General features: G+C 32.5%; 12 protein-coding genes across 26 annotated transcripts; 5 read left to right on the top strand and 7 right to left on the bottom strand.

Annotated features, from left to right (window-relative positions):
* The first annotated feature begins 13,606 nt into the window (after positions 1-13,606).
* Positions 13,607-15,062, top strand: LOC107178587 (AP2-like ethylene-responsive transcription factor PLT1). The gene is made up of 4 exons (XM_015533938.2): positions 13,607-13,749; positions 13,856-13,906; positions 14,021-14,097; positions 14,236-15,062. Exons 1-4 carry the CDS (start codon positions 13,607-13,609, stop codon positions 15,060-15,062), a joined length of 1,098 nt encoding a protein of 365 aa, XP_015389424.2.
* A 2,482-nt stretch (positions 15,063-17,544) lies between these two features.
* LOC107178586 (zinc finger protein 3-like) lies at positions 17,545-18,357 on the top strand. The gene has a single exon (XM_015533937.2). It carries the CDS (start codon positions 17,545-17,547, stop codon positions 18,355-18,357), a length of 813 nt encoding a protein of 270 aa, XP_015389423.2.
* A 1,400-nt stretch (positions 18,358-19,757) lies between these two features.
* Positions 19,758-24,744, bottom strand: LOC102611142 (uncharacterized). 3 transcript variants are annotated; one of them, XM_025102851.2, is made up of 9 exons: positions 24,583-24,725; positions 24,230-24,505; positions 22,727-23,922; positions 22,349-22,640; positions 21,849-22,052; positions 21,493-21,666; positions 20,885-21,085; positions 20,664-20,777; positions 19,758-20,266 (listed from the first exon to the last, which is right to left on the bottom strand). In XM_025102851.2, the coding sequence occupies exons 3-9, from the start codon at positions 23,758-23,760 to the stop codon at positions 19,919-19,921; spliced, it is 2,367 nt and encodes a 788-aa protein (XP_024958619.2). In that variant the 5' UTR covers positions 23,761-23,922; positions 24,230-24,505; positions 24,583-24,725; the 3' UTR covers positions 19,758-19,918. The 3 variants fall into 3 exon arrangements, with proteins under 3 accessions (XP_024958619.2, XP_024958620.2, XP_006490051.2); XM_025102852.2 differs by having other exon boundaries at positions 24,296-24,505; XM_006489988.4 differs by lacking the exon at positions 24,230-24,505 and having other exon boundaries at positions 24,583-24,744.
* A 14,391-nt stretch (positions 24,745-39,135) lies between these two features.
* LOC102610834 (uncharacterized protein At2g29880-like) lies at positions 39,136-42,636 on the bottom strand. 5 transcript variants are annotated; one of them, XM_025092243.2, is made up of 6 exons: positions 42,491-42,636; positions 41,444-41,760; positions 41,106-41,233; positions 40,944-41,006; positions 40,373-40,712; positions 39,136-39,847 (listed from the first exon to the last, which is right to left on the bottom strand). In XM_025092243.2, exons 5-6 carry the CDS (start codon positions 40,706-40,708, stop codon positions 39,275-39,277), a joined length of 909 nt encoding a protein of 302 aa, XP_024948011.2. In that variant the 5' UTR covers positions 40,709-40,712; positions 40,944-41,006; positions 41,106-41,233; positions 41,444-41,760; positions 42,491-42,636; the 3' UTR covers positions 39,136-39,274. The 5 variants fall into 5 exon arrangements, with proteins under 5 accessions (XP_024948011.2, XP_024948013.2, XP_024948012.2 ...); XM_025092245.2 differs by having other exon boundaries at positions 41,444-41,725; XM_025092244.2 differs by having other exon boundaries at positions 41,444-41,733; positions 42,491-42,626.
* Positions 42,637-47,437: 4,801 nt separating this feature from the next.
* Positions 47,438-47,999, bottom strand: LOC112495626 (uncharacterized). The gene has a single exon (XM_025092285.2). It carries the CDS (start codon positions 47,911-47,913, stop codon positions 47,611-47,613), a length of 303 nt encoding a protein of 100 aa, XP_024948053.2. The 5' UTR covers positions 47,914-47,999; the 3' UTR covers positions 47,438-47,610.
* Positions 48,000-48,914: 915 nt separating this feature from the next.
* On the bottom strand, positions 48,915-52,675 carry LOC102609920 (putative pentatricopeptide repeat-containing protein At3g13770, mitochondrial). Its single transcript, XM_006489983.3, has 2 exons — positions 51,819-52,675; positions 48,915-51,061 (listed from the first exon to the last, which is right to left on the bottom strand). The coding sequence occupies exons 1-2, from the start codon at positions 52,306-52,308 to the stop codon at positions 49,617-49,619; spliced, it is 1,935 nt and encodes a 644-aa protein (XP_006490046.2). The 5' UTR covers positions 52,309-52,675; the 3' UTR covers positions 48,915-49,616.
* A 6,606-nt stretch (positions 52,676-59,281) lies between these two features.
* Positions 59,282-62,172, bottom strand: LOC102609616 (uncharacterized). The gene is made up of 3 exons (XM_006489982.4): positions 61,400-62,172; positions 60,062-60,393; positions 59,282-59,937 (listed from the first exon to the last, which is right to left on the bottom strand). The coding sequence occupies exons 1-3, from the start codon at positions 62,005-62,007 to the stop codon at positions 59,432-59,434; spliced, it is 1,446 nt and encodes a 481-aa protein (XP_006490045.2). The 5' UTR covers positions 62,008-62,172; the 3' UTR covers positions 59,282-59,431.
* Positions 62,173-62,803: 631 nt separating this feature from the next.
* Positions 62,804-67,537, bottom strand: LOC102609347 (transcription factor bHLH48). 2 transcript variants are annotated; one of them, XM_006489981.4, is made up of 7 exons: positions 66,574-67,535; positions 66,349-66,477; positions 66,174-66,239; positions 64,914-64,982; positions 64,170-64,241; positions 63,450-63,660; positions 62,804-63,300 (listed from the first exon to the last, which is right to left on the bottom strand). In XM_006489981.4, the coding sequence occupies exons 1-7, from the start codon at positions 67,204-67,206 to the stop codon at positions 63,263-63,265; spliced, it is 1,218 nt and encodes a 405-aa protein (XP_006490044.2). In that variant the 5' UTR covers positions 67,207-67,535; the 3' UTR covers positions 62,804-63,262. The 2 variants fall into 2 exon arrangements, with proteins under 2 accessions (XP_006490044.2, XP_052290132.1); XM_052434172.1 differs by lacking the exon at positions 64,914-64,982 and having other exon boundaries at positions 66,574-67,537.
* A 10,775-nt stretch (positions 67,538-78,312) lies between these two features.
* On the bottom strand, positions 78,313-83,114 carry LOC102618579 (protein cornichon homolog 1). 3 transcript variants are annotated; one of them, XM_015533922.3, is made up of 6 exons: positions 82,716-83,113; positions 82,521-82,603; positions 80,845-81,026; positions 79,463-79,585; positions 79,206-79,312; positions 78,313-78,622 (listed from the first exon to the last, which is right to left on the bottom strand). In XM_015533922.3, the coding sequence occupies exons 2-5, from the start codon at positions 82,593-82,595 to the stop codon at positions 79,231-79,233; spliced, it is 462 nt and encodes a 153-aa protein (XP_015389408.1). In that variant the 5' UTR covers positions 82,596-82,603; positions 82,716-83,113; the 3' UTR covers positions 78,313-78,622; positions 79,206-79,230. The 3 variants fall into 3 exon arrangements, with proteins under 3 accessions (XP_015389408.1, XP_015389406.2, XP_052290353.1); XM_015533920.3 differs by having other exon boundaries at positions 82,521-83,114; XM_052434393.1 differs by lacking the exon at positions 79,206-79,312 and having other exon boundaries at positions 82,716-83,107.
* Positions 83,115-85,003: 1,889 nt separating this feature from the next.
* On the top strand, positions 85,004-90,658 carry LOC102608278 (uncharacterized). 5 transcript variants are annotated; one of them, XR_003061953.2, is made up of 12 exons: positions 85,004-85,325; positions 85,437-85,589; positions 85,975-86,091; positions 86,264-86,374; positions 86,475-86,537; positions 86,626-86,752; positions 87,554-87,630; positions 88,126-88,342; positions 89,195-89,322; positions 89,928-90,002; positions 90,165-90,272; positions 90,369-90,385. XR_003061953.2 is itself a non-coding variant. In XM_006489977.4 (12 exons), the coding sequence occupies exons 1-12, from the start codon at positions 85,086-85,088 to the stop codon at positions 90,482-90,484; spliced, it is 1,545 nt and encodes a 514-aa protein (XP_006490040.2). In that variant the 5' UTR covers positions 85,004-85,085; the 3' UTR covers positions 90,485-90,658. The 5 variants fall into 5 exon arrangements, 3 of the variants coding, with proteins under 3 accessions (XP_006490040.2, XP_024947969.2, XP_024947968.2); XM_006489977.4 differs by having other exon boundaries at positions 90,152-90,272; positions 90,369-90,658; XR_008051970.1 differs by lacking the exon at positions 89,928-90,002 and having other exon boundaries at positions 90,369-90,384.
* A 15,895-nt stretch (positions 90,659-106,553) lies between these two features.
* LOC102607992 (OVARIAN TUMOR DOMAIN-containing deubiquitinating enzyme 4) lies at positions 106,554-110,046 on the top strand. Of its 2 annotated transcripts, none has more exons than XM_006489975.3 (6): positions 106,554-106,720; positions 107,872-108,474; positions 108,632-108,753; positions 108,892-108,932; positions 109,342-109,440; positions 109,687-110,046. In XM_006489975.3, exons 2-6 carry the CDS (start codon positions 107,883-107,885, stop codon positions 109,856-109,858), a joined length of 1,026 nt encoding a protein of 341 aa, XP_006490038.2. In that variant the 5' UTR covers positions 106,554-106,720; positions 107,872-107,882; the 3' UTR covers positions 109,859-110,046. The 2 variants fall into 2 exon arrangements, with proteins under 2 accessions (XP_006490038.2, XP_015389405.2); XM_015533919.3 differs by lacking the exon at positions 106,554-106,720 and adding an exon at positions 106,808-106,950.
* Positions 110,047-111,196: 1,150 nt separating this feature from the next.
* Positions 111,197-114,754, top strand: LOC102607688 (receptor protein kinase-like protein ZAR1). Its single transcript, XM_006489974.4, has 2 exons — positions 111,197-112,758; positions 113,909-114,754. The coding sequence occupies exons 1-2, from the start codon at positions 111,447-111,449 to the stop codon at positions 114,523-114,525; spliced, it is 1,929 nt and encodes a 642-aa protein (XP_006490037.2). The 5' UTR covers positions 111,197-111,446; the 3' UTR covers positions 114,526-114,754.
* Positions 114,755-117,534: the final 2,780 nt, after the last annotated feature.

The raw sequence follows: 117,534 nt of genomic DNA, 5'->3' as shown, positions 1-117,534 counted from the left end.
TCCCATCTTTATTTGCTTATCGTTTTCATAGTGCTAATAGCATCTTAATATCAAATTGTGTATACTTTATGCGCTTGAATTATTTATAAAAATTAGGCCTTAGAGCTATTTCAAATAAATAACAGTGAAGTTATTTTCCTCAAACTTTTCATTGCCTGTGCTTTTCTTATTGATCAGCTGTGAATAAATATTTAATTTAATTAATAATTATTATACATTGGCACGACTCAAAAATGTTATTACTCTTAAGTATAAGAGTGTTTAGTTATAATATAACCCGGTGGGTCCGGGGTCGAACCAAAGAGAATTTAAAATTTAATAGTCGATTTGTTAAATAAAGAAAATTAATTGCGGGAAAAGAAATCACTAGAAATCAATTTAAAAATATGCTAAAGTTACGGGATCCACTCTCAGTATTCATACTAAGTTTAAATACACTCTCATTTTTATATTTTTCCTCACTTTTACCAGTTAATTATTATGTCATTTAATTTTTAATTAACTATGAGTGGATAAATATGAAATCAAGTATTTAATATGCCACAATTATATTAATGTGTCGATATTATGTCAAAATACCATAAAGATCCAAGTAAATCTATAAATTAACATGACATAAAAATAACCAGAAAAGAATAAAATAAACTAAAAAATCACTTGAGAAAATAATTAATTTAATGATTTAAAAACTTAAGCTTCACCTTTCACCTTAACTTAATAAAATTAGCCACTCATATTGAAAGAAAACAAAATACTCTTTTTATTATTTGACATTGACAAACTTCTAGAATGTATTACAAGAAAATTAATACAGAAGAAAACAAAAAAAAAAAAAACAAAGAAAGAAATCACTCAACTTCACTCTGTTTCTTCTCCTCCGCTCCCCCTCCCGCTTGCATCCCCTTGCCTTTTATAGTTAAAGGATCTATCCTCTTTATATATATATATATACAGAGAGGTGTGATGGTCAGGTGACCATCACGAGCATGCTTACTCACCCTTTTTATTTTTTTATTTTATTAATTATAACTCCTCAATTGTGCTTCAACAGTTCTTATTTGTTCCTACTTTCAATTCCAATTTTATCTTTATTCCTGAAAAATATTTACAACATAAAAATTAACATACTGTGAATTAATTTAACATAAAAATATATTTGGGGAGTGTTAAGATAATTTAAAAATAATGAGCATATTAATCAACACTTTAAGTAAAAAACTAATAATTTTATCTTTATTACCTGTACACTTTTAAGTGTTAATCACACCCCCCAACCAGCTTATTACTAGGCCCTAGCAATTTAAACGATAAAAATTTAGCAAAAGTTCAAACCCAAATTGAAATATTTTTTTTCTTGAAAGATTGTGTTTACTTCTTTCATTGAATTAATGAAAATAATCAAATAAAAGTATAAGCATTATGTTCAGTCTAAATAAAATCACACTCACACAAATCAGTTAAGTAAAATTATGTAAAATGATCAATTATAATAGCTATATTAATCAAGCCATTTTTAAGAATGATAAGTCAAACCCCAAAACCTCACGGTTAAGAGTGACTCTCTTAAAAGAAAATAGACCCCAGAAAAATTGTCACTCTAAGAAGTTGTAGATTGAGAGAATAACAAAACAATATCACGCGCTCTCACCAAGATGAAAAAATAGTGTCTACAACTTACAAATAAAATGATCTCAACTCAAGGAAATTATTAGCCAAACTAATTTATTTCTATTTTTATGTATCGCCACATCTTTTAGTCCGTATTACCAGTTTTTATTTCAAACTATAATTCCCTAAAATAAAGAATGACTTTAATTAGGATGTAACTTAAGCTAGGGTCATGGCTAACAAAGAAATGGTAAAAAAACAAAAAATATATATTTGAAAAATATGAGACTTTTTGAAATTACAAGGTGCTTTTCGCTTGGAATTTTTTTCTTTTTGTTTTTCATTTTATTTATTTATATACATATCTTTTTTTTTTCATAGCACCGTTATCAGGACTACATAATCATCCATATTTTCAATCATAATTGGGTAGTAGAAAATATAAAATATAAGGTGATACTCTACATTGAAGTGAGAGAAAATGATAGGTTACCAAATAATTTTATTTATTTTTTATAGGCTCAAAGGGGTTAATTATGGATACTTTATAATAGCGTTGGGTAAAAAGGCTCAAACGGATCAAAGATGATCTTCTGTCATCTTTTAGGGTTCTAAATAATCTTTCACATCCACTAGTTCGATGGACTTTTAGATGCGGCTATAAATTTTTTTGACCTTTTTTTTTTACTTTGAGGAAAATATAGAGATCTTGTATAATAAAATGTGAAGCTGTATAGGCAAACAATGTTACTCTCCAAGGATAATAGGCTTAAAAACTTACTTGAACTTATCATAAAATAGACATTCCTCCAAATGACTTAATCAGTTTCACTCATAAAATTTGTCAATTTACATTTTAACATGCAAAGGGGAAAACAGGGTGTAACATAACTCAAGGTTAAAGATAATACAAATATCAAAATTTGGAAATCATCATGTTATTCAATATTAAAAGATCACACATAAAAAGAAAAACTATTTGTTTTGTATTTTTGTTTTTTTAAGTTAAAGAAAACACTAAAAAAAATTAGGACTGATTGCAAAAACTTAAAGAAGATGATTAAGAGAAAGAGAAAAAGAAAAAGAAAACAAAGTTAAAAAACAAATTTTTTTTGGAGAAATAAAACTCTAAAATTAAGAAGATGCGTTTCTAGAGATATTACATTCTATATTTGCCATCTTCGACTCAAATTTTTATCCAAAGTTAGTCTTTACAATAAAAAGTAATAAAAAAATTACCAAGATTGAGACATTCCACAATTGTCAACTATTCTCTCCTCCAAACCTGAAGGAGACATTGCCCTCAATGTCTTAGAAGAAAGAGTTGAGTTTAAAAGACATCACCTGACCACTGCTAGAAAATATTTAGAAACAAAGAGTTAAATATAATTTACACTTTTTTCGAGGGTTATTGCCATCATCATCAGTTGTCTAATCCAATGCCAAAGTCATGGGATCTAGCTCTGGTTTGTAAGCTTGCAAAAGATCAAATAACTTGTTAGCAGTAAGAACACAAATAAAGAATTTTTTCACTGAGGGTGGAATGAAATAATTTTTAATTACATGATTAAGAAATGTTATTAAGCCATCATAAAAGTTATTAACATTTAACAAACCGATGAGTTTTTTATGGATATAAATGGGCCCAAGAAACAAATGTAATTAGTGTCTCTGAAGTTGCAAAATCTCCGGGTAAGAAAATGAGAGCGTCAGCATGATTTAACATTTCAAACATTCTTTCCTGCATACTTGAGACAACTAACTCTTCTACAGTTGGTGAGTTGGGCAGACATCCTAAAGGTTTTAAGGCTTTTGGAATAATGCATAGCACTTGGCTTTCTTGAACGAAAACAACTTCTAAGACAAGCTTTGATAATCCTCGGTCACCTCCTTCATATACAAGGTGTACTTTTCTCTGTGTTATAGCAAGACCAAGATCTATGGCTGCCTGAACAAACTCCTTATACTTTCTATAGCGAAATCTAGAAAGCACACAAATATTATAAAGTTGTTTGTTTGAAGTTGCTGTCATTAGAACAATTCTAAAAAGAAACAATTTGTGAGTGCTTGAAAATGAGCTCCTATTTAAGGATATTGGTGACGGACACAATGATACACATATGTAAATGGGGTAGTGTGTTTGTCAAATGACTTGGTGACAGACACAATGATACACATCTGTAAATGAGATAGTGTGTTTGTCAAATGACAGGTGAAGCATTTGGCTCAATAATTCAAAAGTAAATAGGAAAAAAAAGTAAAAAGAAAAAGCAAACAATGATTGGACAAAATCACACAAAAAAATAATAATAATACAAAAGATAAAATAACAGTAAAATAAAAGGATATTTACTGGTAGTTGTGATTGTGGCTTACATCTTCCTATACTTCTACGTCCAGTAACGGCTTGAACGCCCTTTATGGGTCGATGATATGCTTCATTTCCAGTTTTTTTATAAACTGTCAAACAAGATATTTTAAAGTCAGATTCCCAAGACAAAATTATGCATTTTCCTTTTGGAACAACTTCCATAAATTATGAATTTCATGTTGCACATATCCGCTCTAAATTGGCAAATAAGGTCTTTTAGAGTCAAATTCCTAAGACTAAAATGTGCATTTTCCTTTTGGAACAGCTTTCATAAATTATGAATTTCACGTTCCATATATCCGCTCGGATGCGTCTCAAGAGATCGTAAGATATTATCTAACGATTCTTTACTCATGTAATCCTTAACGAATTTGATTTTATCTTCACGATTTACAGAAATCATTCCCAAAGTTTTACAACGTAGTTTGTTGCAAGCAAGTCTTACACAGTAAGGACATTTAAAGCCAAGTCGCTTAGCTCTTCTCTTTTTTAGCAAATGTGTTTTTACGAAAACCAGACATGTAGAAAATAAATGGATCAGAAAACTCACTTGCTAGTTAGATATTTTCTTCAATTAACCAACGAATGTCAGCAAGAATCCCATTGATCATTAACAAATGCAGTCGTTCACAACAATCTTTGCAAAACTTCTTAAGATCATTTTCAAGGAGAGAAGGAAACACTGATACAATTTATGTTGTATTTCTTCCATGCTTAATTTGGGGTTCAGTGATTGTGGGAAACTGAAAATACTGACTTAAAAAGTCACGAAGTACCGTTATCCACTATTTATATAGGAGAGTGAATCAAAACATATCAAACAAATGAATCAAATCTGCGAAATCAAATTAAAAAAGAAGGAGAACAACAAAATAAAAACACACAATAAATATAATCAAATATCTAACTCACATTAGTCCTTTTATTAAATTTAGTTCATAAATACCTCTCTTTATTTCCCTAAGTTGTCTTTCTAGATCTTCAAAATGAGATACTAATGCTGGTGGTCGTAAATCCCAAATAAGATGTGATTTACAAACTCAAAGCAAGCTTTTGAGATGAAATTTTACATGTAAGAGTGCTCGAAGATGTTTGAAAATGATCATTCTCATGGAGGTATTCATGACCTCATCATCTGGTATGCATCTTCGAAAAATTTGATCAGAACAGTACTTGAACGCGTATGGGTCATCCTAGTAAAAGCTTTTCACTTCTGTTAAGAATTTCTTCTTGTCTTGGGAACTCCATTTACATGGCATTTCACCTGTTGCAAGATAATTAATAATATTAGCATACCAAGGCATTTTGTTTATAGAAAAAAAAAATTCATTAGGGAAAAAATCATTGATGGATGTTGTGTCAATTGAAGACTCATTTGTAAGTCTTAAAAGATGATCTGCAACAATATTTTCAGCGTATTTTTTTCATGATTGTCAAATTAAATTCTTGAAGTAGCAAAATCCATCATATCAACCTTGACTTAGCATCATGTTTAGACATTAAATATCTAACAGCAACATGATCAAAATAAACAATGGTAGATGAATAAATTAAATACGAACGAAATTTATCTAGTACAAATATTACAGTAAATAGTTCTTTTTCAGTTGTAGTGTAATTCATTTGCACACTATTCAAAGTTTTACTTGCGTAATAGATAACAAAAGGCTTACTTTTGTTTCTTTGTCCTAAAACAGCACCAACGACATAATCACTAGCATCACACATTAACTCAAAAAGTAAAGATCAATCAGGGGTTTGCATTATTGGAGCTGATGTCAAAAGAATAATTATATTTTCAAAAGCTTGTTGACAATCTTTAGTCCATTCAAAATATGTGTCTTTTATTAGGAGATTACAAAGTGGTTTAGATATGACACTAAAGTATTTTATAAACCTCCTATAAAATCTTGCATGTCCTAAAAAAGAATGGACTTCTCTAATTATTTTTTGTGAGGGTAATTTTGAGATAACTTCAACTTTAGCTTTATCAACTTCAATTCCTTTTGAAGACACGACATGACCCAAGACAATTCCAGAAGTGGTCATGAAATGACATTTTTCCCAATTTAAAACTTGTCTTTTTTCTTTATACCTTTCCAAAACAAAGGAATGTTGACCTTCACTTGTTTAAAAACTTCATAATTTTTTGGACTATGGTTTGATTTCTTTGGCTTGATTAGTGCTTGAGGAAATGGGGGTACATGAGGGGAGTTGGTTATTTCTTCATGGGTTAAATGTTCGACAGACTTTTTCCTATTTTCTGAAATTGATCTTTATTAGTTTCATGAGGGTCTCAAATGTGTTTTTCAACAACTTTACCACCATGAAGGGTTATAACTGATTTGACTTGACTCATATTTTGGTTTCCTAAATTACCCATTTGAGGATGTTGTTAACTCTTGGGGTTTGGTTCAAGTTAAGCAGTAAATTTTCCTTTTTCATGCATGGTTAGAGCAGACGTAAGTTTGGAGACAATTTCTGTTAAATTGGTTAAGGTTTGCATCATTTGGTTATTGATCAACTCTTGTTTTTCAATGAACAAATGCAATGTGTCTTCTAGAGTTTTTCTTGGTGGTGGAACATATAGTGGGTAACTTTGAGGGTTTTGGAAATTTTGGTGTAGAGGAGCTGATTGTGATGGTTGTGCGTGATTGTCATTTCTCCAGTTGAAATTTGGGTGGTTTCTCCAACCAAAGTTGTAAGTTTGGGAGTATGGATTGAGATTTGGCTTTTTGAAATTTTCGACGACAACTACTTATTCGTGTAAACTTTCTCTCAAAGCTAGTAAGGTCGGACAGTACTGCATAGAATGGTCAGTATAATCACAAACATAACATGAAATATTTTGAATTGACTTTACATGATCATTCTTTTTGAACTCTAATGCTTTGACTTTTCTAGTTAAGGATGCAAATTTGGCTTGAAGGTCATGGTATTCCTTAAGGTTGTACATGCCTCTACCTAACTGAGTTTTACTTGATGACACATAAAACCCAATTGTATCCCAGTGTTGTGCATTCTCTGCTATATAATCAAGATAAACTAATACATCTTCAGGATTTTTATCCCTAAACTCACCATTATACATCATTTGAACAACCTGTCTATTTTAGGATGTTAGTCCCTCGTAAAAATAAGACATTAATCTCCATGTTTCAAAACCATAGTGTGGGCAAATGTTAAGTAGCTCTTTATACCTATCCCAATATTGGTAAAATGTTTCTCCTAATTTTTTAATGAAAGTGGTGATTTATCTTTTGAAAGAATTTATTTTGTGGGGTGGAAAGAATTTTTTCAAAAATTGTGCTTGCATTTCATCCCAAGTTCTGGTAGATCATGATAGAAGATTTTGTAGCCAAGTTTTAGCTTTATCTTTTAGTGAGAAAGAGAAAACTTAAGCTTGATTATGTTCATGCTACAATTTTGATCAGTAGAGGTGTTACAAACTTTCTCAAATTCTCTCAAATGCATATATGGATTTTCAAACTCAAAATCATGAAAAGTAGTTAGAAGTTGGATGATACTATGTTTGAAATTAAAACGTGATGCATTAGGAGGAAAAATTATGCATGACGGTGACCCTATTCTAGTAGGATGTGTGAAGTATCTAAGGGTCTTGGGCTGTTCATGAAGATTTTGCAAGGTTTGATTATCTTCGTGCTCTGAAGAATAATCAACTCCAATGTCAGCAATATCTAAGGTAGCGTTTATTTTTTGGATTGTAGTGGGAATCCTAAAGAGTGGGAATCTTAGGATTTGGAGTGTGGAGTGGGAGTATGAGTAGGTTGTTTACTTACAATAAAATAGAAGCATGGAATTGAGATCAGAATTCAATTTATGTGTTTACTTTGTCTTGGATTGTGAGTAAATAGTTTCAAATTATAATTTTATGCTTATTTAAAGAATTATAGTTTTTTAATTACAAAGTTAATAAAAAATATATTTAATGAATAAACATTTATTTTATTATATTTGTAAATTTATAATAATTATTAATATTCTTAATTATGAACATCACAATTTTTTATTAATTTTAATTTTAATTATATAAATTAAAAATTATTGATAAGGGCAATATAAATGAAATATTTTTACTATTAACATAGTATGAAATTAATATTTTCTTAGAATAAACTATTTATTAGTATTAATTATTAATATTAAATAAATAAAATACTAATATTTTTAAATAAATATAATAATATTATATTTTCAAATAAAGATGGTTTATAGTAATATTATTAAATCTCTATTAATATAATAATATTATTTTTAAGTAATTTAGACTTAGAATCAAACCAAATGATTATTTAGTTATATATAATAATATTATTTAAATAAATATAATATTATTTAAATATTTATTAAATTTATAGTAAATTTAATAAAAAGAGGGTAAATATAAAATGAAACATTATTTTATTTTATTTAATATAATTATATTAAATTTATTATTATATAAAATAATAATATAATATTATTTAGTACAAAATTAATATTTTCTTAGAATAAACTATTTATTATTATTAATTATTAATATTAAATAAATATAGTAGTATTATTTTTAAAATAAATATAATAATATTATTCAAATAAATATAATATTATTTATTTTATTTTATTAAATATAAAATATTAAATTAAGTTAAATTAAAAAGGGTAGAAAAGGGAGAGGTGGGAGTGGATTCCCACTCCCCACTCCAAAAATGGGTGGGGCCCACGGAGTGAGATTCTCAATCCGGACCTAATTTGTTGAAGTAAACACTAGAGTGGGATGAATCCACACTCGTCACTCCCACTCCAAAAAGTAAACACAGCATAAGAGTGATGAATATGATTTCCTAATTAATCTACCACTATTTGTACGAGACCAATGTCACATGCAATGCTAATGATGCGTGTAAAAACTATTAGTGATGCACAAAACACTAAATGAAAATTACATAAATAAAAGTAAACTGAAAATTAAATTAAGCAAAAAAAAAAAACGAAATAAAATAAACAAATTAAAATTAAAATATTAGGCGGTTAAACCAGCCATAAAAACAAAGAAATTAAAAGAAACAATTTATGTGGTATTTTAAAACCAGCCATAAAATACAAAATAAAAATTACACAAATTAATGTACAAGAATAATTAAACTAAAATTAAAAATGATAGGCGGTAGAACCGACCATATAAAAAAATAAATTGACAAAATTTAAATAATAATCAGGCAGTAGAACCGACCATTAAAAATAAATGTGAAAAGTGAATTTCATAAATTTAAAGAAAGAAAAAATGTGTTTTTTTTTTAATTTTTAAAATTTACTAGCCAATTAAATTTCAATTATTGCATCTTAATTGCTATTTTAAATGCCTAAGTCCATGTCCGTTATGTCCACAAAGTCCAAAAGTCCAACAAATAAGGCAAAGTCCAAAGATCCAAGTTCCAATTCAGTTTTAGGGATTGATTAGCAAACATTTATGGGCTAAAATGAAGTTTTTAATAAATTTTATGGATAATGTTAAAATTTTAAGAAAAGAGGGGTGCTAACTAAAGTTTCATAAAGAGAGAATGAAATAGAATGGCGAAGAAAGAAACTAACAAAATAATAATAATAAATAAATAAATAAAGACAAATTGACACAAAATTTAGAAAATCTCCGGCAACAGCGCTAAAAATTTAACACGATTTAAAAGTGTTATTACTCCCAAATATAAACATATCTAGTTATAATATAACTCGGTGAGTCCGGGATCGAACCACAGGAAATTTAAAATTTAGTAGTCGATATGTATATATATATATGTATGTATGTATGTATATATATATGTATGTATATATATATATGTATGTATGTATGTATTTATGTATGTATGTATGTATGTATATATGTATTTATCTTTGTTTGTATATATATATATGTATATATCCACACACTTTCTCTTGCTCCCTTCCTCTCTCTCTCTATCTCTACACACACACATACTTAATTTGCTATAATTCTAACTTAATTGTTTTATTCAGTAAACATGTTAGTGCTCGTTAAGTAGTATACGTGTCAGTGCTCGTTCAGTATATATAAATTTTAATGATAGGATTTTTGGAGCCTTCTATAAATAAAATCTTTAAAGTTTTATATTATTTGTTTACACACACAAACATTGATAATAATTGTATCACTCGGACCTGCGGAAAGTACAGGCCCTGGAGTTTGTCCACTAATGGCAATATCAAGTTTCTTATAGTAGTCAAGATATTTGTAACTATATGAAATTGCACATGTTAAGTTGTGATAGGGATGGCAAAATCCTTCACGGGTTTGGGGCTTCATAGAACCCCACCCCAAATGGGAAAAATTTTAAATAATTTTTAGGAAATTGGAGAAAAATAATCTTCAAATTCTTAATGGGTGGGGGTTTGGTTTTGTACTTTCCACCCTAACCTCCATTATATATAAATATGTTTTTAATTCTTATTTAATAATTTTTATTTTATCAACTATAATGTCAATTAATAATTTTTTAAATTTTATGTAATATAAACATGTTATGAATAAAAGAAAACCCTACAATATAATTCTTTTTCAACTCTAAAACATTATTATGTTTTTTTTTTCTCTTTTAAAGTGCTGTTATCTTTAAATATTTTTTAGTTTTGATATCATTTTAAGATATTGTTTCAAACTTTTAGAGATTTTTTTAAAATAATTAAAATTATAATATGGTGATGATTTTATTTTAAGTCTCTAATTTTTAATTTACTAAAATCATATATCTATACCTACTATAAAATATATAAATGAGGAATGGGGTGGGGATGGAAATATAATTCCCCACATAGAAATTCTCCATCCCCACCCTACTAAATTTATTAGGAAATGGGGTGGGGAATGGGATGGGTTTCCCAACCCCCACTCCACCCCATTGTCATCCCTACTCGTTATAATATTTTATTGATTACTATTTTATAGTAAATAAAATTACTTCAAGGACAAAGAATATGAGAATTTACTGTCAACCCAGATAATGAGAACTCCATGATTGTTTTCCTTTTAATTTCTGTAGTTATAAGAACATTTTGAAAGTTAAATGGGTTTTACTCTGGATCACCAAAACTTTGAGCTTTTCTTGAACCTTTTTTTTTTTTTTTGGTTTTTATTTTTCGGTTACAGCCCGCAGAAGTGATTTTCTCAGTTTTCGAGGCTCGAAAATTTTGCACAAACAGAGAAATTTGTGTCTATACGGAGCTAACCTTGTTCAATAAATAATATGATCAGAGGCTTATAAATTACTTCTCCTAAAATATTTTACCCAGATAACTTTTCAATGCGAAGGAAATTTTTTAGTTGATTGCAGCAGTGGATTCATGAAGAGATTTGGCTTGGTTTATTAAAGATTTCGGTTGGGGCAAAGAGGTTAATTACTGTTGCAGTGCTGGGTAAACTAGATGGTGGTTATAGGGGTAGTTTCGGGATTTAGTGTGGTAAAATAAATCTATTTTTTTCTCCCACTTTGGTAACCCTATTCCCACCTCTATATATATATATATATATTTTTTTTTTATATTTAAGTGATTTTAATATTTTATCAACTAAACTAACTTGCACTCACTGTGTAACACTATAAAATAGTTTTTTTTTTTAAGTCTGTTGTACAGAGATATTACTGACATTACATCAGACATTACAATTAATATTTACAATCATACTATATAATTGGGACCACCATCATACATTGACACACTGAAGTATATGCCCAGATATTTTAAACCCTCTCTAATATTCGAGGGGTGCCTGCTCCACTCACATTTCGTAAGGGAGAGACTGTCTCCACTTAATTAATTGATAATTGAGGAAGAACTAAAACTAACCTCCATAATGCTCTTATAGAAGCTCGAACCCTTGCACTCAATATTTTAAGTGTAAGGCTTCTCTCATTGGACCAAAGGCCCATTGGTACACTATAAAATAATTAATTTCAGATTTTTATACAAAATTAACTATAGTTTGATGAGATAAAAATGAGGGATTTGAATAGCCCCAGTCTTCGTAGTGGAAGTTTTCAATTTATACAAACTTTGAGCAGTGTGTATTATATTTTTATTATATATTTATTACTACAAAGATGACATGTCGTGGGCCCCTGATTTTGCTTTGGCGAGTTAATTTAATTGTATAATTTAATGCAATTAAACTAATTTTGGTTAAGCTTATCAAAAAGAAAAAAATAAAACTAATTATGGTTATCACAATCAGTCTCTTGTTATCACTTTAAGACTCTTCTAAAAATCACACTTTTTATATTTGTAATGATACAACTCACAAACAAATAACATTTGGAGAACACAGATAGATTAAGCCGGTTGCAGAAGTTTTCAAGCTGGTCTGGTTAATTAGCAGTGAAGTGATCTGTAAATTCCTTAGTTTAATTTGTTAATTAAGTTTTTCTTAATTTTCTGAACTAATTTAATTATATATCTTGCATGCACATTGATGAAATAAGTAGCTTCCTTTTTTTTCCTCTTTCTTTTTTATGTGATTTCTTCTCAATTTCAGATTATTAGGGTTTGAATTTGGGGAGTGACGGAGAGCAGATCCTTGTCCTAGCCTACTAGCTGAGGTATGTACACTTTTATTTAATTTTAGTACATTTTCTCTGTACAATCAGTGGTGATATTTATCAATTCATCATGCTGATGATAATGGTATTTTAAAAATTACAATTGCTTCCTTCAAGTCATAGACTATAAATTAATTATGTATGTATTTAATTTGATCAGTGAGACTGTCGATTAATAAATCCAATAGGTTTGCTTAAATTATTAAAACTTATATACGCTATATAATTTGAATATTTCAATCTTAATTGCTTCGCGAACAGTTTTGGGTTGCAGTGGGGCTTTTGTTTCTGCTATATAATTAAAATATTTTACAAGATATTAGTGGAAGCCCTTTAGCCTTGATCATATTATGCAAGTTGATAATGCACGTCAGGATTTGGTCTTAGATAGTCTCAGTTTGGTCTTATCCCCTCCAAGAGACTTCTTTGTATGTTTTAAATGTGTCGTAGGTTCATTTATCATACGGACATCCGTATTTATTAGAATTTGGATTTGAGATTTTACAACATTGTAGAATCCCGAATACACATTTTAAAACATATGGAGGTTCGCGCCTGATACATTCACATATATACACATTTAAAGTATTTTGTTAATTTTGATCCGAAACGATTATAAGAAGGATTTGGAGGAAGTGATACATATGGCAAAGGAAGAATATTCGGGCACTATATTGAAAGAGAAAGAATGAGTTTCTTTTAGTTTTTAAGTTGTATATATTGAAAGAGAAATTGTAGATAATATTGACTTAGATGCAATAATAAATGAGGTTTTTTGTGTTTTTCTTATTTACATTGTATTATTATTGTTATTTTCCTTATGTAGTGTATTTTAACAATATCGTTCGTATAGAACAAACTCCTTTAGAGTAAATTTAATTTTTTTTTAAAATCTAGCCCACCCCCAAAAAATGATGCTTGCTTCGCCACAATTTCTTCTGCATAGACATTCGCATGCTTAAATTTAGATTTAGAAATATTCAATTTATAAAACTCCGAATTCACATTTTAAAAAAATATGGATGTCCATGCTAAAGAAAACTATACACACACACATGCATATTTCAGATATTTTGTTAATTATGATCTGAATGACTCTGAGAAGGATTTGGAGGAAGTGATACACATGACAAAGGAAGAATATTTGGTCCCTCTCAGACGGTAAGCCTTTTATTAGAGAAAAAGAAAGTAAAGTCAAAGGCTTCAATCAATATTGATGGAATCAACTTATATTTATAAGGTCTTGCTTTAACTTGACAAATTTCAGAAAAACTATAGATTGCTCAAAACGTGCTTCCGATTACCGCGGGGTCTCCAGGTAATTCTGATAGTTTCTCTATGCCACTTAAGTAATCTGTAGCTGTATCTTCAATTAGAGAATTTCTTCTGTATCTTTTTTGTACAAACAATAAGTAATGCTTTTGATGAGCAGAAATCCGAACTTTAAGAAATGGCAGGCTAGACTAGGAAAAACAAAGCAAACAAAAGCCATTTACCTTGGAACTTTTGGTGAGTCCTATAATTTTAAAAATCATCATATTTTGTTTTATATCATGAAGCTAATGGCCGAAAGGTAATAATTAGTATTGGTTATGTATCATCTTGAACTTGTTCCAATTATGTATATGTTTCTGTTCAAACAATCAGAAAATGAAGAGGAAGCTGCCGTAGCTTACGATATTGCGGCCATAAGGGTTAAAGGTGTAGAAGCAATTACCAATTTCGATAAAAGCCAGTATGATGTCAATGGCATTACTGCGAGTGAAAAGATACCAATTGGCAAGGGTGTTTCAAGGTTTATAAAGGAGAATTCAGTGAATGATGTTCTTATTATGAAGAAAAGGAGAACTTCAAGACTTCCCACTTTGTGTCTAAAACGAGATAGCTCTCATCAAGTGATGATAAACCCACAATTGGGATCATCATCTCAAAGCTTGGCATCCTCAGAGGAACAAAGGAATCAGGTTAATCAAATGACTATTGACGATTTCAGCCACCAACACCCTAACGAGTTTCAAACTAATAACTCTTCTGCTGATGCAAATTTAGGCAGTGGCCTAGGGTTTTCGAGTGATGATGGAGTTCTTGAGGGGCTCATAGCAATGATAAATGATGGAGAGAATCGGCAGTTCACCCAACAGGTCCTAGATGATTACCCTAGCTCCTCCCTTATGAAAGCCTATGAAAACCCTAACTCTCTTTTTGTTGATGGCTACCAAAACCCTAGCAACTTCCCCCACCAAGTCCACCAAAATGACTCGCAAACTAATAATCCTAGTTTCCTTACTCATCAGTTGGGCGAAGACGGAAGTGGAAGTGCATCCAGGATCAGTGAAGGAGTTTCGAGTGATGGAATTATGGAGGGTTGTTCAACAATGATGGGCAATGAGGACGAGGATTTTGCCTTCGATGACTTTCTTGATATGCAACAAATGTCGACGGATGGAAACTTTCCAAAAATGCCATCTCCATAAAGCCAAGATTCTCTGTTTCAACTTAATGGCATCCATTTGGGGGGAAATTCAAAGAGTAGCCATGATGGAGCCAGCATAGTTTTAGCAAAAGACTACGCGAAGTGGTAGATGGAGGTTTGTTTTTTAAGACCTTTTTGGTGATGACTTTGAATTTTAATTGCTTCCAGTTCGCTGTATAGATGAGTTTGATGAAAATTCGTCCGAAAGCTGACTGAGTCAATCATCCTCCGAAATGTCATTAGTATCCGGCTGATTGGAAAATAAATTAAAAATTAAACAAAACATAATTAAATCAATTGTGAACCGAATTGATTGCCCACACCTATCTCCACTTGTACTCTTTGAAGACTCTATAAGTGTTTATATATATATATATATATTCTCATGAGAAATTGAAATAAAAAGTGAAATTAAAATTTTTAATATATAGTAAGAGAATGAGTTAATGCAAATAACACATGATTTGGAGCGATGAATTGCTGCTTTAATATCACGAAAAGTGGTAGAAATGTGGTAATTTGTGATAAATATATGATCATGACGGAGTGTAAGTAGCAGAAAACCCTTCAAGATGCCCACCCTAACGTTATATATACTCCTACTGGTATAGTCAATTAATCGCATTGTTGAATTTTGACATGGCATGCCAGAGATAGACCATATATGCAGTTCATGCATTAATGGCCACCACATCCTCCATCTCCAAAAGCCCTTTTTCTAGTTTCCAAGAGTCAATCTCCCTTGCTGTAAGCAGTTTTCGATTTTCTTCGTGATGATGATGCTGCCGCCCACCACTGGAGTGCTCTTCATCATGACGATCCTCAATCCATGAGTGTGGCCAATACCATGATCACGACGGTCATCGCATGAACCTGCAGGCCTAGAACAAGAGCCATTTGATTCCCACGTACCCTTCTGCCGATAAAGAGCTCAAATAAATAGCAAAATCCGCAACATCTGAAAGCAAATGTGCTGCATCAGTCAATATTGCTCCTTTCCTTATCAAGAACATCCACAATTATGAGTGAATCAACAATACTGATGAGACTGAGACTTTTCGAATATTAATTCTCTTGTCCAGCTCTCTGCAGTTAATGGATCAATGAGAATATATATATATATTTTTTGGCTTGCAAGTAAGAAAACGGAAAGCGAAGTTAGCCATGAGTGAAACATGAAATTGTGTAATGCAAATGTTAGCAACAGCCAACAAACTGCAAGGAAAATTAAAGCAAGAAAATATTTATGGGGAAACTTTAGTGCCTTTAAATAAGGATAAATGCGTGCGATATTGTTAAATTAAAACATCATCAGAATGTGAAAGACTTGTTAGGTTTAAAGTTGTTGTGAAATCAAAATTAAGTGGATAAAATGCCCTTGGCTTAGAAGTTATTGTGTATCACCAATGATGGGAACAACTTATGTGGCATAATTTTTAACACCTTTCTATCATAGAATTTTGTTTTTTTAATTCATTTAGACTTCTATATTTACTACCCTATATCATTTTTCATGTGATGTTTTTGTCTTCGATGCAATATTCTTGTATAGGGGTGTAAAATTAGTTAGTTAAGAATAATGCTAAGACTCAAATTAGGACTCAATTGTTAGAATCTCTAATGTTATTGTATTTTTTTCAATCCAAAATATGGCTTATAAATAAGTTTCTCGAACAACAAATATTAATTGCGTTCATATTGTCAGCATGCATTTGATTAAATATGCAGTTTTAACTTAATTATTAAGTATTCAAAGTATTAACTTACACGAGGACTGATAATATGGAAGATTCTTATCATGGAAACATATCAAGAATAACGGAATGAAAAGCTAAACTTTAGGAATTGGAATTGTAACAGATAATTAATTGATTACTTGATGAACCAAATTAAAGGTATCAATTCAATTAAATAGGATGATTTAGGTATATAATCTGACCAGAAAAATAAATGGTTATTGACATTCATAGTTGTCTCATCATTGCTTTGATATAATTTTAATTTCACACGCAAAATTACGATAAAAGATTGTCAATTTCATGGATTTGAAATCCATAATTAATGAGAATTTTCTTTCTTATGTTCAAAGTTGACATTTTGAATTTTCAAACTGTATCTTTATTAATTTGGAGACATTTGGCAACAGCTACACATACTTGCTAATTATATTCAGACTTTATTTGGAATAATTGTGATGAAAAACATCTTGTTACTCAAAATTTCAAGTCAATCACATGGGTGCTTAACTAATATAATCTCACGTTTAATTTAACATTAATCATGCAATATGATTCACCTTCCATAGTTGAACAAATCTTAATTAATAAAACATCCCTTTGATCACCCATATCTCATATTAATTTAACATGAATCATGCCGTATAATTGCCTTCCATAATAAAAAAGATTGAGCTCTCAATATATAGAACGTCTCTTCCATCACCATTTTTTCAAACTCAAAATCTTGATGATTATTATTATTCCATGGGAACCCTAAGTAGCCCGAAACCATGCCTCTCAGAGAGCTCTAGTATCTCAGCAACATCTCAGCAACAAGAAGCTCCAAACAAACAAGTTGCTGAAGTAACCGAGCCGATCCAAACCAAATCAAAATTCAATATTTTGTTCAATCAAAATATTGCTATCGATAATGTTTCGGTTACTGAATCTGAAGTTGAGCTCAGGCTTTTCAGCATGGGTGGTACTTCTAATCCTCAAGCAAATGAATCATCTTCCCACGAAAGCATACGTAAAAAGCAGCCGAAACAAAAGGGTTTTTTGTGCAATTTTTGCAACAAAATTTTTTCTACTTCTCAAGCATTAGGGGGACACCAAAACGCACATAAACAAGAGAGAGCATTAGCAAAACGACGCAAGGAAATGGATATGGGGGCTTTAGGGCATCATCATTATCCTTATTATCCTTATTCATCAAGTGTAGCTCATCAAAACCCTAATTTTTATGGATCTCTATTCAACCGATCATCACCTCTTGGGGTTAGCATGCAGCCAATGATTCGTAAGCCTTCCTATCCATGGGTTCCTCTTTGGGATCGTTTCGGTGGCCATGGAAAAACAGTGATGAATGCACAGCTAGCTTATGATAAAATGAGGTTGGAGAGTGTTATGGAAGCTCAAAACGGTGGCGTCCGTGCCGAATTTCGGAACTTAAATGGTTCAGGCATGGCAGCAAAAAGGCCAAACAACGACGGTGGTGACCGTCTAAAGGGAAATAGTTCATCACAAAGTAATCAACATGATGATGATTCGGGACTTGATTTGTCTCTTAAACTTTGATTGTTACTGTCTTTAATCAATTTAAGATCGTTAACTTTTTACTGTTATTGTATTTGAGTAGTTGTTTCCCTACTTTGCTAAATGAAATTACTTTTATTATGATTAAATGGTTCTCTTTTGAAACCAAGTTTTTAAAGGCAAATATCTTCAAGTTGCCTGCATGTTAAATATTAATGCTGTTGTTTATTAACATATATGATATAACATCAAGTCTTTAGGACATGTGCATGGTTGAAAAATTAACTCGTAATTAATCTCTTCTCCCTCTTACCTCTTTTAAAACATAAATAATTTATTTACTAATTAATCTCTTTTCTTTTGTTGGGCCATATCACTATTAACTGTCCTAAAAATACATTATATTTCACAGAACAAATTTTTTTTTTTTTACATTGCATAATTTCTTAAAATGACCACCCAAATTCGAAGAGAGAAATAAGGATTAAAATTTGATTTTAAAAAATAATTAGATTATTACTATTTTTATTATTTTTTCATTCGTAGGACCTTGGGCAAGATGAGATTCTTTGCTAATATATAGATATTTTTTTGACCATAATGATTTTCCTTCAATTTTAGAGTACTTGATCATTTGGAAGGAAAGTTGGATATTAAAACTCAATGCCTTTGACTATTACTGTCACTTTGACAAGCCTTCCAAAAATGATAGAATATTTACTCACACATGCCAGTTATAATTATTATTGAAGACAATTTGATCTGCTTTTAAGTAATATCATGCTTTTTCAGGAACCATGCCTCAGTAAACCCAGTAAATAGTTAATCCCAAAAATATTTTACCAGACTTTCTCCTGCATTTTGTCGATTACAATATTAAAAAAGGAAAAATCTTGCTTGGCCAATAAATATCAAAGTATTTGATTTTTTTTTAAAAAAAACATTTTTAGGCGAACAATAAAATTAATTAAAATTTTTTAAAAAATCCCTAAAAGAAATTCTACTGAAAAAACTATTTTTTAACAAAACAAAAGAAAAAAAATTTGAGAATGATCAACGATGAGCTGATTTTATGGTTGAGAAACGTGTAACATAAATGCCCAATACAAGCAAAGCCCAAAAACGGGACGAAATTAGTTCCCAATCTTTTGCTACATATCAACTTGTGGGTTGCTGTGCATTTGACCATTTGATGGACAATTTTTACCGCATAATAATTGTCTTTTATTACTGACTCTTCTCACTGTTACAAATCGTCGGATACTTTAATTCATTAATGGATATGTTAAAATAGCTAATATACAAAGATATAAACAGCCAGTTTACTTGCTAGTTAAGGTAGGATACTGCTAAAACTCCTAGAGTGGAATCTCCTGCTTACATGTTTGATACAAGCTCAAACCACAACACACAAAAACCAATAGCTTTTGCACATTTGAAACTTCTTTGAATTTAATCTATTATGTTCTTTTTCCAGTTTACAGCTGTTCGTCTTGTCTTCATATCAAGCTTCTTCTCAGCTTATGGTGCAAATGAAGAAAAATGGTAAACGAAAAAGAAACAACACAGATATACATATTGAACACACAGTTACTGTCAACCTTCAAGAAGACCAGACCTCGCGAAGGAGCTCGTACCTCGCATTTGAGCCAGTGTAATATGTATGATTCTTGTGTTTACCATTTCCATTTTCGGTGGCTATGATAGATGGTGACGGAGGCAATTTATCGATAATAGATGAAAGAGGAGAATCCAGTTCCTCGAGTTCGTCATCGCTGGTATATCCTTTCCTCTGTACCGAAGACACATTCCTTAACAAATGAGATTTGCCTCCTGCCTCTGCAACTTTTTCTGCCACATCAGAAGAGGATGGAGGGTTGTACTCGACCGGGGCAGCAGTATACGGGAAGCTTCTAGCTGAATCTCCTGATAATCTCCGCTCAATAATGCTCTAAATACATAAAAAAATAATCCGATTACAAATTTAATCACTGCCTGTTCTCCATTTTCAATTATTATCTCTGCTTTTCGGTGATATAAGATCTCTAAGGCCACATAAAGAAAAGTAATATTATTTCTATATGCTATAGCCGTCTAAAACCCAGAAAACTAGATATCATACAAACTTTCACTAGGTACCATTGGCAAATTTCAAAAAAAATCTTCATGAAAACCAAAGAATGATGGTTTCAAGTGTTGGATGAATGCTAATTGATTATACATTCCATTTTGCTCAACAAAAATGAAATTTAAGCATAATATTTCCATATATGTGTGACGAGACACAAAAATAAAGGTCAACTCCATGGACATAGACTGAAAAATGAAATATGATCCGAAGCTCATACCTCAGCATTCAATGCCTCCAATACAGCTCCTGGGACTGCATCTGGACAGAATTCATCTGGAGTAAAGTTGCAAAGTATCCGTTTAACCAATGAAAGACTAATCAATGGGCACACCTAAAAGAATGACAATAGAAAGTTTAATCTAGCTATTCTTTCAATTCAACAGAAAACACAAACATTATAAATTCTAAGTGCAAATTTGCTTTAATTATAAAATTAACCTCTTGTCTTATTGATCGGTCCATTAGCATGTCTTTTGGGAGCATCAGAAGATCACTAAAAGAATTAAGAAGAATAAAGGATTTAGGTTCACCAACTCCATCCTGCCCATCATCATCCTCTGTGAAGTCTTCATCTTCTTTAGGAGAATCATCAGTGTCCATGCCAAACATATCAGTAAGCCATCTAGACCAATTGCCAACCTGCATAGACAGTGCTTCAGTTTCATCACGACTTAAAAAAAAAAAAGGTCAGAGACTTATAGATGATATTAATCAGTGAACAAACCACTGCAATGCAAACTAAACCTAAATGAAAGCAATATTACAATTAATATCTGCAAGAAAAGTCCATGAAGAAATCATTCAAATAATGTTGTATGCAAATAACAATAAGTGTTCGTGCAGTACTTGCAACAGAATTTCAATTTAGATCAGGATGAATGTGCTTCTCTTCATTCTGGGTAAATGTTGCAAAAATATTCATTATTCTAAAGATTGATAATTCTGTTTGATTAATCAAAACAGATAACTTGAGAAACAGGTCGCACATGGACATGCTTAAATAAACCACAGGAACCGTGTAAAAGTGAATTAAAAATAATACGTACAGAATTTTTCAGTTGTGCCCCAGATCCAAAGCTCAAATCACCAGCAGGAATGGGCAAAACTTTGGAATCTAATATAGGATCTGACACAGGATCAGTTGGAATCTCATTGGCTGACTCACGCAGAATTGCATTAAACATTGCGACATCTAGTCGGGCAACACACTGTTCCATAACCTAGTGATACAAATTATATACAATTAAAGACCATAATGAAAGCAAAGAAACTAAAGCAGAAATTGGTCATATTCTGACAGTCTGCTACAAAGTAACAGAGAATTTGTTTCTTCTTACCTTAAAATTTATGAAAGGCAGGAAAATAGCGAGTGAAGAAAACACAGAAAACTACATATACATACCATTCTCCCCAAAACAGGTAAGCAACCACATTCATGCCCTCCTGCTCGAACAGGACAAAGTTTTTGAAGAGCATCCTGAAAAGCATTTTTCCACAGGTTGATAGAAAAACTGCCCTGCTGCTGGTCACCTAAGGCTGGTCCTAACAATTTTCCAATGGGTTTAGTGGTTGACCCAACAGGAGATTGCATATGAGGAGTCAACGCCTGAAATGTTAAAAGGGTGCATCAGAGCCTTTTCAGATGTATTGGTACACAAGGAATCACTACTGATAAAAATCCTTATAAGAACAACAAAAAGAATGGGAAAGATTATTTGCATTGATATTGAAATTCATTGTAGCTTCGGCATATCACTTAATCATCAGTTCATAAACATCAAGTTACAGGCTCAATACTGTTTAAAGAGCCAAAAAAAAAAAGTAATAATGTTAAATGCGTACTTTCATTAGATGATTTCCATGAACCAACAGCAGCAAATTAACATTGTGAGAAGTCTTTACCTGCCACCATACGGACTCAACTATCCGGGAGAAAATCCAAGATTCAACTTTTTGTAATGCAGCTATGAAAGTTCCCATCTCTTGCCAGTCTTCATCAAACTGCAGATGACCATTTAGTTGTTTATTACCAGAACCACCCTTCCATTTCAGTGATTGAGACTTTCCTTCACTTTTTTTGCTAAACCCATTTGACTCAGAAATCCTCGTAACTGGGGTCGAGTTGTGTGAATTGCCAAATGCCTGACAAATGATCTCCCTCAGCACAATGGTGTTTGACAACCAGAAGGTTAACCTTAACATAAAAAGAATAAAACATTGGTAACATACCAAAATTAACTACATATTGAACTCTGATACCAAGTAATACAATTCTCATACCTTGAAACATCATTACCGCAGGACTTAGCAACCAAAACAAGCCCAGAAACAGAGTTTTTAGCAATTGTGGCTCGCTTGTTTTGCGTCCAATGTTTGCAAGCATGGATGTAGATTCTAGAAAGGCGTCGAGCAGGTGAGTGCACCTTGTGTGCTGAACTCCCATGCTCTGGCACTACAGAATACAGTGAAATCTCCAAAGCGGCAACATCTCTCAGCTCCTCTTCGAGTTTCTCAATTCTCAGTTCCATTTCTTCAATCTTTTGATTTAAATTTGCCTCATCTATATGTTCACCACTTTCTTCAGTATCAACTGTTTCATTGTCACTTGCAACACTTTGAGCACCATTCGAGGTCTCATCTAAAAGATCAATTTCTTTCATCTCTTCAATAGGCTTATCGTCAACTCCTTCAGAAGTTTCAGATGAAGGTTTAGTAGGAACTTTCATTTCATTACAACTTTTACCAGAAGAACTTTTGGTATTAATACTCAAAGAACCTCTATCGGGTTTTGTGGGTTTCTTCGGAGTATTAGGAAATCCCTTCATTTCTCGGCCAGATCTCACCCTTGATCCTGGAGAATCATTCACTGAAGAATTTTTAATCTTGGGAACTGTAGAAGATTTTTTTACTTTCTCACCCTCAACTGACAATGAATCCTCTTGTGAGGATACAGAATCTTTCACTGTCTCGGAATCTGATACCTCTTCCTTCCCCTGCTTCCCTTGTTTCTCATAATCAGTTAACTCTTCCGTTCCATTGGATTTAAGATCTAGAGGCACCTCCTCAAAGCTGTTGAGATCGTCCACATATTTTGTAACACCATTTTCATAAACTTCAGAGGCCTCTGTGCCTGCATTCGTATCACTTACTACATTCCCCGAGTCTCGTCTAGTAATTGAAGCTTTCGTTTCAATTTGTTTAGCATTCAAATTTTTGCCTCCATTCTCTTGACGCTGTTTCTGCTCCGTCCTTTCAGTTTTAGCAGACCGCCTTGGTTGTTTATTATTTATCTTCCTCTTATCAACCTCTTTCATACTTAAGTTATTTCACCTTTACCAACTACAAACAAATATACAAGTTCTAATACTGAAGAAGGAACAAAAGCCAAATAACAGCCCTTACAGATTGATGTGAGTTTCTCCCCTCGAAGAAAAAACAGAGCCGATTCTTCAATTAAACAACAAACCCTGTATAATCTGCAACAAGATATCAGACTTGATGAGCACACAGAGGACACCAGATGCATTGTGCGTACATTCTACGTCGGAATCAAACGAAGATTAGCCTACAAAGTATCACAACTTTACAGATGCTACGTGCTAGGAGGAAAGTAAAACGACAACGTTTCAGATCCAATTTCCAAACATGATCAACAGAAGTATTAGCAGTTGAATATCAAAAACTGAAACTTAAAGAATTCTTGATCTGATCATAATTTACGATAATTAAAGTACAAATCGTACAAGCGAAACTATCAACGAATCAAAGCCAAACAAAACAAACCTGAAACTCGAGATGAACTGAAGCAGAGCAAAAAAACAGCATAAACAAGTTACACTACAAATTCACAACAAAGTCAAAACCACGGTCCACAGAAAGCGAAAATTCAGCGGAACGAGACAAGATCCAGGCATGAAAAATGCTCGGCATCACGTCATTTTTTTCTTTTTTCTCCCATAACACTACGAAACAAAGCATATGCGTTTCGTTTCGTTTCGTTTCATTGCATTTCACTCGTACGTGGTGTCAATTTCAGCATGTCGTTTCGCAAAACGACAACTAACGCAAACAAGAAACGCAGTCAAAAAGTAAATAAGAATACAAAGCCGGGTAATAAATGCAAGCATCGAACCTACCAGCAAAAGGCGATGCCCTTCGGGATTGCCATGTCACTTTTTTTCTTTTCTGTACGTTGAATTGCGTGCGGTGTAGATTGTTCTGAGAACTGGAAGAGTACGGCAGTTGGCAGAGTAGAGTGAGTTATAGTGATGAGTGCGGGAAGAGTGGCATTTTAAAAACGCTGCTGATAACTGTGAGGATGCAGTACGGACGGACGTGGGGTGGCCTCGAGAGGGGTGTCGGTGGACGGGAGGGTGACCGGTTGTAGCCGGTTACCACCTGCCGCGTCACGCGTAAGGATTACGGGTATACCTAAACTGCCATCATTCTCGGATGTTGAATTTACCAAACTGTAATTTTCAGTTAACGATCGAGCTTCTTAACTGTCGCAGTGAGAGAGGGAGTGACTGTGATTGGCCATCTACTTAAAAAATAAATTATATCATTGATTATCAAATCATTAGAATATAATGGCACCCTAATGTACTGTAGTTGGACTAAGAATAGAACTAGTTTTGGATAAATATCAAAATATTTTTTATTTATTTAAAAAATTTATTTGTTTTATAATATAAGTTTTAAAAAATATCTATTAAAATAATTTTATAATTTTTAATAAATTTGTTATTCACAATTAAATAACTAAATTTTTTATAAAAATCTATTTATAATAACTCTACTTAAACATCCCTTTTGGGTCTATGACTCTGAATTGAAATTGTGATGTTTTTTAAGAATTGATTATAAAATTATCTCTCATAAATTAAATTTTTAGTTTCGTCCCCCTGGTCTTTGAGTCTTCGGACCCGAACTACATAATAGATATTACAATTAAGGCAATAATAGAAAGGGGCCCAGTATATAGGGAGCCAGCTGGCTATCAGCAATTGATTATCGTCTTCTAGGAGAATCCTATAAAAGATAAATTGCATTCAATTTTTTAAGGGCCTACCAAATTATCAATCCATCCATTTTCAATTCAAGTTTATGAGAGGAATTGATTTTGTAGGACTTGTTCTGTGAATCAAAACTTAGCATTTGAAATAAATGGACACATGGGGCCCGTAAATTTACTCGACAACTATATATATAACATGATATTATTACTTAAAGTATAACTCATATTATATGAGATTATAATTGATATTTATAAATCAGATTATTACTGAGACAAACTTATATCAATGCTTATGGAGTTCTGTTCAGATTTTAACCCTCACTAATATTCAAGGAATGTCTATTCTACCTTCATTCAATTATACAATATAATTAAAAAAGAAAATACCCTCACATTGTGCTCGTGGGAGTTCAAACTTTCCGTCAGCCGAGTACTTCACAACTTATATAAATAAGTAACAACTAACAAGAGTTGAAATTTCGAGCTCTGATGTTAGATTTTAAAAGGGCGAGTGGCAGAGCCATCAAACCTCATAAATTATTATAGAACTTAATTTTTTCTTCAATTATGAAAAATAATAATGTGAAAATAGTTTATTCATAATTGTGTAATTATAAATATCTTAATATTAGTTTCAAATAATATGAGTTGTAATTTAAATAATAATCTCATATAATTCACAAAAAAATAATTTGTAAGTGCAACTTCCTTCGTTCCTTCTTGTGCACATGACGAGATGCGGCTATAGCAATGGGTTTATTTCCTTAGTTAGGATATATATATTCCATCAAAATATATTAAATCTGCAAGTTCAAATTGCTTTTTTAATTTTACAAGAGCCACCCTTTAATTGAACAAATCTTTGATGCTAAAGGTGGTGGTGGATCTTGTCGTGTGACTTGTGGTCACCGGTAAACGCCGGTAAAATCTGTCTCGTTGATAAAAGAACGAGGGTATTATCGTAATTGAACGTTCCTCAGTCTGCATCACCGACATTGACGCTCAATTTCAATCAGAGGATGTGGATTGACCAAAAAGTTGTCTCCAGCCAGCCATAGGCACAAAGGCAAGCTGACGCTGCTAACCCCCCTGCCTCCCACTAGCAATTTTTTTAGTAATTATTATATCAATTATTAATTTATTTGACAAAAAAATATAAATTAATAAAATGTAAATCCAAAATAATAATTATAATAATAATAAATTTGGCGCTCTCGCGCCATCCCGACCCCTTCCTGTCATATAATCCTTTAATAATAATTATATTATATATTCTCATATATTAAAAAAAAATGGTGGAGTTGGTGCAATACTCTGTAGCAATATTTTTAATAAATTTAAGGATTAATAAAAATCGTATCGAGACAAAAAAGCTTATGATAATTTCATTTTGCTCCCTGGCAACACCAATACAAGATGTAGCGGCAGAATTTTAATATTTTATTTACCAAACCATAATTTTATGACGCAAGTGACCTCATAAAATTCGGACAAGAGGGAGTAGATCTGAGGGTAGTGTGGTCAATATGGCACCAAGCAAAGCTCCTCTTCTTTTCTGAATTCTTGTGGTTATCTAGTGAGGGTGACGCCCATGGTAGGCGGCATGCCCAACATCTGGGTCGTTGATGATGTTTACAAGTTGGTCCCTTTTAGTATTATTTTAAATTATAAGTCACACTGCCGAACAAGAAAACAATTTTGTCTTTAAATAGCTAAATACAAGAGAACACTCAATTTTTTAATTCTTTAATTACCATGGAGATTGGAGAACCAACTCTTGGTTGGGAGGTTCTCAAATTTTTTTTTTAATTTGTTTTTGAAGTAAATTCTTTTATTTTTAGTAGCAATTTTAACTTCTTAATTCCTTTAATAGTCGTTGTAATAATTAAGCCTGATCCCAATAAGTAACTAAAATTTTGATAAATTTCTAATTTTTAAGTTACAGTCATTGCGATTAATCTACTGTATTGACCAAGGTCTATCTCAACAAAATTTATCCATAAATTATAAGAGGAGAAAGGATAACTACATAGCGCAATGGTTATGAAGATTGAATTATATTGATTCATTTGTAATTTACCTAGACTTAATTGTTAAAAAAAAAATGTCCGGTGACCATTTCTAAAAACAAAAGAGTTTCTATAACCATTTTGCCAAATCATTGAATATCGCTATCTTTTTTTCTTTTAAAAGATATTGGAGAACCAACTCTTGGTTTGGAGGTTCTCAATTTTATTTTTTTTGAAAATTTTATTTAAAGCAAATTCTTTTATTTTTAGTATCAATATTTTACTTCTGAATTGCACTTATAGCCGCTGTAATGATTGAGACTGATTCTGATAAGTAACTAAATTCTTGATAAATTTGTAACTTTAAGTTACACTCATTGCTATTAATCTACTATATTGATCAAAGTCCATCTCAACAAATTTTATCTATAAATTATGAGAGGAGAAAGGATAAAGACGTAGCACAATGATTGTGGGGATTATATTATATTGATTCATTTGTAATTCATTTTATGATTGTGGAGATTATATTATATTGATTCATTTGTAATTCATTTAGGCATAATTATCCTAAAAAAAAAAAATTTGTGTGGCTATTTCTAAAAACAAAAAGGCCTTTATAATCATTTTGTCAAACCATTGGATGCCCCTATCTTTTTTTTTTTTTTAAAAAAATACATATATAACTATGGTGAAATTAATATTAAGATACTTTTTAAATTACATCTATAATCAAATTTTACAGTTGTTAATAAATTGATACAATATCCAAATTAGCAATTTGCCCCTAATTCCCCATAAACAAGTGCAAAAAACTATAAAGTGGGGAAATAAATTTTGTCCAAAGTCTGTACATAAAAAGCACTTACCAACAAACTCAAAATTTTCGAAATTTACAACCACCCGCTATAAACAGTAATTTTATCAATAAAATTTAGTAAAGTTGAGATCCTGGATAACATTTCTTCGAATTTGACGATACTTTTTATAATTTATATGATATTTAAAAGATTTTATGTGTTTTAATAAAATATTATTAAAACACTAAAACAAACTTAATATTTTTATCATTTAAGCATTTGATCAATATTAGAATTTTAATTAAAATCATATTGATAGATTAACGATGTTTACAGTTAAATTAGAAGAGCATTTGACGCCGATTTGGGTTTCGCATAAATTAACTTAGGGTGTGTTTGAGATTGAACTATCATGACTTTTAAGCTACAGTTGTTGTGGAAAAAAATTATAATTATAAAATATAAATTAATAATATGTAGTAAATATAAATTTTAAATAATAATTTTGACAAAATTATTAAATATATAATATATTCTCTATTATACGAGTGAAAAATCATATTAACATAACTTTTATAGTTACAACAGTTAGTGTTTACCAAACATTTTATTATTGTAGCTTTTAAGATGCAGATGTCCAACCTCAATCCCAAACGCACCTTTAATTAAAGAAAACATAAAATTAAACATGTGAAAGGAAGTACATCAAACACAAATAAAGCAGTTTCTTTTTAACTATTCATAAAAAATAAATAAATAGATAAAAACTCTATAATTAAAAGTAATTAAAAAAATGATTTACCCAGTATAAAATAATACATGACACGTGTTGAAATCATAAAAGCAAAGATGCGTTTGGTTCCCCTTTAGTCGTGCACCGTCACCAAGCTATAATGACTTGACTCTTGAGATCTGAATTTGTTACATAAAATAATTTTATTAAGAAGTAAAAATATGGACGGTAGTACCCATTGCTTTAGAGCTCGTGATGACATGATAATTGATAAATTAGCCTCTGCAAACTGTTTCTTATTTTGCTTCTTTTATCTTCCATGTAATGAAGAGTTATGTGGAGTCAAAAATATTTAGTTAAATTAACCCAATTCTGGCCTGAGGTTTTAATAACGGTAAAAGTTTGTTTAGTCCCTATATTATGAGGTTAGTGTTCATTTAGTCCCTGTATTTTTAAAAATACCTCAAAATGTCCCTACTACTAAATATTGACACTTATGCCATTATTTTTTATTATTTTTAACTTGTTTTTACAATATTACATTTTTACAATAATATTTCTTTTTTAGATATTAATAAAAAATTAAATTATCAAATTAAACTCAAAAATAAAATAAAAACAAAAAAGGTATATATTAATTTTTGTGGAAGCTCACGTATGTCTAAAAAATTAATATCGTAAAAAATTACATTATCAATTTTTTTAGAAAAATTAATATTTTAACTCAAGAGTGTGTTCCACAAAAATTAATATATATTTTTTATTTTATTTTATTTTTTGGTGTTAAACTGGTAATTTATTTTTTTCTTTTTAATAATGTCTAAAAAAATTATTATAATAGGGTTATTTTTTTCTTTTTAATAATGTCTAAAAAATTATTATAATAGGGCAATATTATAAAAATAAGTTAAAAGGAACAAAAGATAATGGCAAAAGTGTCAATAATTTAATGGTAGGGATGATTTGAGGTATTTTTAAAAATATAGGGACTACACGGGCACTAACTTCAAAATATAGGGACTAAACGAGTTTTTACCCGTTTTAATAATGTTGATCAGAGTTAACTTACTATAAATTCACAAATTAAATCTAAAAACTAAAGGGGTTATTTGTTTTTTTTACTTTGTGCCTGTTTGGTATGACTTATTTAATGGTTATAAATCCTTATTTAATCTCATAAGCTTTTATAATAATTTTTATTGTTGTTTGGTTGTTTTTCTAATAGAGCTTTTGAAATTTGAATAAGATATTTTGTCTCTATTAATAAAAACTTCAATTTTGGGATTTTGAGAGCTTTGGTTGACTTAATTACAATAAGTTAAGTTATTAAGTTCGTTTGTTTTTTCAACTTAATGAAAATTTTCAGTTATTAAGTTATTGCACTAATTTTTTTTAGCTCTTTTGCTTAATCTAAAAAGTTTGAATGATATCATTAAAAAATATTCTTCAAAATATCTCTATCTAATTAATTAATTTTCATCCATACCTAAATAAGTTTAATAATTAGTATTATCGCGCTTCTCTATGACTTATATAATATAGTGGTAGACTATTATTATTTTTATTTCCTATTTTCTTTATATTAGCATTATTTATCTTTATAATTTTTAATGAATATTTTTCTTATAAAACATCATAAAAAATTGATTAACATATACTAATTTAGAATATTAAAAGGTTGTATTCAATTGAGCATGATTATGTTATGAAAATATATTATCTCATTTATGTTTTCTAAGATATCATTAGTTGTTTAACAATTATAATTTGTAAGGGCACAAACATAAAAATACTAGTTTTTAGATTTTTTTTAAGTTAAAAAAAACTTAATACTTATTTTTAGCGATTTAGACAAAAAAAAAATTATTCAAATTCAGACAATCAACGTTATTCAGAATTCATACTAATTAAGATTTATTCAGATTTCAGATAAAAAAATAAACGCCACCTAAGTTGAGAACATTCATGCCTCCCTTCCCCATTCCTTTCCCAATTTTGAAGGATAAAGATGGATAGATTTCTCATTTGTTTGGAATAGTTTTCTTCGATTTCAGAGTTAATTTTTGGACCGTGTTCTTCATCATTATACTAATCACGACTAATTCCAATAAATTTCTAATTATAACTTCAAATTCTCACTTTAAAAAATAGGCGGTCCCAATAAATTTCTAATTTTAATTTCAAATTAATATTTTGCAAAATAAAGGCACTCGTACCTAAAAATGCATTCTCAAGTCTTATATTTCTAAATACGAATCTCGTGTAGATCTATCTATATGTAATATCATAAATATTTTTGTTTCATTAATTATCATCACGATCTTGCTCTCACTTTAGCGAAACAGATCATTCAAAAACAAGTTTAATCCTTGGATCCCCCCCAGTTTTTGGGTCATTTTAATCATAAATCTGACTAAAACGTGAGGGAAAATTGTAAGGCTCAACTCATCTCTCCACAATTCCAATTCAAGCCCTTGGAACTCTCTTTTGAATAACACAAATTGAAGCCAGCTACCGTCTGTCAACATCATAGAAATTAGAAGGATTCTAAAATGAAAAAGATTCTCAACTCGTGTAGAGATGGGTGTCTTTCAGTGATCTCAAAACTTGATCTATCGTTATACAACCCAGCAACCTTCGCTTTCTAATTACATCCCTTGGCGAATCAAATTAAGTGTCATTGACAAGCCCTTCATGTCGACTGCATCATTAAAATCTAAAGAACCGCTGAAATATGTCCACAAAAATCTCCAGCTATATGATAAGATGCTGGCTTTTTGCAGCCTCTTTAATTGTTGGGCGAGACAAAATTTTCATCAGAATTTAATCTGGTAATCAACTAATAACATCCTCTTGCTTCTTTAATTTCATTTTCTCTTCGAAGATCACTATATATGGTGAGAAAAATTATCTAATAAGAGATTTTGCATTTTAATTAAAGTGTTGGATCTCAATTGGAGCTGATGGATTTAAATCCAACAACACAATAGTTTTTTGTTTTAAAGTTATTTTAGTTTGAAGCCCCCATGTAGTTCAAATTTTTGCAATTTGCTTCCTACATGGCTAGGAACAGCATGTTATTATTTCCCTTTAATTGAAAAAAAAGCTCTTGAGTTAATTTTTTTAAATGGCATGTATGGGTGGAGCGACACTATCGTTCTACCTTTAATTTCTAAGTGATAAAGACTACGCAAAATAATAAACGTGTCCGCGAAGAGGGTGCTAGGGACATGAGCGGAGACACATGCATTACCATACTAACTTTCAACATGAGAAGGATTAGGCGAAAAGATTATCGTACATTGGTTAAACTGAATTTTTAGATTAAATATATAAGATTTGGACAACCACGGAATCTTGAGCTAGCTTTTGAATGTGCATGTACTTGTTCGTTATTGGTGAGATTTGGAAAGCCAATGGAATAATTCTTCGAGCTTCTATCATCCCTATTGGCAGCATTCATATTATATGATCTGCGTTTAAAGTAATGAAAGCAATTTGATTAACAAACTCATATGATATGTCTCGTAATAATATTGGGGTATCTGCTTCTTGTGGGACTTCGAGAATAAGGAGGGGACGTGCTTTGATGCTTCGTCCAGCAGCTGTTTACGTTGAACTGATGGCTGTTATCAATTTTAGGCCATTGAATTGGCTTAGGCCCACCGATGATTCAAGATTTTATTGAGTGTGATTAAATGCTTACAATTCAGCATATTGAGTGCTAATAGTCTAATACGTCTTATTGACAAAGAATTTTCAAAATAAAATTTGAGAAGTCTAATTATTCCATATAAATTTGATAGTTAAAAATCTGTCGGTGACGCTTTGATTTCTTTTTGTTTTTTGTTTTTAATGAGAAAGTAGTCCTTTCAAACATTCAACTCAGTAAACAAGTACAACAGGTAGGCTAAAATGTTAGGAAAATGCTAAGGAGCGAGAGGAACGAGAGAATGACGAGAGAAACGACATTCTCTCCTATCGTTTCGCTTCTCATTCCTCTCGCTACATAAAACATTAAAATAATAAAAAATGAATAAAGAAAGATTGCTTTATCGCTTCGTGCAGAGGGAAATCTTATCAACTTATCTCCAGCCCTCACTTTCCTCTCTCCCTCACGGCTTTCGGCGTGCCTCGCCAGCTTCTCTCCCTCACGCTTCCGGCTTGCCTCACCAGCTTCTGTCTCCCTCATGCTTCCAGAAGCTCCCTCACGCTTCCAGGTTGCCTCACCAGCTTCTCTCTCCCTCACGCTTCCAGAAGCTCCCTCACACTTCCGGCTTGCCCCACCAGCTTCTCTCTCCCTCACGCTTCCAGAAGCTCCCTCACACTTCCGGCTTGCCCCACCAGCTTCTCTCTCCCTCACGCTTCCAGAAGCTCCCTCACGGCTTCCGGCGTGCCTCACCAGCTTCTCTCTCCCTCACGCTTCCAGATCCCTCACGGTCCTTTCCCAAGCACTAGTAATCTTGATTACCTTTGCTTCGTACAAAAAGGGAAGGCTCTGCACTAGTAATTTGTTTTTCTAGGCTAAAGTTCTTTACCGAAGAGACTGCTGGCTAGCTGTTCCTCCTCCTTCGAGGTATCTCATTTGTCTTTTATTTTTTTGTTGCTTTTGGGGAACAATGTCTTTGCTCTCACTGTTTGTCGCTCTTGTTTCATTTATTTTTTTTGACACTTTTATTTTCTCGGTTTTGTTCTATTTGGTTTAATATTTTTTGGTTATTCTACGATTAATAAGTTGTTTGATCTTTTCTAGTTTGGATCTAATTTAAGAACTTTTGTCAGTTGGAGTTTTGTTATTTAGATCTGAATGACTTGAAAATGCAAATGTGTTAGCCTTATGGGCAAGAATCAATTTTGATCAATGCTGAGGAAATTGCAACAGTTTTGAGATTTATGTCAATTGTATGTATTTGCAAGGGCTGATTTTGTTATTTTTGTTCATTAGATAATTTACTGGCACTATCATTGTTGATGGAAGTGGTTGAAATTGAAACTTGTACTCGTATATATATATATATATATATATATATATATTTTCAAAATGAATTCATCTTTGCGGGCATGATGGTTTATTGAACATTTGTTTAAAATTTTTGGTTCCTGTCAATTGGGATATAATGGTTTGTTTGTTCTTGTCATATGAAGTGGAAATATGTAATTGTTTGGTAAAAGAATATGTGGAATCAAATATCTTTGGATATGACGGCAATTTATAGTGGACTAATTGCATGCTTGGTGTAATTTTTGCTATGTTTTTAACAATCGATTAATTGCATGATTGCTGTAATTTTTGCTTTGCTCTGTTTTTAACTTCTAGGATGGTATGCCTGCTGTTTTTTTTATATTTTGGCAGTTTAAGTAGTTTATGAATGACAATGTCATCTAGTACAAATAAAACTCGGAATTCATTGCAAATATGTAACGAATGCGGTGAACAAATAGAGTTGTTCACATCACGTACTACAAAGAATCCAAATCGCAAATTTTGGAAATGTAGAGGATGTAAGAAATTTGAATGGACAGAAGACCGTAAATGCAGTGAAGAGAAAATTGATTTGTGAGTGGAGGAAGTTAAAAAGTTGGCATTGGAGATTGAATGTTTGTCTGTTAAGTTTCAATTATGTGAAGCGCAGAGGGGATTGTTTAATGATGAACTTCGAAGAAGACACACACCATATTATGATTTGATTAGAATAATTGTAATTATTTTACTATGTTTTATATTCAAGAATTTTTTTTAAGTTCTTTTAATTTGTACTATGAACTGAATTTACTATTGTAATTATAATTCATATCTAAAAAAATGCAACAATTGCTAACGGACCCAATAATAAAACATATATATTGGAAAATGAAAAAAAAATACAAACGCCAACAAACAAAAACAACACAATAACCGAACATTTGAAATGATTTTTTAATTTGCCACTTTTTCTAACTTAAATCCCAATTCAGACAATTCCATCATTCCATGCAAATGCCAACAAACAAATGCCAACACAAAATTTATAACATAACCCGCAACAAAATTCAACATAAACACCAAATAAAATAAAATTCATAACATAACCCGCAACAAAATTTACATTGCTTAAATTCCAGAAGCTTACATTCCAAGGAGACCCACCAAAATTTCTAAAACAAATAGTATTGAAATAAATTCTGTATACCATAACATAACCCGCAACAAAATTCACAACATAAACACCAAAGTTGAAATAAAACAAAATTCATAACATAACCCAAAACAAAATTTACATTGCTTAAATTCCAGAAGCTTAAATTCCAACGAGACCCACCAACAACACAAAAAAAAAAACAAGCTTAAATTCCACAATACGTGTCAGATCTTTCACATAACAGAAAATTAAAACAAAAAGAACAAGCTGAAAAAAGCCACCGCTCACTTAATGTTTGCCGAGAGAGCCGAGAGAGGGGGAGAGGGAGGAGGCCGTAACCGGTTGCTGGCTGGAGAGGGAGGGGGCCATGAACAGTTGCTCGGGTTGGAGAGGGAGGCCGTGATTTGCGTGAGAGAGGAAAGTGAAGAGTGAAGCCTGCGTGAGAGAGAGAGGAAAGTGAAAGCTGGGAAAAGTGAAAGAGAGAGGAAAGTGAAAGCTGGATTTCACTCCATTTTTTTTTCATTTTTTTTATTTTTTTAATGTTTAATGAGTGAGAGGAACGAGAGGAGAAACGGCAGGAGAGAATGTCGTTTCTGTCGTCCTTCTCTCGTCCCTCTCGATACCTAGCAGCACTCAAAATGTTATGCACCTAAAATAAAATTTTGGTTGGAAAATAATAAAGGAACAAAACCAAGACAGAATCATGATAAAACATTTTCTCCTGTGAATTTTTAAAAAATTTTCTTTGTAGTTTAAAATTGTTTTTCCACAAATCCTCATTATTGACTAAAAGACAAAAATTTGTCATTGTCTTTTCATGCTTTTGTTCATTTAGCATTGCTCGGTTGGTTGCTCCAAAGCTAGTAGTCTAGCTATACCTTGTGAGCTACTCAATTGCTGGCTCTTGGAGTACGTTGAATTGAGATTTGTTGTTGCCTTGTAATACAATATTGAATATCATCAGATATGATCCAAAAATGTTCAGTTATTGTACTTTTCATGTTCAAAACGAGGTCTACAACCTTTGGAAATCAGTTTCAAATCCTAAGCCTTGCAGCTTCTGCTTTAGCATAAACAACCTCTCTCTGAAATCTGGAATGTCGCATAGCTGCTGATACCACTTTGCCTCATGAATCTCTAATCATAGCACCCAAACCAACTCTTTTCTGCTCAGCCACAACTGATGCATCCACATTTACCTTGAAGAAACCTACTGGTGGGGATGTCCATTTGGTACTGGCAGTAGGATGTTTCCCACAAAGATGACTACAACTGTGGCAGATGAATCTTTCTGTAAGAATGCACTCTTGCATATGCTCCACCAGCTAATAATTGGGAATCTTTCGTCTTATTCTGGAAGGTAAGAAGATTCATTACATGCCAAATAGCCTAACAAATAGCAACCATTGGCTTCATATGTGACTTGCTCCTTCTGCTTGTCATCTCTTGCACATAACTAAGCACGTTTCTACTCTCCCAGAGCCTAACATGCTATTCGAAAGGGGTTAATCTCCAAAGCTTTTGAGAAGCTTTGCATGTAATAAGAGCATGGAACATGGACTCTAACAACAAGGGCTTTGAATGACTTTCTAGTTTCTTCTTCGGGTTATTTTTAAAAACCTCCCCTGAGGTTTAATATAATTACACTTAGATGGTAAGTTTGATTGTATTCTCACTTACCTCCCATACCGTTAGTATACATACGGTTTGACTGTTAGTTGACGAGGGCAAAAATGTAAAAGACAACGTGAAATTCTTAAAAAATAAAAAATAATTAAAAATCCATTGGATAATTGTATTAACCGATTACACACAATATTCATTGTGTAAAAGAGTGCATTTATCTTTCCCTTCTCTTTCCCTAGCACAAAAAAGTAATGGATGATATCCTCTCACAATTTTCACTCCACTCCCTTACTCTTATTTGCTGAAACAAAAAGAAATACATATCAAGAGCATATATAACACATGAAGAAGAAAAACATGAGTGGTCGGAGAAGGCCATTGACCGGTGACGATTGACGGTGGCCTGAATATACCACTTGTATTAGAGTTTGTAAGAGGTTAATTACTTTATCAAAGTCTAAAATTTTTAAATACCTTTGATTTTCTTGTTTTTTGAGATTTTATAAGTGGTTGTTGGTTGTGTTTGATTTGTCTTGTTCATGAGTTGGTGGTGGAAAAATTGATCAAAAGGAGAATGAGTTCAGCCATATATGGCCATAAGTTGAAAAAAAATAATTTTTGGTTATTTTATGTTTGTGATTTACACCATACATAGTGTAATAAGGCATATAAAGCTAATAATTTATTATTCTTATACAAATGGGTGTGTAAAATAGAAGTAGTCTTAGCTGTAATTTTTATTTTTCTCATCAAAATTTGCTAAAGTTGATATGTTTATAAATTTACAGTGTTTGTGTGCGTTTGTCACTCAAACACAGTTCCTGCATTTTTGGGCGATAAGGTTTGTCTCCCGTGCAACAAACCCTCGTCGCACGAACACAGTTTATGTGTTTTTGGGTGACATTGTTGTCGCACGTTCAACGAACTTATGTTGCCCGAATTCAGTTTCTATTTTTTTAGGCGACAAAATTTGTTGCACGGGCGACAACCTATGTCGTCCAAAAACATTGTTTTTGTGTTTTGGGAGGCGACATGCTTTTGTTGCACATACAGACATTCTGTGTTTTTGGGCGACAAGTGATGTCTCCTGTGTGACAGTTTTTGTCGCACGAACACAGTTTCTGTTTTTTTAGGCGATAGGCATGTCATATGAAAAACATTAAAATGTATTACTATTATTATTATTTTTCTTTATTATTGTAGTAGTAGTTGTTGTTGTTTAGTAATGTCATTATTATTATTATTCATAATTATTACTTTGTTTTTACTTATTAACGTGTGCTTATTGACATATGATAGGGACGAAAAGCCAGTTGAACTGTCTGCTGTTCCACTGGAACCTGCAGCAGAAATGGACAATGCCATGTATAAAGTATAACTTACCTATCATACCACATTGTTAGTGTGGTTGTTATTTTTGTTCTTTTTGTGTATATGGGCGACTGTTGGATGTATAAGCTGATGAAATTCAGTCAAATTGTGATTGTCACCAACTGTAAGCTGCGAAAATGCACATGTGACTGATATTTAAATAATGATGTTATTCTACTTAGTATTATTTTTCAATTCAATTAACTCATACGAATGTTTTTTTTTCCTCTCGCCACAAATTAAAATGTTTGTTATTTTTTATTTGTGTTGCCGGTTTGGTGACATACAACTTGATGGTTTCGAATTTAATTATTTCTTTAAACAAGTAAAATATTGGTGATTTGTTTGGTGGAGACTAGTATAGTCTATTGCTGAGAGAATTAAATTATGTTTTAGTGGTTTTTTATTTCACCCTCCAGCCCTGCAAACATTCGGTAATTTGGGGAGACAGACACTTGTAGCCCGGGAGACGACATTCGTCGCTCGAAATTACAGAAATAAGTATTCTGTAATTTAAGGAGACAAGCATTTGTCGCCAGGGAGACATGTTCTATCTCCCCAAATTGGTTTGAATATTTTAGTCATTTCACAAGTCAACTAACGGTCAACCCGTATATATACTTACGGCAAGGGAGGTAAGTGAGAATACAATCAATCTGGCCATCTAAATGAAATTATATCAAACCTTAGGGGAGGTTTCTAAAAATAGCCATTTCTTCTTCCAGAGGTTTTGAGCAGTAGGCAACAGGTTTTCAATCGACAAGACTTGTTTGGATCCCAAAGCAGCAAGGGAAACAGGTCATGTTTTTTCCCTTCAGAATCATAGACTCTGTGTAATTATGCTGGTCTCATCACGACCATGTCTCTGTTCAACCAAACAGATAATTGAAAGTTATATTCTTGATCATCCAGTTCTTGCGCTTCTTGATTCATTAGTATTTCTCTAAGCAATAGTTGACGCAATTAGAATCTCATAACTGGACTTAACTGAGAGCAAGGCTCAGGTGTAATAGCTGCTGAACATCATCATCTCAATATATGACTGCCTTTGGCATTAAAATCAACAACTAAAATAAAAAATATGAGTTAAAAATGATTGGTAATTTTTCGCAATAATAATTTCATAAACTACATTGTTAGACATTTTAATAAACTAAATTTCACCACTAAGAAAAAGTTTAACCCATACTTTTCTATCCTCATCGGAAAGGCTATAAAAGACATTGAGTGCGGCATTATCACGAGCAATTAGCCTGGTGGCCTTAAGTCGTTCTACTGTTGTAAGGCTTGTAATCTTCTTCAACTCGCCATTTAACCCTACTTGTTTATCGTTGATTTCTTGTCCAATAGCTTGACTCAAGCGACTAGAAGATTCTTTCATTTCCCTAACAATAAGAATTGCTAGCTCTTTAAGTGACTCTACAGAATCCTCTGAATCTTCATCTCTTCCCCTTTTTCTTGATGAGCTATTTGAAGTTTTTGGATGCATTTGTCGAGTATGTGAGAAAGCCATATTATCATCCACATCATCCCTCACATCCTCACCATTCAAGTTCAAATTCTTGCCTTCAGTTCCATTGTTCACTCTTGTCCTCTCGATTTTCTCCACAACATCTGCAGGGGCCACTGCATTTCTTCCAGTTGCATGGTCTTTACCATAAATTGTACACAAATCCTCATAATACGGAAATGCTTTATTCTTGAAATTTGCTGCCTGTCTATGAGACTGCAATTATTTAAAATGATCAATCTTAATGACTCTGCCTCTTTATGCCTCTAAGTTAAAATGGGATTGAAGATAGACAACTTAAAAATAGAAGAAATTAACACCTAATTACCAAGTCAAAAGAAATAAGCATTTGAATCACAGAATGTCCGGACCTTTTTCTGACATTTAATGCACCCAAAAAAAAATGAAAAAAAAAACTCCGAAAACAAACACTTTACAATTCGGTATCACAATCAGTTCTCAAAAGCATATCATATAATCCAAAAAAAACAATTACATAGAAAATTAGAGAAACTACACCACTAAAACAGATGCATGGATCACCAAAAGCAGCACAGAACCAGCCAATTAAATTGATAATAACTAATAAGCTAATGTTTTAGTATGATCAGATACCTTACGTGCTTTTCTTTTTCAATTATCTAATACATAAACAAACTGTTTGTGTAATGAAAGAGAGAGAGAGAAGATAGTATATAAAAATGAGGCAGAGATGTCAAAGCAAAAATAGAAAAGAAATACCTGAATATAAGCATCCCACACTGCCTTCTCTGCAGTCACAATCTTCCTTTGTGGGTCCCATTTAAAGCCCCCACAATTTGGTCCAGTTAACATATCGTGTAAAGTTCGAAATTGCATCTTTAAAGTCTTTATGCGGGATTCAATATGCAGCTTAGCTTTTATACCACATCCCGGCAATTTTGTTTCTAAAGCAGTCTCAAGAACCTTCAAGTAGCCACTTTTGAAGTTATTATCAACACAAAATCTCCCTTCATGATACAAATCTAAAAGTGACTCCACGAGCTTAACATCTTCATCTGGGCTCCAAAATCTTGATTTTGGAGCTTGTGATTCCATTTAACTATTAAACAGAAAACAAAAATTAGACATAAAACTTTGTACTACAGTCATATCTAGAGGATCTTCTATCCATCTAATTCAGTCTCTTCACTAAAATTCTTTAGGGTTGCAAGTATCTTTCACAAAGCCGATCAAAACAGTTATTACCACTTAATTATAATCCTCAACTCATTATGAGGGACTATATATTACTCAAATTTTTAATTGTAATCCCACATATAGAGTAACTTACTGCAATCTCAGCTCCAGGTGCTCAGGTTTCTTCTGAAGTTGCTTCAACAATTCCACCTTACGACTGCAAGTAGTAAACAAAATCAAAAGGCAAAAATAATTTTCATGTAAGCAACCACAGGCAATGGGATGAGAACCAACAGCATTGATTACGTGTACTTACCCAGTTCCTAGAACTTCATCAGGTGGTATAGTAACTCCAGCTCCTACAAAATCAGCTCTGGAATTGTTGTGACTATATATATCTCTGAACTTGCAAACTTAAGAGCATCAGATATACCTGCATAGAGTCTGCAGAAGCAGCAAGCATATTCTAATCAAATAATGGGTCAAGTTTATAAAACACTGCAACAACATTCAGTCAAATGAAGCTTATGCAAAACAAGCTACTCTAGAATATACCAATCTTTGGTAAATAGACCAGTATGAGCTTCAATGAACTTTAAAACAAACTAGTTACTATGCTGATTGCTAAAGCAAAGGATTAAAGAAAAAATATACCTATTGTCACCAATCCAAGTTGTCAAGTTGGTGTCCATCCATTCGTCTCTGACCTTTCCGAAAAGTTCTATTAAAGCATCTCTGCTCTCACTCCATTCTTGCATAATCACAGATTTTATCTTAAACCAATTCTTCATTATCCCCTTGCCCCTCCCTGTCTTAACCTTGTAATAGTGTTTGCTCAAAAACCTCCACAATTAAGAAACCCCATCTTGTAGGCATAAAACTTCCTCATGTCATATGAAAATCAGAACATAATTCCAAATGCCACTGGACCTAACACTGCTAGCCTTCCTCAAATTAAAATACGTCGGCCTCTTGGTTAACACAATCAATAAAATAAGCAAACAATTCAACTTTCGTGAAAAATAACAGACTTCATTCACAAAAGATCCTCACACTAGCTCCATATAAAGTACTATCACTACAAATCTCCAACATTAATCTCCCAAACCATTTAAATCCACGTTCAATAAAATTTCTAGACCAATGCCCTGAAACCTTATTTGCCATAAAAAAATTTTGCCACTAAAGTTCCTAAAATTAGGCTAAATGCTAATACGAGTAAAACTATGAATCGCAGAAACCTTACACATCAGCATTTATTCACACGACATTTCCAGAACAAATGTGATGAAACAACATTTCAGATCATAATAGCAGCTTCACAAAAAGGGCCATTATCCATTGCCAATAAAAGTGAAATCAATGACATGAAAGAGGGCAATGTAGCAGTACATAAAATTCTAAACAAAACACAAAACAATACATAGATTCTTTTATTTGCAACCCAAATGCCAAAACTCCCATCACTTTCCTTTTTTCTAGTATCAAGAATATATAACAAAAACCCAAATGATATTAAGCCAATTCCACAGGATGCACACACTAAACACATGTAAATATATCCACGACAAGCAGTGAACAAATGAAGACAATTAACCAGTGACTTTCTCGCGTACACAATCAACGTTGCAAAATCAGCAAGACTAACAAAACAAACTAAATTAACAAAATAGAGTAGATGAAGGAGATGAGAAAGCATACCTAAGGTGAGAAACCGTGAAGTTTGGAAATCGCTAGGATAGCAGTGAAGCTCCGCCGCCGTCGCCTGAAAGCAGCCGGATTGTCAGAAAGGGATCAAAAGCTGAAACGATTATGAGAAAGTGAAAGAATTGGGGTTTTTATATTTAATAAAGGGTGTTATAATAGAAAATTAATATATTTTTAAGGGTAGAATAGAGAAATCAGGTCTTTTAAATGCGAGCAGTGCTAGCAACACGCTGGTTTCTTGTGTTGACACGTGTTTTTCTTTTTTAGTTCATTTGTGGCTATTCAATTTTACCATAATATCCTTATTATATATTATATATATAATATTCTAATAAATCATGAATTATTTTAAGACTTTTCGACATTAAAAAAAAATTAGTATTGATATTAAATTATATTTTATTACTAATATAGATAATTTAATATTTAAGAGAAAGGATAAATTTGTCCAAAAAAAATTATAATTCATTTTCTTATCAAATTTTATTTCAAACCAAACAATGAAATTTAATTTTACTATTCTCCTTCACTCTTTTCTTCTCCCATCCCTCCAATTCCACTATTTTCCTCTCCTCCATTTTCTTCAAACCAAACATATCCTTAGATTTCACATTACATGTCACACATTTTTATTTCATTGGTGTTTGTTTAGTGTTCGAATTATTATTATTTTATTCTTGTAATATAAATCTGACATTTTTTTTAAATAATATTTTTTTTACAATTAGTCAATTAAAAAATATAATATTATAAACACTGAGGAGATGCCGTTAAAATAAGAATAATTGTATTATAGTATAAACAGTACTATCATTTTGTGAGCTAAATAATACTATAACATAAACAATCATTTTATTTTTATTTTAGTGGTGTATTTTTAGTGTTCAAATATCTGCGCTCATAAAATAATGTTGTTAGTAAATTTTTTTCTTTAATTTTTCACAAAGATAAAGCAGTCGTGAATAGTCTTTTATTCTTGCCTCAGTCTACCAAAGCAGGAAACAGTGGGTTAAACCAAAGCCCAAAGAAACTTGTGGGCTTTACTCTGTGATCTCGCTTCTCGGTGGGCCAATTGTTCGTCGGTGAACAATTCAATTATCTAGCAATATAATTCTTTAAATGCAAATGTGTCCCAAAACACCTACAAAAATCTGAAAAAATATATTAGGATCGGATAGGATCCAAATGCTTCCACTCTGATATTTCAAAATTATTACCAATACTATATTGTTATGAAAAATATTTTAATTTTTTATTTTACTATTTTACCCTTCTAATTAATTAGATCGGATAGGTTTAAATGGTTAGTCATATTTTTTTTTTTTTTTAATAATTCAGGCACTCATTGAAACTCGAATCCGGAACATCAGTCATAAGAAAGACAGCTAGACCTTAACTTCAAAGAATAATGCAAATGCCATGGGCAATGTCTTTATTAAAAGAAAAATACTAAAGAACCCAAAGATTGATAGAACTCTGAAAAAAAAAAAATTATTATATTTTTGTGTTTATTGATATTTTTCAGAAGGTGTGGTTGAGGTGTGTTTGAGATGATAAAGTGAATGGTGTGTGGAAAAGTGGATTAGACAAGCTTTGGTATGAGGGTAAAAAAAACCCAAAAAAAAAAAATGTTGTATTAGTTTCCTAGGTTTTAAGGTTCTTTGTTTGAGGTTTCAAAGGATTTTGATCAAGAATACGAGATTTTGATTCTTGATCAAAGATGAAGGATTGATGGTGCACAGCCTAACATATATCGAGACATACCTTAATCTATCAAAGTTATAATAACTTAAAAAATATATTACCACGAATATAAAGGAAGATGCAAACCCTCAACCTCAAAAATAAAACGAGAAGGTGTCCACTACTCAATTAAAGAGGGATTTATAGTTGTTAACATCATAAAATAAAGAGATTTAAATAGTTTTTAAAACATTAGAGTAGAAATGTGAATTTAACAAAAAAAATTAAGAGGGAGTGGAATTTTTTTTTTTTTAATTTAGAGATTTGAATAAAATGCCTTCAGAATTGGTCAGCCTTGGTCAGCCAAATTATAAAGAACGATTATAAATTTCATTTATAAAAGAGCAAAAACGATTTTCTTCCCTTTTTTTTAAAAAAAACACTATTTGCCTGAATTTCATTGGAAGAGCCAATTAAGTAAAAATAGTGTAGCGAAAAGTTTAGGCGACGGTTTGAAGGGAATTGATAGTGAAAATAGAAGGATTTTTTGCAAACTCGAAAGTAGCTTGCTGAGCACTAAAAAAATTTTTACTAACGATTTACCAAAATTACCCACTTGAAGTCAGAGGATATGAAACGGGTGATGACGACGGCGATATCTGGGGAAAAAAATTTTCCGATGACGGTAATGAAAAAGAATTTGGATCTGGTATTACTAAGCTAAGCTTTGTTCATCTTTTTATAATTTTTTTTGTCGCACGGTATTTATAACAATGTAATGTTAAATATTTTTTTGAAATACTAATATATTACAATTAGAATTTTATTATATTTATAATCAGGCAGCAATCGAGCCTATCCTTTATAATTCTAGTATAACACAGCCCAAACAACGCCTCACTTAATACTGGAGGAAAATCTATTCTAACCAATAACATCTAATTTCATTTTTTTTCAAAAGACTAGCATAAAGTTCAATTCTCATTAAATCCAAATACACAAACAAGAGAAAATAAAAAAATAAATCTGTCCGCCGAATCAGAAGAACTCAATAAGAAGAATTGAAGAAACTTCGTTAAGTTTTAATAAATAGAAAATTATAATAAAAAAATGATTGTTAACAGTTTTCCTTCCCCACCAGGTGGCACATCAGTCACCAGTTGGGTGAGATTCAACACTGCAACTTGGTTAGCGTTATTATTATTATTTTTTTAATACGATACAATATAACTGCTTTGTCACAATCAGAACAATGGGAACCATCTACTTCATAGTAATTTAGAAGACTGCTAAAAGAAATATAGTATACTGCATAAGATGATGAATTACAGTCCCAAAAAGGAAATACATAACTTTCAAGATTAATTCCCTTAACTCTGAAAACTTTTCTTTTGCTTTCAAAAGGGAGATAAAGATAAGATGAAAAGTTGCATCAATCCTTCAACACAGTGAATGTATCTGCATATACTCTTTAGTCTTTTTGATGCTACCCTAACCAATCCATCTTCAACCCATCCCATCAGGAATTAAAAGTTTGACACATTACAAACAGTGCATACATGAATTTTCAGCATGATTTAGCCAGCCTCTAGCACTAACAATTCATAGAATTTGATTAGATGTACTATTTGTTTCACAATGGCTCCGTTCTTTGTGGAAATCCAGGAAAACAAGGTCTAGATAGCCACTAACAGAATTTGATCGAACAGAATAAACATTGTTTCCATGATTCCTACAAAGAACTGAGTAATTGCTAAATAAAAACAATTACTATTCTGTTGGCTCACTTGTTGGATGTCAAGGTGTTTCAATGTGATATTACCCAAGGAGTTCAAACAAAGGCAATTTTCTTGCTTTGGAGGATCCAAAATAAAAATGGAAACAACTATAACAGATTTGAAACATAAGCAGCTTTGAGTGCGTAATTCTATGTAATATTTGCATTTAAGAAAACAGACATACAATCTAATTATGGTTGGAACCACTGGGTAAAAAAGATAAGTCGAATTGGGTGAAAGAAGGTGGTTAAGACCTCAACAGAGGAAAATCACCAGTGGTTGAATTCATCAAATGGCTATGTAATGATGCACATAGTCTTTCAGACACAAGCAGATGAGATATATAAACTTTAAGCAGATAATTATTCACATTTTTAAAAGAAAAGACTAATTCTGTGGAAAAAGATAATACTTATTGGTGTCCTTCAAAACAAACATGTATTGCTTTAATATCAGGTATATCAATATGGCTTGTTCAAGAAATATAGGATTGGTCAGGTGACTCGGGTCAGATTGTAGACAGTTCTCTTTCTTAATAACAATAAAATGTGATCACTTCAAATCGTAATCCTACACTATCATTGACACCACAATCATCAAACTTGAATTCAACCATATAAGATATTAAATACAGCTGTCTTTAACATCTTCACACTAAGACACGACATTATTTGACAATGGACATATTAACATAAACAATATGAGTGAATCTCCCAGGTGACAAGCATAACCACACAAGTATAAAAACTCCTGCATTTTTGACAAGGAATTAATTTCAGTAGTCAACTCTATATACTTTAGGACACACTAGCAACATCATAAATATGTGGCACTACGTCCAGGCACCAACTGCATGTTCTTCTGAACATTCAGAGAGGAGACAATTAACTGATAGAGACACAAAAAAATGGATCTGAACTATCAAAAAGCTCAATCATTGCTTTTGCACAAGTCTAGCAACTCTGTTATTAGAAGTAAAAGGGGCCTTCTGAGTTCTACTTTATGATACTCCTAGAAAAAGAGAACTAATTCACAAACTTGTATTTTACATGATAACCAACAACATGATCATTCAGAAAAAAAAATTTATTGACAGTGATGTAAAAACATATTAATATATTCAGATCTCTTGGTCTTTTGGAACTGTTGGGAAACTAATATACAACCAAATGCTAATACAGCTCCGGCACAATAATATTAAAAACTTATCAAAGGGCTAATCTGCGTCACCAATCGCTTATTGTGTTACAAATCAGATTCCACATATATTGTCAAAAAAAAGGGCAAACTTCTTAACAATAAGAAGACGAAATGAACATGAACTCATCACAAATATTCCGATTATCACTCACATTGATACCTCCAATGACATCAGCTTTGTCCATAAGAAGCATTACTTAGCTAATAATAGGATATTAACACTATACTAATAGGGAAAAAATTGAAAATTCATGCAAATTCCACATGTTAAGAGCATTGATTATGTAAATAAACTTGTAGAAATTTATAAAGTTAAAAACATTGAAATTAGAAACTAAATAAAAGAGCAATTAAGGTTTCACAAAAAGCCCTTATTTCAACTACACATCAAACTTATCAACACCCACAAAAGGTAAAGGAAAAAAAGTACCCACTTAAGATCGTGAATCACACTCACTCAGATTTCTCCATCTGGAGGCGTTCCAGGGCTTTCTGATGGGCCCAGGTCTCGATGGTGAGATCGGGCTTTGCGTTCAGCCCCACTCCCAGAATCACGACGGTCAAAAAGCTGGTGATGTAGCACGGAAGCTCCCAGTCTTCCCACTTGCGAGACTGGCCCGGCGGTGGAGGGGTTCGGTTGAAGAGGTACCCGTTCGGCTTCTCCTGATGGCCCGGGGTCGTCCATCGGCTCGGTCCGGCATGGGTTGAGCCGAAGCGAGCGAAGAGCCGCTGGCGGAGCATGCTGTTGAACGACATCGTGTTTTGGTCGAATGCTTGATGGTTTCGAGAGAGAGAGAAATTTGCTAGCGAAGGGAGTGACAGGTTTTGTTTCGCGTTTTCGACGACCAAGACGAGATACGCCGTCGTTTTGCTTTAAGTCTATGTTTTATGGAACATTTTTAGAAAAATATCAATAGTTTAAGAGCATCCCGCCAAAATCCTTATTTTTTTTAATTATATTCCATTTAGTACTAAAAGTATTCTTTTTCTAAATAAATAGTATTTTCATTTATAAATCTTACAATTTCTAATAACTTTCTTACTCTTTCAGTCTTAATAACTTTATTCCTCTCCTCGAACTTTCTTTATTTATTTAATTTCTAAAGAAAAATATCTAAAAGAAAAAGTAAGAAAAATCTTATAAAATAGTTAATATTTTAAGGGTCCAATACAATTTTATTGTACCTATAAACTTTGGGTGTAACAATTAGTTTGAGAATTCTTAAAAAATTATTTGTAGCGAGATAAAATTTTATTTAATTTATTTTATCACAATACTATATCCTAATTTTGTTGCTACTGATATTACAAGAGTATTATTTTGGCTTAAAAGATTGCTTCTTAAATTCAAGATTATTTTAATGATAATAAAAAAAATTATATTGTGCTAGCAAAATAAAATTAAAGAGAGAAAGAAAATATAAATGGGGTTAATCCTATTTATATTTGTCCTTAAATGTAATTGTAATATGATTGAGGTTTTATAAGATTAATGAAGAGGTGTTAATACTCTAACTCATAATTTAATGCAATTTTAATATTCGAATCCCAATTTAATTTTATCTGTTGGATGATATAATAACAATTTTAATAATTACAAAATATATTATCTAATATATAAGTGACACATATAATTAGATACAAATTAAAATCCAATTGTTTGGAGTAAGATTTTCCATTGTATCTAAAAAAAAAAGTGACTATATCTATATATAGTCACTTATATATTTTTGAAATTAACTAACAAAGTCCATTAGTATGAAAAAGTATGTACAACGCTTCAACAGACAACAATTTACATCCCAGTGATGAGTAAAAGGCTAAAAGAAGCCTGAAAATTGAAGACAGATACTGAAATGCGGTTCAATCAAATTTTCATACATCAATGCAATGACAAAGGTTCAGCTATCTCGGCTGCTGCTTTGGACACCACTCAAATGATGAGCTTAACTGAAATGCTGGATGTATTATAACTCACGCAGATGCGTTGTCGAAACAAAATTCGCACCATCTTTCTGGATTCCCTCCACAAAAATACATGTAGCTCTGTAGTAAACACGAAACTATGAAGCCTCTTCGAAGTCTACACCAGCATACCACAAAGTTTTGTGTTCCCCATCACTGGTTGTGTGCATCTTCTATCAGCCCTCACCCTCCCCTTAGTGTTTCAATTTGGGTTTGCAATCATTCGATCAGGACCGGCTAGTTTATAGTGAACTTCTTCTCTATAGAACTGCACCACTTCCGACTGAGGTCAATAGCTGTCATTGAATGTCTGCATCTAGTGCTTATACTGTCCTCTAGCTTTCTACATTCCCAGAGCCTCGTTTTTTGCCTGTAACTCTCATTGACCGATGGAGATCTATACTCCTGTTTCCACCTCAAAATCTGCCATATCATATTCTACCTTGCATTCTAAACAAGGCACGACAATATTTCCCATCAAGAATCTTCAGCAGTCACCAGTAATCACCACAGGAACAGGTTCCCTCAACAATATGATGGAATCTGTTTTTATCCCTCAGAGACACTTTCCTTCCATAAACCTTTGATACAAACTTGGCAAAATTGTGGCAGTCCACACAAATCCGGAGGTTCTTTATCACGCGGATGGGCGCTCCTTCAGGAGTACCAATCAGTCCGAAAGTCAAAGCCAGTTTTTCACTGTGGCCTAGCAGAACCTTCTCCTTCTGCTCCTCATCCACATCATATAACACACAACTCATGTCTGGGACATAGCCAGCTTCCTTGAACTTGACAGATAATTGTTTCACCTTTGCACTCAATTCTTCCCTCATGGGGTGGGAACGGTCACTTGCATGAAATGTATGAAGGATTTGGTCAAGTTCAATCCAGCTTCTTCCTGGATCCTTTGTTACAGCCTTCTCCTTCATCAGTTCCCTCACCCTTGTTACATCTTCCCATCGCCCTGCAGAAGCATATAAATTAGAAAGAATAACATAATTCCCAGCATTTTCAGGCTCAATTTCCATCAGGCGTTGACCTACAAATTCACCAATGTCAACATTATAGTGAACCCTACAAGCACCTAAAAGTGAACCCAAAATAGCAGCAGTTGGTTCAAAAGGCATATTTTTAATAAACTCTAATGCCTCTCCTACCCGGCCAGCACGCCCAAGCATATCAACCACGCAGCCATAATGCTCAATCTCCGGTTCAAACCCATCTTTACAATCTACTATCTCATGAAAAACTGCCAGTCCTCTATCTTCCATTCCACCATGGCTGCAACCTGATAAAACAGCCAAATACGTGACACTGTCAGGTTTAACTTTATTTTCTTCTCTCATTAAGTTGAAGAGCTCAACCACCTCTCTTCCCATACCATGTTTACTGTATCCCACAAGCATTGCATTCCACGAGATAACGGTTCGCTCAGACATGTTATCAAACACTCTTCGCGAGTAAGTTAGGCTTCCACATTTTGAGTACATATCTATTAGGGAGTTCTGAAGCACCACATATGACGGTATTTCAAACCGAAGAACATGGCTGTGAACTTGTTTACCATGACCCAGCGCGGCTAGACCAGATAATGCTGTCAAAACACTGGCATAGGTAACGTAATTTGAAATCATCCCTTCCACTTGCAACTTCCTAAATAGCTCTATTGCCTCTTCGTCAAGACCTAATTGGGCATAACCAGAAATTATAGCGGTACAAGAAACAACATCCCTCTCTGGCAAGCATTCAAATACTCCTCGAGCTTCATGGATTCTACCAGCTTTCGCATACATGTCAAGGAGTGAGCTCCCAACATATATATGTGATTCAAAATTGCTCTTAATTATGAGAGAGTGGATTTGTTTTCCCAGCTCAAATCCAAAAGCACCCGCACAAGAAGTAAGTACAGTGGCAAAAGTGAACTCGTTAGGTTCTGTATCTGTAGAGATGTACACTCTATTATAAATATCAGGAATACAAGTTTGAAAGTTTAACGTCAATTAACTCTGGGATCGACTGGTCCCAATAATAGAAAAAAATAAAATTAGCCTCCCCTCATCTAATGCCATGTACAGACTTGCAGACATGATCACTCAAAATCTTAAAATTTATGAGTGGTTTCAGCAACTACATGGAAATTTATGTGTTAGAGTTTTTTGTCTCATGTCATTTGAGAGGATCTCCCTCCTTACCAACAGTTATCATTCTGATAATAAGATCTTTAAAGTTTTTTTAAACAACTATAATAAAAATTTCAGTCCCAACAAATTCCAAACACCACCTTTATGGTTCTATAGAATTGCCAAAATCAACATTGTCATAGATACATCATATAAATATGCACTGTAATTCATCAACAAACATGTACTTGGCCAACTGTAATTCATCGACGAACGTGCACTTGGCTAACTCTTGGAATGCATTTGTAAGCTGTAACTGCTATGCTTCTGATAAATTAGCTCAACGAGAATAATGTTTGATAAATGCACACTTATACTTCATAGCTAATGGTTCCATTTCATTGCATTTGTAAATTAAAAGCCACAGTGCCTCAATCTCGAACGTACCCTAAGTTGAGTTCCTATGTGGTGTTTAATTTTGCAATTAGGTTGATTGAGAAACTGCATGCATAAGCCCACAGAATCGTAACTTGCATGCAAAGAAACCTAAAAGAAATAGCAAGGATCCAAGAGTACCTGATCTTAACATCCGAATAAAAAGATTCGAAGCTTCAAATGAATGAGCTTTTTGAGAATAAGCCGAAATCATAGCAGTCCAAGAAACCACATTCCGCTCACGCATTTCATCGAACACTTTCCTCGCATCACTCAAGCACTCGCATTTATTATAAAACACAATCAACCTGGTTCTGAGATACACTGGTGGGCGATAGCAAGTTTTAATCATGTGAGCATGGACCTTTTGGCCTCCTCTGAGCGTTCTTTGGTTCACACAAGCGTTTAACAGCGTGTCATACTCTTCAAATCTCATTTCGAGGCCTAAAGTGGCCATTTCTATCAGGGCCTTTGTTAGTTGACCGTTGGAGCATAGAGTTTTTAAATTTTGTGGATTTGGCGGGAAGGAGGGGACAGTTAGTTGCTGCTGGGTAAATGTAAGAGAAGAGAAAGCACGTGATTGCTTCTTGGGACGACGCATATGGCGTTTGATTTTTTGAAGCCATTTCATGTTCGTAAGCTCTGCTGTTAGTCTTTGGAGTCTGGCCTTCTCGGCTCTGCTTGTACGCCGCAGTTGGGCTCAAAATGTTCAAACTGGATTTTGTATTGTTTTTGAAAATAAGAATGATGTTTGTTTGTAAAATTAAGGGCTGTTTAATCAAAGTTGGTTGATGCGAGTGGTTCGGCACTCTCTCGTATGGAGTCACCACTTTGACCAGTATTTTATTCCTTACGGGCCGACCCAGTGCGAGCGGGGATTAGTCTGGGTTGTGATACGGGCTTAAAGGTGCCTCTCACAGTTGGGGTCCACTCAAGACCACCTCATGGTTTAGAAAAAAAAAAATTAAGGGCTGTTTGGTACCCTTCTTTCACAAGTTATTTTGTTTTACAAAAATTTTAAAAAAAAATGAAAAAACTGTTTGGTAGGCTCTTTTTTATCTTACGTTTGTGATACACCAAATCCAAATAATACATATTCTTTAACATTTAAGGCAACAAATAGCAAAATACAAATATTGCGTTTTTGACTTTTGGAAAATACGGTCACATAAGTCAAAGAGTGGCTCTTATGTCGACTATTATTCAAACATTTTTAGTTTAATTCATTCAACACTTTTTTTTAAAATGTTGTAATCAGGAAAAGATTTTTCATCCTCATTCAAAAGGAATTGATACAAATACCTAGTTGATGCAGAATGATGTATTAATAATGTTCATGGTTAAAGTGAGTGTCAATGGAAACAACAATTTTTTTTTTTTTAGTATTATTGAATGCGGTATACTTAGTGCCACTTTCTAAATTGCTAAAGGGACTGTTTTAGTCTCTTGACAATTGCTTTTGGACTTGCATGACCGAACTTGCAAATTGCAAGCTCATGTCTCTAATTTGCCATCTCATTTTTCTTAGGTTTGGCAAATTAAGGGTTTGGGCTGAACTTCTCAAGTCCAGGCCCAAGCCCATTAGACAAGAAGTGTAAGGTTTGTCCGAACTTAGATTTTTACTTTTTTTTTTTAGTTTTCTTAAAATTGTTGTAAATTTAAAATGAGTTAATAGTAATTAAGTTGTTATAATCAACAATGAATTAAATTAAATAAATATTTTAAAATAAAATAATAAATAAAAAATAAAGTAAATAAAAGTTTAGAGATTTAATTTTTTGATACTGGATTCTCTAATTAATTAATTAACATTTAAAAGAGAGTTTAATATTATAATTTTAAGTTTTTTTAATTCATTATTGATATATAAATTAGGAATTTAAGTTTACTTTTTTTATTTCCCATTATTTTTAAAATTTAAATTATTATTCTAATTTATAATTTTAAAAAAAAAAATAGAGTCCTTAGGCTTGACCCAAGTTTTTTTTCTTAAGCCCTTATCCAGACCCTCATGTGAGAAGATCGGGTGAAAGCCCGTGAGAATAAGATGGGCTAGCCCGAGCTGTTTTTCCATCCCTAATTTTACTTGACCGTTGTAATAATCACTACTTTCAATGATGCGATATTTTTGGTTTTAGTGGTGCGGAATTTCGAACATTGAATTTTTACAATTTCTATGTAAAGTCTATATAGCAATTAAAAATAAGTGACTTTTTTCACATGGATTGTAGGGTTTACTTAAAACTCATATCTGTTTAATAAAAAATTTGTTTTCATTTGCAACAGCTATTAAATTTGGTACTTTTTAATACCTGGGAGTTGAGAGATCAATGATCACTACTTTATTTTTTTTCTTAAGACAATAAAATTCATTAAATGAAAAGAGGATAATAAGATTCATTGCTTTGATTGGTGTATTCAAAAAAATAATTTATCAAGAACTAAATTAAATATCACAAATTTGTTTTCATTTACGGCATTTGGTAGTTTTGATACTTGGGAGATCACTAGTCACTACTTTTTTTTTCTTTTTTTTTAAAGACAATAAAATTCACTAGCTTTTAAGTAGTATAATCAGAAAAATAATTGACCAAAAACAAAATTAGATAATAATAAAATGTAAAAACTAAAACTTTGAATATATAAAACATCTGCTAATACATTTAATAATTGTTCTCGACACATTTTCATATTTAAAAAAATGTTATGTAATAGACTCATTATTAATACTATAAAATGCATTATTTTCTACTTAAACAACAAAATTTATCATTCATCCATTCATCTTCCATCTGATTCTAAAGATGATTCTTCATGAATTTCATTATTGAAAACATTTTCTTTACTATTACTATGGAAACTAGAAGAATTAATGCTATTTTGCATAATAGAAAAGTGTTTTGATCTGTGGGATGTTTCTATTTTAAATTCTGTTTTAAATTCATACTACCAAACGGATTTCATATTTATAGAAAAACTAGGAAATAAAACCGCGCTTCGCGCGGCTTTAGAAAATAAATTTAATATTATCAAATTTTTTTCTTTACACTCGATAAAACTGATAAAAAATATAAATTGATTTTTTTTAAAATGAGGCAGCCTTATAAAACTAATGTTATTTATGAAAGTTAACTAATTTTTTTGTTAACGTTAAAAATATATATTAACGTGTATAGTCTAAGTGTACAGACCTTATACCTTTTGTAGTTGATAAGTTCCAAATTAAATTTTGTAATTGAGGATCCTTAGCAATGCGTTGAATTATAAAAGAAATAAGCAAAATACATGTAAAGACTTTTACTAACTTGCACAACGTTGGAGATGGTAGAAAATCTTTCAATTAATGATGCTACATAATCTATTTGAAGATTTATGTAGATTTTGCTTGCACTTGTGGCAGAGAAATTAACCTCACCTGTTTAGAGCAAATGTAACCTAAAACGAAACTTGAACAAAATCCAAAATTGTGTATAATATTAAAATAGCCACATTGCATTTGAAAATGTTAATTAGTGGGATCTAAATAAAATAATCATCTTGGAATTTTTAATGGTTGTAGAAGTTACTATCACAATACAAGGACCCTCGTCTTTCTTGTACAAGTTTGGATCAAATGTCTCCCCTAACTTTCCCCATAAAGTAATCTTTGTTGTTACTGAGCCATCCATAAAAATTAACAAAAGTTAATAATGTAAAGAGAACCAATAATTAAAAAATAACATAAATAACTAAAAAATATAAAGTCGTAGTTTTCTTGATTATATTCAACTTACTAACCCGTTAGAATTTTTATATCTCTTTTTTTCCAACCAGCTCCAACGATCTCAATATCACCCACACCATATAAACTTCTGATAACATCTGTAATATTATGGAAAAATAATATAAACATGTTAAAACATAAGGATTAATAATTTTTAATATACACTTAAAGATTAACAAACATTAATAATTAAAAAAATACCTGAGAGGATTGTGTTATCATTCACACGTAAATCAATTAAATTTGGAGATACGAATTGAAATCCATTAATCGGAATCTTGACAGTTCCTTCTTCTAACCTCTTAAGAGAAGTTATAACCAAGAAAATAATCTTATACTGATTTGAAAGTGGTCTGTACTCGCCTGTAGTTGAAACAACTTTCAAATTCTTGACATTGTACAAAGAACCCTCACTCAACATGTGCTTAAACCTTGTCACTAAAGTTTTCCTAATTGTTGCATGCATTAGATTTTCCTACGAAAAAAAACACATACTACATTAAGTGTGAAACAATTGGGAAAAAAATTAGAGAAAACAATGGGAGAATGAATTTTTTATACAACCTTTTTATCAATAAAAATCATGTCAACACTAATCAATTCTCCATTTTTTTTAGTATTAGTAGACTCTCACATCCTACAAAGCCTAACCTTTATCATCCAACTATCTTTATCATTGTTCAACTCATGAAGAAAAGAGTACTCCATGAAGCACACAATACCAAAAATTCAAATAAATCAAACAATAAAAATACAAGTATTTTTCTAAAGAGGGTGTTGATTAAATAAATTAAAAAAAAACTAAACATAACAAATCTTAAATATTTAGTGTTTAGAGAGCTTGAAGAAGCCAAAAGGCACTAAACAAAAGGTTGCGTAATTAAATATGAGATCATGACATTAAAATTAGGCTCTAGTGGCATTGTTGAGGGAAGATGAAAGAACCTCTCTTCCTATGTTAATTTATTGATGTATTTTAAGTCACTAAAGTTTAATTGCTAGCATAATAAAATTTGAAGGAGCCAAAAGACACTCAACAAAAGGTTGCATAATTAAATATATGATTATGACATTGAAATTAGGCCCTAGTGGCATTGTTGAGGGAAGATGAAAGAACCTCTCTTCCTATGTTAATTAATTCATGTATTTTAAGCCACTAAAGTTTAATTGCTAGCATAATAAAATAAATGAATGCTTCAAAAGACTTATAATTAATTATTATTAATGGTTACATATTGTTGGATTTAAATAGAAAGAGGAAGAAACATGTACAAAGAATATCCACCAATATTTTAGATATTTTAGATAATAGAAAATATAAAAAGATGAGGTTGAGGGAAGATGAAAGAACCTTTCTTCCTATGTTAATTAGTTGATGTATTTTAAGGCACTAAAGTTTAATTGATAGCATAATAAAATTTGAAGAATGTTTCAAAAGACTTATAATTAATTATTATTAATGGTTATATATTGTTGGATTTAAATAGAAAGAGGAAGAGACATTAAAATTATTAAAATTAAATTTAGGCCCATAATTAAATATAAGATTATGGCATTAAAATTAGGCTCTAGTGCCATTGTTGAGGGAAGATGAAAGAACCTCTCTTCCTATGTTAATTAATTGATGTATTTTAAACCACTTAAATTTTAATTGCTAGCATAATAAAATAAATGAATGTTTCAAAAGACTTATAATTAATTATTATTAATGGTTACATATTGTTGGATTTAAATAGAAAGAGGAAGAAATATGTACAAAGAATATCCACCATTCTTCCTATGTTAATTAGGTGATGTATTTTAAGGCACTAAAGTTTAATTGATAGCATAATAAATTTTGAAGAAGCCAAAAGACAATCAACAAAAGGTTGCATAATTAAATATGGGATTATGGCATTAAAATTAGGCCTTAGTGGCATTGTTGAGGGAAAATGAAAGAACCTCTCTTCCTATGTTAATTAATTCATGTATTTTAAGCCACTAAAGTTTAATTGCTAGCATAATAAAATAAATAAATATTTCAAAAGACTTATAATTAATTATTATTAATGATTACATATTGCTGAATTTAAATAGAAAGTGAAAAAAAAGTACAAAGAATATCCACCAATATTTTAGATATTTTAGATAATAGAAAATATAAAAAGATGAGAAGATGAAAAATTAGCCACTCCATTGAATTAATGAAAAATTATGGATCATAATTCCTTGTGAGATAGTGGGAGTTATAAGGAAGCTAAAGGTTGCTAATGGGAGATAGTGTGGAGACTAAGAGATATATGTTATAAACATCTACATTTATTTTAATAAATTCATAACACTCCCCCTTGGATGTTCATTACAAAGAATATGCCTCATTAAAATCTTTACATAATTGTTATTGTGTAATAACAATCAAATTAAATATGAGAAGATGAAAAGCCAAATCTAAAAAAAAAATTATCTATTTATTAGATAATAGAGAATATACAAAGATGAGAAATAGTGATGCCACGTCACCTCCTCAAGTCTTAGCTTTATAAATGAAAGAACTTCTCTTCCTATGTTAATTAATTCATGTATTTTAAGCCACTAAAGTTTAATTGCTAGCATAATATAATAAATAAATGTTTCAAAAGACTTATAATTAATTATTATTAATGATTACATATTGTTGAATTTAAATAGAAAGAGAAAAAAAGTACAAAGAATATCCACCAATATTTTAGATAATAGAAAATATAAAAAGATGAGGAATGATATATATTAATAAAGTTATTAATTATTAAATGAGTTAAATACAATCAAATTAATTATGAGAAGATGAAAAGCTAAATCTAAAAAGAAATTATTTATTTATTAGATAATAGAGAATATACAAAGAAGTAAAATGGTGATGCCATATCACCTCCTCAAGTCCTAGTTTTATAAATGAAAGAACATATCTTCCTATGTTAATTAATTAATGTATTTTAAGCCACTAACGTTTAATTGCTAGCATAATATAATAAAAAAATGTTTCAAAAGACTTATAATTAATTATTATTAATGATTACTTATTGTTGAATTTAAATAGAAAGAGAAAAAAAGTACAAAGAATATCCACCAATATTTTAGATAATAGAAAATATAAAAAGATGAGGAATGATATATATTAATAAAGTTACTATTTATTAAATGCGTTAAATACAATCAAATTAATTATGAGAAGATGAAAAGCCAAATCTAAAAAAAAATTATCTATTTATTAGATAATAGAGAATATACAAAGAAGCAAAATGGTGATGCCACATCACCTCCTGAAGTCCTAGCTTTATAAATGAAAGAACCTCTCTTCCTATGTTAATTAATTCATGTATTTTAAGCCACTAACGTTTAATTGCTAGCATAATAAAATAAATAAATGTTTCAAAAGACTTATAATTAATTATTATTAATGATTACATATTGTTGAATTTAAATAGAAAGAGAAAAAAAAGTACAAAGAATATCCACCAATATTTTAGATAATAGAAAATATAAAAAGATGAGGAATGATATATATTAATAAAGTTACTATTTATTAAATGCGTTAAATACAATCAAATTAATTATGAGAAGATGAAAAGCCAAATATAAAAAAAAAATTATCTATTTATTAGATAATAGAGAATATACAAAGAAGCAAAATGGTGATGTCACATCACCTTCTCAAGTCCTAACTTTATATATATATATAAATATAGATATATAGATTAGTAATTCCTATATTATAAAACAAATATGATATGAAAATGCACCCTGCTACTCCACCGAAAACGTTTTTAGAAATTTGTAAACAAAACTAAACAAACCACATGTGATATTTGATTGCTCATGACAATGGTTTAAATATCTTTTTTATTTATTGATTTTTGAACCATGTAAGTGAAATCCTCAACAATAATTTTCAAATCCTACTAAAAAACGAAAAATCTATAAATCAACCCCCACTATTTGTTCAAAGAATTACATTAAGAATAGCTTTTTCCTACTATGATGCTACATTCCCGTCGCTGTTGTCAAAATCTGAATGGAAATTAAGCAAAGAAATGTCATTTACAGTCCAAGGCCTAAAGTCCAATGGATTACTCCAGCTACTTGACTGATCACCATGCCATTTCATGTTCACATTCTTAACCTCCAAACCTTCAATGTGTTCCATGATGATCCCAGCAGAGCTGTGATTAACGAGCCCTTGGCATCCTGGTCTGTAGTCCACCAATCCACCCATATAATTTGTCCACCTTTTGTATGTGACATTCATGTTTATGAAACTTAAATTTTTCAGTAGTCCGTGTTTAGAACCTGATAAGAATACCCCATTTTCTGATTTTGCTGTAATGTTCACAAATAGTAGATTGGAGATTGTACCCTCCTTCGTCTTAGTGTCTCTGGGACACGTTGTCACGTATATAGGTTCCGCTCTTCCCCACCATGATGGATCATAGTACCTTGTGCTGATGTTAATGTTAGAGAAGGTAACATCACTGACATTTCCTGCACAACACACACACACACACATATATATATATATATATATTTAGTAGTCTGGTCCTAGATGAGCTGTTAATTAGGATTAGTGAATACACACACACACACACACGGATATAACTGATGTTACCTCCATCGCGTATTTGAAATCCTAACCCTCTGTGAGATTCAACAATGGTGATATTATCAAACACCAAGGCTTTGAAATCAAACCAACTGGCACTACCAAGTTTGATAGCCGAAGATTTTGTCCTGATCCAAGAATCCGTAGCAGTCAAGTTATAAAGGGGGCCTGTGTACGTCTTTGGACAGATTGCATCATCCCCTGTATCAATTTGGACTCTTGTAATTACTGTGTTATTTGAATCTTCAATGTCTATACCATCATTGTTGGGTGTGTTGAAGTCTCCATAGATTGACATATCGCGAATGAATGTGTTATCACAACGCACTATGTGCAAGCTGCAATAAAGTAATCAATTTGTCAAACAATAGCATAAATAGAGAAAATTAGAAGGGGCTCAAAACACAAAATTTATATAACATGAGTGAAGTTTCAATTAGCGCCCTTATAATATCTAGATTTTTTTTTTCCGGCTGAACATAATTTTCGCCCTCTCATAGTCTCATATGGTAACTAAAGAAATCAAGAATGACAATGGGCGGAAGCGGGGAAGCCTCCTCCACTCCCCACCCTCTTTTATAATTTGGACACCATTCTCTAACTCATTCCCTAATAAATTCAATGGGATGAGATGGAGAATCCCTGTATGGGGACTACATTACTCATCCCCAGTCCATTTTCTATTTAGCTATTTTAGAATAAATTTTTATATATAATTTTGGTGAAATAAACCTTGAAATGACTCCAATAAAACCATCACTTACCGTTTGTAAAATTTAAAATCATTGAAAATAAAAATCATCTCCACCATATTGGAATCATACATACATACATACATACATACATACATACATATATATATATATATATTGGAATGGAGAATTCAAGATCAAACCCCTAAAAAATAAATAAATAAATAATTGTGTTAAGATTAAAATAGTCATGAATTAAAATATTAGAGTGAATTTTATAACTAAAGCGACAACTCAGAACAAACTACAAAGACATTCATACGATTCGCCCATTCTTTTCAGCAAGTTGGACGTCTCGACGGTGGAATTTGCCACCGAAAAACAAGTGGGCTCCCTTGAGGTGGGCCCATAAGGCTTTCAGCGCCTACTTCAATCTTTATCCTATTTTAATGTATATTTACAGTAAAACCCTTCTACTTCTACTTTTTATTTTGTACACATTCAGACCGCACTATCTGACATTACTGACAATTTACCCCATTGGTAAACTGTAATAGCGTAACGTGAAGCTTCAACATTTTTTTTTTTTTTAAGAAAAACAAAATTGAAAAAAAATGAAGAAGAAGAAGAAGAAGAAAAATAGAATACGCACCACCAGTAAGCGGGCTCTCGCAACCTAACGTTCCAGACATTGACATTTCGGCAACCGAGAAACCCCACAAGGCGTGGCCTACACTCATCCCCGGAACACGCCCCGGTGTGGTTCCAGCTCACCATCACATTCTTGATCTCATTTTTCGTCACCACAAACTTCATCGCCTGCCCGTCGACGACTCCTCCGCCCGTGATCCCCACGTCGGTCGCGTTCTCCGCCAGCACCACGTACCACCTCGAGGACTCCTCCGGGTAGTCCTCGATCCTCGGGCCTCCCAGGAGGGTGGCGTCTTCGTGGATGTTGAGGGTCACGTGCGACTTCAGCCGGATGGTGGCGGTCAGGTATTCCCCCGGCGGGAAGCGGACCTCGCATGGTTTGTTGCCGGGGGGACACGCGTCGATGGCTGATTGGATGGCGGCCGTGTCGTAGTGGATGCCGTCTCCTTTTGCCCCGAAGTCGATGACCGAGTGAATGTGAATATGGGTGGTGGAGAGGAGGAGGAGGAGTTGGACGCTGTTGTTGGGTGATGACGTGGAGGGGGTTGATTGGATGATGATGAGGAGACCGATTATTGTTATTGTAAATCGAGAGAGATAAGTCACCATTTTTGTTGCTTCTGGTTATGCTCTGCCCCTACTAATCATCCAATCCGGGGCATTATCTATGAGTACGGGTTTCGTTTTTCTATTATTATATTGTTTCTATATGTGTGAAAGAAGATAAGGAGTCACGCTATCATATTCCAATTAATGAGTAATGATAAACTAGTCAAAGATTTATCTAAATTCCAAAAGTTTATCTTATATGATAATTGATGAATGTTATATTAGGTGGAATAAAATTTTGGAGTATAGAGCACTATTCTTAAATGATATGGTGGGTATTTTCTCTCAATCCCCTCTTTGCAATTGAAACGCTGCACATTTTGATATTCTAACAAAAATAATTATTATTTGGATCATGATTTCTTTTGATTAAAAATCCGAATGGTAATTAGTAACTTATAAATTAAAAATATATATAATAATTTAGATAATTCTTTTCATAGAATTAACATATTCCGTTAATTAATTATTCATATATTTATCTCTATATTATTCACACTAAGAATAACTAACTTAAAATAATAATTTTTGAACTACAACTCTACTAATAAAATTAATTGATCCCAATAATATGATTAAGAAGTCTTAAAAAGTTATAATGTAAATAAAAGAGAAAATGTATTATCAATTGAATCAGCTTGCATTCCTATCATTAGAGATATGATATACTGAAAGTGATTTGAGATTAGATCACGTAATCAATGTTGAAATATTGGCATCCGACAACTGCAATCTGGCCTCATATGCCTGCATCCAGGTCTGGGCTTTTGCAAATTTAAAAACAAAAATAATAATTAAAAAAAAAAATTCTTACTAAGACAAATGTCCAAATAGGGCTACAACAGTTACTTTACAAGACGATAAAGCCACAGATCATATTATAGAGAAGAAAGGAAGACTTGCATAAATAAGAACGCACGATAGTCCACTCTATGCTTTTACAGTATGAATCAATCAATCATCTCAGAAATTAAGAATTAGATTGAATGACTCTGAGGGGAAAATTAGTATTCTAATTAAGTAAGAGATACTTATAATAAATATATTTATATTTATATAAGAATGACACACTGAAAGTGATCGTCTCCGGTAGAAACAAATCTGGGTTTCCAAATGACTCGGGGTAAATTGAAGACAAATGGTAGCCCAGGATCAATGCTGAGGACTGCCCTCTACTACTCTGCTAACCGCTAATATTATCATCAATATATACAGTACGAGGTACTAGCTACTGCTGGAGAGATTCATTGCATCTTCATAGCTCCATCTTCAATTGATTTGTGTGCAGAGTTGCTGTTGCACAGAGAGAAAGCGAAGTTAGCTATGTAGTTTCGATATGTTCTTCACATTCAAATGGTGGTATCATCTGCTGTCAGATAAAATGATAAGCTTTTTTTAATTTTTTCCCCCTTCTTTCTGATGGGGAATTAGTTCCTCTCTACCTGAATTTGCTGAAGAATCATAACTCAAAAGTGAGTTCTCGGGAGTAACAAAGTTATGGCTTTCTTCTGCTCCTCCCAAAAGAGGCTGGTGATGCCCATCAAAATGATGCCATTGCTGTTGATACTGTTGTCGGTTTCCATGGGCTTGGAGTTCAGGCCACATTACAGGCATAACCACGCCAGGGAAGCTACTGTCGATTAACGATCCACTCTAAAGATATCAAAGATCAATAGTAAATGTTAGTAAATTATTAAGGGAGGACCCACCATTCACGAGTCTTTACAGACATAACTACAACAATCAAGTGCATTTAGCTCAGGCCATGACAATCATTTTGATTGTCGGAAGTGTAAATTTGAGCAGGTAAAATAGGGTGGTCCTAGTCTGACCCACTCCCCTGTACAGGTTTTAAAGGCAAACAGTCACACTCTGGTGTAGGAATAATCCAATGAGCTAGATTACGATTTCAAAGATATCTGACTTCCTGTTCCATGAAAATAATAAAACTAGGCCTATTTAAATTAAAATTACAACAACTACACAACAAATAAATGATGCAGCGGCTAATAGCTATTCAGGAAGGTTAAACCAAGGAGCAGCTCTTTATGGGAACAATGTACTAGGCTATAGATCAAACCAACCCACAACATAACCAGTCTACACCTTGAAAGAGCTACTTGCTGCATGAATGGAAAAAGGAAATAAATAACTAATCTTACCTCTGCAACAAATAAGCTGTCCAGATTGAAATCAATCCTTGGATTGACTGCTGCAAGTCTCATTGACAAGAACTGAAACAAAAGGTAAAAACAGAATAAGATCACAGCCATAAAATCCGTTTAAGATTTTGAAATCACAACAAATTATTTAATGCTGGTAGCTTCGCAACTATATTTGGAGGTTTTCTACATTTCACAGGTTTTTGAAACTTTTGTCATGAGAACATATAAAATATATCCAAACGTTAGCTATGAATCAGTGGCTAATTTTTCACTTTCTATTGTTAAATATTGATCTACAAGGCAAAAAAATACATGTCATTTAGCAACAAAGGAGGGTACATAGATCATGGAGATACAAATTAATTCAGCACAATGAAGAAAGCTAGAAAGAAGGTTTTAAGACCATCTCACTTTCTATGCTCTTTGAAAGCTTTGGAATGGGAAAATGATAAAGTCAGATGAAATTTTGACAAATCAGACTATCAAAATTGTTTTAAAATGACAATTTTGGGGAGAATGGCAGGACAACCTATCCAACCGTAAGACCCTTCCTCCTATACCCTGCTCCACCAGTCCACTTAAGATGCTTAAGGGTCACAACTCTGTCAACAAAACCTAATCACAAGTCCCATACCAAATTTTCTACTAAGCTCCTAGCACCTCATTGCCCCAGAGAAAGATGTAAGAAGAAGAAGAAGAAGAAGAATAGAGAGATTGGTTATTGAAATGAGCAAGTCTGACCTCCACTTGACGCTGTAACGACTGCACATGGTTGATGATCTCATCTAAAACTAATGCTGTCCCAGAAATCTGCAAAACATAACTTTTCATGTTAGACGCCATTGAAGTATCAGCCGCTGCACAAAGAACACTGAAAAATAGCGTCTTGACTCATTGTCTCCAATGATATTAAATATAGGTGTGGTTACAGAGGAATCTGTTATGATGCAAACCATCTCCCCTTTTACAGCAAAAAAATAAACTCCATGTTTGATTCAAAAGGCATTTTCCTATCAAAAGATTCAGAAAAAATAACAAGGGCCTAATTTATAATCTCCAGGGATGCTTCTACTGGAAAATTTTCACCCAAGAACTCTTTTAGCCCACAAATCAAATTACCTTGTCAGTATCTCATCATTGAGATTCAACTTTTTTTTTCCTTTCTTTTTTTTTTAATTATTAACTCTGGCACCCAAACTCGAACCCACGACCTGAATCCTAGGAAGACTGATCTTTACCACTAGAGTTAGACCTTAGATTCTCAAAAAAATTCAACTTGTTTTAGCTATTCATTCATTAAAAGAAGAAAAAAAAATATTAATTTCAAAAGTCAAGTATAGAAGTCACTTCCCAACATGTCATCAACTATAAAAATCAAGTCCTTTTTCCAGTTAGCTACGTGTGTTTGTCTATGGAATCATTCTTTCATCACTGACCTTTCATCATCCCATCCACGATGGATACCAAACTCGTAACAGAAGATTGTACAATGAACCTTCCCGTTGGGCATCAAAATTTTTATGCCAATGGAATGGGACCCAATAGCAATTTGATACCCAACACAAACCCACTACAGTTGTCTCCCAAGCACTTCAAACCAGCTAGCACTCCCACATAACTAGATTGTCTTGTCTAGCCCCATGGAAGGGCAAATTTGTCGTTTCACTACACAGTTTCTTATCCACGACATTTTCAAGTTCCAAAAATTTGATCTTCAAAATGACAAAACTGACCTTAAAAGGGACTCGCAACAACTCTCCCCCGAATATCAAATATAAAAATAATTGAATTGCCAAAATTGCCCCTTTGACAAGACCATCCTAACAAAGCATCCCCACTTGTGCAAAAGAAAAAAAGTATGACAAGGACAATACCGTTATTAAAAGCACATAATCTGAGGATGTAATTTTCACTTTTTCGGCAGAATATTCTTTAATTTAATCCCCGGAAAATCATAATCAAAACAAATGATTACTAATTAATCCAAATTTACACAATCACCTTATTGCAGCCCGGGACCAGCTCTTGTAACAGCTTCATTCGTGCATTAATCTTCTCTCTCCTCGCCTACAGTAGTATTAATAAAATAATTAAACAATTAGTAGTCGAAAAAATAGTGATAAAGTCAATAATTATTAATTAAGGTTTGATTTAGAGAGATTAGTGTAATCATTACTCTCTCGGCCAAGCTGTGGCTATCTGTAGCTTGACCGCGACGAGCTCGGACGTGAACGTAAGGAAGTTTCTCCGCATCTTCGCTGCTATCGTTAGCGCCACTTTTAGACTTCTTTGTCGCCGCTTTGCCCTGTAATTATTGCACAAATTAAGCGGTCAATTTACAATTCAGCCACCGAGAGAAACCGAAAAGAGCCTAGGGAACCCTAAACTCCATTTCCTTTACCTTCTTCTCTCGCTCTTTTCTCTTCGCCGACTTCTGATTCTGGTTCTCGGTCTTGATATCCAACGGCTGTGGTGAATTCGGATTGTTGTTGTCGGAGTCTGATTCTGCCGGTTCGTTCTTCACTTTCCCGAGATTCCCGCTTGAATTCGACGGCACCGACCCAGTTGTTTCCGGCGAGCAATTATTATTATTATTGTTTTTATCAATTTTACTACTAATTTTATGATTATTATTATTATTATCGTTGTGGTTGTTATCACTGTTATTGATTCCGGCGAAGACCGAGAATCTCACGGCGCGTTCGATCAAGGAGATATCAGATGGAAAAGTCAAGTTTGCCCCTGGGTTGAAATGATGAGGTGTCGCGTGTGGGTGGTGAAGTCCATGTCCATCGGCCTTTGCGGTGACTAGTTTCGCAGTAGAGCAGTTGGATTCGGGTGAGCGGTGGTGGTGGTGGTGGAGGAGTTCAACGGCTTGTGGGGCCGGCAGCTCGAGGAGTGCTGTGAAGGAGTTGGCGTTCTCTGGCGGCAGGGTCATCAAATGCTGAATTTCTTCATTGAATTGGAGAGAGTCGAGGGCATTTTGGTCAAGCGAAGGCCCAATTGCGCTGGATCTGTGTTCCGTTGGTTCCATTTGAACCCAAAAAAAAAAACCAACTTGAATTTTAATCGAATTTGAGAGGAAAATGAGAGAGAAAGATAAGGAGTGAGAGATGTTTTTTGTTTTGTGAGTGTCTGTGGAATTGGGTATCGCCTTTTATGAGTGTAAGAGAGGAGATTGCTTGTGAGCCATTTGAAGTAGGGAGAAAGCAATGTTGCTGCCGTTTGGACTTGATTGTAATTATATGGGAATTTTGTGGGAAGCTTTTAGTGAGAGAGAGAGAGAGAGAGTCAAGATACTGGCGCAAATGATGTACAGTTACAACTGTACACTTCGTTGAAATGAGAGAAGGAAGTGGTAAAAGTGGAAAAACTGAGAGAGGGGTTGAAATTGGGACCCACTAATATATATTAGTAATGTCGTAGTTACTGTATATAATGAGTCTACCGTATTTGAACAAGATCCAACCGTTTGATTTATTGTCAAAAAAATGACCGTTTGATTTGTTTGTTTACCCTATGATATATGTACGAATATTTCCGCAAAAGATGGGATTAAAATAATTTTAAAAAATACATCAAAAATTAAGGAAAAAAGTCTGAATGCACTTTAGGTACAGAGGAGATTTTGTCACATGTGTATTTACTACTATATATTTGATTGAGAGATGTATTTTTTGAGAGTAGAACAAAAAAATGATATTAACATTCAACACGAAAAAAATTCAGATGGGACAGTACAAATTGGGCCATTCAATGAGTTATTTTTAACAACTTAAATGATCTTCTTTTTCTATCATGATTTGTCATTGTTATAGATATAGTTAAAATATAAAAATTATATAAATAATAAGATGTGTCGGTCTCGTGTAAAATTTTCTTTTTATAGAATAAACTAATCATTCATGTGCACGTAATTTTTTTCGCACGACAATAATGCTATGTACATCATAAATAATAAAAACGTTTTCTTAAAAAAAAAAAAAAAGGTCTTGGGGATTCTTATTACTGGGGTTTTCAAAGACTGCATAATTAATTCTTTTAAATTTAATAGTTACCCAAAACAATAAGAAAAAAATAAAATAATTTATAATTAATGTGAAAGTATAAATTTTAAAATATTTTTCATAAATTATTCTTTTAATTTATAATATCTATAAGAGCCACTCAATAACTTATAGGTAAATTACTTTCCAATCCTGCTCCTTATATTATGTCAGACTTGATTTTCTTCCAAATTATTTTAAAATAATTCTATTTCAATTTGGGATTAGACTTAAAAATATAATCAAATTGTAGTATGTAATTCAAAGAAAAAATGCAATTTTTTTTTTTTGAATATTCTAGCAAACTCTAATCTAAAATTTTTGTCCGACATAAAGGAGATTGAAAAAGTAGGTTGAAAATAGATAAATCTTCATTACGTTTAAATTAAGTTTATAAACACCATTAATTGGATTTTAACTAATTAATAACCAACACGTAGTAAATTCGACAACTAAAATAGAGCAAACCAAACAAAATATTAAATTCTAATCATGATCTTTTTAATGATCTTTAATGGCACGTACACAGACCAGTCACCAGTGCATAGCCTGACCTTAAATCTAACTCAATCTAGTTGGACAACCATTGAACCGTAATGTAAATATCGAACCAGTGTGTAGTGTAAAGAACCGAACCGTAGGGCGCAAGTTACTGTTCCGGTCCCATGGAGCGGGGACCGGACACGAACCGAAGTCCGACACTGTTATAAATTGTAGAAGATGACCCGTCATTTTCTTGCATTTAATTATAACCCCAATAAAAAAAATAAAAAAATAATTATCAATAAACTATTATTTCAGTATTTATTTTATTTACAGTTTGCTCTACACGATAGGAAAATAACAGGGGTACCAACGTAGCCTTGGGGTAATAAAAATAAAAGTATAAAAAATATATAAAATAGAATGGAGTTTGGAATTTTGACCTCTAAGTTTGGTGGGTTTGACTGCCTCAATTTAGTGTAGCTATTAATGACTATCATCATTTATCAATTAATATTTACTTGTAGGCTTTTAGCCACACTAGTGTTTTCTGGACTGAATTGTAAAGTGTAAAACGACCTCTAAATCTCTAGTCAATTCTGTCCATCTAGTTTAGGTCAATTTTATTGGGTAGGCCATTTAATTAAGGCCTCCAATTTGACAGTGAATTGGCAAAGCTGTTTCTTTTGAGGTCAATATTAATGGGTAGGCATCATTTATTAAGACCTTCAATTGCTAGTGAGAATTGGCAAAAGTAATTTTGCCTTTTTTGTATGAAAATTACTGTACATAATATTTTGCGGTATGAATATTATTAGTAGGTTGGTAAAATATAAGACATGGCAATGGGTCAAATCGGGTGGGGATTATCAATTCGTCATTTTTAAGCTCGATCCAAATAACATATTAAGAAGAATTGAAAACTTAATCTTGGCCTAATTGATTTTCAAGTATATAAAAACATGGCTAATCTCGTCTTCAATAGACTCCTTCGAGAAATCTTCCAAGTGGATACAAGAGAACTGTTTGATTTTTCGGAAAATGCTTATTGTTCTCTTTCTTCTCCAAAATATTTTTTTTTATTCTATTATTCTCATACTCAATAAAGGAATAAGAGAACAAATCTTTTATGTACTACATAAATAAAATATTTTTTCACCTAACGAAATTAGAACCCCAAATTTCTTTGACCGTCTCAAATTTTTTTATATTGGTCGATTCAGATAATTAGTCTTACACACACCTGAAAATTATGTGTGTGTGTGTGTGTGTGTGTGTGTGGGTCGATTCAAATAATTAGTCTTACACACACTGAAATGATAAAAATACAAATCTATGTTCCGTTATAAGTATTTGATTGTATATAAGTTTCCTTTAAATATAGATTTTATATATATCGAAGGTTTATCCATTTTTTTATCATATCATGTTCTCCAATATGACATGTAACTAATCGAATTTGAGGTACTAGAGTTAAGTAGCCCCTAATACGTGTTTTAACCCTTGAGACCTATGAGAATGTTCCAAAATGTTATACACACAATGGAAGTAGTGATTAAAAAAACCCTAATATATAGTGAATAAGGACTAAGCATAATTAATTCTGGTCCAGGCTCAAGCTGGCTATAGACTGTAAGCTTAAAGTACTATATTTACTTTTGAAGTCTATATTTTAGTAGAGTTTAATAATTTCGTGTAAATTGCATTAAAAGGGGTGTCTTAATATCTCTGGAAAAAGTAAACAAAAGAGAAAAGAATTTGGGGAAAATGGGGACCCTTCTGATCTATTTTATGCCTTAAATTAGCCTAAGGCCTCACCTCAGGGACAGTGTGCAGATGAAAAATTGTTGTGATTATAAATAGAAATAATAACAAGAAAAACATCAAGAGTTAGATAGATGAGGCCACAAAATCTTGAAATGGTGAAGCCTACCCTTTGGCTCAAATGGACCAAATCTCTCAATGTTCATGGGATGTGAAATGTGGGAAAATTTTGAAACAAACCCTATCTTTCAAAGTGTCTTCATAATGGCTAGTGTTTCGCCTTATTGGTTATAAAGTCTTTGCTCAAGACACTTGCTCAAGTTATGAAATTCAAACACTAATTGATAAAGATAGTAGATTTATTTATTTTTATTTTTATTTTTATTTTTATTTTTGGCTGAATCAAATTTTATTTTTCAAACAATAAAATCAAAAGTCAATTTCAATGCAACGTTAAGATTTTATGAATCTTGATTACTTGACAAGAGAAAATAAATTCAATTGAACTCACCTAATTAATGTAATGATGTGAAATATTGGTGGCTTTGAGTCGCTCCAAATAAGATGCTTTTAGTTTTGGCAGTACAACATGAATCCAGAAGGGAGGCAATGCCTATGGGTTAGCCACTAGTGAGAGTGGTCCAAGCCTTAAACAGTACTTTTAATCAAAAGGCTAACCAATTGCTAGGTAGGGATAGCTCTACCTCTCTTGATTTTGATCTAAGTTGAAATTGGCCCAATTTCAGCTACATTTTTGGAGTTTAATTTGCTATAAAATTGGACCATGTAAAATCTTTAGACTCTACCTAGTATCTAATATCATTTTCTAAATACCACTTTGCTTTTCAGAAAAAGATAAAGGAAAGGTTGAAAACATGTTCAACAAGATTTTATTATTATTTGATTGTCAGTCAAAAGCTCAAAGACATATATAATTATGGGTGGAACAATATAAGCTGAGTAGATACTTAATTACATACCAAAAACTCAAAATGAGAAAATCTCAAGTATGCATTAAAAAAAACTGTTCACAAGGTATTCTTTTGTTTCCAAAATTATTCTTATTTGATTGTCAGTCAAAAGCTCAAAGATATATATAATTATGGGTGGAACAATATAATCAAAGTAGATACTTAATTCATACCAAAAACTCAAAATGAGAAAATCTCAAGTATGCATTAAAATAGACTGTTCACAAGTCTTATTAGATGTTAATTTGTCTTTACGTTTTGTTCCATTAATAAATCTTTTAGATGCAGGAGTGTTTAAGATCCAATTCAAATCACTCTAATTTTTGTCATATTAATCTTTTGATTGGATTGGATTGTAAATTGAAAAATTCAATATTATTGAGTTGGTTTATGGATAAACCAATCCAATCAATTTTTTTTTTTAAAAAAAAGCTACATGTCACATCTATATTTAACTTGCTAAAAAAAACGTAATTTTGTATAACTATGAATATACAATAATAATACATAGTACAAATTGCAAGTTGCAACCATTGTTTGCTTTCAATTTTCAAATTTCAATTGTGTTTTTTCTCAACCATATGATAATAAAACATTGTATGTGAATCATGAAATATTAAAGGACTTAATTTTGAAGAGAAATTGACGATTTTTATTAATATACTTTTTATTTTAACTGGATTAATTGGATTAGATTAAATTAAATTTTAACTTTTTATTGGTTTGAATTACATTGATTTTAATTAGTGATTGGATTGGATTGGATCCAAAATATGAAATCCAATATATGATGAATTGGACCTAGATTTAACAAAACCCAATAGATTTAAACTATTAAACACCTCCTAATTAAATGGTGCAAATTTGAAGTTCAAACCTATCTCAACAAAAAAGAAGAAGAGTAAACTAAGTTTATATCGATGCAAGGAAACAAGAGATTAGAGAGGATAAAAAATAAATAAATAAAAATTCTTTATCTTTTGTTTCACCACGGTAAACTGCTTTTACTGTCAAAATAGTTGTCCTCTCCATTGAGCTCTTAATTTCGAATCAAGCCAAAAGCCCTCTTGATTGCACGCTGGGCCTCTTAAGCCCATCACCTTAATATGGTAAATGCGATGGGGCGTTGCAATTTACGCTGGCTTTTAAGTCTTTACAAGTAAATTCCGATTCCGATTCCGATTCACACCAAACGTAACAAAAATATCTTTGTGAAGCCTCATTGTCTTGAACACTGACACGAGCAATTTGAAGAGTGGTGTCACTTTTGCACTGACCAACTTCGTAAGCGGCTGGAGCTCGTTTCAGGAACTGCCCCATTTTGGAAGGTGATTGTGAACCGTTGGTCTCATGCCAATAATGACTCCAACAACCTAGCACATTATAACAATGACAAGTTCAAAGTAAAAAAGTTTAAAAAACATTAAAAAAAGAATTTAGACATTTTTTTTCTATCCATACTAAAATTGTGTTTTGATCCTAAACACATTAGAGATCATAGAAAAAAATCGAAAAGAATTTTCTTTCAGTTATACCCTACTTAGAGCTTTTTTTTTCCCCCTCATCTATTAAGATTAACCATCTATTTACTAGACAATTGTCGCTCCTCGACTAAATTATCGTTGCGTAAGTTCAAGTCTCGTTATGTATAATGTGGGAGCAAAATTTCTCATCACTCAGAAGTAAATTCCTTCTATTTTAGAGCATATTTTAGAAGTAAATAGAAGGAATTTACTTCTAAGACGGATTCCACAAACTCCTTTTGAGTCGATTGTTAATGAACCGATAAGGCAACAACAATAATAATAAAAGAAACTCTTTCTCATGAAAAAAAAAACTCTTAAATATCAGTTTACATAAACACGATACACAAACAGTGAAACATAATATTGTTAAAAAACGAAATGGATTTGTTAAGGGGTTGCTCTCAAAGCTCCAAATTGGGAAAAAAGGTGCTTGTCAGATCAAAATTTCTACAGCTTGCTATAGCAAAAGCCAAATTTGACAGGGAGGGTGTGTCCCTTTCCAGGACTCGTGAACACAATCGAATGCAAGCATTTTGTAAAGAATCTTTCACCCCTGGGGCCTGGAAACTTGCAAAGGCATATGGGCAAGTTCCTGTGAAAGGAGCCGGGCACCGGGCACCTTTTACCATTCCAGGTTACCTGGCGAGATGATTTCGATTTTGAATTACCCAGAAATAGGAAGAGAAAGTTGAGCAAGGAAAAATGACATCTCATCATGATCGCAAGTACTTTTTCAGAGCTGATATTTTCCCAGTTCCAATCATACAACAAGTTCTTACCCTGTCCGCATCAACACTTGGGTGCTCCTAATTTTACATATATTCCTTCTCCGTTTAAAATTTTTTTACTGCGAGTACCTCTCAATTAATTACGTAAGAGTAAATATATATGGGTGTCGATAATTTATTGGTTATGGAAGTAGAGATCAGATGTTTTTTAATCAATAACTTGGTAGATGCATGAGTGAGTGTATATTGAGAGAACAAGTAATTTTTTCTTTTCAAGGCTTTATTTTTTTTTCTTTCTTAAAAGTAGGGTAGAAAAAAGTCAAATTGACCTCTAATCTCCTTTTTCTTTTAGGATTCAAACTCGAATAGACCGGACAATTAATTAAACAAAACTATAAGCCAAAACTAAATTTTTAGGTAGCAACAATGTTGATAGATGGAGCACAAATTTAAAAAAAAATATGAACAACCAAATAGACAATTGCACGGTTTTATCTAGTCCAGCTACATGAAAGTGATGTAAAATTGAAAGCACCATTTTCACATCCAACAATGTGCATTGGCTTGCTACATGTTTGCTAACATTTCTCAGACATATTTACTAACGTAATAGCTACCATCCAACTACTACTATAATTATCTTAGAATTTTTATTCCAATATATTTTTATGAGTTCACACTAATAAATTTTTTTTTTTTAAATTTCAAATTTAGGATGTAACACTAGGGTTTGGAAGATGGATTTTAATGTATTATAATTTTTTGAATGTTCAAATAAATTTATAAACTAAGGGGAGGGGAGGGGTTGGGGGTGGTGAAAGAGAGTGAAGAATGCTAAAAATTACACAAGCAATTCATTAAAGTATTGTCACAATAGCATATTAATGAAAACAACAATCTCAATTACTAAATGCAGACTATAATAATTTGTGTTGGACAGTGGACATCAATTATGTCCTCCTTAATATTGGTATTGAGGCCCACAATCAATCAAAATATAAAAATGAAAGCTTCCCAAACTAATTAAGTATTCATAATTTCATTGATTGATTTTTTGACTCATAATTGTTCATCATTAATGGGATTGCGACCCATAAGTGAGACTAATCCTAAAATTAGGTTGCCATTGCATTATAGGAGGATTTCCCAAGGTTGCTATGGTGGTGTGCCACATCACCGTTCAATTTGCAAATATTAGTGTAATTATTATGCTTTTTCTCCAAAAAAAAAAAAAAGAAAGAAAACACGAATAAACAAATAGACTAAATTGTTTAAGGTTCTTTGATTGATTCTAAATATTATGAATTTATTTTTTTAATCTCGTTAGAACTTGGAATTGTATGTGAAGTGAGTTAAATTTCATAAGATAAATAACATTTGAAATTTTTTAAACAAAGACCAACTTACCTAATACTAAAAAAAAGTGCATTTATCATCTATTAGAATGATGATAGATCACTTTTTTTTTAACACATGTGGTGGAGATTTTTTTTTTTCCTCTAATTATTTTGAGCTCAGACATATGAGTTGCACCATAACAAAACATAAGGGATGTAACATATAATATTAAAAAATATAGACAAATAAAAAAAAAATCAAGTTATCAGAAAACAAAGATGATCCCAAATTTACAAAGTGGTAACTTTGTGTGTTTTGTCCCCCTTTATACAACCATATATCTAATTTTGAAATTTGGATATGATTATATGAAACATAAATTCAATATTAAATATGGAAATTTTCAAAATAAGATAGTCAAATTAATAATAACTATCTTTGAATTTAATAAAAAGTTGGCAAAAAGGATAATACAATTGATGAATAGATTCAAGATATGCATAAAATTGATTCATCCCCGTTTAGATTTGAAAGAACACAAAAGGGCGACAATAGATATTCTCACCGAAATCCTCTCACAAGTCACAAATATTAAATAAATCTCCCATGATCATCATTTTTTTTTTTTTTACCTCGTGATCATCAAATGTTGAATAACTAAGAGAATATCGGCTTAAGTGGGTCCGATCCGCATGCGATTCACGTGAACATAGCCCATAGGCCCATAATCTGGTATCCAGTATTCCACTTTAATGTAAAGTCCAAAAAACACTTTTTTTTTAAAAATATTTTATTTTACAAATTTTCTTATATTTTATTTAGAGGACAAGAATTTTCTTGCAGTATTTCTTCTCTCATAATTTTTCTTAATAAAACAAATAGTCAGATTGAACTTTAAATTTTGATATTGATAATCAATCTATTTTTTTTTCACTAAATTTAAAAGATTATGAAAGATTAAAAGAGAAAAATAAAGTATCCCAATCCTCATTTCAAGACCTTTCTGCATCAAAATTCAAAGAAAATAAATAATGGAAAGACACAAAGTTTTACACCATTGGCAGTGACAGGTGTCAAATCCAATTGGGTCCCACCTGTTCAGCCCTTGCGGGACCACCAAAATGGTCATTGTCTTCCACCTCTCTCCAAGTTCTATAAGCACATCAAGACTAGTACAATCTACAATATATAATATACAACACAATCCAAAAGTCGTGTTTGGCTGCAAGTGATTTTTTTAATATATGTGGAGGACCACAGCATAGGGTCTGATTTTTTTCATTGAGATTGTGATTGGTTGTTGTTATATAAGTAATTAAATATATTAAATATATATGCGGTAGGAGATTATATTATAAAATAAGTACAAGAAAATTAATGCTGAATTCAAGTTCCGTGTGTTTGGGAGTGATGCATTGAATCTTTAAGCTGCAGTTGTTGTGGAGTAAAAGTTATAGTTGTAGAGTAGAAGTTGAGAAAATTTTTTTGCTAAACTGTCAAAGTTCAGCTACAAGTGTTACCAAACACCTTAGTAACTGAGCTTTGGCAGCCCAAATATCTCACCACACTCTCAAACAAACTATAAATACCTGAATCAAGTCATTTTTTTAAACCAACTGATTTATAGTTATATTAGTAGGAAAAAACTGAAATAATTTTGAAGCTAAATAAATAAAACTTATGTTAAGCAAGAGTAGTGCTAGAACCAAAACTCTTTATTAAAATTACTTTGTACAAGTTATTAGAGTGACATAGCATTATTGATTATTTGAGATATTATTAACGAAAATAAATCATATGGTCTATATATTTTTTTATTCAACTAATATTATTATGTCACATCAATTTATGCAAAAAGAATTTATAACTCTTAACATTATTAAAATATTATATAAAGTGTATTTATTTAAAGTATTATATTTAACAAACTACTCGAGTTGATGGTATTTGATAACACGAATAAAATTTTATACTTTTAAGTTTATTTAGTTTTCGTTCACTTTACTCAAGTTTCCTAAAAAACTTAATTGATTGAAAAGAAAGAAAGAAAAGGTAATAAATAGAGAAAGCATTGCAGGCAAATGGATATTATTGGGTCTTGCTAAGTTATATATAATGTAATTTATAATAAATTCAAATGTAATTATCCATAATCTCTAACTTGTTTCACATGCTATCATTTTATTGTACTGAACGACTACTTTTAAGTTGTTATAAGTTACATATAATGCAACTTACTTAGCAGCTGCCACATTATTGATACACAAAACAAACACACTTAAAAGTGTAGTTTCAGTTTAAAAACCTGAAAGAAGCAGAACTGCAGAAACCCATACCGTAACATGGGAATTGAAACTTACCATGTTCAAGACTCCACAACAAGTTTCCCGAACAGCATAGGACAGCAGAAAAAGTGGGCCCCAAATTCTGTTTTCCAATTTCCCAAACAGCCCTTGAAATTAATAATCAAGAGGAAAAGGGCCCGGCTGGTTAATCCAACGGTCAGATATTGTCCCAAGGGCCCACTTGACATCGACCCACACAAATATAATAAGCAGGCCTTTGATGATACCTGGACCCACATGGGGGAAGGCAGTAAGACAACTTACAATGAAGTCCAGGACCCGAAATCGACCCAACAGGTCACGGAAAACAATTCAGGTTTGGTAGGGTCGGCAAATCGAGTGGTTAAAAACTCCAATCACGGAAGGGGAGCACACTGAACTGAGGGTCCGTTGGCCTTGATGATGTTTTGATAATGGGCCCAAGTATCAATTATTGGTAGCTTTTGCTTCTACAGGGAAAGCCAGAGCTGTTGTCAAGCTGTCGTATGTCGGGTCTGGCCAGCTGTCGGGTACTGGACACTTAGTGGAAGATAGAGTGGGCCCAAAAACTTCAGGCCTTAGTCATTTTCAGGCCCGAAGGTATTGAGGAAGTTTCCACAAGTAAACTGTTTGGCAATTTACCTGATGGATCAACTGTACCAGCTTCTCTAGAATCTCCAAGCATTTATGTCTTACGAGATCAATATCTTTCACAAACGATCCTTGGGCTGGACCAAATTTTTAGTGAAAATTGAAAGAAAATCAAAGCCCAAAACATTTCATTTCAGTGAAATGTGCTTCAGAGAAGTTGCAAAGGATGAGAACAACAGTAAGTGAATGGGCTTGCACCAGTTTGCATTTGGTCATCCCAACTCTGATGAACGAAGTCATTTGCTCAAGATATTTCAACATAAGGCCGAGGCGAATGACCAGAAAGCTATATAATGAGTGGAAAGATGACATAAAATGGCGAATGACATATGTCATTTCATTAACCAGTCTACAAATCTATGTACCGATGTGAACATTTTGGTTCCCAGGAATAGCCAAGGACACCCAATCAGAGAAACAGTGCAGTAAAACTCATTTTAACTTCCTGAGTACTGACAAATCTATTTGTGTGAGAGAAGGTTTGTTGTTTACATGGATCAGAAGTATGGAAGACTTGGCTTAGAAGCCTAGATACCACACTGTTCAAAGCAGTGGGGATTAGAATGAAAGTGGGTTTTCATCCTTGCCAGCTAAAGCTTCAAAACCTGCCATTGCAAGCCTGCACATAACAACTTATCATCAGCATAGAAGAGGGTGGAGAGAGAAACAATGTTTAGTGTTCTCCTTGAGAAGGGAATTACTCTTCAAAAGAAAATAATAATAATACGAGAGGGAGGAAAGAAATTCACTAGCAATCATCAGTATGCCTATAGATCAATGGGGAAGTTAAAAAGGAGCCCAAAAAGATTCGAAGTCCTAACACTTTGTACGGACTTTTAAAACAAATGATGGTATATTTCAACTTGGCTCTGCAAGAATAAAATTTGAAGGTCTGAAATATTCTCTTAAACCTTTTTAACCAGTATGCCACGACTGTAATAGTATAAAGTCTTAAAAATGAAAAAAAATCCAAATACTACATTCAAAATATTGCAATGAAAATTTATTCCTTAATGAAAAAGGCCATCATCATATTTTGAAAATTCACACAGGTAAAATATGACTAAGAAAGAGGCAGCAGCATCATAATAAGAATAAAATAAATAGGAAAGTAACTCGTGCATATCAAAATAACAGGAATGTATACTGTAAGTGCCTTGTGGATCAAATGCTACCCTACTTCAGAGCAATCAGCTACATACATGGAATCACTTGTAAGGCTATTCCCTAGTGTTCTAAAATAGAGAAGCGTATGTCTAAATCTCCAAAGTCCGAATGGGAGACCCAAAATTTGCCAACAGCAATAATGCTACACCCAAATGACAGGCATAAACTTAATTAGAAAAATAATAATAATAATAATAATAATAATAATAATAATAAGGCTAGTCAAATACACTGACAAAAGAGTAAAAAATATAAGCCATAATGATAGTTATGTACTCAGTGCGGAACATACTTGGCTATGACCAGAGCGAAGAAAATCACATAGAAACCCAGCTTGGCAAGTCGAAACTTCTTCTCAACCTTGAGGTTTCTGAAAACTTCAGTTACATCAATAAGATGCTTCCGCTTCATATACCTGGAACATTCAAATAGTAAGGTTATGGAAGAACATAAATGCCTTAAGTTCAATCCACAAAAATATTATAAATAGAGACAAGCCTAGCCAGAAACTATTCAACCGAACATAACGATGTCCAGAGCAGGTAGGGAAACTCACAAATGTTATATGCAAGTTAAAACTCATAATACCATAATTTTCATTCCTAGAGAAGTTGATTAATCACAAACTTTATGTAAGAGTAAAGAGTTCCTTTTCCATGATATCATTCATGTATCCACTGCTGATGCTATAATCCTTTTAAACCTTGATGTCTTCAATCCAACTAATTCTACAATTTTAACTCCTAGGCAATCAATTCAATATTATTCACAGTGATTAACTTGAGAGTTTGTTCAGGCATTTCACACACTCATTTGTCTTCTAGATGTCAGATATCTGAAATATTTAATTAATAGGTTTGTCTATGAGTTTAGAAATTCTATTTTCCCCGGATCTTAGTTTGCCAAGATAGGTAATACTTAGGCAAGCATTTCCTAGATAACCACTACAATCTCTAGAGTTCAAGGCCATTGACTATAATAACTTGTAATATGGTGTGACGAAAGAACAAAAGTAGTTGAACAGAAATTTTACAATAAATGAACCATTTGGACATATAATGACTACTGAAAAGCAAGAGACAACGTGTTCCCCATAATTATCACGTTGTTTTAGGAAAATCACTTTGTTCAAAACCTAACATCCAGGCTGGACAGAGTTATGAGAAAAAGGACAGCAGGAATTTGATTCATGCACTAGAAGTTTCATTTTTCTGGATGTCACTACCAGTAGATATATCATCTGCATCAAAAATCAAGTGAGACACTTTACAAGACAGGAAGATAAAGTCCTTAATTTACAGTCGATGCACTCATTACTGCTTAAACTTTTGAAAATTCCACAATAATGAAGTCATATGGAAAGCCTAAAGATTACTCCAAAATCAGTTTCAGTTTATAAAACAGAAATAAATTCACTTTTCAACAGTCTTACAAATGCTCAGAATAATCTAGTTAAACCAATGGTGTCATACTAATACCTATAAAGTCTGGTCGCTCATGCTCCTTAAATGAAGCCTAGCCAATTCAGCAATATAAAATTAGAGCAATCTTTTCTCAATCAGTTCAAGCAACATAATGTATACTTCACTATTTTGAACTTTCCTATCTCTGATATTGCCAACTATCATATCTTAACAATACAAGAAATTTGGTTCAACCTGAGAAAACACTTACAGATTCACATGGTAGCACACAAGAGGTACACCAAGAAGAAACATGATCCAGTGGCCTGTCACAAGAAGCAGAATGCAGAACAATCCTTGCAGAAGAAACTCAGGCTCAACCCAAAAATTGATGCGAGATGACGCTTCAAAAGGATTTATATCATCAGACTCCAAGTCCAACAAGCATAAAAGCTGCAAATATCATACAGAAATTTTGGATATATTAGACTAGAGAACCAAAGCATAAAACTTAGCATAATCACACATAATGAAACATGATGACACTGCATGCCTCTCTTCCTTTCTCCTTTATATTTCTTAAGTTCGTATATGTGTATGTTTGTGGGAGTTTATGGTTCTAGCATTTATAATGTAAAAAAAAACTAGCCATTTAGGTTTTGGAGAATAGAAAGAGAAAAGAGTCATATGTCATTAAAATCAATGACAGCAGGAAAGAATACATCCATTAGTATGGGTACCGACAAACAAATATTAAGCATTATACATTCACATAAAAGATAATAACATACTAACATTCTAATAAGACTAGTTTCCTGACAAAAATGATATGCTGGTTTCCCATATATTTTAATGTGCATTTTTTAAAGTATAAACTAAATCAGGTTATTGAAGCAATAGAGTGACAAAACTTTTGATCGATACACTTCTCAAGCAACAAATTAGGGAATTGAATACAACTTTCCTTGAGGCAGAATAAACATTTGTATTATATTTAACACCTATTGCAAATCTTGACACAGATACGGAGGTACACATGAAATGAAGATAAAATCAAACATATAGCACAATTATTGAGTTAAGCTGAGTTTTTTTCATGAAAGAGAAAAAAATCCACAAAATTATAGTATTGAAAGATTTCAAATCTCTACTTTCAACTACTTTTCCTCAGTTTTCTACGCAACCAAACAGCTATAACAAATTTAACATGTGGCAAACACAGTAAGTAATGATTTGAGTCTCTTATCCCTTTATCTGTCTTAACTTCTAAATATTAGTCTTTCAAATTCCTGTTTTCTTTCATTTTATCAGTCTTCTCAGCAGACAAACAGTTCACATTAGAGTTTAATCAAGTAAGAAAAAGTCAAGCCATATGGTACAGGTCCAGACTTAAATAATTTCCATTCTCCTTTATATTCCTACATTTTCTCACCATGCAAACATGCTATGAGCAATTAGGATTTCAATTATCCAAATAAGCAGCAGTAAAGCACAACATTTAAACTTGAGATCTCTGTTTTCCTTCGTTTTCTTTTGACTTTCTCAGCAAACAAACAGCAGCACTACTACGCTTTACATTAACCAAAAGAGTACAAACAAACATGTCATATTAGTATTTCCAGTTCATGTTGCTAAGAAAACGGAAACAAGTACGGTGTTGTAATTTCAAACTTCATTTTCCATTTTCCTTCATTTGTTTAATTTTCTCGGCAGCCAAACATAACCTTAGGGTTTAGATATTTCAAAGAATCTGAAACTAAAGCATCAGAACTAGATTCACAGAGATCATCACTAAGCAAATGAAAACAGATACAAATACACATACATACGTCGCAATATCTAAACTAGTTAACCTCAGTTTTCTCAGCAGCCAAAGAGTACAAAATCGGTATCCGAAAGTTTCTAGATCAATAATGAGAGAAATAAAAACAGAATTGATGATTGTACCTGATAAAAGGTTGAAGCAATGAGAGCTATGTTAATCGCGGACATGAGAAACCAGAAAAGGAAAATCAAGGCCATGTTTGGCGCTGCAACCAAAAAAGAAAAAAATGCAACGTGTCATGTGTGTTTGTTGGTAAAGTTTCGTAAAGCTAAGCGAGAGAGTAGGAGTACAGAGAGAGAGAGTATAGTGATGTTTACTTGAATATAGAGAGGGAAATTCGAAAAGCCCGGCGATTGTAAAATGAAACAAATTTTCAACCGTGTAGAGTATATATAGTTGAGTGCGCCGCGTCGACTCGTCGAGGAATTGGGAATGATTTCGTGTGGCTGCGTCCTCATTGTCTTTGATTGATTGTCACCTCTCTGACAGTGATCGCAATCATGACCGTCGGTGACTGATGATTAGAATCTGTGAATCTGTGATCTGGTTTTGGGAATGCAGTTGAGGAGGAAATATGGAGGGGATGTCTGGAAAATTTAGTTATGATTAATTACAGTTGAATGGTGGATGTGCTATTGTTAATGACAAATACCGTTAACGAAGCGTGACAAATGAAAGACTGAAATTTGTAATTAGTCACGGAGAAATGAGAGTGTCTAAGGAAACTAACATGCGCTCACCTCCGCGAGTAGGTTAGCCTATAGTTAGACCGAATATTTGGCTATTCAACAAAATTGCTCAAATTACATTTTTGATACTATTGTTTTATCCATTTTAGGAGTTTACCAATGTCAACTTTTTGTTTACTAGCATCAACATTAAATCACTCGTCTGCTAGCCACTAGGCCTTTGGTCTAGTGGTAAACATTTATCCTCATAATTAAGCATGATTTTGAAAACTAAGATTCGAGTCCCCATAGATTCAAACTCTTTTAATTAAACATTACGTATGATTGTGTGGAGTTACTTGTAAAGTATTTTTCTCTCGCGAAATACGAGTGGAGTAGCGAGAAGAATAGGGACATCCTTTGTTTGTGAGAGTTATAAATATGGAAAAAGCTATTTCCCCCTAATTTAACCCTGAATCGTGCCCCGAATTAAAAAAACGACGTCGTTTTGATTAAATTGAAAACGACGTGTTTTCAATTTAATATGCATTAGAAACCACACTCACGCACTCTCTCACTTTCCTATTGACAAACCACAGACTCCAACACAAATAGCAATCACCCAACGGTCATGCGAACAGCCGACATAGACGACGAACGAGCCCAAAGACGACGGACCACCGCCATCACGCGATCGAGGGAGTAGAACTCACGTGGTGCTACGTCCAAACTCTGATGAAATCGACGGCGACGGAGGTGGTTGGAGCTGCGGTTCTTTCAAGCCAAATCGCCGGCGTTCCTGTTGGTTTTCGGCGGCGAGGATGGCAAGGAAACGACAGCCGGCTTCCAAGCTTCAGATCAATACCTTGATCAACCGGTAGAGTGGCCGGGATCGTGAAATCCAACCGGGTCACGTTTGCGGGTCAGGTTGGGTTTGCGGGTCAAACCGGGTCAACTTCTCTCCCTCCTCATCCACTCACAAAGCGCCACACGGCTCCCCTTGGCCAGGTTGTTGCTGTTGGAATTTTTTTTGCTGGAAGCGTTATTGGTGCTGGAATTGATGCTGGAGTTGTTGCTGCTGGAATTTTTTTTGCTAGAAGTGTTACTGGTGCTGGAGTTGGTGCTCGAATTGTTGCTGCAATTTTTTTTTGTATTTGTATGTGTGAACTCCTAATTGTTTTTTTATTATTTTGGGCACTTGTTGCTGCTGATATGTGTGTGTGTGAAATTGTTTACTGGCTGGAATACAACAACAAGTCTTGCTGCTGGAATTGTTGTTGCTGTTAGTGTTGCTGCTGCTAGAATTGACATTCAAATGCTCACGGTTTGCTAGATCAAGATTTATAAATTAAAATGAAACAACTTAACAAATTAATGTAAGAACAATAAATGCTTATGAGTTTTGCAATGTAGAGGTTCAGCACTTTCACGAACCAGTTGCCGTTTTGTAGAGCCGGCACTACACAACTGTAATGAATTAAAGAAGCGACGTCGTTCGGTTTAAGTGATCGTTTTAAAACTCACACACACGTGCTGCGCAACTGCAATTTAAAAGGAAAAGTGATTGTTTTAAAACGCAACGTTTTAGCAAATTCAGGGTTAAGTTCGGGACATATAGTAGCGTTGTATAAATATTTGATGTAATATCAGTAGTCTGATATATAATCAATATTTTTAAAAAAAAAATCACTCGTCCACCTGATCAGCATACTTAAGGGTTATTTTATTGTCCAAAATGCCATTCGTTGCCTCTTTGACTACAAAAGTAGGTAAATTTTAAGTTAGGCCATTTTTGTAAATTGACCCTATCTTTAGGTCATTTTCGTAAAATAACTTTTTTCTTTGCTGAAACTGGAAAGCGTTAATGGCCCATGTTATGCGAAGCCCAGAAGGCCCACGATTATGCCGGGTCCAAGGTCATCGAGCTTCGTCTTCACAATTCCCACACACAAACGGATGCATTAGAAATTAGAAAACTTGTCTGGCTTTGCAGGGCATTAACTTACAAATGCACACAGCATGAAGCTGCATGCTTGTAACTGTTATAAACACGAAACTGTAACTCTGAAACCAATTCACTCAGCCAAGAATACGAAACCCAGAACCATCAAATCTTGCGGTTTCAAACAGGACCTTCAAGGCCAATCGGTTGCCGTAATTGGTTTGGGGAAATCCGGCAGAGCTGCAGCAAGGCTTGCTCTTGCAAGAGGTGCTTCAGTTCTCGCCATTGACCAGAATCAGAATCTGGGCCATCTAGAGGTAATGGGCATTTACACTCTTCCTATTTTCTCGGTACTTGTTAGTCAGTTAGTGTTATTGTAATATTTAATCAAATAGCTTAAACGCTTAGTGGGTTCCATTGCATTGCAGAAAGATTCGCTTTTTGAGAAGTACAATGATGGTTTAAGTTTAAGAACAATTCTTGGTGACTTTGATGGAGAGCTACTAAAGGATGTGGATGTTGTGGTTGTTTCTCCTGGAGTTTCAGTTGAAAGCTATGGTCTTGCTTGTTTGTTGCAGTCTGTAAGTATATCTATTTACTTTATAAGGCTTTGTTTCTCCTGAGAAATGCAAGAGGCAGGGCAACGTCTTTATTGGTTTATTACGTTGAATATAGAAAGTGCCAAATCTGTTGCCATATAACTTAGGATAAAAAGTGAGATTTAACTTGGGAAGAATAGTATAATTAAATCATGAACACTCACGATTGATGCATCTAAAAATTTGATTGCAAGTGCACATAATTTAGGATAGTGAGCAGTTGGACTGTTGCTTTTGGATTTGTCGACTTCAGCCAGTTAACTTGCAGACTCCCCTTAGGGACTAGTTGCAAGCTTCCTGTCCTGCATCTGTTGATTTCTTTATTGAAAAAAGTTTTTATTAATTTTTCTGTGTCATGAAAATTCAGGGGAAACGGGTGATGTCTGAGTTGGATTTTGCAGCTCAAGTCATTCCAAGAAGCATTAAGATCTTAGCAGTTACTGGAACTAATGGAAAATCAACTGTTGTCACCTTTGTTGGGCAGGTCTCTCCATTTTTATTTTATAAAAAAATGCTACCGTTTATATGTCTTGTATTTTTACTAATAGTGATAATTACAAGGATCACTTCAGTATACTTCCATACTCTACATGTTTTCAAATTACTTTGGCAGCATTATTTATAATAATTTTGTTTCTCAAATTGTTTGGATACAGATGCTCAATCATCTTGGAATTGAGGCGTTTGTGGGAGGGAACCTGGGAAATCCTCTATCAGAGGCTGCTTTCCATTGCATTGCATTGCCTTCTTCAAAACCAAAGTTTCAGGCGAGTAGTATTTTCTGGTTGATGATCACTTTCCATTCAACATATCTATTCCTTTTGTCCTTTCAACAAATAAGCAAACTCATGTCAAAGTGTTTTTCAGGTTGCAGTAGTGGAAGTTAGCAGTTATCAAATGGAAATTCCCAACAAATACTTCTGCCCTACGGTAGGTCGGCATGAACAGCTCGATCTAAAACTGTCAGTGCGTATATGTAGGCAATCTCTATCTGGTAACCTCGTTGGAATCTTTGCAGGTTTCAGTGGTATTGAACCTTACCCCCGATCATTTGGAGCGGCACAAGACAATGAAGAATTATGCGCTCACTAAGTGCCACTTATTTTCCCACATGGTGAACACCAAGCTGGGACTTCTTCCTTTCGGTAAGTTGGATATTTTTCTTCTAAATGATTGAGCTTCACATAATAATTGATATCTTTTGCAATGACCCATGTGTCTTGTTTAAGATATCATTGTCAGAGTTGACTTCCTTCATGATTGTTGAAAATAATTGAGAATTTCAATAAAAGAGCTTTGGTGTGGTAATCTGTCACAAGTGTAATCAGATAATATACTTTCAGATGCTGATAAACTTTGAATTGACAGAGCTATGTAAGTCCGTATTCTCTAATCCAGAAGAAACACACTGGATCCTTAAAGAGATCACTTGAATGACAACTTATGTAACTGATGGATGCTTATTGAAAAATGCTAAAAGAATTAGGAAAAAAAAAGGTCGAAATGGCTATTTTAATTAAGCATTATGAATGCATTTAAAAATGGTCGACGAGTTTATGCTTGGTTATATCTGGGGGGTTTCATTGCAGACCTCTATTAGAGGCTTGAAATGTCAGGTTAACACTATGATGGAGTGATTAACTTATGCTATTGTGGCTCAGAAGTTGTTCAAAATCTACTTAGTTACTTTTTATGTGCTTTCTAAGTTCTATAAGGTCCACGGAAAGCATGAACCTTATCTGCTTTTGCAGAAAAATAAATTTCCGAATAATGGTGCAATCTATAACATGAATTGAAGCCTTATGTAAGAAAAGTGATTAGAACTTTGTGAACAGGTCTCACTATTTTTCCCCCTCATATTTTGTAGTTTATTCTAGTTAGGGCTTGGTTGTTACAGCTTGAGGTTGTTATGTCTTTTTAACGTCTTATCCTATATTCTCTACTAGGAAACCAGCATTTAAATGAAGCAATTAAAGGACATCGGTTTAATCTCGCTTGGATAGGAGCCTTTCCTGGTGTGAAAGTAAGAAGCAATTTTTCAATATGTTTGTTGAGAAAAGTTAAAACATTTAGTACCAATACTCTATTAGTGCCCTTGGTCTAGGACAGCTGTTTCCACTATATCAGGGGATGAATTCATGTTGGATCCAGTTAGGATATGCATGGGGTGGGATTAGGAATATCAATTAATCTCTAGTAGTCTGGGGCTACTAAGGCTAGCTACCACCCCACCCCTTTATTCATGTTGGCATTTTAGAGAAAAAAAATTTGGAAGTCTCCAAGATGAGCCTAAGAATCAGTTGACACAAAATAATTGGTGAAGAAACATTTAGCAATAGTTTATGGAAGTGCTGCATCATTTGTTTGGGATTTTAATTATAATGCCTCTGAATTTATGCGTTGATGTTTATAATCTAGTTAAAGTTGCACTTGGTTTTGTATGCCCTTCATACTTTCTTATTTTTCCTTTCATTGAACATCACATATGGTATTGATATTAGTTTTATATTTGAAAAAGATTGATGCGGAGGCAAAGACAGCCAGCTTTGAAGTTCCTGCCGTTGGAGTTGTTTCTCAACTACAGTTGCATAACATGAAGGTTATGGGAAGACACAATTATCATAATGCTGCAGTGGCTGCATTATCTGTTCTTGGACTGGATATTGGAGTTGATGTGGAAGCACTCAATTCAACAATTGAAATATTAAGGACACCGCCTCACCGTATGCAAATTGGTAAGTTGACATAGATTCCCTCTCAAAAACTTAAGATCGTATCCCATTCATGTGCAGCCTAGCTGGTTGAGGGCTTGGGATCTGGTGCTCTAGATGTATCGAGGTCCTGGGTTTGATCCTTCTGGTGAGTTTAAAAATTCCACCCTTTGTTGTCTCATGTGTCATGGGGCGCCCAACTGACTCCCTAGGGTTGGTGCGGGATTTTGGGTTATCAAAAAAAAAAAAGACGTTGGTTCAAATAGTATTCTTATGTCAAAAAGGAGTACCTGTTATGGACAATTGTTATCAAGTAACAGGCTTGATTTCTTGATTGTATAAATCAACTTCTGTTTTTATATAATTTGGTTTCAGAGGATGCCTTGTTGGAAATGGTTATTGTATCCCTCAAGTTATTAGAGTAACTGCTAACGGGAACATTCCGTGGATACCAATGATTTGGTTCTTCACTCTTCAGAGTCCAAAGACACTGGATGCTGATGATCCATGGAATACTAAGTGCTGATGGGGCTCTTTAAGCAACTAATACTATTGTATAAATGTTCAGACAAGTAGATTTTGTTCTGATGTTTTCAGTAGAGGTTATTGAGATGATATTTTTGAAATTTTTAACCTTGACAAAGAGAGCATAAGAATATATTAAGCACTTCACAACTTGAATCATTTACATGTTCTGACAAACAGTAAGTAATATCCTTGCAACAGATGAAGATTTCTACCATTTATTTTGTGAGCTTGATTTATCTGGCTGATTATTGAAACTGAGCAGACCTATTGTTTTCTTAACACATATTTCCACATTTTCTAACTGTAGATATTATCTTGACTTTTGACTAGCTAAGCATTGTTATGCAGTGCACAGGGATATCCAAGGGGTGACATGGGTGGATGACAGCAAGGCAACAAATATTGAAGCGACATGTACAGGACTAATGGGTCTGAAGGGACACAAGTGTGTCATTCTACTTGGTGGCCAAGCAAAGGTTAGATTACAATCCTGATTTCTCGATCCTTTTCATTTTCATCATGGCTTGGTTACCTTTGGTTTGCACTTGCAACAAAATAATAAAGGCACTGTCATAAAAAATTTGTAAAACTACATTTGGATAAGTTAAATGATCGTCTAACTGTCACATCCTTGACTATAATGTTGAACAGGAGTGATGCTGTATATGTTAATGTCAATGCAATTTGTGTCTCACAATTGAAAGATATCTACAATTTGGTTTATGAAAGTATTGTTTATTGTTTTTAGTTAAAGTGTTGCATGCCGGATGCCTGCTGATTACACTGAGATAATCTTAGTTTAGGAGGCACTATACTGTGAATTTGCTTTTTGTGCAAATCCTGTAGCACGTCCAGTCCTATTTTCTCTGATTTTAGCTATCAAAAGAAAGAAGCATGCATTGTGAAAGTCTATGAGACCACCGAGTCTGTGTGATTTAGCTTTCCAATTTTTTAGCTTTGGTGTGACTTATCCTTTGTTGCTTCAGATTTGATTCCTATTCCATGTGTTTCTAAAAGGCTTCTGATAAAGACCATGATAAGTATTGGATTGCTTCTAGTTGATCAATTTCATATTTTGTAGGTTTTAAATGGGCAGGAATCGAATGGTTTTGAAAAATTGATTGAACCGCTGAATCATCATAGATGTGTAATCACTGTATGTGCTCTGTTATTTCTCAAAATTGTGATTCAATTTCCCAAGAAAGAGTTCTCACTGCCTTTTTCCTTTTTTCTTTTTTCTTTTTGTGTGGACCATCACTAATTACATGAAAAAAGACTAATATATCTATAATGAATTTCCCCAAGTTTGGATATTCAGGAGTGCTGATTTGGAAGACATTGGTTAATAATGGTCTTAGCATTCCCTGCTTTGCGGTCGCAAATATGAAGGATGCCGTTAACCATGCAAGGAGGATGGCAACAAATGGTTTGTTGCTTCTGATACTGGTGGATACAACTGCAAATCAGTTTGTCATCCGAGTTTGCTGATGCCTGCTAATATGAATTTTATCGTTTTTTGCAGGCGATGCTATTGTTCTGAGTCCAGGTTGTGCGAGCTTTGATGAATTCAGAAATTTTGAGCACAGAGGGATGGTTTTTCAGGAGCTGGCCTTTTTTTCAAAGCATGATACGAAATAATGCTTCAACACGAGACAATCATTTGCAATTCTCACCTTCCATGCCGGGTATCTTTATTGTGTTGTTACTACTATTTCACCTTGTTATATCTCGAAATTCCAACTCTCTTCAGTGGAAAAAATACTTAAAGAGTAGAAAATTAAAGGATTGTTTGAGAGAAATTAATAAGGTCTATCTATATCTCCATAGCAAAGCTAATATGATTAATAGGTACGAGTCGGTAATTCCACTACAATATATATATTTTAAATACAGCATATTGATTAATGTTTATTTTTAAAATTGTAAAAAAATATTCACGACTTAATGAACGTGCATCGTACAACCTTATAGGGGATCAATCTTTAAGGATATATAACGTTACTCATGGATATATTATTAGGTCGTGCATTGGAATTAACATTTTCTTCTTCTTGAAAAGCAAGAATGCACCAAAAAGATGCAATTGAAAATTAGAATTTGTTTTGAACTTGTGAATTATGGGGATAAATCAATTTGTACGTACAAAATTAAGAACATGTATCTTTTAAAATATTAAATTAAATTCTATTAATATTACGACCTGAGTTCTTGTTCATCATAAGTACAACACCAATAAAGAGGAGCGGCATCACAGTCTCAAAGTAAACTTAAAGCCACTTGCATCCCTTCTCACAAGGTCACAGAAATCATCAGCTCCCAAACAAGAAAACCACTCTTTATAATTCTCACTTCACATAATTAAACTCACTTAATTCTGTACGGTTATAAGAAGAAATGACCGGGCGTATTTGGCTGAAACTTCAAAAAATGGGCAAGTATCTACCTGAATGCACTCTGCTCGCCGTAGCATAAAACTGATCAGGTACAGAGAGGGATTAACTTATTGGAGACGATCGTAGGGATCAATTTCTATTTAGATTCGTCAAATATCGAAAATATGAAACAGATTGTGTATAGTTTTAAGATAAATAAAATTTATATTAAACTTTCTCAATTAACTTTTTCAAACCAATAAAATTGTTTTTTTTTTTTTAAAAAAAAAAAAATTGTCTTTGCAGAAGCCTCCGGCTAATTAACATGTTGACGAATGCTATTTGTGTTATCATTTTTAATTTGTCACGTGTAATTTGGTTTGTTCACTATTATTGTATTTAGAAGAATAAAATTTTATACTAAGTTTTCGCAATTAATTTTTCATAACAATAGAAACTGTTTGAAAAAAAAATTGTCTTTATTAAAATTCTTTCAGGCAATAGGTGTGTTTTTTTTTTTTTTCATTATTGATGAACTCATAAAATATGACCGGATAGATTTCATTATTGTTTAACATTCATATGATAAATATTTTAGAAACATATTAACTAAAGAATAATCTGAAATGCAACGACAACGACAATAATATGAATTGTTGGTTATATTCCATTACACGCTTAATGTGTGAACTGTTGGTTGTTATTTCTTGTGCAAGTCATGTAACATATTATAACAATGAATCTCTAGCATATAAAAATAAGAGTAAAAAGTAAATGAATAAAAGCCTAGCACAAAAAGTTACAAGAAAAAAAGGAAAAAAAAAATCTTATCTTATTGAATATCTCCTTCCAAACGCTAAATTTAATTTTGAGATTATGGAGGAAATTAAACATACATAACATACAAGTAATAGCCATGCTCGTGATGATCTACTAATAATATCACTAAAACTGCTCGTGTATGTGAAGATATAGATCCCTGTACCGTGGCCCATTATAGTACAATAGGGCGGAAATGTAAGTGTGGCTTGGTACCAGTTTCACTCTATTGTGGAAAATGTAGAAAACTTGTTTAGTAGGTTCATTTCGGTGGAAAATTCTGCAATGATTGGAAACAAAAAAATTTCATTTTCTAATGCTTACAAAGAAAATAAGACAACATTCCCCATTTTGTTTTACTTTTGCTCTCTGTTAAGGGCCCCACTATTTTGATTTTATAACATTGTATAATAAATTACGTGGATCAATAAATAAAGAAATAATTTAATAAATAAACTATTATAACAAATGTTTAACAACTGTAACAATAATTTATTCTATACCTTACAATATAATCATTGATCTCACTTAATAATATTACGTAAAATATTTATGCAGTTATTTAAAAATGATAACAAAATATATTAATAAAAAAGTTACATCTTCACAAGTAATATAAATAAAAATAAGGTAATTATGAAGTAATTAAAGATTTTCTCAATCGATATTATCTTAAAACTAAAATTTATTTGCATAATTAAAAAATTTTAAGAAATTATTAAAATAACCATGCACCTATATGCATTCATAATGATATATTATAGTTTCATAATATAATAACTAAATAGATAAATTATTTAATGATATAAAATATATATTTATATTCATTATATTATATTATTCTTTCGTAAAGGTTTCATTAAATAATGCAATTATTAAAAAAAAAACCTTCATTAAATAATTCTCTATCCTCTTTTCATGTCTTCATCTTTCTAGATAAACAACCAAACACTTTTTCACCTTTTTTATTTCTAAGTACTGTTCTTAAAACAAGCTATCAAACATGTTTTCATTTTCACCAAAAAGTAATCATTCTTATTTTATAAAAGAAATTCAAAAACACCATTTAAAAAACGATACCAAACGCACCCTTAAGTGTGACGAAGAGCGAGATTTTAAATAGTGCTAGCAAAAGCCTCTAACTAATTAACATTTTGACATATGTTATTTTTGTTATTATTTTCAGTTTATCGCATATACTTTATTTTGTTCACTCTTTTTATATTAAGAAAAATACAATTTTACACTAAGTTTTTCCAATTAATTTTTCATAACAATAGCAATTGTTTTGAAAAGAAATTGTCTTTATTAAACTTCTTTCATGCATTGGTTTTTTCATTGATAAACTTAATAAAGTAAACTTAAATATATTGTGTGTGCACTACCAAAAAAAAAAAAAAAACTTAATAATGACGGCTTTTGACCATCATGCACCTTATTAGATGACAGTTGCCGAATCATCATTGAAACTTGTGTCAAGAAATTTGAAATGACGATTTCTACATGTCATAAATTTTATGATGCATTAACTATCATGAAGTTATCATGCACATGTGATAAATAATTTATCATAATATTGTCCACGCATGACTACCATCTGTCATATAAAATTAAAAATTAATATTTAAATAGATATTGAATTATTTATATAACAAATATTTAGTTTGGCGGGCTATTTAAATTATATGTTCGCAATTGAATTTTTTATTTTAAAAAAATTTTGGCAGGAATTGAAATTAATTTTAATTTTTTGGTGGCAATTATTGATATTATTATTTAATTTGGCCGGAATAAAAAAAAAATTTGGCGCCAATTTCGTTATGATTAATTTTGGCTATATATATATATATGTGTGTGCGCGCGCGCGCGCTCAAAAGAACTGAAATTCGGCAACAATTGTAACTCTAACACATCTGTAATTGACAATAAACATTAGGATCCAAATATCCTATCTTGTCATGACAAGTATACATCTCATCATACGGTATCAGCAGCTAAATAATAACTACTTGACTCATCAATCCAGAAACTGAAAAAAATAGAAATTAATGAAGCAAATCATGTCCAGCATATTATGTTCCTTGAATCACAGTCCACCTAGCAATCGATTAATGACATCAACACCTAGAATTATGTCCAGCAACTAGATGAACCCAGAAACTCAAATCTAGAAATACAAAAAGTGATCAGCAATGCCTGCAAAAAGCTACAACTCCTCAGCACAACAATCTCAATGATATAAAATTTTCACACTAACACCTCGCAATTTTTTTAGTATTTTTAAAATTTACATTCATTCAAGATATAAATTCCCAGATCATAAGTTCACATTTGCCACAAAATACATTAAACACAGCAAGAAAATGGGCAAAGCCCTCGAGCCAACAAGGTCACAAAAGGCACCACCAACTCAAACTGCACAGTCTATTAAATGAAAAAACAATAAAGCAAATGAAACCCATGTGCATGATAGAAGGCAGCCAAAAGTCAACATGAGATCATCACAGAAAAAAGAATAATCATAAATCACTAGAAGTATATAAGCTCAGCCAACACATAGAATACTCCTCTTCTGTCAAATTAGGGAGGAATAAAGAACCTGAATAATAAAAAAGAAAAAAGCAAAGGCAGCCGAAAAGATTAATTCTAATATGAAGAACTACCTTCTCAAAAGCACCAGCTTCACTTCTAGGGACGCTGTACCAACATTTTGGATCCTCCCTCTGCCATAAGAGAAGCAGTGATAATCAACTTTCTACCAAAGCAATTTAAAATTTTAGCTAGCAGTACATTGCAAACCATGAAAGAGGTATGTACCACGCTGAGCCACCAAAAGTATAAGAAATGAGAAATCGAAAATCCATTCTACTTATTCAGTTTTGGATGTTTAAATGAGATTAAAAAAAAAAACAAAATAAAAAAGCAAGATGATAATTGAAGCACCTTGTAAAGGAGAAATTATAGAATACCTCTGACGTATTACAATCAATTAATGCATGTATAATATGTGTAATTAAATTTAATATAATTACCACTTACATGATGGTTTTTCAAAATAAACGCACATATATTATAATGTCATTTATTTATCGTATAGCTGACATGATACTTCTGATATATTCTATATTTTCTCCTTTTGAAGAGAAATAGAACTCTCAATACCAATAAGTATTAAAAGGACAACTCATCTCGCTCTACTGAGTATCAACTTTCTTTACAAGTCGGTGGTGGTAGAGTCTGCTAAAGTAATCAATTCAATGCATTAATTCATTTAAAAAATAAATAAGGAGTTCATAAGATGAAAAACTGAAAGGGAAAATAAAAGGGACCAATAATGTGTTTGCTCGAAGAGAACACTACCAAAAAAAAAAAAAAAAAACACCAGGGATAAATCAGCATGGATGCGTACTAGTGATAATAATTCATTCAGTGAAAACAGTTATCTTTAAAATGCCAGCAAGAAGGTGAGAACAACATGCCAGGATAAAGCCAAGGCACTATAACCCTAGTAATGTTATGATGAACCATTCAAAGTATTGAACCTTCCAACCCTATTAGGTTATCTAGATTCCATGGGCTATTACAATATTCATTCCATAAATTAGCATCCGCGGATTCTGGTTTTTGGTCACATACACGAGGAAAACCACTTCCATAAAAGGAAGCGTCCAAGTCACCGCTATATATAACTTCAACATTACCAGCCGAGACCAAAACTGACACTTGAATCAAATCAAGATTGGCTCTGATTAATTCCAATTTCGTAGCTCACATTAATTCAAACCAAAGTGGAGATGTCAATCTAAACTTTGGTAATGTACCAACAAAATTCAATTCAATTTTCTTTATATTTTTAAAGTTAATTTTCTAACTGTAATATTCACTTTAATCTAAGAATCTATCAAGATAGACCGGAGACATGCTCAATCAACTACTCAATCAATTAGACATGCTAGAAATTAGTCAAAATCAGTTAAATCAAGCCAAATAAACAACTAAATCAACTCAATCAACTAGGGTTTCGAATCAATAAATCATAAAGAAATGAGATTGAGTTCAAATCTAGGGTTTCGATTGCCAAGTATTTCCAAGTAAAGAAACGAGATTGAGTGTAAATCTAGAGTTAATAGAATTTGTAAAAAAAAAAAAAACAACCTTAAATGTATAAAGAATAGGAGAATTTTAGTTACCAAATACGAGCTTTCTTCTCAATTTAATATATTCATTTAAGGTGATTTTGATGATGGAATATAATTTTGGTGATGTCTATAACAAAAATCTTAACATATTTATTTATGAGTGCTGAGAGAGAATAGTTCAATTTTAATTATATTGAAAAATCAACGACCCAATAAATTCTCCAAAAAGAGACTGTAATTGAATTTGAAAGAAATTAAAGTTAAGTGGTTAACTACTTAATTAAATAAACATTATTTTGGTTTTTATTATGTAAATTTGTGTTAATCACAGTAAAAATCTCTTTTCCCACATACATTACCTCCATTATTATGTAAATAGTATAATTTTAATTATATTAAAAATCAACGACCCAATAAATTCTCCAAAAGAGACTTTGTAACTGAATTTGAAAGAAATTGAAGTTAAGTGGTTAACTACTTAATTAAATAAACATTATTTTACCCGAAATCCGTAATCTAACCACTCTTCCTTCTACAGTATTTTTTTCTCTGAAAAAAGTATCAGAATAGAAGTAGATTACAGCCTTTATGGCTTGTTTCAATCACCTACAGGTTAGGTGTTTCTTCTTCCTTTTTCTTTTTCTTTTCCTTTCTTTTGAGAAATCTTTTACAAGGTTTCAATCCAAAAGCCTTGGGAAAGATTTTTTTTAGTTTTTTCAATCTTTAATTTTAGTGGCAGAGAAGTGGGTGGTAGCTCTTAAATTTAGGGAATAAGCATATTGTGGAAAATGGATACAGAGGAGTTAATAAGAAAATGCCAAGCAGTTGCTCTTAAAGAGGAAGAGGAAGACATTGTCGCTTTTATGGGAAGAATGAAGACAAAAGGAGACAAAATTGCGGCAAATAGCTTAGTGGGGAAGGTTTTATTCACAAGAGGGGTCAACGGAGAGGGATTAAAGGCAGCAATGCAGCAGGCCCGGAGAACAATTAAGGAAGTAAAAATTGAAAGCATGGGGGACAATATCTTTCTGTTCAAGTTTACGTCCGAAGGGGAAAAGAAGAGGGTCCTTATGGGAGGTCTATGGCATTTCGACAGAGCATTACTAGTGCTATCTGAACTGAGCGGCATTGTAGATATAAATGAATAGTCCTTTACACATACATCATTTTGGGTACGTATTCACAACATACCCATAATGTGTATGGAGAAAGAGGCTATTCTGAAGTTGGGGGAGAAGATTGGTAAGGTAGAGGACATTGAAACAGATAATGCAGGTGAATGTATGGGTCCATTTGCTCAAGTTAGAATCTCCATCAATGCCAGTCCTATATGAAAAATTGCCAGATTTTTATTTTTGTAGTGTGCACATAGCCCATCAGGACAGGGAATGTTTGAAGTACAAAGGCCAGCTGTATGGAGGATGGATGAGAGTTATCACGCACGCAAAAAGGACAAAACAGAGTCGAATGAAGGAGAAAGGAAAACAGGATCAATCCCAGCTGAGAGTGAGCACCATGGTAGCCAATCCAGACAAAACAGGCAATAAGATGGGTAATATGGTTGAACCAAAGGGTACAAGCCATGGGCTAAAGAACGATGATGCATCATTAATGCTTAGCATTAAAAAGCCGGAAAATCTGCAACCAGAAGTTCAGAAAGAGTACAGAGAGATCAACAACGGGCAGACTAGAAGGGTTGGCAATGACAGCCCCCGTAGAAACAACAACGCAAGGGGAAGAAAGGAGATTTGAAGGGAAAATGAAGCAAGAGAGGGAAGCCAAAAAAACTCTAATAATGGGCTATCAAATTCAGATGAAGAAGTAGATAATGGGCCTGATAAGCCAAGGTGAAGCGCAAGAGCAGAAAATGGAAACTTCAGGCTAGAAACTTAAAAACGGAAAAAGGAAGTTTTGGCCAATGATGCACCAAGACGCTCAAAAGAAAACCAGGTGTTGTAAAAATTATTAAGATGCCTGTTATCCGACACAAGCACCAGAGAAGCCCACCATAGTGTCCTTGCCATATACATTTGCATAGTAGGAGATTGACCTGATCGGACCATTACCAAAAGGATGAGGAGCAGTTGCTTACGCTATCGTTGCAGTTGACTGCTTCACGAAGTGGGTTGAGATGAGATCTTGCAAAAGAGCAACCTTTGTAGCTTAATGTTTTTCAAGACGAATGGCTGGAGGTGTTGGTCTGAACACAACAATTTAAGTTTTCAGTCTTGATTCGTTTCAATCTCAACACTAAAACTAGGGGACTGATGTTTGGGGGATCAAAGAAGGAGCATGATTGAACATAATTCCATGCAAATCATGCACTCCTCGATCTTAGAGTTAGTAGCTGCCTCTCTCAAGATGGGATCCAAATGAGCTTCGAAATAGTCTGCTTTAGTCATCATATAGCTGGCAGGTTGCTTTGCAGGCCTGCTCGTACATAGGCAAGCTTGCATTAGGATTTTGCAAGGAGATGACTTAAGTGGAGTCAACATAAAGATTTGATCAAGAGTCAACTCGAGGATTCTCTCCAAAAGATCAGGCCACGATTCTAATCAACAAACAACTACTCCCCCTTATCCAGGAATGGGAGTTTCGATTCTCTATAAAAGAATCTAGAAAATTCAAAATCAAATAAATATTTTCTCTCTTTCTAAGGGTTTTCTACTTTTTTTTCTCTTTTCCACTTCTGAGAACTTTTTTAGTCGTTGTGAGATTTCCTTTTTAAGTACTTTTTCTAAAATAATTAGAATCAAGCTGCAAGAGAGAAAAGCTCATGCCTCAACTGTTTTTGTAAACACAAGTAAATTCTGCAAGAAGTGCACGTGGTCATTCGTGTCTGCTCAAGGGAAGTAAGTGCGAGCAAATACCGTCTCCCATAAAAACAAATTCAACTATTGGCATGGGCACCTAGTCGCAACCAAACGACCAAATTTCTACATCAACAAAAACATTTAAAAAGAAGAGATATTATAAACACTACTGAATTTGTTTCTAATCTCTCTCTCTATATATATATTTTTTTAATACAAATGTTTGTGTGAAAACCTTAAAAAGAAATGTATCCAGTAACCAAATAGAAACCAAAATGAAAAAAGGCTGAACGAACTACATCAATTTCTTTCTTTATTAAACCTGAAAAACAAAAAAACAATAGAGTATAAGTAAGAATGCTTTGAAAAAGTATAATACAATTCAATAAAAAAAATACTATAATGGGGAAAAGGTAAATTAAGTTTTTAGAAAGAATGCTAAATGTTTATGTTTATGCGAGTGACAATTTTATGATTTTAGTGAACTTGATTAACAACCGGGCAATACACATCGCTTAAACCCTACAGTTGATGTTTTTCAACCGCACTAGCTTATTATTCCTCTCTTTTCATATTAATGGAACAAGAATTTTTTAATAATATAATTTGTTGATATAAACAGAAAATGATTTTGAGAGAGAGAATAATATAATTGAACATAAATTTATTAAATTTTATTAATTATGTTTATAAATATTATCAACTTTTACCCACAACTAGCTAAAATAGAGGCATTCAATTAGGCAAAAAGTGCATCACTTATATTACCTGGTAAGTTGTGAAAAAGGGTACATAAATCCACTTAGGTAGTGTTTACTTTCTGGAGTGGGAGTGTGGAGTGTGGATTCCTCCCACTCTAGTGTTTACTTACCTTAAAAAATGAGGGAGTGGGAGTGGGAATCCGTGGGTCCCACCTAATTTTGGAGTGGGGAGTGGGATTCCCACTCCCATGGGGAGAGGTGGGAGTGGGAATCCACTCCCCCCTCTTCCCATTTTATCCTTATAAAAATAAAATAAATAAATAATATCATATTTAATAAAATAAATAATATCATATTTATTAAAAATAATAATTATATCATATTTATTTTATTAAATTTAATAAAATAAAAATAAATAAATATTATATTTAAATTAATAATATTAAACATTAATTTTAATAAATATTAATTAATTATTTAATAATAATAAATATTTTATACTAAAAAAATATTAATTTTGTACTATATTATCAATAATAATATTTCATTTGTGTTGATATTATTAATAATTTTTATTCACATAATTTAAATTAAAATTAATAAAAAATTATGATTTACATAATTAAGAATATTAGTAATTATTATTAATTTATAAATATAATAAAATATTTATTTTATTTTCTAAATATATTTTTTATTAATTTTTTAATTACAAATTATAATTCTGTACATAAGGATAAAATTGTAATTTAAAACAATTTACTCCCAATCCAAGACAAAGTAAACAAATAATTAGGATTCTGATTCACAATCCATACTTTTATTTAGTCTAAGTAAACACCCTACTCTCACTCCCACTCCACACTCCTAATCCAAGGATTCCCACTCCTCAGGATTCCCACTCCAATCCAAAAAGTAAACGCAGCATTAATTCATAATTCTCACTTCGCATAAACCCACTTAGTCACATTTATACAGATACATAATGAGAGGGACGAACACGCCATTGTAGTAGTAAAGAAAGGGCACTCCTGCATCAAATCAAAACGCATAAACGAAATTATGGTAATTAGCTAGAGAGGCATACTTTATTTATAACAAAAATTGGAGTTGATGAAAAAAAAAATCATAAGATTTTTGGTAACTTATATCAAGGGAATACAATCACAGACTTGCAAAGGTGGAGGTTGGCTTCGCAAGTCACTATGCAGTATGCACCACCCCACAAACCCTCACAGCCTAACTTTTTAATGTTCCAATAACAAATTGACTATCACAGCATATAGGAGTGGGTGAACTCAATCCAATCCAATGAATCCAATTTAATTAAATTTATATAGATTGATTGGATTGATTTTTTTAGTTGGATTAATTTTTTAAATGAATCCAACCCCATCCAAATCAAGAATAATAAAAACAATAGGAAAAAATAATGTCAGCTATTAGCTGTGAAGCCCTAAAGAGCTAAATCTAATTTTAGATTATTTTTATTCTTTTATAAAAGAGATTCTTTTCAATTTCTCTCTATTAACCTAATATTGATTAAATTTTCTAAATACAAAAATTAGAAATCAAACCACGAATTTTCACTAAAAAGTAAGTCAACTTGTATTTAAATATAACATCATGTTGTTTATTAATAAACGATGGGCACCAATGGACAACATTTAATGTTATGATGGAGAATTAATGTGTTTTTTTTTAATTATGTGAATTTTATTTTAAACAATGAATATTTTTCAACTTTTGTATTTGAATTTTCTAAATTTTTAATTTTTATCAACCTAATTAACCCAACCCGATGATTTAAGAGTTAGATTAAATTGAGTTGGATATGTTTATTTGGTTGGGTTGAGTTAATTTTTCTCAACCCAATCAAGTGTAGTGATATTTGACTCTACAACTTTTATTAACAACCCTCACTTTCTAATTAATGTTATTTATTTGCAAAATTACACTTTTAAGAATTAAAAATAAATATTTATTTTTTAATTTTTTTTTCTTTTCTCTTTCATATGCATTTTTTTTTCTAGTATAGCAATCAACATCATACCCATTAAACTGAATTTTATTATTTTAACGGGAAAAACATCTAATTTAGCAATATATAACACTCTTCCCGGGAAAAATAGGCAGATCATGATATCTAAAGGAACCGGGAAAAAAATAATAATAATAACCTCTGAAGAGAGCAAGTGAATAAAGCAAAGTCAATTTAGCAAGAAAGCAAAATAAAACCAGTTTCAGCCCAAAAGACCAGATCTTCACTCTAAACATTAACTGACATAAGCCCATATCAACTATTAGCAGTAAAGCCCGTTGACCAAAGCAATCATTCAAATCAGCAAATAAAAATTCGAAATACAAGCAATTCAGAAGGTGATCTCATTTCTGATGAATGTATCCACATTAAGAATACCCAGATCAAAAATCAGAAAACTAAACAACAAAACACATTCCACATAAACGAAATCACCTAATGATGACATGGGTATAGTGGTGATTCTAGAAAAAGGGAGAAAAAGAAAAAGTTAAAAAAATTAATATTTGTTTTTAATTTTAATGAGAAAATTTTGAAAATAAATGAGATTAATTGAAAATTGGGCAGTGTTGAGATAAATAGAGAAGAGCAATTATCATAACTCCCTAATTCAATAATGGGTTGGTCGGATTTTTACAAATCTAATTCAACGACAAACTTGAAACTTGAGAAAAATTAAAAAGAGTGATGAAATGAAAAGGGTGTATGTTTTGTTTAATGTATATAACTTTTATTTAGATTTAGTTTCGTCTGATATCTAAAATAAACTTATAAATTTAATTTAGATTTATCCATAACCTTTTTTTAAGATTTAAATAAAATTATTTTTTTAATATTTTGTCATTCTGTGTTATATATTTTAAAATTTTGAATTTGCAAAATGTTGTTTATGTCAATAAATAAAATTATTTTAATTATCTAACAATTAATACATGAAAATAGTATATTTAATTTTATTCTAAGTTAATTCAATTATTTGATTCCAATCTTACACTATACGATTCACAAACAATATGAAATATAATATAGGCATTCCAAACTATGATATGCTTAAAATACAAAACATTTAGATTTATTAATTTGGCAATTCTATATATTTAAAAATGATAATAATAAATCTTTAAGCCACGCGTCTCTCTACTTAGAAGAAACAAGCGCACACATACAAAACAAAATGCAGGAATTTAAATAAAACTTAATTGACAATCCAAAGAGGAAACATGATAAATTATGCATTGCTTGCTTATTTATTAGGGTTGGCAAAATTTGAATCCGGATGCGGATCAAGATATAGGTGCACTTGAATTCGGATCCGTAAAAAATAATGTGGATCCGGATGTGGTGGGTATTCCATATATCTAAATTTGTAAAAATTAAAATTTAATAATTTAATATATAATTTAAAAATTCAATAATTTACCTAATAATATCAAATAAAATTTAATCATAATTCAACAATTAATAATTCAACATGAATAATATACAACAATAACATAAATACACAAATAAAATTTAATTTTTAATTTTTTAATTTAAAATAAAATTTAATAATTTATCTAATAATATCAAATAAAATTTAATCATAATTCAACAATTAATAATTCAACACGAATAATATACAACGACATCATAAATCCATAAATAAAATAAAATTTTTAATTTAAAATAAAATTTAATCAAATCCGAATGCTTGATATTCAAGATCCGTGCGGATCTCAACTGTCTACATCTAGATTCTCCGCGTTCGGATTTTATTGCCATTCCTAATTTATACACCAGCCAAGATCAATTCCTAGGCGGTAATAGAACTGATAAATTATGCATTGTGCTGTTAATTTGTGACTAGTGTGGGAGTGGTGTGCGAGGAGAAATTGCAAGTAAAATTAAAATGGAAGGGCAATAACAAATTGCACTATAACGCTAATAAATTGGTATGTAAATTTAATTACATTTAGTTTCTTCTAATATCTAAAATAAATTTATTCTTAATTAAGAAATAGATCGTGTTGAGTACTAAAAAAATTAAATTTTGTATTAAGTTTTCTCAATTAGATTTTCCTACCAATAGAATTGTTAGGGGGAAAAATTGTTTTTATTAAACTTCTTCATGCATTCGGCGTGTTTTGTTTTTTTTAATCATTGATGATCTCAATAAAATACACATAATACATTGTGTGTGAGTGAAAAATGCATATATTTTGTAATTGTAAGTAGATAGATGCCATAGCATTTTAAAGTTCATATCATAAATATTTCCAAAGCATTTGACTAAATGACAGTGCCAAATGTTGCAACAACAATACCAGCAATAATAATAAATCTATTTAACCGACTAATAATACTAATTTAACTTTGTAATATTTATAATAAAATTCAGAATGTAAATTATTTTATTTATTATAATTTGTATTTATAAAAATACTTACATAAATGTTTGGGTTAATATATTTTAATATTAGTAAAATCCATTTGACAAATTAGAAATATTATAACAACTTCAAAATGTATGTATTTGGGATATTTATTTTCATTTACCATAAAATATTAAAATCAATCTTTGGATTAATAGCTTTTAATATTGATAAATCTATATAAAGACTACTTATTATCATTTGCAACTAGACCTTGGCTTTAGCATCACATATTAAAACTTACTCAAGCCTTTTATCTTTACCCCCTTTTTTTTATAAGATTTAAATCCTTATTTTAGATACTTATATAAATTTTTATTGAACTAAATTTGAGGTTAAGCATTAAGACTTATTTTGTTTAGTTATTTTCATTGTTTCGTATTATATCTTTAAAATTTTGAATTTTCAATCTGTGGTTTAGGTTTATAAATAAAATTATTTTAAATATCTAGCAGTGAATAGATTAATGTTAGAACATTTAATTTTTTTCTAAATTAATTTAATTATTTGAATTCAATCTTACACTACGCAAATCATAGAACAGCACTAAATATAATTTAGGACGCTACATAAATCAAAACAATATGAAACATAATAGACGCATGCCAAATTGTTCTATGTGTTTGAGTTTGAATTGAATATTAATAGTAGATACTTTAAATATGATATGCATAAAATACACAACATTTAAATTTATTACTTTGACAATTTTATACATTTAAAAATGATAATAATAATTCTTTAAAACCACGCAGTTCTCTCTTTATTTCAAAGAACAAACATGCGCACACGTACAAATAGGAGCAGCAAAATAAAATGCAATAATTTGAATAAAACAATTTCCGCCGTAGCTGTTCCTCCGCCATTGCCTCTCCCTGAAGGTAATGTTCTTGGCTTTGGGAATGACGTCGGTGAGCTAGATGGACTGATTGAGCAAGATGGCATGATTAATGAATTTTTGGCTCATTTGAGTGTCCATCTCGCCTCAAGTGTCTGAAGGTATTCCTCCGCCATTGCCTCTCTTTGAAGGTAATATTCCTGACTTTGGGAATGACGTCGGTGAGCGAGATGGAATGATTAACGAATTTTTGGCTGATAATAATTAAAATGTTAGGAAACTAAAATGTTAGGGCAATAACAAAGTGCACTATAATGCTAATAAATTGGTATAGAAATTTAATTTATATTTAGTTTCCTCTAATATCTAAAAATTTATTCTTAATTGAGAAATGGATTGTGTTGAGCATTCAAAACAATTAAATTTTGTATTAGTTTTACTCAATTAGATTTTCCCACCAATAGAATTGTTTTAAAAAAATTGTTTTTATTAAACTTCTTTCATACATTTGGTGTTTTTTTTTTAAAAAATAAAATCGTTATGATCTTAATAAAATACACATAATACATTGTGTGTGAGTGAAAAATGCATATGGATGTGACTGTTTTTTGACATTCATATCATAAATATTTCAAAAACATTTTTAACCAAACGACAGTGTAAAATGTTGCGGCAACAACAACAATAAATCTATTTAACCGACTAATAATACTAATTTAACTTTGTAATATTTATAATAAATTGCAAAATGTAAATTATTTTATTTATTTTAATTTGTATTTAAAAAACATTGAAATAAATGTTTGGGTTAATAGATTTTAATATTAGTAAAATGTATTTGACAAATTAGAAATATTATAACAATTTCAAAATGTATGTATTTTTGATATTTATTTTCATTTATCATAAAATATTAAAATCAATCTTTAGATTAATAAATTTTTAATATTGTTAAATCTATTTAAAGATTGCTTATTATCATTGGAGCTGGACGGTGGCTTTAGCATGGCATATTAAAACTTACTCAAGCCTTTAACTTTACCCCCTTTTTATAAGATTTACATCCTTATTTTAGATACATATATAAATTTTTGTTGAACTATATTTGACTTTAAGCATTAAGACTTACTTTGTGTAGTTATTTTCATTGTTTAGTATTATATCTTTAAAATTTTGAATTTGCAATCTGTGGTTTATGTATATAAATAAAATTATTTTAAATATCTAATAATTAATAGATTAATATTAGTACATTTAATTTTATTCTAAGTTAATTTAATTATTTGAATTCAATCATACACTACACTAGTCGTATAACAATACTAAATATAATTTAGTGCAATCATATACTATCCAAATTAATTCAATTCAATTCAATCCAAGTCCAGTTAATTTCGGCACGCCAAACTGTCTTATGGTTTGAATTGAAGATTACTTCAAATATGATTTGCATAAAACATACCATTTGGATGTATTACTTGATTTACTTCGGGAATTTTATGTATTAAAAAATGATAATAATTTTTAAACGACGCCGTTTTCTCCTCGGCTCGAAGAATAAAAAACATAAGCACGGAAACACACAAATGAATCGAAGAAGCAAAACAAAATGAGCAACTTAAATAAAACTCAACTCACAATCAGAAAAAGGGAGCCTTGAGAAATTATACATTGCTTGTTATTATTAAAGTCATTTTATCTCTGGTGGGTTGAATCGTTAAGGATTCAAAGCTTTAGCAGGTAATGATTCTTTACTTCACCAGTTTTCTTTCGTCTTCTAGAAACAATCAGAAAAATGCATTAGGCTATCTGGGTTATTGTTATTTTTTTTTATTATTTGTTTTTAACTCACCACTTTTGTCATTTATTGTATGTTGTTTTGTTTTATCAATAAATGTTCAATAGATTTCTCTTTATCTTCTCGGTTTTTTATCTGCTTCTTTTAGCTGTGGTTGCTGGAGATATTGATGGTTAGTTATTCCCTTACTGTGGATTATATTATTAATTCTTCTGTTCCTGGTAATGAGAATTTGACAGTCAATGATTTATTTTGTTTTTGGCTTGTGGATAGACTTGTATCTTGATTGATTGTTTTAGTAATGGCTTAATCTTGATGGATTCTGTAAGCTGGAAAAATTCAAATATCTAGTCAGTCTAGCTCCAAAGAAGGGATTGAGTTTGGCATTGGGTTGTTAGAGAATTATCGGCTGTTAGATGATGATAGGAGTCCATCAAACTTCTGTTTACGAGCATACTTGGCAAATGGACCAAACAGGCTCTAATTTATTCAACTTTTGGGAATTTGTTTGAGATAACTACGCTTAATATTTAATTGAAATCAAATATGCTTGAATTTGATCTATTTAGTCTTGTTTATTTGTTTCTTTTTTGGTTTCTACTCAATCATTGTTCTATGGAAGGATGTCCTTTATGTAATTCCTTTAGGGTGAATGTTGATTCAACATCATGTTAAGTCACCTTAGAATTGATACCATTGTGTTGGTTAACATTCAACGTAAAGTTGCTTGGAGGGTAGAGCATTGAGTCTATAGTTGGACCATAATTTACTTCAAATCTTGTTGAGCTTTCCCAGTTCAACACGAAATTGTGCCAAAGTCTAAAGCCTAGGAGTGTGAAATGCAAAATGGGTTTTGTAACTTAAGCCCTATGTGACAGAGATATGATGGCAAAATAATTTCTTTAGGCATGCAGGCAGGTAAAAAGTATGTTTGTGGTTTTAGACATTATGAATTAGTTGATATTGGTGGAAATGAAATAGCTGCAACGGTAGATGATTTGAGCCAACTGACATTCATTTATTAGAGACATAGTTTTGATGGACACTTACTTGGTTATTCATCTAAATTGTTGTTGACACACTATTCCCACAGGCTATGCCAACATGATTGTTTCTACCTCAATCTGTGCCTGTGCAAAGAATGTTGTCAACCTGGGTGGACGATTTCAAGGACAAATGGGTGGCAATATATGTGGTGTGACATATCGAGGACCTTCCAGTTCATGTTGTTTCTATTTGTGCAGCGGGCAGTCTAAGAAGAACTATGCTGGCATCTCACGAACAATCTCTTCTTCATCTCTTAATGTCTTGCAACCATTCCAGGCAACTTGTTTTAGTCCTGGTCTCACCAAACCAAGGTGCAATTTGCGGCCATTAACAATTCGGAGTTTCATTGGTTCAAGAGGATCTCAAAAGAGACATATTGAAATTTCATTGGCTTGCCGTAGTATGAAGATGAGGCTCTTGGTGCCCAGTCAAGGGGTGCTTCCCAAACTGAAGCTTAATGCTGGACCTATAGATTGGCCAAAAGGATGTGCATCTGCTGGCTTAATTTGTGGATTATTAGTTTGTTATTCGAGTTCTAAAGCGCATGCTGAAGCTGCCGATGAGAAAGAGGATGGAGAAGAGGATTATGATTTGTCAAATGTAAAATATTTACATGGGAAGAAAGTATATACTGACTATTCTGTTATTGGTAAGCATTGAGCGCCACATCACCCCTGAATTTCGTACAGTTATACATTTTTGTTACAAGTAATTGTATATTACTCATGTTGATAGTTCTGAAATCTTTACATGTGAAATAATTTTGAATACTTGCATTCCAGTGTAGATAACTAGATAATATGCAGGCATACCTGGAGATGGCAGATGTTTGTTCCGTGCTGTTGCTCATGGGGCTTGTTTAAGAGCTGGGAAACCTGCTCCAAGTGTGAGTATCCAGAGAGAACTTGCTGATGACTTACGGGCTAAAGTATGTTCCTTGTATTCTCTTCTCTCGCTCTTTTATTTTTGTATTTTTTCCTTCTAGAAGGCCCCTGTAGTTTTATCCTAAGGGGTATCTGTTATTCTTGAATGCAATCTCATTTTTCCCATTCATTTTACTTTTCAGGTTGCGGATGAGTTTATAAAGAGAAGGGAAGAGACAGAATGGTACATTTATGGGTTGTACCACTGTCAAATTGTTACCTTTTTTATATGGTTACCTCGTTTTGATTTTAGCTGAAGAATTGTATAAAATAGATGAGTAATTTTTGGATGAAGTAAAAAGAAATAAATTCTGATAGAAAATCATGAATGCCACCCTGTTATGAGGAACCATTAAACAAACTTTTAAGGAATCTTGTGCATGACAATATCTCTGGCAGATTTTTTCCTAGAAGGCAGTAACATGTCTGTAGGAGAGAAGAATTAAGTTACACATGATGTGATCCTTACCATGTACTGTCTTCCCAGACGTCTAATATGACATTTGTTATATCAAAGAACATGCTGATGCCATTTAACCTATTTTAGAGTTCTCACTGATGGACTTGGTTGTGGTGGTCTTCAATATCAACAGGTTCATTGAAGGTGATTTTGACTTATATGTTTCACAGATTAGGAAGCCACATGTTTGGGGAGGTGAGCCTGAATTGCTCATGGCTTCTCATGTTCTCCGGTAAGTGTTTCTCTCTTTCTTTTGCTTTGTAGGAATTTGACCTTAAATCTATCCTACCCCATTGCACTCCCTAGCCAACTGAGCTATTGGTTTTCTGAATGTGATACTGTTGTTTCACGGGGTTCATAATGGCTCATTGCTGGTGGCGGGGGCAGTGTAAATATAGTTATCCATTACTTTTTTTGTGTTAAAATTTGTCGTCTGCATCATTGAACTGACAGAATCCAGTGATTCTGATAATCGCAGGATGCCAATCACAGTGTATATGCATGATAAGGATGCAGGCGGCCTGATATCAATTGCCGAGTATGGCCAAGAATATGGCAAGGAAAAACCTATCAGGGTTCTCTATCATGGATTTGGCCACTATGATGCTTTGCAAAATCTTGGGCATGAAGGTGGTATATCAAAACTTTAGTGCTGATATTTGATAGAAAGGAAACAAGATTAATTCCTGTGTTAGTTTAGTCGACACAAGTTCGTATCATGTAGCTGTATTGCATAATGTTATACGGAAAGGAGTTCAATAAGGTAGCAAGGATGATTTTCATGGTTTAACAAAAATGATATTTTATTCTGGAATAAAGTCCACAATGATCATCATCATCTCTTTCTCGTACTATGTTTTGGCAAAATGTGAGAAATCGTGAAGCTTCTTTGAAGGTGAAACGTGAGTGTTGGAATGAGGGCAAGTTGGGGTGGCAAAAATACCCGCCTGCTTAACTTTGTTAGTAGTTTCTATTTCTTAGAATAGAGTTTGTTAGGAGTTTCCTAGAAGTGCATTTATCTCATAAATGATAATATAAACTTTTACCTCCTATTTTAAGATTCGAACTCGAATAATCAGTTAAATAAAATTATTTAAAAATCATTCCAGTAAGTTCTCTCGAAACTTATTTTTAACATGAGATTTTACCGACTCTAAATAATTAGATTTTAACCACTACCTGCTCATGTAGTATTATTATTATTTGGATATTCATTCACCTGCTCAAATTTGAATTTCTTGTGGTTGGTGTTTGAAATCACAGTCTGCTGGGACCTTCTCTTTTTAAATCTTTTTCGGGTAAAGAGATAACAACCTCGAGGCCCATCAGTTAATCTGTCATTTCTTACTGAATGTTGATTACACAGGTTTTGACAAAAGTGCCCTTACCCATGGCAAAATTTAAACTCACTGTCCACGTTATTATTTAATTAGATTCGGATTCGATACAATAACTTAAAAAATTAACAACTCACGGCCTTCAGATTAGAAATATATGAGTTAAAAATTTAGTACTATCATATGCTTAAAAATTCATGTGCTTAATATTGAGTTAATTTCGTCATTTGTAATTAAATAATATAAAACCCATCCATTTGGCTGCTCGGAAGACGACATTGGTGCATACGACTTTCTGCTTTTTCCGATTGTCGTTTTATTTCGTTTGATTTTAAAACAAACTCGAACTGAATTTACTAAAATGACCTTTTTGTTAGTGGAAACTGAAAAAGTGAAGAAACGTGTTCTGTCTGTCTTTCTGACATGAACAAATGTCTTTATCTTTTCTTTCCCTTTTACCCTTTTCACCAAAATGTCGTCCCCAATTTAATAAATTAAATAAATTTTCAGAAAATATTACACATCTTGCCACGACCAAGGCATGCATGCAAGAACAAAATGTGAATGATTATTAACTTAAGATTTAATATTTAAATTATTTATTTATTTTATAAAATTAAAATTTATTTAAAAAAAAAAAAGGATATAGTGCGTACACTAGTCAAGAAAATTCAAACGTTTGCTTAGCCACGTTGGTGTCTGCAGCTACCTCGGTAACACTAAACTAAACCAAACAACTCATTCAATTCAATTTCAAATATCCTTCTCCTTCTTCTTCTTCTTCGAACTCTTCTTCATTCTCTTTGCAACTCCTCGTTGCACTTGCAAAATTATTCAGTGATCATCAGAATGAACTAAGAGTCCATTAAAGTGCAAGCCCTTATTATCAAATTGTTCCAAAATGCTTCTTCCACTCCTTTTCTTCGCACTCCTGTTATTATTCCCGGCTCCTCTTTGTTTCTCTCTGAACCAAGATGGCCTTGCGCTTCTTGCGCTCAAAGCAGCCATTGCACAGGACCCGACTCGAGCTCTCGACTCATGGTCCGAGTCAGACTCGACCCCGTGTCACTGGTCCGGCATTCACTGCATTAGAAACAGAGTCACCTCTCTGTACCTCCCAAACAGGAACCTCACTGGCTACATGCCTTCGGAACTCGGCTTGCTGAACTCACTCACTCGACTCAGCCTCGCCAGCAACAACTTCTCGAAACCAATACCCGCCAATCTCTTCAACGCCACTAACCTCGTTTACCTCGACCTCGCACACAACTCATTCTGCGGCCCAATACCTGACCGAATCAAAACGCTCAAGAATTTGACCCACTTGGATTTGTCTTCAAATCTCCTCAACGGGTCCTTGCCCGAGTTTCTCCTCGACCTCAGAGCCCTCACTGGCACTCTGAACTTGTCGTTTAATCAGTTCTCGGGCCAGATTCCGGAAATGTATGGTCATTTTCCGGTGATGGTGAGCTTGGATCTAAGGAATAATAACCTCAGTGGAGAGATACCTCAAGTGGGGTCATTGTTGAACCAGGGACCCACTGCATTTTCAGGAAACCCCGGGCTTTGTGGGTTTCCTTTGCAGAGTCCATGCCCCGAACCTGAAAACCCCAAAGTTCATGCAAACCCAGAAGTGGAAGACGGCCCACAAAACCCTAAAAATACTAACTTTGGGTACAGTGGTGATGTAAAGGACGGGGGAAGAAATGGATCAGTGGTAGTTTCTGTAATTTCGGGCGTTTCTGTGGTGGTTGGCGTCGTTTCGGTCTCGGTATGGCTGTTTCGGAGAAAACGAAGAGCTCGGGAGGGCAAAATGGGAAAGGAGGAAAAGACAAATGATGCTGTGCTCGTTACTGATGAGGAGGAGGGGCAAAAGGGTAAATTCTTCATCATCGATGAAGGGTTTAGTTTGGAATTAGAGGATTTGTTGAGGGCATCGGCTTACGTGGTGGGGAAGAGCAAGAATGGGATAATGTATAAAGTGGTTGTGGGAAGAGGATCGGGTATGGGCGCGCCCACCGTGGTGGCTGTGAGGAGGTTGACTGAAGGTGATGCCACGTGGCGGTTCAAGGACTTTGAGAGCGAGGTGGAGGCCATCGCCAGGGTCCAGCACCCTAATATCGTGCGGTTGAAAGCTTTTTACTATGCCAATGACGAGAAGTTGCTGATTTCTGATTTCATCCGCAACGGGAGCTTGTACGCTGCGTTGCATGGTAACATTCCTCTTTCCATGATGTTGATAATTGCTGTTATTATTAGCCGTTGAATTGGACTAGGAAAATAATAAATTACTCGTAGGGATGATTATTAATGTTAAGTGTATGGCTTGTAATCATCTTTAATGATATAGCTGGGTCCCAGATTGATGATCACGGGTGTCAATCTGTCCTTTCAAAACCGTAATATGATTGGTGTAGGGGCTCACTATAACTTGAATTCTGATTTGCTGTCATCAGAGTCAGTGGCAGGGAGAATAACCCTGTTAGTAGATTTAGATGCAGGCAGCTTCTAGGTTACATTAGATGTAAATTAATTTTACGGTAAGGAACTAGGCAGCTTGGTAAATTTTAGAATGCCATTGCACATTTGAAAAGATGTGCTAGTACATTTGTTATTGGTGGAAGTCAAGTTTAAAATCATGTTTAAGAGTTAAGAAACTCTTGAGATTTGACAATTTTAACACGTTCCCATGATGTAATATCGAGTGTTGCTGAGATATGAATCTTTTGTTTAACATCTTGAAATTGGAGGATTGAGTTTAAAATTTTGAAGTTGAGGTGCCCATGTCTTTAATATCTTATGTTTGGATCCAAATATTTGTAATGAAAATAGGACATGACATTGATGGGTTTGGAATATGCTTCTTGTTTTTTCACTGCATAAAGATACACTTCTTAATTTGGCCATTTCGAAATCTTATACTTCTTTGATTTTTTTTTTTTGTAATCAGAGAACTGGACATAATAAAGAGTGTTTGTCCTCATTGATACAGTATTTATTCAATTCTAATGGATCTTTGGCCTTTTTCTCTTTGTTTTTTTCCCTCCGTTAAGATACATGTCACATGTCATTAGATGCATTGTACGGACAAGTTTGCATCTTAGTTACAGAGCTTCAATACAAGAATTTATTTTGTGGTCCTGGTGCTCTGCCACTGTTTTCTTATATAAATACATACAAAGACTATAATTTATTTGGATGGATCCCAATAAAGTGACAGACAGGTGCATCATTTTCATTATAAAAGTGACAGCACGAGGTGGAGCCCTAATTTCTTATGGCTGTTCTGGTAGTAAGCTTAAGTTTGGCAGTATAATCAATGTCTAATTGGTTTTTAAGATGGTGTTTTAACTGTTGTTGCAGCGGGACCGTCAGATTCTTTGCCACCACTTCCATGGGAGGCGAGGTTAAAAATTGCTCAAGGAACTGCAAGGGGTCTAATGTACATACATGAGTACAGCCCTCGAAAATATGTGCATGGCAATATAAAGTCCACAAAAATACTTCTTGATGATGAACTCCATCCTTGTATCTCAGGTTTTGGACTCAACCGTCTTCTCCCCGGTACCTCTAAAGTAACGAAAAATGAAACCATTGTAACCTCTGGAACGGGTTCAAGAATTTCAGCTATCTCTAATGTTTACTTGGCACCCGAGGCTCGAATATATGGCAGCAAATTCAATCAAAAATGTGATGTCTACTCATTTGGGATTGTACTCTTGGAGATATTAACTGGGAGGCTGCCTGATGCTGGACCAGAAAATGATGGGAAGGGCTTAGAAAGTCTTGTGAGGAAAGCTTTCCGTGAAAGACGTCCCTTGTCTGAGGTTATAGACCCGGCACTTGTGAAAGAAGTTCATGCAAAGAGACAAGTTCTCGCTACATTCCATATTGCACTCAACTGCACCGAACTTGATCCAGAGTTTCGTCCGAGGATGAGAACGGTGTCTGAGAGTCTTGATCGCGTCAAACTGCAATGAAATTAACTGGAAGTGACTTGTAAGTTTTGTCCATTGTAGCCAGTAGGTAGCCAACTTCCCGGTGTTTGATGCTGTTTTTTTTATCAGGGTCATTGATGTCATTGATTGTGGGATTCTTTGGATGTATCAGATGTGTATGCCTGCTTAACATATTGTCATAACAACTGCATTCTCCTTGAATGTGTTGATTTATGTCCATCTCGAGTCTTGACTCTTGGTCTGCTGAAAAGTTTACATCTGCAGAGATTTGTTGAAGGAAAATTTGGAAAAATAGCTGAAATGGCTACTTGTATGTGCAAAAGCAAAACGACTTTGTAAATGCGAGCAGCTTTCAGTTTGAAAATCAGATGCTTTTGCTGACCAGATAATTCAGGTGACAAACTTGTTGAATTTTGTACAAGCTGTTGCATTCTCCACAATTATAAAGTTTCAACATTCATGGGGGCTAAGCGACGGATTATTATCTGGGCCTTAGATCTGGATAGAGGCTGGGGGTGGGTCTTGGACATTGATTTGAAAGTGATTCCGACTTGGGCTTTTTACACCCCAATTAAAATCCTTAAAAAAAAACCCCATACATGGTTATATTATTAGTTGAAATTGCATAAAAGGATAAATTGAATTTAATTAAATTAAAATGTCTTTACACCCAATTATGAAGCCTATTATCTTTAAATTTTAATAAATGATATAATTATTTTTTTATAAATTCAAAATGAAACAATGAAGAAATAAGTTATCTAATAATTGATTTTTATTATGAATTAAAATTTGATTAATTTATTTTACATGATATTTAAATTTAATTAGAACTCTATTATACCTTTCGCCCTTTCCTGTAATTTTGAGTAAGGGAAAAACTACAGATACGCAAGCAGGGCTTCGTAAGAGTTTTCGGTGTGTTGGGAACTCCGCTCTGTGACTCCATTTTAAGCCCAATACCTTGCCGATGCTAAACTCAAATTCTGAAGCCTGGAACAAAAATCTAATCTAACCCGTTTATATGATCACATTATGAAGCTATCTTCAATATAGTTTTTCCTAGTAAAGTATTTGGTGAGTAGAGATGGACAGAATGGTTTTCAAAAATCAGACCCAAATAGAATCTATTAGTAAAAAATGTTTAGGATTCTATGATTTATAATTATGCTAAGTTACATCATCTGTAACATACATGAATCTTTTTTTTTTGGGTATAACTCAGTTTTGCTCATCAAACAATCAAGGGATGATGTGAAACTACTTTTATGATGCATTTACTGAATAGAAATTAGAATGGGTAGGAATGGGAATAAGCTCGGATTGGAATGGGAAATAAGAATCAAAATAAGTTATTTGCTTAAGCTGTATGAATCGAAATCGGAACGAGCTCCATTCCTATTGATATGTTTATTTTATTATGGAATCGGGATGAATTGTTTCAAATTACTAAAAATACTCTTTGTCAATTAGTATTGCTAATAGTATTTGTATCTATTATAACATTAACAACAATAAGAATAAAAATAATACTAAAACTGAAAATATTAATAATGGTATACACAATAATAATTGATAACAATAATAATTAAAATAATAAAATAAATAAATTGTTACAATAATGATAATAACAACAACAAAATGAAGGATAGTAACAATAACAATAACAATAAAAAAAAGTAATAGATGATTATTGTTGTTGTTGTTTTTAATATGATATATTATTTGTTATTATTATTACTATTACTACTATTACTACTACTATTATCACTATTATTATTATGCTTTTTTAATTTTTTAGTATTTATATTTTTCATTTAAAGAGGGCATTTTGGGAATATTAAAATTTTAATGGGGTAGAATGAGAATTTTTCCCAAGGATGATTCACACACCCTTTGGGAATCAATTTTCAATTCCTTATTATCAAATTTAGGCAGACCCCACGATTTCGATTCACCAATCCTACCTCCATTTGTGAAGTGAACATTGTCAATAAACGTGCTTTTAGATCTTACTCTCAGCTGTTTATAATTATAATACTTAAAGTAGCAATTGAAAGTATTTAAAAGAAATATTAAAATACACCAACGTTGACAGGGATATTTTTTTTTTTTTAATGCAAATGCATGAACTTTATTAATAGAAACAAAAATGAAGAAGAGGTTATATAAAGAGAACAATTAAAATAAATCTGTACTTGGACAGACCCAAGCATCATTTTAAATATTCTTTATGAATAAACACTGCTGGCTAATCTGACCCGCAAACATTAAGATTAATAGGTTGAAATGGGATAGATAGTTTTAAAAAATCATTTTTCGTTTTTCTATACAAATACATGAATATTTCATTCAGCCAAATGTTCAGCATTTTCGATGCAATTATCATCAAGATGATTATATAGAAAATCTATCACAACGTACAATTGAGCGCAAGGATGTTTTCATTGTTAAATAAGTAAATAATATTTTACACATTTTAATATTTAGAAAAAAAAAATTTTCAATCTCTCATTCCAAAAATTTTAAAATTAAGCTTTGTTAATGAAGACAAAATAACTTATTTAATCTTAAAAAAGTTTTACTAAAAAAAAAATAAATAACAACATAAATTTTAATAAGAGTTCATGAGATTAAATAAACAATTATAACCATTAAATAAGTCATATCAATCAAGTACAAAGTTTCAATCGGCAAAACCTACTATGATATTGGAACTAAGTTAAAAGAGCGGCACTGTAATAAGAGCTCTAGTATTAATGTGCACGCGTGGTCGACGGTTTATTGAAATCACATTTCTTGCAAAGTTGTAAGAAATTCTACTTATAAAAATTCTACTAATAAAATTTTTACTTAGATATTTTTTATTTAAAAAATACATATTAAACGGAGCTTTAGATGAGTTCTATGAATTAACTATTATTATCTGAACACAAGGACAACAATAGTTTCTATTGTATAATTGGTCTTCTAAACTTTTACCACTACTAGTTGAAATTTATCAAAATTAAAAAATACAAAAAGAATATA

Source organism: Citrus sinensis, chromosome 9, assembly GCF_022201045.2.
Source record: "Citrus sinensis cultivar Valencia sweet orange chromosome 9, DVS_A1.0, whole genome shotgun sequence".
In the NCBI taxonomy this organism is placed as follows: Eukaryota; Viridiplantae; Streptophyta; class Magnoliopsida; order Sapindales; family Rutaceae; genus Citrus; species Citrus sinensis.
This window is presented reverse-complemented; position numbering and strand designations above follow the sequence as displayed.

What these genes read in the sequence shown, in the direction of transcription:
- LOC107178587 (XM_015533938.2), top strand. Translation starts at nt 13,607, where the DNA reads ATGGATGTCCATGCTAAAGAAAACTATACACACACACATGCATATTTC. An exon ending in TATTTGGTCCCTCTCAGACG is followed by an intron (nt 13,750 to 13,855) that starts GTAAGCCTTTTA and finishes GACAAATTTCAG; the next exon opens with AAAAACTATAGATTGCTCAA. An exon ending in CATTTACCTTGGAACTTTTG is followed by an intron (nt 14,098 to 14,235) that starts GTGAGTCCTATA and finishes TCAAACAATCAG; the next exon opens with AAAATGAAGAGGAAGCTGCC.
- LOC107178586 (XM_015533937.2), top strand. Translation starts at nt 17,545, where the DNA reads ATGGGAACCCTAAGTAGCCCGAAACCATGCCTCTCAGAGAGCTCTAGT.
- LOC102611142 (XM_006489988.4), bottom strand. Translation starts at nt 23,760, where the DNA reads ATGAAAGAGGTTGATAAGAGGAAGATAAATAATAAACAACCAAGGCGG. An exon ending in TACCTGTTTTGGGGAGAATG is followed by an intron (nt 21,667 to 21,848) that starts GTATGTATATGT and finishes TTGTATCACTAG; the next exon opens with GTTATGGAACAGTGTGTTGC. An exon ending in ACCGATCAATAAGACAAGAG is followed by an intron (nt 20,778 to 20,884) that starts GTTAATTTTATA and finishes TCATTCTTTTAG; the next exon opens with GTGTGCCCATTGATTAGTCT.
- LOC102610834 (XM_025092243.2), bottom strand. Translation starts at nt 40,708, where the DNA reads ATGGAATCACAAGCTCCAAAATCAAGATTTTGGAGCCCAGATGAAGAT. An exon ending in TGTGGGATGCTTATATTCAG is followed by an intron (nt 39,848 to 40,372) that starts GTATTTCTTTTC and finishes AAATAATTGCAG; the next exon opens with TCTCATAGACAGGCAGCAAA.
- LOC112495626 (XM_025092285.2), bottom strand. Translation starts at nt 47,913, where the DNA reads ATGTCGTTCAACAGCATGCTCCGCCAGCGGCTCTTCGCTCGCTTCGGC.
- LOC102609920 (XM_006489983.3), bottom strand. Translation starts at nt 52,308, where the DNA reads ATGAAATGGCTTCAAAAAATCAAACGCCATATGCGTCGTCCCAAGAAG. An exon ending in TATTCGGATGTTAAGATCAG is followed by an intron (nt 51,062 to 51,818) that starts GTACTCTTGGAT and finishes ACATCTCTACAG; the next exon opens with ATACAGAACCTAACGAGTTC.
- LOC102609616 (XM_006489982.4), bottom strand. Translation starts at nt 62,007, where the DNA reads ATGGTGACTTATCTCTCTCGATTTACAATAACAATAATCGGTCTCCTC. An exon ending in CGAGAGCCCGCTTACTGGTG is followed by an intron (nt 60,394 to 61,399) that starts GTGCGTATTCTA and finishes ACTTTATTGCAG; the next exon opens with CTTGCACATAGTGCGTTGTG. An exon ending in ATTTCAAATACGCGATGGAG is followed by an intron (nt 59,938 to 60,061) that starts GTAACATCAGTT and finishes TGTGTTGTGCAG; the next exon opens with GAAATGTCAGTGATGTTACC.
- LOC102609347 (XM_006489981.4), bottom strand. Translation starts at nt 67,206, where the DNA reads ATGGAACCAACGGAACACAGATCCAGCGCAATTGGGCCTTCGCTTGAC. An exon ending in CGTTACAGCGTCAAGTGGAG is followed by an intron (nt 64,242 to 64,913) that starts GTCAGACTTGCT and finishes CTTTTGTTTCAG; the next exon opens with TTCTTGTCAATGAGACTTGC. An exon ending in ACAGCTTATTTGTTGCAGAG is followed by an intron (nt 63,661 to 64,169) that starts GTAAGATTAGTT and finishes TGATATCTTTAG; the next exon opens with AGTGGATCGTTAATCGACAG.
- LOC102618579 (XM_015533920.3), bottom strand. Translation starts at nt 82,595, where the DNA reads ATGGCCTTGATTTTCCTTTTCTGGTTTCTCATGTCCGCGATTAACATA. An exon ending in TTGCTTCAACCTTTTATCAG is followed by an intron (nt 81,027 to 82,520) that starts GTACAATCATCA and finishes TGATATTTGCAG; the next exon opens with CTTTTATGCTTGTTGGACTT. An exon ending in GTGTGCTACCATGTGAATCT is followed by an intron (nt 79,586 to 80,844) that starts GTAAGTGTTTTC and finishes TGAATGTTCCAG; the next exon opens with GTATATGAAGCGGAAGCATC.
- LOC102608278 (XM_006489977.4), top strand. Translation starts at nt 85,086, where the DNA reads ATGAAGCTGCATGCTTGTAACTGTTATAAACACGAAACTGTAACTCTG. An exon ending in AGAATCTGGGCCATCTAGAG is followed by an intron (nt 85,326 to 85,436) that starts GTAATGGGCATT and finishes ATTGCATTGCAG; the next exon opens with AAAGATTCGCTTTTTGAGAA. An exon ending in GCCTCACCGTATGCAAATTG is followed by an intron (nt 88,343 to 89,194) that starts GTAAGTTGACAT and finishes ATTGTTATGCAG; the next exon opens with TGCACAGGGATATCCAAGGG.
- LOC102607992 (XM_015533919.3), top strand. Translation starts at nt 106,875, where the DNA reads ATGTTCAATAGATTTCTCTTTATCTTCTCGGTTTTTTATCTGCTTCTT. An exon ending in TACTGACTATTCTGTTATTG is followed by an intron (nt 108,475 to 108,631) that starts GTAAGCATTGAG and finishes GATAATATGCAG; the next exon opens with GCATACCTGGAGATGGCAGA. An exon ending in ATGGCTTCTCATGTTCTCCG is followed by an intron (nt 109,441 to 109,686) that starts GTAAGTGTTTCT and finishes TGATAATCGCAG; the next exon opens with GATGCCAATCACAGTGTATA.
- LOC102607688 (XM_006489974.4), top strand. Translation starts at nt 111,447, where the DNA reads ATGCTTCTTCCACTCCTTTTCTTCGCACTCCTGTTATTATTCCCGGCT. An exon ending in CTTGTACGCTGCGTTGCATG is followed by an intron (nt 112,759 to 113,908) that starts GTAACATTCCTC and finishes CTGTTGTTGCAG; the next exon opens with CGGGACCGTCAGATTCTTTG.